This window comes from Salarias fasciatus, chromosome 20 (genome assembly GCF_902148845.1).
Source record: "Salarias fasciatus chromosome 20, fSalaFa1.1, whole genome shotgun sequence".
Classification (NCBI taxonomy): domain Eukaryota; kingdom Metazoa; phylum Chordata; class Actinopteri; order Blenniiformes; family Blenniidae; genus Salarias; species Salarias fasciatus.
Window position 1 is genome coordinate 33,573,529 of NC_043764.1, and position 144,179 is coordinate 33,717,707.

The 144,179-nt window shown below is 45.5% G+C and overlaps 2 protein-coding genes across 2 annotated transcripts; both read left to right on the top strand.

Moving 5' to 3' along the window:
- The first annotated feature begins 14,392 nt into the window (after positions 1–14,392).
- LOC115407842 (ephrin type-B receptor 2-like) lies at positions 14,393–103,503 on the top strand. Its single transcript, XM_030118361.1, has 14 exons — positions 14,393–14,449; positions 42,957–43,641; positions 44,274–44,429; positions 46,813–47,148; positions 47,224–47,348; positions 50,151–50,313; positions 55,156–55,264; positions 55,660–55,727; positions 84,185–84,651; positions 85,738–85,953; positions 97,081–97,230; positions 98,521–98,714; positions 98,792–98,947; positions 103,389–103,503. The coding sequence occupies exons 1-14, from the start codon at positions 14,393–14,395 to the stop codon at positions 103,495–103,497; spliced, it is 2,991 nt and encodes a 996-aa protein (XP_029974221.1). The 3' UTR covers positions 103,498–103,503.
- Positions 103,504–110,967: 7,464 nt separating this feature from the next.
- LOC115408429 (leucine-rich repeat-containing protein 38-like) lies at positions 110,968–112,545 on the top strand. The gene is made up of 2 exons (XM_030119185.1): positions 110,968–111,665; positions 112,298–112,545. Exons 1-2 carry the CDS (start codon positions 111,038–111,040, stop codon positions 112,543–112,545), a joined length of 876 nt encoding a protein of 291 aa, XP_029975045.1. The 5' UTR covers positions 110,968–111,037.
- The last annotated feature ends 31,634 nt before the right edge of the window (positions 112,546–144,179 follow it).

Sequence of the window (144,179 nt, forward strand, 5' to 3'; positions counted from 1 at the left end):
CCTGTGTGTTTCCTTCTGGCTGCTCAGATGAGGCTGGCTGAAGGAAGCACAGGCCCGGGCTGTGCAGCATGTGGAGAGGAGGCTGCAGGCTTAAACGCTTCAAGAATCAGTGAAGACATTGGACGGACGCAGGCAGGCACTGGTCACAGACATAAGTGCTGCCTGCTACAGCTGACGTACCAGCGTGGCTGCCATCTTGGATGGGCTGCCCGTGCACCTGCGGTGCATTAATTAGTACTGAGGAGAATGTAAACGAACACACTCCCGTGCCGAGGCGGCCCAGTTTACATGGAAGTTGTTTCAATCCAATTGAAGACAATCGTATTAAATGCACATGTATACATGGACGTATACATACAAAGCCATCCATGATCAGTCCTGGTTCTCCAGGGTCCCAGGTGAAGTGGATTATCAGGCGTCCTGTGACATGAGCACAAAGTCTCTCACAGTTTCCAGTAGAGATGCGCGGATTGCGGTTGCACCCGCGGAGCCCGCGGATAACCGCGGATCGGGCGGATGACGTGTCGAAAAATTAAGATTTTAATGACATTCGGGCGGGTTGAGGTTGAAGCACTCAAATAAAAAAAGCAACATTTTAATAGCCAAAACACTATTCTGCGGATGGCGGGCGGGTTCGGTTTTGAAAATTGATAACAGATCTTTGGTGCGGGCGGATAGCGGCCGGATGGAGATTTTAAGAAGCGGTTGCGGATGGAGATATGAGCCATCCACGCATCTCTAGTTTCCAGGTCTTTCTCTCTGCAGCAGCAGTCCTCACAGTGTTTCTATCTGCTGGATCTCTGATCAATAATGTTCGCTGCTCAGAGAGCTCCTCCCCCGGCCGGAGTCCGGCCCCGCCCAGCACCACGTGTTGAGCACCGGAGCTCTGTTCCACCTGCTGATGTTTTGAATTAACTGGTGTCCGTGTTAACTTGTGACCAGCAGAGGTTGAAAACCGACTGAAACTTGTGGAGGTTCTAGTGACGCCGGTTTTCTACAGTTACAGTGGATTTATCAGTTTAGTCTTTAGTGAGTCTGATTTTAACATCTGCTGCTTCCAGGATGTGTTTCCACAGAAACCTGTCCCTCATTAACAAGGGAACCAGTTCATCCAGAACACCGGGCGGCGGTCTGCTGTAGTCTGCCACTGAGCTCTTTCAACAACCGGCTCCATCTCTCCTCTCCAGCGTTCCTTCTCTCGGGGTTTTTATTAAAAACTGTTTCTCAGCCACGGTCCAGTTCTTCTGCTGCTTTTTGACTTTTGTGCTCCCTGCTTCCTGTTTCCTGCTTCCTGCTTCCTGTTTACTGTCACGTCATCACGTCACTACATACGAGGGAACGCATGTTTAATCCGCTCTGTTCACATGAGACACAGCAGATTACTGATCGGTGCAGACGACCTGGAACAATGGGATCAGAAACATACTCGGCTCTGAGTGAAGCGGATCCTCTGTGTTTATACGAACATTTACAATCCTCTGCGCCTACGGCCCCATTAGCAGGAGGGTTTTTGGGCCCATGCAAACGAGGCCATTGTGTCTCTTGGGAGGAATTTCCACTGAAGCTGGATGAGCCTGTAAAGTCATTTTCCACTTTAATTTTGAGTATGATTCAACATGGCCCAACCAATATGGCGATGCTGATTTAGGGTCCGGCACATGACGAGGCGTCTACATGTTTTTATGGACAGGGTGTGCAGGAGGGCTGGCTTGGTCTGTCGTGCTGTTCTGGCGTTTCGTATGGACAAATGAAACTTTAGTAAAGTGTGAAGCACTTCAGCACGTACTGGATGTTAAAGTGAGTTCTTTTTCTGCTTGTGAGGAACAGCAACGTTGAAGGATTCAGACTGTTTCTTTAAACATTGTGAGCATTTCCTCTCACTGACTACACCGTCCACACAGCACCATGCAGTGGCCTGGCCAGCGACTGCTCCACTGCGGCTTTCATTTCTCTGGAACTAAACAGGGAGAAATTACAATGCTTCCTACAGAATGTTCTTGCGTTCAGTTGTAGTGGCTACAAGCTTTTCTCTGCTCTTCTGGCACAATTTATCCCAAATAAAATGAGCTGTGTTTGCATTACTCACTCGTTTGCTCTGACGGCTCTCTTGGGGTTGCGTGGAGGTGTAGTCGTCGACATTCTGGCACCACAGTGAGGAGGTCATGGGTTTGCGCTTGTTTCCAGTCTCAAAATGTGTTTCAGGTTTATTGGTGAGCCTGAATTTCTCGCAGGTGTGACTGAGAGTGTTTGTCCTGAGTGGAACTCGTGACCTGCTTGCTCCTCTTTCATGGCTCATCACCGGCTGGGCCCGGCTCCAGGTCGCTGACCTTGAACTGGATGCAGCTCCCGGCTGCTGGCTCTGCTCACAGCTTAACAGCCAGTTCGCCACAAACACCATGACGGCATTAAAATTCCACCAGCGAAAGGAGGAAAGTAAGAACTGCAGGGTTAACTATACAATGTCTTTTGAAATAGTTCAGTTGGTGCCTCGTTTTTTCTGCTTCCTCTTGGAAAGAAGCGTCTGGCCTCAGTGGCCTTGGCTGCCTTTTCTGGGTGGAGCTTTGTTATCTAAGCCAATCAATATTCAGCGTTGGAAGAGCAGCGGGCTCCAGCGCCGCTGGGAGCAGTGACAGAGAGCATCAAGCATCAAACCATCCATGACCTACTTCTTCACTGGCCTTACTTCACAAAGTTGAACTTACTAACAGAATGTGTGTTAGCTTGTATGAAGAGGCACAGCAGCGTCACATTAATGCCCAGACTGTGTGAATAATAGCCACGGACCACTGACCCTTCTGCCACGAAGCATGAGCACTCATATGTTGATTTACTGTTTGTTCTTGTGTTTATTATATCTGCTTCTTCTTGTGTTCACAATCTGGGAAGATGAAAATCACACATCCATGTCGGCCACGTTTGATTGCACTGAGGAGGATGTTGGTTTGGTGTTTACTGCTCCAGTTCAGTTAAACTTCAGTGAAATATTTCAGTCCCAGAGTGCTGATATGCAGTAAGTACATCTGTGCAAGAAACAAAATCTGTCCAAAGTCACTGAACTGAACAAATTGACACAGTTTACCGTTTACACGGTTTAAACACTATTGAGCGCCATTGTTCCAAAGTTCTGGGTTCTGTTTGGATAAAAGCACCCTAAATATAAATAGTTACTATAGTTTATATATATATTAAAAAAAGAACTGTCTGAAAAACATTTCTGTGCACAGCGTGTTCTTCACTGCTAATATTGATCACCTTTCAGTATAATGAAAATTAAATGTGATTTGTTGAGTACTCAAAATAAATAAGCTACACTGAATAGAAAGCATCAGTCAGGTATGTCATTCATTCATCCATCCACCCATCCATCCTTCCAGCAGTTCACACTAGTGCTGTCAATCAATTTTTTAAACTAATTAATTGTAGATCTGACTGTAGTTAATCGCGATTAATCACATCATTTGTGAACTTGTAATTAGCATGCAAGATCACCACTTTAATGCACAAAATTGGTTTATTCAGAATCTTTTAGCTTAAGTGGAGCGTGTATTTTAGTTCTAAACAGTTTCACAAATGTGGAATTTGAACCATCCATCTTTTACGAGTTGAGACGCTGAAGGGAAGGCCAGTCTGTCTATTATGGCCAAAAACAAGAATTAAATTTATTGACATAGCTTCATTAAACTGAATCAAAAGTGCAACAACAATACAACACACTGTGTTCAGAAAATGCCCTGTATTCCACTGAAATCAGACCTGAACACAACATTACAATCTGCTGGGGCAGATGACTCCTCCTCCTTTACGTCACAGCAGACTCCACTGCTGGAGCAGAGAGCTGCTCTCTCTGTCTGAATGACGAGGACAGTGGACAGTCTTTCACCTTCACGCAGGAAATTCAAGTTGTGCCTGAGTGTTTTCTTTTTGATCACCACTGAATCGGACAGTCATCCATAACCTGTATCATCCCTGCTGCTGCAGCTCAATGTCACAGTGGAATTTAACTCACTGCTCCTCTCTGCGCCCACAAGGGGGCGTCTGGTGAGTGTGACTATCAGCTGATCTGAGGGATGAGAGATGGGGGGGCCACACTTGTGCAAGATGCAGTACACTGCTTGACAAGTCGCGCACAAGTAACTTTACTCTTTTGCAGAGAACCTTCCGGTAACAGTTTCTGGAGGAATTGGTCATTTAATAGCTCGCTGCTCCTATTCTGTAACACCGCTAGCTCATGTGCAGCAGTTTAGCATTAGCCACAGGAAAAGGAAGTGGTGGACGTGGTGGCCAGTCTCTCTCTCAAAGTAAGGAGTGATACTGAAAACATGAACACAAATCGGTAACAGATTATTTTTACCAGCACTAGTTCACATACATCCCGTTTCCAGCAAGTGGTGCTGCAGCCAATGGTCTTTTATCTTTTATGCCTGATCAGATGGGGGCTCTGATGCAGCATGTAAATGTGGCGGGGTGTCACTCGCCGCCCTGGTCCATTTGCCCGCTACATTTCCTGTGAAAGCATACGCAAAAAATATTACTGTGATAACATGCTTAAGAACCTGGACTCAATTCCAGCGCCACTTTGGTTTACAGTCATATTCAGTTTTAGCACCCGTAGCATTAAATCACGTTTTCGCTCCTTCATTAATGGATCGGGCGTTTGGAGGCTGCTCTGTTAAAGGCATTAAAACATTCAGAGATCTTTACATTAATAACACATTTGCCTCCTTTACACCGCTGTCTCAGAAATTCTCTATTCCCAATTCACACTTTTTTAGATACCTCCAGATACGTAGTTTTGCAGCAGAAAAGTTTCCTTCATTTCCTGCCTTGCCTCCAGACTCCTCTCTAGACATATTTTTTAAACCCGCTCCCGCGTTGATAGGCGTGATTTCTCATATTTATTCTCAAATCCACTCGCTACGGATGGCCTCCATGAGCTCTATTAAAGCTAGGGTTGGCGATCTTGGAAAACTAGCGTTAGCATGTAGCATCTCCCCAAGGCTCCGCCTAGCTAGCTCCGCCCAGCTCCCACCCCATTGGAGGAGCTCCCGTTGGCAGCGGAGACGCAGAGACGTTCGCGGCGCGTGCGGCGCGCGGCACTTCCGCGTCCAGTGCGTTCCTGGCGTAACCTGTCCTCAGCGCTTCGTTTCTTCGTTTTTCTTTATTTGCACAACCCCAAGTTAAGGCGCACTGAACGGTGAGTAAACCCCCAAACATTTGTCTCCGCCGTTATGCAACGACGCTCCATCCTTCTACGCGCACTGAACCAGGGTCAGTGCACGCCATTGACATGTACGCGCACGGGGGCAGGTCGAACGGCGAAGGGATTTGATTGGTTTAAAAAAAGGTGTCCCGTCAAGACGATTGGTTGCTGTTTTTCCCATTTTACTCCTGCTGTAGATAGCGGATATTTTCCAAACTACTTTAAGAACACGCTATGAATTGCTTCCCATCGGGTCATAAAGATCATTTTAACCAGTATTTAAAAGAATGTATCTCATTCAAATCGCCAACCCGAGCTTTAAGGGACTCTGGGAAGAAAATCTTGGAATGGTGTTTAGTGATGATGTGTGGAAAGAAAATATTGGAGAATGTGCATAGCTCCTCTATTTGTGCAGGACATGGATTGATGCAGTGCAAAATTCTGCATCGTACTCACCTGACTAAAGTTCGGCTTTCAAGGATGTATCAGAACGTTGACCTGACCTGTGACCTGTGCCATCAAGCTGACGCTACACACATCCATATGTTCTGGGCTTGCCCAGTCCTGTTGCAATACTGGTTAAAAATCTTTGAAACCTTTTCTGAGGTCACGGGGAAATTGACCACCCAGACCCACTTATAGCAATGTTTGGAGTGTCTCGTAACTATCCGTCTTTGTCTCCAGCAGAAAGGACGTTTACAGCATTTACTAGTCTACTAGCCAGACGTTTGATTCTCCTGAGATGGAAATCAGCTACACCACCAAGTCACTTTCACTGGGTCAGAGACGTCTTGTACTTTGCTAAACTGGAAAGGATCAGGTATTTGTTAAAGGGTTCACGTGAAATGTTCTCATTGATTTGGGATCCCTTCTTTCTTTACACCAGGAAGTTGAACTTCCCTATTGACTCTGATCAGTGATATAATTCCCTGATCTAATATCGCCTCACGAGCAGCTTGTTATATATCCTTTGAGGCAATTTTCATGCCTCCCTTTCATTTTTTTTTGTTTTGTTTTTGTTCTCTTTTGTTTGTTGTGGTTGTTGTTGTTTTGATTTTGTTCAGTATTTTCTGTGGGCAGTGTCACTTTCTGAGATTGTGCACTCCTGAACACTACTGAACACTGTACACTACTGAAGCCCATGTATGTTAAAGCTATAGTGCGTAACTTTTAAATGTCTATGAATGTCCGTTTTAGCCAAGCCACTGCTAGTGGAGATGACAAAATGCAGATTCAGTCGATCAGCTCCTCTAACAACTCGCGGGATTTTCAATATTTATAATTCTTGCTTTGCGTGTCGACCGGCGACATTCCCGCGCTGGCGCAGGAAATTCCGCGTTTTACGTCACAACAAGAAGGGAGGGGGAGGACGGGAGGGTCTCACAGCAACAGGCTGTGAGACTGAGACTGTGCTCAGGCAGGCCGAGGAAGCGACATGCTACTTCAGGGTTTCCGCCAGACCTTTTCAGTCCCCGCCCGCGCTAAATTGTGCAGCGCCCGGACAATGGAGAGGAGAAAAAAAAAAACTCTGACGGTCGAACACCGGCAGCGTTAGCAGCGTTAGCAGCGTTAGCAGCGTTAGCAGCGTTAGCAGCGTTAGCAGCGACACCACACACGCTCCCCCCGCAAAAAGAAGGAAAACAATAATTACCTCTTCGGAAGAGTCCTTCTTTTTTTCACCAGCTGTCCTTATTCACACAGAATAAAAACCGTTTCCAGCGGTGATTCGCGCTGTGGAAACGCGAATCACTTCAGCAGCGGTTGGGGGGAGGGGGGGAGGGGGGACACCGGGGACACTGGGCGTACGTCAGGTGGAAGCGCCGGCTTTACTGTTGTAAGAACGCAGGATTCTGCTAGAGGGCGACTGAAGTTACGCACTATAGCTTTAAAATGTAAAAAAAAATATTTTGAAAAGTTCAATAAAAAGATCAATGAAAAAAAAAGTCTGAGGTGAGTGGGCCCATGTTCAGACGTTTATTCAGGGTTTTTCTTCCTCTTTCATGGCAAAATGTCAAACCAGGACCACGCCCTCAGACTAATGTAAGCGGCATATACCTCCGATAAACTGAAGAAGTGGCTGACACAGAGAGAACATACCTGTAGCTGGAAAAGGCAGGACTGAAAGAGGACAGGGCCTAAACACCAGATCACTAGAACCCGGGGTGGACCACATTAGACCAGAGCCCAGGACCAGACTGAGACAGGAAGCCTTGAAACAGTACAGACCATCACAGCAGGGGGCCAGATGCTGCAGGAAAGACCTGGAACCAGAACCAGGCTGAGGCAGAGTTTACAGGAACACCTGTGGAGAGTACGGACTGGAGAACCCAGAGTCTAGATGGAGAAGTCCCCCGAAAGAGGTGGAGAACCACCAAGACCAGATCCTGAGGAACTTCAAGATCCAGACTGACTAACTGGTGATGGAGGATCAGCCTGACATGGTGGTGGAGGAGAACCAGGAGAACCAGGAGCAGAGAGCAGTAGTGAGGGTGTATCAATCCCAGAGACAGAACATCAGGAAGGAACAGGAACCGCTGGAGAACCACCAAGGACTGAAGAGCAGCTGGAGGACATGGGGGCTGTGAAGGAACAGTGGTCCAGGAGTGATGGGGGTTAGCTGGTTGGTTGGCTGGCTGGCTCGCTGGTTGGTAGCTTAGTTGGTTGGTTGGTTGGTTGGTTGGATGGTTGGTAGCTTGGTTGGTTGATTGGTTGGTTGGTTGGTTGGTTGGTTGGTAGCTTGGTTGGTTGGTTGGTTGGTTGGTTGGATTTTTTGGCTGGTCAACCGTTGGTTGGCTGTTTGGTATATTGGTTGTCAAACTGATTGGTTGGTGGGTTCCTAAATTGGTTAGTAGACTGGTCTTACCAACTAATCAACTGGTTGATTTGTTGCCTGTTTGGTTTGCTGGCTGGTTCACTGGTTGGTTGGCTGGCTGGCTGGCTGGCTGGCTGGTTGATTGATTAGTTGGCTGACTATTTGGATGGTTGGTTGGTTGATTGGTATGTTTACTCATTCGTGAGTTGGTAGACTGAATGTTTGTTTGGTTAGTTGGTTGGTTGGTTGGTTGGTTGGTTTGCTTGCTTGTCTTCTTGGTTGGTGACTGGGTGCGCGGGTTACCTGCTTGCTTGCTTGGCTTATTGGTTGGTTGGTTGGTTGGTTAACTGGTTGATTGTTTGGTTGGTTGGATTTTAAACTGGTTAGTTGGTTGGCTGAGTGCCTGGCTGGCACATTGGTTGGTTGGTTGAGTGGTTGACTGGATGACAGGCTCTGTGGTTGGTTGGTTTGTTCATGGGTTGGCTGGTTATTTGTTTGGTTGGTTGGATTGTAAACTAGTTGGTTGTTTGGATTGTTGGCTGAGTGGCTGGCCGGCTAGCACATTGATTGGTTGGTTGGTTGATTGGTTGATTACTGGTTGTTTGGCAGGTCAGTTGGTTGGCTGTTTGTTTGGTAGATTGGTTGACTGGATGGATGGCTCTGTGGTTTGTTGTTTGATTAGTTTGATTGGTTGATTGGTAGATTTGATTTGTCAAAACACGTCACAAACACATAAACATTTCATCAACCCACCCGACATGTTCAAAGAAGCCAGACTGGGCAGAAACCTGCCCAATCTGGCAACACAGAGCTGCTCTGGGTCGCCAGCGTTTTTTGTGCCATTTTGGTGTCGTTTAACTTTCCTGCGGTGGCGAAGTACAAAACCGTTCATTATTCTAATGCGTGTAATGACTATATCACGTTCTTTGTTCTGTATTCTACCAGAAGAAGTAAAAAAAAAGCATATTAAGGCAAAAAACGACGACAGATTTTATTTTGAAACTAGAATTTGGCACTCAGAGAGTGCAGACCTCCGCCACAGCTCAAATCAGACACCAACAACAACACTCTACCTCTGCCAGGATGGATGTGTGTGTTTTGGTGACCTGTGGAGAGACTTTTTCTCATCCTGTCCTCCTTTTTTCTGCATCACGAGAATCTCTGTCGCTGAGTGTGTGTGTGTGTGTGTGTGTGTGTGTGTGTGTGTGTGTGTGTGTGTGTGTGTGTGTGTGTGTGTGTGTGTGCGTTCTCGTATTTCTATCCTTGTTGGGGCCAAATGTCCCCACGTGGAACGTGGAACGACGTGCCTTGTGGGGACCTTTTTCTGGTCCTAAGTAGGAGAAACAGTGTTTTCTTGACCATGTTGTTGTTACTGAAAAAAGTAAAAGGTCAAAAACATTTCTTTAGGGTTAGGCTTTGTTGTGGTGTGGGTTAGGGTTAGGGTAAGGGTCAGGGTTAGGGGCTAGACATGAATGGGAGTCAATGGAAGGTCCCCACAAGGATAGAAATACGAGACTGTGCGTGTGTGTGTGTGTGTGTGTGTGTGTGTGTGTGTGTGTGTGTGTGTGTGTGTATTTATGTGTTTTTGTTTGATTTTGTGTGTACGTGCGTATGTCTGTTTATGTGTGTCCATCTCTCTTGTGATTAGACCCAAGTGACAAATTATAGACGGACGAGCAACACCGTCTGTAACTCATCCTCGTTTGATTTATTTTATTTTGAAAACTGACCGGATTCTCTTGCCTTTTCTGTTTCTGACTTCCTGTCTGGTCCGATCTGCTTGATCCAGCTTGACAAATGGCGCTCTCGGCGCTCGCGGCTCACGTGAAAAATGGAACGAAGCGGAGCGGCGCTGCAGAGCTGAGCCGCGGCGCCCCCCTGCGTGTTGTGTGCAGGCAGTCAGACAGGTTAACATGGGAAGCCATCAGAAGCGCTGTGCGCGTCCAGTGTGTTCTCCCCTGGGCCCGGGACAACAGAGCCGTTTGTCCCCCCCTGTCGGCGGGCCTGCCCAACCATGTGAAAGACTGCCTATCTCTCAATGATGAAGAATCCTTTAAAAAAATTCCTGGATCCAGACAGTGATCCGGATCTTCACCAAAATTTAATGGATTCTAAGTTAGTCCAAGACCCACCTTTCCACTAAGTTTCATTGCAATCCGTCCATTACTTTTTCCGTAATGTTGCTAACAAACCAACCAACAAACCGACGTGATTACATAACCTCCTTGGCGGAGGTAATCACTTATTTTGGAACACGTATCTGCTTTCCTTTCAGCACCTCACTTGCATGTGTTGAGGTTGACGCGGTAGCACTCTGGTGTCTGGAAAAATAGGATCTTTGCAGAAAGTTTCTGGAGCGCCGGAGGGGTTCCGGAGCCGGGCCGGAGGTGGACCAGAGCCCCCCGATGGCTGGTGTGAGCCACAGCATTGGTTGTAATGACTACTGTTCAGTTGCGGTGTCCGGACCGGAGCCAGCGTGAGCCTGGTGTGAGCCATCGCTGCAACATATACACTGGATAACATCCTTTTCTAATTTAAGAAAATGCACTGAGAAAACCAAACGTCATGATGGCCGTGGTATTTATGGTATGTATTGTCCATAAATTGAGGATGAAGTGAATCCGAGTCAGTGGTGTGAGCAGACATACAGACAATACAGACACAGGAAACAAAGTGGATTCCTCTCATGCATCCCTGTGGGTTTAATCCAGCACGGCATACAGAGTGCGGCACAGCCACAGGATTATGTGTGACTGGTCTTATATGGCCGACTCTCTCCTCCTTGTTTTGTCCTACTTATTTATGGAAACATGCAGTGAGGGAGCACCATGAATGTAGTGACAGATGGAGGGATGGGAAGGGGTGATAAGAAAAATCCTCACATCCAGGTTTACTCAAACAGAAGTTTTGATGTGATTTTTCAAAATAAACGTGAAGTTTCATTTATCAGCTAGTAAAGTTCCATCTTGAACAGGACGTGACTGGTGCAGACAGCCGTTAATTCCTTCATCTAACGTGATTTTAATTGGCATATTCTCATCAGCTGTGTTCAAACTGCAGGAACTCGGGAGATGACACAACCCCTGTCTAGTCACGAAAGGAGGGCAACATATACTAATGCACCCCCACCCTTGCGAGCCCGCCTTGTCCCAGTTTCTCTGTTCCAGCTCCCATCAGCAGCAGCAGCCAATGCCAGCCTGAGTGCATTTTAAATATACCGATCTTCATTATTAACAAACATGCTCGTCTGTGTGGTCTGAGGCCCTGCTTCACATTGCAGGTTCATGTTTTCTGTTTCCATCAGCTGCTAAAGCAGCAAACAGGCGATTCAGATTTACAGACAGGGAGGCCGGGAGTCATTTGAACACTTTCTGTTTGAGAAAGTGCAACTTTGTACCCATATTTATCTGCTATACATACACCTGGACGTCTACTACACCACAAAATATGTAAGCTAATGTGTAAGATAAAGAGGTATGTTGTTCGTGGTTGGGCTGAGTGAACAGTACCAACAGCAAACCAAACCCACCACCGTTATGAGTTTGTTACACAGACTGTACCGCTGCTGCAAACACACACACACACACACACACACACACACACACACACACACACACACACACACACACACACACACACACACACACACACAGGCAGTCAGTCAGTCAGTCAGTGTCCGCTGTGCCTCCTGCTTCCTTCCTGCCGCAGTCTGAGGGCGTTGCTTGCGGGTCAGTGCACATGGCTTCTTTATTCCTGCGTAACGGCGGCTCTGACACCTGGCCTGCCGCTCCCTCCCAGCTCCTCATTATTCACTGCTGATACTAACAGGAAGCGAGCGGCCGGAAAAATGGGCCATTTTGATGCAACAGTGGATGTTCGCATTCAAGCCTGACTGTGCACCAACACACAACACCATGACAACCCAGGAGCACAGGAACACAAAAAGTTCATTATCTGGCTGATCAGATGATTAAACAAATACATTTATTCTATGTTGAGTAGTATTGTTGCCTCGGTGGCCATTTTGGTTCACTCTAATCTGATCAGGTTCAACAGTTCTGCCTCTCTTCCTGCCTCCATAACCATTATAAGTAAGATACAAAGACTTATTGTTGTATTATTACTTACTGTAAGATACAGATTGTAAATAATTTTAAGCGGTAATAAATTATGTTTTCACGTGTGGTACAGTCCTACTGTGTCATCCCACTTTGTTAATCCAATGTTGCATCAAACCTTGTGAAACAGAACAAAAACCAAGAAAGTTGTCAGCACAGTGCTGCTCCAAAGAAATATGAAAGATGAGATCCAGGTGGAGAAAGAGCACTGGCTTTAGGAAATACAAAACTTCATCATCATCATCATCTTCACCACACCATCGTCATGCGTTACGCAGACTTGTGGTCAAGACCGCCTAAACCGAGACCAAGACACCACCATGACCAGAGAGCGTCAAGACCAAGACAAGACCAAGACCAGACCAAGACAAGACAAGACAAGACAAGACAAGACCAGACCAGACCAGACCAAGACCAAGACCAAGACCAGACCAAGACCAGACCAAGACCAGACCAAGACAAGACAAGACAAGACAAGACAAGACAAGACAAGACAAGACCAGACCAGACCAGACCAAGACCAAGACCAAGACCAAGACCAGACCAAGACAAGACAAGACAAGACAAGACAAGACAAGACAAGACCAGACCAGACCAGACCAGACCAGACCAGACCAGACCAAGACCAAGACCAAGACAAGACAAGACAAGACAAGACAAGACAAGACAAGACAAGACCAAGACCAAGACCAAGACCAGACCAGACCAGACCAGACCAGACCAGACCAGACAAGACAAGACAAGACAAGACAAGACAGGCCAAGGCCAAGGCCAAGATTGACCAAGACCAAGACTAAGGCTACGACTGACCAAGACCAACACTGACCAAGACCAAGGCCAAGATTGACCAAGACCAAGATTAAGACTACGACTGACCAAGACCAAGACTAAGACTGACTACGACAGCCCAAGACCAAGACCAAGACCAAGACTCCGACTGACCAAGGCCAAGATTGACCAAGACCAAGACCAACACTGACCAAGACCAAAACTGACCACGACCAAGACCAAGGCCAAGATTGACCAAGACCAAGACTAAGACTACGACTGACCAAGACCAAGAGTGTCCGAGAGCAAGACCAAGGCCAAGATAGACCAAGACCAAGAACAAGACTAAGAGTATGACTGACCAAGCCCAAGACCAAGATCGACCAAGACCAAGACTCCGACTGAACAAGACCAAGACTGACCACGACCAAGACCGTTGACCCACAATGTTAAAAAGGCGTTGTGGAGCGAGCCAGAGGCATTGTGGGTACCGCTGATCTCAGCTCAGAGCTCACAGTGAATATCGAGGAGCTATATAAACACACACTCACGCTCACACACACACACTCTCTGCAGCAGCTGGCAAGCACAAAGTAAAATTTTCTCTGGAATTTTCTAGTTCCTCGATGACATTGTGGGTTTTTTCCGTTGCATTGCTGGTGTGGAATAGTTTGAGTTGTCACTGCATTTTGATGTGAAACATGAAGAGGTATGTCTGACATGATCAATACCTCATCAATTCATTATTTTTTGTTAAAATATTAACATTGCTTATAGAAAACAGTCCCATCACTGATTTGCTGTGCTGCTGTTAAAGCTCGGGTGGACGATGTTGAAGAGCCTGCAAGATTTGAAAGTCGCACACCTCAACCCATCCCCCGAAGCTCCTCCTACTCCAATCAGTGCTTGGCCCAACGCCACACCCCCACCAACATGACCGCGTCGTGACCGTCCTCTTTTACCCGGACATGTCCAGTTTTTACGTCCTGTCCGGGGCGTCCGGGCGGGTTTTCTTAAATTCAAGGAGATGTCCGGGGTTCATGTTTCTCGGCACATAGACGTAAACTGACCAGCGCTTTGCACACTATGATACTTTGCTGCACGACGTCATTACCGAGAGGCGTCTTGTGAGCTGATCTGCGCCGCGCGCTCACACACACACACACACACACACACACACACACACACACACACACACACACGCGCGCGCGCGGAGCGGAGCAGATGGGGCTGTTCAGACAGCGGAGCACGGCCTCTGATTGGTTTCTTAAGAGCAGTCCGCACCTTCCGATTGGTCGGAGTTTTTACTGTCCTTTGGCCGCTACTGTTGTCAGATTTTTTCCGCACCTTGTTCCGTCCACATAATGTATTGACTTCTCCCAGGGGGCGAGGAGCATTTCACTCAGTATGACAAGAAGTGCTGTAGGACAACATCGCCTACCCTCGCTTTAATGAAAAATCTCAACTTTTTTTCCCCTCATTGCAGAGGTCTTAATGGATTCCACTACAGCGACAGCGGAGCTGGGCTGGACCCTCTACCCAGCACAGGGGGTGAGTGAAACAAACGACATCAACAAACTGTAAAGAATGAAACTAATCTGCAAACCATCTGAAGCAGCTGTGGAGACTTTCTCTAAAGTCATGAACAGTGTTGGGGAAGTTACTTTTAAAAAGTAATGTTTGCTCATTACTCGTTACTTCTTAAAAAAGTAACTTCTTATTTTACTTAGTTACCCTCCATGGAAAGTAACTTTTCACGTTACCTGTTACTTTTTACTTTAATGTTGCTCAACATTGTGCAGAGCCTGTTCCTAAATTTGTAGGCCAACATAAAGTTCTTATATAGAGGCGTAACAGGTATTTCTTTTGTGCTCTTTATTATACAAACTGCCACAAACAGAGCACGGAACAAGAAAACACTGGGCTACAACAGGCTTCAACTCCATCATCACTGAAGCCTCATGAAACAAACAATATCCTAAAGCATAGCCTCTCCATATATCTTATGGGCATACATGTGAACAAAATATGCATGAGGGTTTAAGCTACAGTCAAAGTCTTTCATTAAACAGGCGACCCCAAAACTAGTGCAAAGTTAGTGCAAATCACGTCAACAGGCTCCTGAGGAGCAACATGATGAAAATCTCAAAATGGCTCATTGTCTTAAAATAAAACAATGCCTCATCTAAATCCAAAAGCAAAAGAATAACCTAAAGTGGCCTGATGTTGATGGCTTGTGTAAAGAAAAAAAAATGATATGGCTTGGAGGCAATGACATTTAAGCCACATTCAAATTAGGCCCATCTTAAACCATTACTAGCCTCAAAATTTAAAGGCAATGTTAACAGAATATACTGACCCTTGTTCACAGTGATGGCCGACAGAAAAGAGGAGATTAGGCACAGGCTTCGGCTATGCCTACGGCATGGGTGGAAGGCAACTCACTGTACATGACCACAAAATGTGCGATTATATCTCATCAGGAGCAGTCTTTCAAAACATCTGTCTGAAAGTTTGTTTCTTCTGGGGGTAAGCACCAGACCTCCCAGGCTGAACAGCCTCACTGCTGCACTGGATGGTGTGGGAGTGTTATATTTCATGAACACATCTTTCACACGGGGGAACGGTCGACGACTTCCAGCTCTGAGCCTGATCTCATGTACTCTGAGTCTGCACTGAAGGACACCACATCCTCCTCCTCATCAAAAGAAAAAAGCCCTTCTCGTTGGGACTGCTGGGAGTGGCAGTGGCACTGCCAACTTCTTGGTTTTTATTCTTAGCCAGCTCTGCGCCGGGTACAGTGCAACACTCCGCGATGAGCATCGAACGCGCCGTTTCTCTTCCCTTCACTTCCCCATCCATCTGACCTTAAATTTTGGGAATGTCAAGGCAGCCAACAGCGCTTCCCTGCTCTCCAACACAGGCGCGAATCGCGCCTGGATAGCCGAGGAGAAATTGACACAGGAAACATAAGCCTTGTTTGCAGACACACAACACGACCTGCTCTATCACAGGAGACATAATGAGACATTAAGGCCCAATCCCAATTCTCTGCTTAATCCTCACTCCTCAACCTTGATCCTCAATCTCAAATTAAGTGCCTCCTAAAAACAAGTGTTAAGGAATGTAACGTCACTTGGAAATGGGACAGCCCTTAAAGACAGTTACGTCCTTGGACCACAGGGGGCAGCACTGCACAAAAGGGTAGAAGAAAGCCAGAAGTGCAGCGTTTCCTGTAGGAAAAAAGTTTGGCCAGGGGGGAGCGCGCAGGGGGGAGCAGTTTTTGGACTGTCGGGGGGGGAGCTAGCGTCTAGCGCGACGCTTCTTTGGTCCGAAGGAGAGAGAGAGAGCGCACACGCGTGGAGCGCGGGGTGGGGGGGCTGAAGTGGAAGAACAGCTGTAATAATTTTGGCCAATGATCAATAACAACGCCCTTTATAACTGTAAGTAATGCGCCCTGCATTAGAAATGTTGAACATTTTGCTGTGTGACCTTGTTAATAAATGCATTCAAATGAATTTTCATGATTTCTTTCTAATAGCCTTTGTAAATATTATCTGTGATAGAAACTTAATACACTTACTCCCAAAGTAATATACACAATTTTTTATTAATAAAATAACAGCAAATCGAACTATTTAACAAGCATTCTGGGTTATCCTTAAAGCAGCGCTATGCAAGATTTGCTGTAGCGCTCCCCCTACTGGTCTCCTGTGAAAGCTCACTGTCGTAAACGCCCTCTGCATTTTATCCTTGTCCTCCCGTATGAGCGCCGTAAAGCAGGTTTGTTCTCTCAGATGTAGTCGGGTCGCTCCTCTGAAACTGCAAGCGCTGTTTTCAGGACTCAGACCCCGGGGGGAGTGAAGGGACCGGCGAATCACCGTGACAAGTCTTTGTTTACCCCACAGGGATTCTGAAACACATTTATTGAGGTAAAAAAGTTGCAAAGTTCTGCTTTAACTCCAAGGTAGGTCTGGTAGAATCTCAAAATTAAGGGAGATAACGTCCCTTAGTCTCGCTCCTTTCCTCAACTTGTTTAGGAATGGGACAACACTTAACTTCACGGGAGCATTTTGAGGAATGAGGAGTAAGACTGAGGATTAAGCAGCGAATTGGGATTCGCCCAAAAATTCCAAACCTGTCCATCAGACTGCCGCCGCAGTTCTAGTGTTAGCAAAATTAACACTTTTGAAGAAATGTCAGTAAATGGAGAGGCATATAAAATGATCTGTCTTTATATTTTAATATATTTGTTCATATAGAAATGTACATGCCTTTATGTTTTCACACACACACACCCTCACACACACACACACACACACACACACACACACACACACACACACACACACACACATATATATTTAGGGACACGGACTTTGGAACAGGAGGTCGGGGGTTCTAATCCCAGTCAGGGCGTATCCTAATTCAGTTGGGCCCTTGGACAAGGGCCTTGACACATACATGTCCACATCTCAGCATGAGCGAAACCAGAAATCATTACGTTTACATGCAGCCAATAACCCTTTTCAAACTCGAATGTTGGCAATAACCCAATAGCATGTGGCCATGTAAACACCCGCCAAAACCCGGAAAAGCTCATTTTCGAGATTTGTAAAACCCGATACAGACCGCTGGGTTACTCCTTTTCAAACTTGAAAGTGCCGCCGTGTAAACAGATAACGAGTTAAGGGACATTGTTTTTGGTTCTGCGCATGCTCCCATCTGCAATGAATCATGGTCTTTTGAGTCCAGCAACGAGTAGGCGCGAAACTCACCACACCTTTGTCCGTGTGAGGCTTCCGTAACGCACGATACAAACTGTTATTCTGAGCACGCACATCGCACATTCTTTCTTCTGAAAGTCGGCGATTTTATGGCCTGCAGAAAAATCCTGTACAGCAGAACAACCGTTCTGTCTGCGTTCCGTCTACAGAACGGAGTCACCGCAGCAGCGTCTGCCTCTGCAGTCCAGTGGAGGAGGTTGCCAGATCTGTCGATCAAACCCGTAAAAACATCTGAAACTTGTAGAAAGCAGCCCAAACCTCCATCTCAGTTGAAAATGCACGTTGAAACCATATTTGTATAATTAAAAAAACAGTTCTTAAACACATAATCATTTAATCAACCCATCCAACGTGTTCAAAAAAGAAGGACACCCAGAAGGGAACAATACCATCAAACTATAACCTGCCTCAGCACCACATGGAAACTCCTATCAGGCATCAAAGTGGCCAAGATAAGTAGGCACATGGATCAGTACATGAGTAAAGCACAAAAAGGGATTGGCAATAACACCAGGGGGGCCAAACACCAGCTACTGGTTGACAGGGCAATTGCCCAAGACTGCAAGGCCCGCAGCACCAACCTGTGCACTGCCTGGATTGATTACAAGAAAGCCCACACGTGGATACTGGAGTGCTTGAAACTGTACAACATCAACAGGACTCTAAGGAGCTTCATTCAGAACTCAATGGGGCTGTGGAAGACCAGTCTAGAGGCCAACTCAAAGCCAGTGGCACAGGTGAGCATCAAATGCGGCATATACCAAGGTGAGGCCCTGTCCCCCCTGCTGGTCTGATAGGCCTGAACCCCCTCAGCCAGATCATTACCAAGAGCGGCTTTGGATACCGGTTCAAGAGCGGAACAACTGTCAGCCACCTCCTCTACATGGATGACATCAAACTGTATGCCAAGAATGAGCGAGACATCGACTCCCTGATCCACCTCACCAGGACATGCAGCAATGACATCGGGATGTCATTCGGACTGGATAAGTGTGGACGAATGGTATCTAGAAGAGGGAAGGTGATCACAACTGAAGGAGTTGAATTGCCTGAAGGGAACATAACAGATGTGCAGGACAGCTACAAGTACCTGGGGATCCCACAGGTAAATGGTAACCATGAGGAGGCAGCTGGAAAGTCAGCCACAGCCAAATACCTACAGAGAGGAAGACAGGTCCTGAAGAGTCAGCTGAATGGCAAAAATAAGATCCAGGCCATAAACACCTCCGCCCTACCAGTAATCAGATACCCTGCTGGCATAATATCCTGGCCACTGGAAGAAATGCAAGCCACTGATATCAAGACAAGAAAGCTCCTTACAATGCATGGAGAGTTCCACCCTAAGTCCAGCATACTGAGGCTGTACACCAAGAGAAAGGAGGGAGGCCGAGGACTAGTGAGTGTCAGAGCCACGATCCAGGAGGAAACCAAGAGCCTCCATGAGTATACCAAGAAGATGGCCCCAGTGATGATCTGCTAGGTGAATGCCTCAGACATCAAAAGCCCAGTAAGGAGGAGCCAGAGGAGCTATCATGGACAGATAAAGCCCTGCATGGCATGGACCACCGACACATTGAAGAAGTGGCTGACATTGAGAAAACATCCCAGTGGCTGGAAAAGGCTGGACTGAAGGACAGCACAGAGGCACTAATCATGGCTGCACAAGAACAGGCCCTGAACACAAGATCAGTAGAGGCCGGGATCTACCACACCAAACAAGACCCCAGGTGCAGACTGTGCAAAGAAGCCCCAGAGACAGTACAGACCATCACAGCAGGGGGTCAGATAGTGGCAGGCAAGGCATCCATGGAACGGCACAACCAGGTAGTGGGCATCGTGTACAGGAACATATGTACTGAGTATGGACTGGAGGTCCCAGGGTCCAGATGGGAGACTCCTCCAAAGGTGGTCCAGAACAATCGAGCCAAGATCCTGTGGGACTTCCAGATCCAGACTGACCAGCAGTCATTTGCCATTGTCATTTTATGAACTAATTGTGCATCAAAGTTTTTATGTATATAAAGTGCCACTCCTCCACCAGACTTGTGATTTCTATTTTGTGTAAACGTGATAATTATCAAGATCGAAGTTCCCAGGTCTATTTTGTTTTATCCATGTTTCTGACAATGCAATTACATTAAATTCTATTTTGAATTTGTTTAAATACTCTTTAATGTTTTCAAAATTTGCATATAAGCTTCTACAGTTTAAATGAATTGTAGACATACCCTTAAGATCAAATTTAGTTACCTCTTCTTCATCATGATACCTACATTTATAGTCGATGTCATTGTAAAAATGCAAGTCAGGGTCCACGTTGATTAAGGTATTGGTTACTTTGTATTCCTCGATTGAGAATGTCTCCAGTTCTGTTCTTTGACCATTTTCATCCTCAGTATCTGATAAGGATGAAGTCACAGATAAAGTGTCTGCTATATTAGTTCATCCGTGTCACTTGTTACCTTGTCATGTTGCATACTTCTCTAGTTCCTTTGCTTCTCTGATCCAGGTGGCTTTTGCCTGTTCAGGAGTTCCATTGGGTTTGATGAACACCCTGCAATTGGATGTCCACGTTGCCTGGATCTTGTTCTGTCTGCGCAATTGTCGAGCAAACTTGGCAATGTCAGCATTTTTCTTCGTCAAATGTTCATCGATATATACATCAGTTCCCTTTAACTTCATTCCTTGCTTTAGAAGAGCATATTTTTGTTTCCTGTTTGCAAATCTCAGGATAACAGCTGGTTTGAGCTGCCGATCTCTGCAAGGCAGCGGACGGCATGCCTCTATGTCTCGGTTGTCCAGAGCGATTCCTTTACTCTCCATAAAGTGGATCACCTGTTGCTCCACAGACTCCAGATCTTTTTCACTTGGTTCTCTATCTGAATCCACGGCCCTTGCGTAGGAGCGTGGCCTGATGTCCAGTCCAGTTATTATCAAATCATTCATTCTTGTATATTGCTCTAGATCCGCCAAATGATTTTCCAAAAATAAGATTTTTTTGTCTTTTTCTTCATTTTGTTTCTTTAGTTCTTTGATTTTAAATGCAAGGTCCAATACAGTTTGTTGTTGAGTCGCAATTCTTCCCACCTCCGAAGTTAACGAGGTCAGCATCTTCTTTATTTCTTCTAGTTCCTCCTCCATCACAGTTACATAGTTATTAAAGTGGATTTGTACTGAAAAAGGAAGTGAGGTCTGTTTCCATGTTATTACCTGGTATTACTCAGTATTTAGCCCGTTACTAGGAAACTTTCACATTACCCCACACACTTGCACCAAAAATGCAGCAAACCTGATCAGTGTCTGATACAGTCTCTGAACAGCACACTGTATCTGTCAGGAGATCAGAGTTTCCATCAAAAACCACCATCACCAGCCATCACATTACATTAAGATGAACGCATTATTATTACACTTCCTCACTCCAAACACCTCACTGTGACAGACATGCAAACACAAGAGAGCTGCCAAAGATAAACATTTTAATCAAATGGAGTTCAACTTCTTATAAAACAATTTACAAAACAGTGCACATTTTTAGCAGTCAGGCACTTTTCTTTTTTTAATCAGAACAGATTTTTTTGCAAAAAATAAAATACAAATAACAGTGATAAACAATCACTTTAAATCAACATTAATAAGTACACTGCTCCAGTCTCGTGAATTCACATCATCATGTGTTTTCTGCAGACCCGTCTACAGGAACCCTTGATCTCCATCATCCTGAATACCCAGGACCGCCGTAGCCAGACGTTGCCACGTCATCCACGTCCATACTTGTACCTCCCTCGGCGTGATGGAAACAAGAACAGCACAACTGTTCCTTCTTAATGCTCAGGGTTTATTCACTGTAACACCCAAACCCCAAACGTGAGAGCTGAAAACATACAAATATACATATTAAAGCTGCTGTAGGCAGGATTTTGCTAGTCAATGCTAATTTTTCTGTGTTTTCTTTGGATTAAATGTTAGAGTATCCATTGATAATCCTTTAGGAGTGTAGCATAACTGCACTACCGCGAGGGCGCAGCGTTTCCATCTGTCTCTGTTCTGAGCTGAAAAGGAATCTCCACAGCTCCAGGTATCTTTGACCAATCAGAAGAGCCCATGAGGCTCTAACCGTGATTGGTCGAGGGGCGTTCATCGCACATTCCTGTGGGAGGGTCTTAACTTGCGTAAGGGCGTCATGTCAGAGAAAACAGGATAGGATTGACTGTCCTGGGTTTCAAATCGCCATCTTAGATGGGTCAAATCACCATCTTGCTTAGGTAACCCTAAGCAAGATGGCGGAGATGTGGAATCCTGCCTACAGCACCTTTAATAAACAGAAACTTACACAATAAACAAATATACACTTTCCAAAACAAAGGTTCATTTCAAAAGACCAGGGAGGTATTTTGTTATTTACCTGACAGTTTCGGCAGCTGTCAGCTGTCTTCCTTTGTTTTCCTTTGTTTTGGAACCTTTGTTTTGGATTATAACTTGGAAGACCAATGAACCTTTTTGGACAAATATACACGTTGCACAAAACACAAATATCTTTAAAAATTCAAACATACACATGAAACCGGAGTTACAACCATAACATTCACCCAAGCCTGAACATGAGACCACAGCCGCCCAGCACCAGCTGCAGAGCCACCACACTACCACCACGATAATGATCAATACAACACCAAGCAAAACGGAAATATACACACCTCACTGGCTACTTCACATTGTAAAGGAGGGAAGCCTTCTATTTTTGTTCTTTTTACAGACTTTTTGGAGCTTATTTTCTCTCTCCACGTTTATCTGTGCACCACTTAATGCAGTCCTACCCGGAACGTCTGCAGATGCATAGTTCCGCCACTTGGTGATATTTATATTTAATTAAATTTCGGTTCCTACCTCTACTGAGAGAAAGCTTATTTACGGCGGAACAGTTACCCTGTAATTACATGGTAAACTTAAGTAACTTCTCCTTATTACATGGTACTTACCTTGTAATCACCATATTAATACATGGTAATTACAGTACTGTAAAAGGAAGCATTACCGACTCGACAGTATTGACGGGCAACATCTCTTCAACGATGAACGAAGCAACAAGTTTGTCCAACTCTTTTTTAGATACCTGGTGAAAATGAAGCCTTGGCTGCTTGTCCTTGCATATCATCATCATTTCTCCGGGGATCTTGAGCTACAAGCTTCACGTTAGCATGTTTAGCTTTTAAATGCTTTGCGAGGTTGGCAGTTGTATTAACGGCAGTGGACAAAAGTTCCTGGCCAGGGCACAGTGTACATCTAACACTCAGATTCCTCCCCTTGTTTTGGACGAGTTCGAAGTAGTGGGAATACCTCCATCCCTCAAAAGTTGGCGCTGGCGGCTTCTCCGTTGTCATGATTTACCAGCATGTGTCACATTCTGTGTGGAACGAGCGCCCGTGTGTATTGCGCAGCTGCAAAGCTGAGAGGGCTGCAGGTGTCGCTGTCAAATCCGTCCGGAGGAGAACGTTGCACTGAATTGAAAAAAGAAATACGTTTCTTTACCAAATTTTCAGTAGTAGCCCGTTAAGTTACTTTTAACTCCAAAAAGTAGTTTCGTTACTGTAACGCGTTACAAAGCAACGCATTACACCCAACACTGGTCATGAAGCACTTTCTTTTTGACATCGCATTTTTATGTCTATTTGCAACTCTTCTCCTCTTTCTAAATTAATTTTATCTCCCAGCTGAAGAGTCTAAATGTGAGATTTAATGTGAAGAAATGTAGAAAGGTCAAATCTGTCTCCTGCACGATGCCTTTCACTTCAGCTGAGAAAGGTTGGATTCACATAAATTAAGTCAGCTCAAAAAAAGTGATCGAGGACAAGGACAAACCGTCGTAGACCTTGAACGAAGGGTGCATGATCTGGAGCAATATACGAGGATGGATTAAACATCAAACCACTAAACATTAAACACTAAAACCAGCAATTTCCATTGTCCACTGTAGTTGCAAGACAACCAAATGTGAAACTGAAAAATTTTGTTGTATGTCTCCAAGACTGTCTTCTATAGATTTATGTGGGTGTCAAGCATGCGATAATGTTTCAAAAGAAACAGAGGACAGAGCTGTACGGGATGATGGCTTTGATGAAAGTGAGTATTAAACCTGGGGTTGGCGATCTTGGAAAACTAGCATGTATTCGAATGTAGCATCTCCCCAAGGCTCCGCCCAGCCCCCACCCCACTGGAGGAGTTCCCGCTGTCACGGGGGAACGCACTGGACTCGAAGCGCCGCGCAGGGAGTTTCTGATGCCTCCCATGTTAACCTGTGTGACTGCCCGCACAACGCGCAGGGGAGCGCCACGTCGCGGCTCGCGCTCCGCAGCGCGCCCGCTCCGCTTCGTTCTGTTTTTCACGCGAGGGGGGGGAGGAGGGGTGGGGTGGGGTTGGGGGGGGGACATCTGATTGGTTTCTTAAGAGCGGTCCGCGCCTTACGATTGGTCGGAGTTTTTACCGTCCTGCGGCCGCTGCAGTTGTCAGGTTTTTTTCCGCACCTTGTTCGGTACACATAATGTATTGACTTCTCCCAGGGGGCAGGGAGCATTTCACTCAGTATGACAAGAAGTGCTTTTGGACAACATCGCCTACCCTAGCTTTAAGAGTAATATATGCACCACGTCACCATGCACAGTTTATCTTTTTCTTTCTTTATTTTTTTCAATATATGTATGTGTATTAATCTATATTTTCATATTCAGACACTATCCTGTTTGAATAAATGTTCTATGCCATGCTTGTGAATGATTCTGACCTTTTGTGCATTTATTTTATATTAAATATTCCGATAAAGGAGGGTGTGGTAGCAATTCGGTTGATTTTCAGCCATTTATGGCCTTGGTGTGCATTTTTTATTTTATATCTTTCATTACACAGTAGGTTGTGATATTTTTAATGACACATTAGCCTTCAGCTAAACTTACCATATATTTCATTGCTGGGTGCAAATCACTTAAGTGGAAGCCTTTCCTTCAAGAAATTAGCCACATTTCTCACTCTGAATTCACCTATATGTACACTAAGGCACCAGTATTAGTTTCAAATGTTTGGTAGATGTGTTTATAACATTTGATAAAGATTTTATGTTGCCACAATTAACACAGTACTTAAAACAAGCAGAAACAGCAGCACCAGATTTCCGTTTTTTGGGTTTTCTGATAAAGATAGATTCCTGGCTGGTAACAAAGTTTGGACAAATATTCTGAGTAGAACTTTTAACCCAGAGTCTAGAAGGGTATTGTCTATGAAAAAATGCATTGAACACGTAGATCCAGTGAAGTGGAGTGAAATTCTCTTTCTAGGCACTTTTTCCATGGGCGCAATACAGCCTAACACACTATACTGCTCCCTGTTACTGCCGGATGTAACATACTGTGTGGAAGTGTGGGGGTATTTATTAGGGTTATTTATTATATAAATCAATTATCCATCAATTTTCATACTACAAAAAAAAGCAACAAGAATTACCAAAACATTCTCCCAGACTGCATGGAGGAACTGTTCAAGCAAAGAGAGACCAGATAGAACCTGAGGGACACTGCAATATTCAATAAAACACAAGCAAGAACACACTAAAGGAAACTGTGCTTCAGTCAAAGGGGTAACTCTGTGGAACACTCCGGACAAGGAACTCAAAACAGCAAACTCTCTGAATATTTTCAAAAAATTTACAAAACAAGGGTCATTAACAAATACAATACATTGAGGTAGCTCTACTAATTCATTCATTCATTCATTCATTCATTCATGTTTTTAAAATTATTTTTGTCTGTCTTGTTTTTCCTGATTAATTTCTATTTATCATTTATTTTTAATACCATTCTTAGCGGCCTCATAAAGGGGGATAAGAATAAAGAAAAAGGAGGAAAATTGGATGAAAAAGGACAGGAAAAAAGATTAAAAAAAGTTGACTCCCTTTGTTATGCTCTATCTTGGACCTTTGTTCGACTTTATATGGGTTTTTTTTCTTCCATACAGCAGTGAGGTAAAGGAGGGCTAAATAAGCTTCGGCTTCAGCCCTAAACCTTTTCAGTCAAAGAACATGTTAATCATATATATATACATGTATATATATATAGGGGATGGCTCAGGGGAGCCATCTTCTCCATGCGACGTCAACATGGGAAACGGAGCGTTTTCACGGTGTGGGAGGGGCTGCCTCTCTGAGCAGCAGAAACATGAGGAAAGCTCAAACACACATTCACGAAGGAAAAAAACGCTTTGGGGGTGTTTTTGATGAGTACATAACTATATAACAAGGTTAAAACATACAAAAAGTGAATTTTGTATGATACAGCCCCTTTAATTGACCCCCGGTCAATGAAAGCTAATCAGGACGTCTCGTCCAAAATAAATTCTGAGCCCAATCAGGCAACTCAAATAACACTTTCAGTGTGTTTCCTTAATGAAATTCAAAAGAAGAAAAAGTTTAAGTACCATATTGGCCCAAATATAGTATGACTCTGATTATAGAGGGTTTTCACCGACGTCACGACTTGGGTGGTACCCTCGCTGCGCCGCCATATTGGAGACACTCAGTGTAAACAATCACACTGACAGTATTCACGATTGTGTGTTATGGAACAGTTTGAGTGCGTTCAGCCGTGGCAAAAGCTCGTTAAAACGGACTGAAGAAGCACAGGAATATCGGGAAGGCCTTGGGTTACAAGAGGAAGCCCGATATTTCGAGAAGCTACGGTTTATTGGTGGTAAAGATCCGTAGGAGTTGGCTCCCACCTCCTGGACCCTCACTGGGGACCAGCACTCTCGTAGGGGTTGGGGTTCTAAATAATTGATTAAAACGCAAATATTACCAGGCTGATGGCTACAAATAGTGTGATAGCTGAAATATGTTTTTTTTACATAAAATACTTTAAAAATCTAGCACCAACTGTTTTCTTCAGGAGTAATACATCTCTTAATAATAATAAATAATAATAATAAACTTTATTTGTATAGCACCTTTCAAGATCATTGAGTCACAAAGTGCTTTACACATCATAAACAACAAAGGATAAAAAACAGAACAAAAAACAACACAAAACGGGAAAAGAAACAACAGAATCACAGAAAAGCAAGACTGTAGAGATGCGTCTTGAGCTGCTTTTTAAAGGAGTCGACAGAGTCCGCTGATCTTAGATTAACTGGGAGGGAGTTCCAGAGAGTGGGAGCCACCACCTCAAACACCCGGTCACCTTTAGTTTTTAGTCTTGAGCGAGGAACAACCAGCAGGCCCTGGTCGGAGGACCTCAGGGACCTGCTGGTAACATAAGGCTGTAACAGATCTGTGATGTAGAGCGGTGCCTGGCCGTGCAGAGCTCTGTATGTAACCACAAGGATTTTATATTGTATTCGAGACTTAATGGGGAGCCAGTGAAGAGCAGATAAGATTGGAGTTATGTGGGACCTCCTGGGGGTCCTGGTCAGCAGTCTGGCAGCGGCGTTCTGGACCACTTGCAGGCGATCCAAAGATGTTTTGCTGACACAGGTAAACAGCGAGGTGCAGTAATCCAGGCGTGAGGATACAAACGCATGGATAAGGATCTCCATCTCAGCTTGAGACACAACGGGCCTCAGTCTGGCTGTTCCTCAACTGGAAAAAGCAAGAACGGATCAGAAGTTTCACATGTTGATCCAGAGTCAGAGCGTGGTCTACAGTGACACCTAGAATTTTAACGGAGGGTTTAATCACGGAGGTATGGAGACATAAACCATCTTTGATCCGAGGCACAAGACTTGGAGGAGCAGAGATAAGAAATTCAGTTTTATCAGAGTTTAGCTGCAGAAAGTTATTAGCCATCCAGTTTTTTATCGCTGTCACACAGTCACTTAGAGCTGACAGGGAGGCAATGTTGTGGGGTGAGAAGGAAAAATAAAGCTGGATATCATCAGCATAACAATGATAAGAGACACCTTTAAACTGATTATTTGCCCAAGAGGAAGCAAATACAAGGCAAATAGAATTGGATCTCTTAAGGCTGGGGACAGAAAAATTCAAGTTTCTGCAGAAGCTAAATGTTTATGAATGATCAAAGTAACATGAAGTCATTAATGAGCTCAAACTGTTGCTCTGTTTCACTTACCTGACAAGAAATGTGCCGAACACATTCGGATGTTGTCCAGATTTTCCCTCGTAGATCTTGGTGAAGCTTTGCGAACCACAAGCGCCTCCGTTCCTCTGACAGTTTTTGGCATTCCTCACCCTGGTTTTATATAACTTTTGGAAGTCTATTCATTCATTCATTCATTCATTCATTTTCTACCGCTTATCCCTTTCGGGTCGCGGGTGTCTGGAGCCGATCCCAGCTGCTGTGGGCGAAGGCGGGGTCACCCTGGACAGGTCTCCAGTCTGTCGCAGGGCGACATCTATATAATTCCAAATGTTTTTCTCTGTCTGACCTATTGGTAATAATTTACTATTTTCTTGATAACGCTCTGGATCTTCCTTAGGACTCGTGCTTTGTTGTAATACGGAGTACCTCCAAGATGGTGACATCCGGGTCGATGACGCGACGAGAAAACCCTCTATACAACGACCCCTATATTTCATAGATCATTTTGTGAAAATAAAAATATGTTGAAGAGAATAAGGTTACTCATAAAACATCTTTTTATTGTACAATTATTAAAACTCAAAAACTCACAGCAGAGATAACATTTCATTTGATTTAAGATCAAAAAATATCACTGCAGTATTAAATAAAAAATATATTCTCTTTCTCAAAATAAGCAACAATAAGCAACAAATAAGTACCTCAAAGTTTCAATAACTGCATTAATGATGTAAATATCTTTATAACCATCAAATTCAAGTTGTGTTCAGCTTCATGAACATGAATAATTCAGCCTCCTGGATGCTGGGTTCAGTCTGGCCTGTAGAGAACAGTTCTTCAGAGAGAAAGCAGCAGGTTTCAGCTGCTCTGAGCTTTTATTACTTTCTCCTGAAGGCTGTAAAACTGAAACAAACCAGATAAACATAGAAGTGAACAAACACACAAGATGCTTCACAGCATACATCACTGTCTGAAAACAAAACAAGTCAGCATTTAAAATCAAAGCCGCTAGCTCAATGCTAACTGTTAATTGAAACGCCATTGACATGCTAACGGAATTAGCATCTGCCTTGAAACTTCAAAACAAACTGACAAACTCACAAGTATCAGTTTCCCCTCCATCCTGAACATCAGCTAAGTATACTGGAGTACTGACAGGCAGGTATTCTGGATGCTGTTTGAAATGAAGCTTAGAAAAACCAGCAGCAGCCACACTGCTCAGTCTTCTTCTCTCACTGCTGCAGGCTGACACTCTGTCCAGCTCACTAGCTCCCCCTAACGGGGGGCGGAGCCACTGCATGGAGCAGAGGCAGGACAGCTCCCCGGGACTCTGGCTCCATCCAGTCCTCCATCAGAGCACCACCCCGTTTTAGAGAAAACCATTTCTGGAAAAAAAATACCATCTTATATTCGGGCCAATACGGTACATCCCAGCAAACCAATTCGGCCTGGTGCTCTATTCAAAAATACAGTACAAATATAAATAAAAAAAATTCTGAAATAAAATAAGGCTGAGTCTCAAATCGCCACTTAAGCAAACTAAATTGAAAATGAACACTAAAACTAACTCAGTACAGCAATTCAGAATGAATACTACAAGTATAACGTGCCTCTAAATAAGACAACAATTCCATTCACATTGAATTGCCACTCAAGTGTGCTATTATTAATCTTAGATTAATTTTTTTAGTGTATTAATTTGCAGTGTAATTAATTAATCTAATTAATGTACTAAAGTGACAGCCCTAATAATAATATTACTTTGAAAATCACAACAGAGGTTGTTGTTTAATGCACAGAAGTGTATTTGTGGAGAAATATAATAAATGTAAGAGCAACAACTTGCTCTGTTCAAAATAAAACAAAAATCTAGTATGTAACGCACATCAACTTCCTGCAGTTCAGCCAATATAGAGGGATTATTTGATTTCCAACGCTGTGGATGCATGGCAACAAGCCTGCAGAAAGAACCGCTCCACTGACCATTTGTTGTGTATGCCAGGTTCTCTTGCATTGTTAGCGAGCTGGTGTCTGCGTTCTGCAGCAGTTTATCGCCCAGTGATAAAATGAGTTTAGCTGCTAAGTTAACATTGGTGAATGGGATACGTCTTGACTCTCTGACTGCCAAAGTCATCCAAAGACGTCTTTTTGAAAAGTTAGGTGCGACTGCCACATGGCGTTATGGTCAGTGTGCTCACAGATACCTCTGCCAGGATGGATTCCCTGCTGCTCAAAACAACAGAAGAATCTCTCACCTCAGTCTTATATGGTTCTATTTTTAGGACGAACCCAACTTTCCTATGCTCCCTGATGGGTGCCTGGGACCAGGACCTTGGGATCACGATTTCAGATCAACAGTGGGATCGTATCTGTAATCTGGTTCGTAGGTCCCCTTTATGAGCCTGGCACAAACTCCTCTGGAGCAGGATCTTACTCTGGAGCCACTTCACCAATGCAAGATGAGTCCAGCTTTGTCCAGACAGAGCCAATTCCTGCCATTGATGTTAACTCTCGCCAGCTGATCACAGGCACATACTGAAACAAAACACAGTGGTCATTAATACAAGTAGAAATGACTTAAATTAGCAAATAAAAATGGTAATTTTATTATGAGGCTAAGTATTGAATTTGAAGCAGAGAAATACATGCTTGAACCACGACTGTGCAGAGTAATGTCCTCTGTGACTCAGGTTTTTTTCTTCTTCTATCATTTAACAGTTTTAATTGGATTACTTCTACTGCTGTATGATTGGACATGGCCTAGTTTGCTTATGGAGCCAGTCTTTTATTCCATCTGCTATGTAAATGGTAGATTTTCAAAGTGTTTTTTAAGACTGTTGCCATGTCCCACTGAAGGCTTGCATGTCAAAGCTGAAAGAATAGATGGACAAAGAGTGCATAATGCACCATGAAACCACTGTGCTTCTTGCATTTTTGGGCATGACTATCAGGTTGTTGATAAGGTAATGTGAATAAATGTAGGTTCACATGTGGCATCTTATCAAGATCATCAAGTCCAGTGAATGTCCATCTTTAATCTGGATCTGTTTGAAATATGTAAAGGTACATGATGTATGAAGTCCTCCTTATGAAACACGTTACACATGAACAGACCATAAATAACTTATGCAAGATGAGACGAAAGACCCTGGAAATGGGACATCTGAGACCAGAGGTCTCCAACCTTCAGTGATGGCAAGTAACAAAGTACAAATACTTCGTTACTGTACTTAAACCTACACTAAGGAAATTTTCAACATTAATAAAACATTTTAATATCTTTTGTGATGATACATCGACTTACAGCTAGTTGAATGACCCTCTGTCAGCCTGAGGGCGTCAGTATTGCTTTCACTTGGACTGAGCAGCTGTGAGGAGGGTGGTAGGAACCCTGCTCACTAAAAAGCTCCAATTGTGCGGACTGCTTTACGGCATCAATCAATCAATCAATCAATCAATCAATCAATCAGTTTATTTCTGTACAGCCCAGTATCACAACAACAGCTGCCTCAGAGGCTTCAAGATGTTACATTGGTTGGTAAAAATAAAAACAGTGAATAAGCATAATGTTAATATGTCAAATTCACAGGCATGCGTCACATCATGATAGAACATTGTTTAGCCACCATTAGATTCATTTAGATTCATGACCTCGTCGCTATCCGTCCTTCACACAGCCGCTGGAAACAAATGAAGGAGAGTTCAGTCCGACAGCACGCCACCGGGAGCAGCATGTTACCACGCCACACGCTAGGCCTCATGGGAACTGTAGTATTCCGTCAGGCAAAACACTACCGCTTTGTCCACTGGCGCCGCCAAAATCAACGAAAACTGAAAGTTCCTTAGTGTTACTTTACGTAAGTAGAAATTTCAGGTACTTTTTACTTTTAGAAGTATTTATTTTTCTGACCAATTTTTACTTTTACTGCTGACATTTTGAATCTGAATATTGGTACTTTCTACTCCTTACATTTCTCCAAAAACTTGTTACTTATTAAATATACGCACTGCTTCCATAATTCTGGCAAACATTTTAATAAGGCGTTAAGGGCCCACCCCCCACCACACACACACACACACACACACACACACACACACACACACACACACACACACACGGCGCTCCAGCTGAGCGTCAAAAAGCACACAGGCCACGGCGCTTTTAGCGGTGAAACACGCTCCATTCCTCATTATTTGCCATATTGAACTCGTCCGAATTATCAGAAAAATCAGGAGCGCAAATATGATGAAACACGCAAAATAAAGTGTATTTCCCTTCAACACACAATCTGGCTTAATAAAGGTCAGTATGAGCCTCAATTCGGCCAGACTGAATTAATCCTGTCTTCTCTGTCTGAGGGTCGGAGATGGAATGAAGTTCGAGGAAGTGTGCGCTCAGAACAAACTTCCATTTTTCATCTGCTCTGCTCTTGGTGGTGTGTGTGTGTGTGTGGGGTGGGGTGGGGTGGGGTGGGGTGGGGGGGGGTGGGGGGGGGTCGGTAAAGACCTTGTATTTTAAGTTTTTAGAAATCATATTTGATGTCTTACAGAATTCTTGCAAAAAAAACCATAATCCCGTCCCTGGCTGGGGGCAGGATGATCATTACAGAGTACTTTTGAATTCATTATTGTATTTTGCGCGTAATGTGATTAGTCGCGATTAATCGCAGTAAAGTTATGCAAATAATCGCGATGAAGAAGTTTAATCATTGCTCAGCACTGATTTATTTATTTATTTTGACTGGGACAAAAACTGGTTTCCGGGTACCACTAAAAGTTTGAAAGACGCGCATGACATGGCTGCCTTCCCGCCAGTCAGTCACAATTAGTCAGAGCGTCTGCAGGATGAAGCCAGAGGAAGTATACAAAAATGGACAGCGTAGAAGAAGAGGACCGTGAAGGAGACCAACTCCACACCAGAGTCCACTCACTTCATCAGGTCTGTCAGTACCTGATCCGTACCCGGAACACGATCCGTACCAGACGCTTCTGCGCATGCGCCCGCTTCATCACGACCCGATTTACGGCAAGACAGCTATTTACGGCAACTCTACCTGGACAGACTTTATTATGGCGTTTGGCTCTTTGAATTTCAATAAAGTGATGTAATGAAAAATAAATAAGTAAATAAATAAAAACACATGTCTAACTGCTCCGGTTTGAGACCGATCAACATTATGCGTATTTTGCCGAGGGAGGCGTATATCGCTGTTCTCCACGGTCCTGGTGTTCCGCAGGTCAGCGACACCCAGACATCCCACCTGCTTCGGCCGGCGGATCGTCACACTCTGCGGCTGACGGCTGACACTGTGCTTTTCAACCCGTGCTTTTGAGTGTGTGTGTGTGTGTGTGTGTGTGTGTGTGTGAGAGAGAGAGAGAGAGAGAGAGAGAGAGAGAGAGAGAGAGAGAGAGAGTATAGATAGGACTATATTAAAGATTTTTATATTTCATAGAGATGCAGCTTTCCTATTATCACACTGAGAAATTAATATTTTAATGTTATATTTTCAAATAACACATCAAACAAAATCATGAATGGCAAAGCAAAGCAATTTTATTTGTATAGCTATTTTTACAGTTTGTCTAAAATTGCATTAAATAGCATCACAACACCCTCTGCCCTTAAAGCACGACATCCACTGAGGAAAAACTACCAAGAAAACATTTTTAACGGGGAAAATGTGAGAAACCTCAGGGGGAGCAACAGCAGCCTGGCCTGCCAGACTGTCTCTCCATGATCAGAGATACATGAAACTTTATATGTGTGTCATACACAAATGAAGTCAGTCTGGCATGCCAGGCTACAGCAACAGAGGAGAAATCCTTCACCCAAGACAGACAGACATTAAATGGATGTGTACAGACAAGAAAAAAAGCTGCACAGGAGATGCAAAACATGTAAACTGACAGAGAAGAGGGCAAATAAGACATAAAAATATTATTACCGCCATCAGTCTTAGGGATGAAAGACATATTACAAAGTAATTTCTTGATTATTTTAAAGATTTTCTTTGTTTGTGATTCATTTAAAGACAAATAATGCTTGCTATTGGCAATATCCTCACTGTCTATATTTTACTACTTTGCTTTTTTGTTCTGTGGACAGTATTTTCTGACTAAATCATGGGTTACACATCTGCTTTTAGTTTATGAACATTAATTTTGAGAAGATGCTTTAAAAGGAACATAATCACAATAGGCTGCTGAATGGGGAAGTTTTAGGTCTATGTCACAACACACACTTCTGTTCAGCTTGATGGACTTGTGAATGTTTCCCATCATGGACAATGGAGTTTTCGCCTCTGCACTCCTGCAAAGCATGGTGTCTCATTCTTCAAGTGCCTGGTACCTGGCTCTGCCCCACTTTTTTACGACGAGACAAATGTGATCATACACCAACACAGAGCTCAAATTATATAGATTTGACACTCAACAATTGCCTAATTACAGAACATCCCATAGTTACACAGACTAGAGAATGCAGTCATTTCATTGCAGTTATTACATTTGATTACATTGGACTCAAGTGTGCAAAGTACAAATCCAAAGCCAATAAAGAGAATTTTATATGTAATATGTATATTGTTTGCATGTACTTTCCCAGCTGTTCCAAAAACTGTAGGATGACAGAACATCATCTGTCCAATTCAAACTATCCTGAACACTACACACAAGCTGCAAGGATTGACAGAGTTCAATTCAATTCAGCTTTATTTATGAAGAGCCAATTACAACATAGTCGTTTGTATACCCTTTTACAGAGAAAACCCAACAGATCCACATGAGCAAGCATTAAGCGACTGTGGAAAGGAAAAACTCCCTTTTAACAGGAAGAAACCTTTGCAGAACCAGGCTCAGAGGTGGCGGCTTTCTGCTATTCCGGTTGGGGTGAGGGGACAGAGAGAGGAGATAGGACAGACAGTTTCTTGCATCTACATACAATTCATATATAAACACAGGGTACATAGGCTACAAGAGGAACAATAATCAATGACATGTAGTAATAGAATGAAACTAGATTGAAACGAGAGAAGGAGCAGAACTAGGAGCCGGTTCCACATGGTAGGAGCCCGGGGTTCAGTAAACCTTGCACCCACTGGGTCCGGGTTATCTCAACTAATCCGTGGATCAGCTGTTTTGATTGATGCCCAATTACAATTGAATGCACCCATTGAATCTAGGTTGTCTCATTAGATCAATGGATCAGTCACCATTGATGTTCTATTAAACTGTCATGACAACATGACACATGTAGATGGAAATGTGAAGCAAACAGTGGTTTCCTGCAGCTTTGGTAGATTAGCTGTACTGTGTAATGTGTAAAGTACAAAAAGAGTGACAGTTTTCTGATGTACAATTAAATAAAACAGAAATTAAAGACAAAGAATATGCAGAGTGATGCTAAATCTAAAAGAGAGAGAATTTGAGGAGAGATGGAAGTTTCAATGGGTATGGCCATGCTTGGTTGAAAGCCCACTCACCACGTCAAGGTGCAGGCCAAGAGTGGGAAAAACAGAGGGTAGGGTGTGTGGGGCACCAATACCAGCGTCCAGCCACATGGGAGGGAGGGAGAGGGAGGGGGTGGGTGTGTGGGGCACTAATACCAGCGTCCAGCCACATGGGAGGGAGGGAGAGATGCTCTTCGTCAGCTTCCAGGCTCAAGGGAGTGTGAGGGTTTGTGCACAGAGTGTTGACATGCAGGCCCTGCTTATCCCAACACTCAGAAAGGAAAATCTCCAGGTCGTCCATTCTTTCAAAAAGAAACACAAAGGGGTCCTTGGCATCCAGGTCCTCTTCCTCCAGTGCCACCCTCAAGGCCTCCTTCTGCTCCTCTTCCTCCATTGCCAGGAAGGTTGGCTCTTTCACCTCTCCAGTGAAGAGTCCTGGGTTGCTGCGGACCCACTGCACAGCCAGGTGGAGGTCCTTGACAAGTCTGGGCTCCTCCTTCAAAAAACATAAATACCTGAGACTGTGATTACCTACAACATCAACAACTGGTATTTCCATTAAAACCGGCACAGATAGAAAAGTCCATACACACAGCAAAAACAACAACATGATGGATGGAAAACTCAACATAGCAGTCCTGTGAGTATTGGCCATACCTTCAGCGGATTCAAAGACTTTCGGGGCACCCTAAAAACTGGCTCCAGCTGCCCAGCCAATAGTGCCTCTGCCTCCTCCGTCCACACTGCAAAGCGTTGTCCATGCCTTTAGAACAATTAAAGTATATGAAATGGAATCCATTACGATTTCCTTAGTCTTTAAAATGATTAATAGGAGTCACTGACAGCCTTTCATCAGATCCCTACATTGAGATTCCTGTCCATTCCTGATACAAGTTACAACAAAGTGTCATCCCAGTATTTGTTACACAGCATCTTACAACAGTCTTCAAACCAGATCAATGTATTCCTGTAAAAACATTTTTTTTTTTACCCTTCAATGGAGAACCTCTGCAGGAGCTGAATACACCACCACCTGCGCATTGATGGCATGTCTCTCTGTGTAATATAGAAGGAATAATTGTGAATTTCAGATCAGTTTTGTGTTAACCTGAGTCATATGGATTACGACGTACTTCTGTGAAGTCAAATGGAGAGCCAGTGCAGATGCAGAGAGCATACTGTGAAATAAAGAGAAAGATAATTTTTACATTTACCATACACAAATGTAAGAGCATAGTGCATAGAATTAATAAACTTACCATGAGCATGAAGATTCCACAGCAGGTCCCATCCTCCGTCTGAGAGGGAAATGCCTGGGGAGAAAGTCACACTCATTCAAACTTTATGATTGTCATATCTTGGACAATGTAGTGATGGTGCATATTCTATGTGGCTAGGCATTGCATTTTAATGTGAAATCAGGGATTTTTTAAACGCAATCACATTGAAATCCATGCCAGTCTTCTCTGTCCAGGGTCCAGGGAAAATGTTCTCTGCAAGTTGTCTGAAAACCACAATAAATATTTATTACATTAATGTTGCAAATGATAAATAGCATCACCACAAGCCATAGAACAAGGCTTTAGAACATGACTTATGCGAAAATGTAGAAGCCAAAGAACTTTACAATAGAAGCCTAGGGCAGAAACAATATGAAGCAGCTCTCATGAGCAAAACTCAGCTTTGGTGTATGTGTGTTTTGTCAAATATATGTTCTGACAGGGTCATAATTGGCATAAGAGTACACTGAAACAAAGCCACATTCAATGTAACTAGATTTTGTGACTAGTGGCTTATTCTGATATTAAGTGTTTGTACCAAATGCATCAAATACCTACATGTGTATTTGACACTGTAGGCCAACATACTGTTCCTCCCTTAAGCAATCATATGTGCAAGAGAACAACGCCACAGGACAAGGCCATAGAACAAGGCCAACCAAGTCTGTTGTCTGACTCAACCTGAATATTGTCCTGTAAGACTCGTCGCCAAAGCCTTGTGGACAAAGAGAGTCCAAGAAAATGATCTCTCTTTGGCTCACTAATATCACCTGCAGGAGACATATTTTGTAATTGTCACAGAATCAAGTGTAGAGCTATCCCAGATGTACCTGTGAATATGTGAAATAATAGTGATATAAGTGAAACGGTACACAGAGCATGTAGTGATCTACTGCCCCGCCCTGCCTGCTCCATGCTGGGATCACAATAGCATCTTTGGAGCCTAGGTTTTCCTGGAGACAGATCAGTTGGAGATCAACAAATTGTAGAAAGTACAACTGAACTGCTTTAAAACCATTGTCAAAAGTGATGACGATAATTGTAATACTGATAATAATAGTAAAAAACAACAACAATAATAATGCATTGAACTTAAGGCTCCTACCGGCAGTTGGATGTTGCCCATTTTCCATGTGGGAACCACATATAAATCCATGACATGGATATCCATCCCCTAATTGTTACGTAAAGAAATATATTGAGGTTTAGAGTTAGAAAAAAATACCCAAAAATATTTTATGAAATTATGGGTGATATACCTGTCTGGTGGCAGCCTCCTGAATTAATAGGAAACAGGCATTTCCAATCTGAAAAGAAACAATGCAAAGTAAATTCAAAACTCAACAAACTGCAAAAAAAAACCCAACAGACACTGAATGTTTCAAAAATATCTGTATGAACTTACGTTGCTCTCCATAAACTGCTTTAACCCCAGACTCCAAAAGTCCTCCCTTGTCAGGCAAGTCTTTCCGTCCAGGACAATCAGCTCGAGCGGTGGACGGCTGCGATCCAGCACATAGTCCAGCTAAAAATGAATGTGTGACACTAATGATGACAAAACTAAAGTGATTGTGATTTGGGTCTGTGAAGCAGGCTAACCAAACATACATGAAAAATGATGATGGAATTTGACATACCAGCTCATTCTGGACAGGACCATCATCTTTAAACCACTGTGGACCATGACAGGTGTACTGGTGCTCTGCCAAGGTGGCACTGGCTGCATAGCTGTGGTCCACAAGGTTCTTAGCTTTTGGTCCATTTTCTGAAACAAGATAAAACAGTTTCACAGTTATTAGAATAAAAACCACAAAACAACAGTGAGGACAGTGACAAGCCTGACCTTTTGGCTCATAGTATGGCCGAAGCCGTGACACAGTGATTGTTTGGAGTTTCCCATCCCCCTTACTGAGCGTTCCCACTCCCTTGGCTGACACTGCAGTCAGGGTAAATGGGCCTTCATGTCTGGTCTGAAGCGTCGGTCCTAATTTTCTTTTCTTGGGGCACTGTTCAATGAGGACTTTGTCACCAGCTTCCAGGTGGCAGAGTCGTTCGCGCTTCCTTTTCCTCCCAGAGAATGCTTTCTGTTGTTGTTCCTGTGCCCTCTCAATATTGCTACGGACCTAAAACATCAGTACACATATATAGCATGACAGAGTACATGAAAAATCCAGTAACTTTCACAAATGTACCAACCTTTGTATTTAGGGCTTTCACAGCTGTCAGCGTTCTCTCAAGGTCATCTTCTGGGTCACTGACTTCCATGGTGTCCTCGATGGGACATGAATTCATCACTTCTGGAAGTCTTGGGTGTCGGTGGAAAAGGAGGTAATGTGGACTGTAGCCTGTAGATCTCTATTTTGAAAGAGTTATTGAAAGCATGATAAATTACCCTTTGAAAAACAGCAGCAGTTAGGGTTATGTTAGAAAATATCCATTGTGAAAATGAAATATTACATAGAGCACAAAAAAGGAACTCAAAAAACTTTGTGGTTTCAAAGAATCCTAACCTGTTTAGCAGTGTTGATTCCATATACAATGGCCTGCAGATGGACATCCCAGTCATTGTGCTCCTCATTTACATATTTTCTGAGGGCACGTTTAATGTTTTGATTGGTGCGTTCATCCTTGACAAAAAAATACACAGTGAAATGAGAGTTGAGTGACTTTTAATACTCTGTTGTCCTGAAATGTTTAGTCTGCATACATAAGAATGAATGTATGCTATGATGCTCTTACCTGGCCATTTGTTTGCGGGTGATAAGCACTGGAAACTGCATGCTTGATGTTCAGTGCCTCAAAGATTTTGGTGTTGAGCTGTCAGCAATTGAGGAAGATCAGTCAGTCTCACAAACCAGATAAGACAACAAAATTGAAATTAAATGTCATGAAATGTATTCTAGAAAACGGTGGAAAGTGGAATATACTGTCTAGTTGTGGCCTCGAAATATATACCGTATTCACAAATTCTTTGCCTTGGTCGGTAATAATTTTCCGAACCATTCCGAACAAGTAGAGCTTATTCACAACTGCGGTTGCTACTTCAGCTGCAGACTTAGTTTGAAGAGCTTCTGCAACAACCCACTTGGTATAAAGGTCAGTCATTGTTAAAATGTATTGATTTTTTCGGGTTGTCTCCTGCAGTGGCCCAATGAGGTCCATCCCCACCACTTCCCATGGTTCATCAACCTGGACAGAAAACAGAAATTAACACATTATTTTCCAAAAGTATTTTAGTCCCAAATGTAAATATGACCGTACACATTACCTTTATGGGATGTAGTGCTGGAGATACTGTTTTTATGGGGTCATTTAGCTGGCACTGATGACAACGTTTGACCTGACGTACAGAGATTCACTGTATAATTACTGTAGCATCATTTAAAAAAAGTAAGACTGAAGATGAAAAAAGATGGTGGACAATAATTTGGTGTCACAAGTTTTCATAGCAAGAAAATTGAGTGACAGCCATTCAGTCAAATTCTATGAAATATGCTTTACCCAGTCTTTGACGTCTTCTGATATTGTGGACCAGTAATAGGCAGCAGTCACCCTGTCTCTGGTCCCACGGACACCACTGTGGTTGCCTGTACCAGGGTCGCCATGGCACTCCTGCAGCACAGCCTGCCTCTGCTCCTCCGACTGGACAACCAGTCTCAAGTACTGCCTGCTTGGGCCAGTGTAGAACAGCTGCCCATCTGTTTGGTGAATGAATTCAAACAATTTCACTGTGTTAATGATACTTATATTTGAACACATTATTACCATTACGATAGTAACATTGATGTTTAAATTAATTACCCAACTCCAATGCACAGAGCACAGAGTGAGAGTGAAGTTCAAGTTAACAAAAACTAAATCTCTCAATATTTCAGGAAAAGAAGAGTAATGGCTTTGAGCAAACCATTCACACTTCACTCTCATCCAGTCAGAAATCTCGCCCGTGGCAAGATAACATTAGAAACCCCGCCATGATAGCCTTCGTATGTCACGATAGCAAGGATGCTACCTGCCTACACAGACGCCACATACATCATTAATCATGAGTAGCACAGCAGATTCTGTACCTTTTAAGATGAAGTTTCCCTCAATTCGAAAGAGTCTTTTCCGCTCATGTTTGCTTAGGTCCACCGTGATTTTCTGAAAAGTTTTAAATTGCCGGAGGGCTTCATAAAACAAAGTTGTGCCCGCCATTTTCCTCTCTGACGTAAGGCAGAGTGTGAGACGCGGAGAGTCGTAAAATAGGTTTGCTTCTGCGCATGTGCGGAGAAGCTGACGCATGCGCAGAAGCGTCTGGTACGGATCGTGTTCCGGGTACGGATCAGGTACTGACAAGGTCTTCAGGGTCAGACTGAGCTAACTTGATGGAATGAGTGGAGTCTGGTGGTCCTGCTTGGTTGGAAGGAAAACCTGCAGCCACTCGGCCCTTTTTGCCACGAGTTTGACCCCCCTGATGCAGAGCGATAGAGAGGAGGCTCTCGAATGTGTGTTGTGTAACTCAGGTTAAAAATATGTTTAAAAAAAATAGTTCATTGTGAGTTAAAAAAAGAGCTCTTTGAATTACAGAGTAAATCATTACATTTTATGTTAATCTTATTTCATTTTGATAAAAAATAGTAAATTAAAAGCAAATGCATTAATGTTTTTGTTAATTATAAACATGTACAGTGTTGCATAGATGTACTATAGAAAAAGTTGAAGAGTTCGGTCTATGAGATGATTTTTGACACTACAGTTTAGAAACCAGGTCCATCTAAGTTTCATAAGTCAATATTCATACAACGTTGAAATGGTTTCTAACTTTGTAGTGAAGCGTGCAATAAAAATACTTTTTACTTTTCATAATACTTTTGAATACATTTCAGAGCCTGTACTTTTTATGACCCCCGCAGTCTGAGAACGGGTACCAAGCACCTGGAGATATGAGCAGTCTCAATGAACGAGCAGCTGACCTGACAAGGACGATGGCGAGCAAACAGGAAACCCAGAGCCTGTAGCGAACGCCACAGATGAATTGGAAAGTGTCTTCAAACAATCTGCAAGAAGATGTGACCACTGCCCTGAACGCGACACCAACAACTGTCACTGAAAACAAGTTGCTGGCACACAGGACAGCAACACAACTCCGAGAGGAGCCTGGAGACAAGATGGACATGGCATGTAGAAAACCATCATAGTATATGGAAAAGATGGTTAGGGCTGAGATGAAGGCAGCACGGAGAAAACAGGCCAGATGGTGGAGATACATAAAGGGAACCTGACAAATAAGGGTGTACCAACGAATGCAAGCGCCCATCTCTGAGGCACGGTGAACAGCTCTAACCACCAGGCTACAGAGTTTCCCCAAAGAGACTGAAGCCACGATGAAAAACAAGACGATCTCCACTGAGTCAACAAGGTGCAAGATCATTTTCAGGGTTATAGTACCAGCAGCAGGTCAGACACACCAAGAGAGGAGAGGGAAAAATACTAGAAATTAATCTGGGAAGTAGAAGTATCCCATAACACTGATGGCCAGTGGCTAGAAGACCTGAGAGCTGACGTCACTGTCCTTCCAGAACAGGAACCAGTGAATGCAGGAGGAGCACAGGTACCCAAGGAGGGCAGGCAGAAGCAGAGTAGGGAAGTGAGCAGAAAGTAAACAGAGTCGAGGAGGGCCGGAAGGAGCACTGAAGATCCTGAAAGATCTGGGTCTACTGGCTGGAGAAGTTGACTTCACTCTCAGAGACTCGCAGCACAAATGGATCAGTGCTGAAGGATGGGACCCAGTGGAAGTGGTTAAAAACAGATAGGCAGTCCAAGTGACGGACCCCCAGAAAGGAACCGATTCAAACCAACAACCGGCAAATTACCTCCAACATAGCAGCTCCTTCAAATCCCCCTGAAACCCTGGGACACCTGAGGATTGGGCCAAAATATCTGCTGGGAGTCTCACTGAAACTTACAGAAGTTGTTTGATTGCAGTGATAGCCTTAAAAGGTTGTGCAACAAAATACTGAGTGAAGGTGCCATCGTTTTTGACCAGGCCTGTTTCATTGTTTGTTTTTTGAAATTATTCAGTTGAACCATATTGAAAAACAATGCCTGATCTTCACTGGTTAATTTCCATTAAATTTTGAGTCATTATTACTTTTGTCAGATTTGAGTGATTTCCATGACCATTGTGGATTTTTCTTCACTGTCAGAGGCGTACACACAATTTTGTTTTTATATATTTCCTGGTACATCACAGTCATTTCTCAGTACTTAAAGCCAGGGTTAACCCTGAAGTTAGCTCAGTGAGAGAAGCTCCAGTTCCGTAGTGATATCGTATTAAAAAGTCTTTTTTCATGTAATTTTGTCAGCTTCGATCTGACTGAACTACGCTCTGCCGTCACCCGAGCCCACCTCTTAATCATGGTTTCCTTTACATTTAGTTTCTGCACTCGTGTCATGTGATTGGTGGATTTTTCTCTGTTCCATTGCAGTGGGAGGAAGTCAGTGGCTATGATGAAAACATGAACACCATCAGAACATACCAGGTCTGCAACGTGTTTGACAGCAGTCAGAACAACTGGGTGCGCACCAAGTACATCCGGCGCCGTGGAGCTCAGCGTATCCACGTCCAGATGAAGTTCTCGGTGCGGGACTGCAGCTCCATCCCCAACGTCCCCGGCTCCTGCAAGGAGACCTTCAACCTCTATTATTATGAATCAGACTCTGACGTGGCCAGCAAATCCTCTCCGCCCTGGATGGAAAACCCCTGGGTCAAAGTGGACACCATAGCTGCAGATGAAAGCTTCTCCCAGGTTGACCTTGGGGGTCGCATCATGAAGATCAACAGTGAAGTCCGAAGTTTTGGACCTGTTTCACGCAATGGGTTCTACCTGGCTTTCCAGGACTACGGAGCCTGCATGTCACTGATCGCTGTTCGAGTCTTCTACAGGAAGTGTCCCCGTGTGGTGCAGAATGGAGCTGTGTTCCCCGAAACTCTGTCCGGAGCAGAAAGCACCTCGCTGGTGGCAGCCAGAGGCGTCTGTGTTCCCAATGGAGAGGAGGTGGACGTCCCCATCAAGCTGTATTGCAACGGGGACGGTGAGTGGATGGTGCCCATCGGACGCTGCATGTGCAAAGCCGGGTACGAAGCAGTGGAGAACGGCACGCTGTGCAGAGGTGAGAAGCTAACGCTGCTGTAATGACACAGTCTGTCTGCCTGTATTCTGTCCAGAAATGAGATTTACTGCAGAGCTATTTGTTCTTCTGATGGACAAAAACAGTTGTTTGTAATTCTAAAAGTTTGTGCGCTTACACAGGGTGTGCAGAATTATTAGGTAAGTGGTATTTTTGAGGATTAATTTCATTATTAAACAACTGTGTTCTCAACACAAAAGTCTCATAAATATCAAAGCTGAGTATTTGTGGCAGTTGAGTGGGGCTTTGTTAGTTTCAGTATCTCAGGAGAATATCTGTGTGCAGGTGACTGCTACTGCCCAGAATTATTGGGCAACTTACCAAAACCAATAAATACCCATTTATTTTCACCAGGGAAACCAATATAACAACTCAAAATTTACAAATACACATTTCTGGCATTCAAAAACCAATCAGTGACCAATATCACCACCACCACCAAAATGACCACCTTTCATTGTGAGGACACTCTACAGCTGCCGTCCAGAGACTGTCAGTGTCTTGATCGACACTGAGCGCAGCAGCAGCCACAGCCTCCAGACCCTGTCCAGAGAGCTGGACTGTGACTTCCTGTGTTAAGTGGTTTTCTTGTGCTTGTGTTGTTCCACACGAAGCGTGTGAGTCAGGTTTCTTCAAGGCTGCTCAGGGAGACCACGGCTGTCAACAGTGTCCCATCAACAGCCGGACCACCACTGATGGAGCCACCAACTGTGTGTGTCGCACCGGTTACTACCGCTCCGACGCTGATCCGCCACAGATGCCTTGTACCAGTATGTACAGAGTCAGACAACCATCAGTGTCACAGCACGCCAGCTGAAACAGTACAATTCAATTCAGCTTTATTTATATAGCGTCAAATACGAGGGGTGACCCAAAAGTAACCGGACTTTGGTTATAACTTTTTTTTTTTTAATCTTCGCAATCATTTGAAACTGTCACCTTCAAAATACTCTCCTTTGGCTTGAATACAACGCTGCACCCGAGATTTTCACTGTTCAGAAGAGTCGCCATGACCGTGCGTAACTGTGCCGATAAGATAGAGCTTCGATTTTCCCTCCCCCGCCTGTATGCCTGCCTTACCTTTCTGCTGCCGCTCCAGTTTCCTCTTTGACAACAAAAAGCAGTCGCCTGGGACCAGATCAGGTGAATATGGTGGTGGGGAGGCTGGCTGGTCACGGTTTTAGTCCAAAAATATGCTTTACGCACAACACTTGGTGCTATTTCTGTGCGTAACGGGGCGTCCTGTGGTCTGCTGTCTGCTATGATGAGGCCATTTCCGGGTGCCTTCGTCTCACTGCTTCTAATAACCGCCTGAGGATGATCTGTCTGGATCTCTACAATACTCCCATCAGATCTGCAATGTCATCAAAAGTCCTGCGTGGATCTACCAGGACGTCTTCTTCAGTTTTTGTGACGTTTTCCTCTGTTCTGGAAGTGGATTGTTGTCCTCTGCGTGCCTGGTCTTCGTGATGTAATCTGATTACTCTTAAAGGGCCCAAACCACTCAGACACCCTAAGAATCCTTCTTAAAGAATGTCTGCAACATGACTGCTGCTGTTTTTCCCAATAAAAAACAAAATGTTTTGACAGAGCGCATATCAGTGGATATCCGCCATCTTGAAAAATCGAAGAGCGGGGTGTAACTCTGTCAACATAAACAGTGACTGTCAGCTGACCGCTTCACGGGGAAGACCAAACCTGGCACAGTTATGCATGAGGTTATCCTGTAGCGACATCTAGCGGCCAAAGTCGGAACTGCATTGTATTTTTTTATTAATAGAATCAGTCCGGAAACTTTTGGGTCCCCCCTCGTACAACAAAGTCATTTCTAAGCTGCTTTTACAGATAAAACCAAACGGATCCACATGAGCAAGTAGAGACTGAAGGAAGGAAAAACTTCCTTTTAAAAGGAAGAAACCTGCAGAATCAGGCTCAGAGGTGACTTGATACAGATTTGACCTGATATTATCACCAGCAGGGGGCATCACAATATGTAGTAAAAACTAAATTTCATCTATGTATATCAGTTTCATTTGAAAAATAATTTAATGGAGCGTGTTCCTCATCACTCTAAACACCTAAATGTATTTTTTTATACTTCTCTCTTCTATTTAGGGAAAACAGGCATTTTGAAGATAGAACTAAACTCCCAGTAGCGTCAGGATGCAAACCCATTGATGACGTCATGGATTTTGTCTTTCTGGGGTTTGAATGTAGCGTTAGGTTTGTGAGTTTATGAAGGCCAATAAACCATATGAGCAGCTGAACATGTACTACTGCTAAAGTGTAATGCATGTCTTGTGAATTGAGTGTGCAGAAATACATCGCTCTGGATTTTTTTCTGTGATCTGCCAGCGATTGTGTGACTGATAGATGTTGTGTTCTCGCGATACCACCAACCCTGCTGCCAAAATCGATGGTTTTTGTCCACTGACGAGACGGTTTTGGCGCAGGGTCCCAGGCAGATGTGGAGCCCAGATGATCTGATGCATGCAGCTGCCGAACAGATGTGCGTCTGAGACGCACGCGGCGGGTTATTGTGCATATCGGGTGGCTGTGGAGAGCAGTCGTTTGACAATCTGGAGGTTATTAGTTTGATTCCTGTCTCCCCTTGTTGAAGTGTCCTTGGGCAAGACACTGAACCCTGAATTGCCCCCGGTGGGTGGACTGAGCGCCTTGCATGGCAGCCGCCTCCACCGGTGTGTGAATGTGTGTGTGAATGGGTGAATGTGATAATGCAGTGTAAAGCGCTTTGGGCTCTGCTAATGCAGATGTAAAAGCGCTATATAAGTGTAGCCCGTTTACCATTTACCATATAGGACCACCCGGTTGTCAGTCCATTTTGTTTTGACTACGGTTCCCATAACAGTTTGCGACCTGGTAACATGAACAAACAACCGTGTTTAATTGTGAGGGGGGCGTGGCCAGTGACTCTCATTGAAATGTATTAGTTTAAAATGAGAGGCGTGGGACACGAACAAACTGTGCAAAGCGCTGTTCCTGGACACGAATAAATACATTAATTTATGTGACTCATAGCATGAATGGCCGTGAGACTGGGTTGTGTCGAGAAACAAAAGTCTTCAGATGCAGACTTCAAAGTCAGTGGTCCTTTCAAGAACCTACTGAAATTATAAACCCCTTGTTTTCCAGCCGTCCCGTCAGCCCCACAAAGCGTCATCTCCATGGTGAACGAGACGTCTCTGCAGCTGGAGTGGAGCCCGCCTCAGGAAGCCGGGGGCCGGGAGGACGTCGTGTACAACATCATCTGTAAAAGCTGTGGCAGCGGCCGCGGCGGCTGCACCCGCTGCGGAGACAACGTGCAGTTCGTCCCCCGCCAGCTGGGATTAACCGACGGTCGCGTGCACATCAGCGACCTCCTGGCTCACACCCAGTACACCTTTGAGATCCAGGCCGTGAACGGGGTGTCTGACCAGAGCCCCTACTCCCCGCAGTTCACCACCGTCAACATCACCACCAATCAGGCTGGTGAGGCTCCACCAGGCACTCCTGTCCCGTGGGTCACCTGACAGAACTCTCACTTCTGGTTTGCTTCCCTCCCAGCTCCTTCAGCTGTGTCCATCATCCACCAGGTCAGCAGAAGTCCCAGCAGCATCACCTTGTCCTGGTCCCAGCCGGATCAGCCCAACGGAGTCATCCTTGACTATGAACTACGCTATCATGAGAAGGTACCAGCGCTTCCCATCATCCCTTTAGACACATTCTCACATCCTTCTCTGTTTTTTCTGCGGGTGTTACCGAGGTAATTCACTCAAACAAAACACTGACGCCAAATGCTCCCTTGGTTTGTCCTGTGATGGACTGATCAGCTGTCCAGGTGGAACCCGCCTTCACCTGCAGTGAGCTGGGATCAGACGTCCATTCCATGTCCATTCATGCAAATATCCATCCGTCTTCAATCACTTGTCCGGGGCTCGGTCACAGGGCAGCAGTCTAAGTAGGGACGCCCAGACCTCCCTGTCCCCAGACCTCCCTGTCCCCTGACCTCCCTGTCCCCAGACCTCCCTGTCCTCTGACCTCCCTGTCCTCTGACCTCCCTGTCCCCAGACCTCCCTGTCCCCTGACCTCCCTGTCCTCTGACCTCCCTGTCCTCTGACCTCCCTGTCCCCAGACCTCCCTGTCCCCTGACCTCCCTGTCCCCTGACCTCCCTGTCCCCAGACCTCCCTGTCCTCTGACCTCCCTGTCCTCTGACCTCCCTGTCCCCAGACCTCCCTGTCCCCTGACCTCCCTGTCCTCTGACCTCCCTGTCCTCTGACCTCCCTGTCCCCAGACCTCCCTGTCCCCTGACCTCCCTGTCCCCAGACCTCCCTGTCCCCAGACCTCCCTGTCCTCTGACCTCCCTGTCCCCAGACCTCCCTGTCCCCAGACCTCCCTGTCCCCTGACCTCCCTGTCCTCTGACCTCCCTGTCCCCAGACCTCCCTGTCCCCAGACCTCCCTGTCCCCAGACCTCCCTGTCCTCTGACCTCCCTGTCCTCTGACCTCCCTGTCCCCAGACCTCCCTGTCCCCAGACCTCCCTGTCCCCTGACCTCCCTGTCCCCTGACCTCCCTGTCCTCTGACCTCCCTGTCCCCAGACCTCCCTGTCCCCAGACCTCCCTGTCCCCTGACCTCCCTGTCCTCTGACCTCCCTGTCCCCAGACCTCCCTGTCCCCAGACCTCCCTGTCCCCTGACCTCCCTGTCCTCTGACCTCCCTGTCCCCAGACCTCCCTGTCCCCTGACCTCCCTGTCCTCTGACCTCCCTGTCCTCTGACCTCCCTGTCCTCTGACCTCCCTGTCCCCTGACCTCCCTGTCCTCTGACCTCCCTGTCCCTGACCTCCCTGTCCTCTGACCTCCCTGTCCTCTGACCTCCCTGTCCCCAGACCTCCCTGTCCCCAGACCTCCCTGTCCTCTGACCTCCCTGTCCCCAGACCTCCCTGTCCCCAGACCTCCCTGTCCCCTGACCTCCCTGTCCTCTGACCTCCCTGTCCCCAGACCTCCCTGTCCCCAGACCTCCCTGTCCCCTGACCTCCCTGTCCTCTGACCTCCCTGTCCTCTGACCTCCCTGTCCCCTGACCTCCCTGTCCCCTGACCTCCCTGTCCTCTGACCTCCCTGTCCTCTGACCTCCCTGTCCCCTGACCTCCCTGTCCTCTGACCTCCCTGTCCCCTGACCTCCCTGTCCTCTGACCTCCCTGTCCCCAGACCTCCCTGTCCCCAGACCTCCCTGTCCTCTGACCTCCCTGTCCTCTGACCTCCCTGTCCCCTGACCTCCCTGTCCTCTGACCTCCCTGTCCCCTGACCTCCCTGTCCTCTGACCTCCCTGTCCCCAGACCTCCCTGTCCCCAGACCTCCCTGTCCTCTGACCTCCCTGTCCTCTGACCTCCCTGTCCCCAGACCTCCCTGTCCTCTGACCTCCCTGTCCCCAGACCTCCCTGTCCCCAGACCTCCCTGTCCCCTGACCTCCCTGTCCCCTGACCTCCCTGTCCCCTGACCTCCCTGTCCTCTGACCTCCCTGTCCTCTGACCTCCCTGTCCCCAGACCTCCCTGTCCTCTGACCTCCCTGTCCTCTGACCTCCCTGTCCCCTGACCTCCCTGTCCCCTGACCTCCCTGTCCTCTGACCTCCCTGTCCCCTGACCTCCCTGTCCCCAGACCTCCCTGTCCCCTGACCTCCCTGTCCTCTGACCTCCCTGTCCCCTGACCTCCCTGTCCTCTGACCTCCCTGTCCCCAGACCTCCCTGTCCCCAGACCTCCCTGTCCCCTGACCTCCCTGTCCTCTGACCTCCCTGTCCTCTGACCTCCCTGTCCCCAGACCTCCCTGTCCCCAGACCTCCCTGTCCCCAGACCTCCCTGTCCCCTGACCTCCCTGTCCTCTGACCTCCCTGTCCCCAGACCTCCCTGTCCCCAGACCTCCCTGTCCCCAGACCTCCCTGTCCCCTGACCTCCCTGTCCCCTGACCTCCCTGTCCCCAGACCTCCCTGTCCCCAGACCTCCCTGTCCCCTGACCTCCCTGTCCTCTGACCTCCCTGTCCTCTGACCTCCCTGTCCCCTGACCTCCCTGTCCTCTGACCTCCCTGTCCCCTGACCTCCCTGTCCTCTGACCTCCCTGTCCTCTGACCTCCCTGTCCCCTGACCTCCCTGTCCCCAGACCTCCCTGTCCCCAGACCTCCCTGTCCCCAGACCTCCTTCACCATGACAGACCGACACACCGACTGTATCCCTGCAGATGCTGCACCGATCCCTCAGTCTTTACCCCATTGGTGAACAAGACCATGAGCTCCTACATGACCATACTTGAACTCCTCCACTCGGGACGGGGACTCTCCCCCAACCCAGAGAGGGCAGACCACCTATTTTGGGTCAAGGACCATGGTCTCCAATGTGGAGGTGCTCCATGTCGCACTGGAATTTATAAACAACATGAAACAAGATTAATTAGATGCATAGTTTGCAGTGTATATATAGGTTGTTTTATTTGTTGTTTGTTTTCAGAACCAGGCTGAGTGGAATTCGTCTCTCACAAGAAGTCAGACCAACACTGCAGTTGTGCGAAGCTTAAGACCCGGAACCATCTACATCTTTCAGGTCCGGGCTCGGACTGTTGCCGGCTTTGGACGCTTCAGTGGCAAAATGTATTTCCAAACCATGACTGAAGGTATGGCAATCACAGGTTGCTCTGCTGTGGCTCCATCACGACTTCACAAAGTTATGGGTCACTATACATATATACATACATACATATATATATATATATATATATATATATATATATATACATATATATATATATATATATATATATATATATATATATATATATATATATATATATATATGTGTGTGTGTGTATATATATATATATATATATATATATATATATATATATATATATATATATGTATATGTATATGTATATGTATATATATACATACATACATACATACATATATATATATATATACATATATGTATGTATGTATATACACACACACACACACACACACACACACACACACATATGGAGTTCTGGCTGCCGGAAGGTTCCAGACAGATTTGCTCTTCCAAGAGGAGCTTAACTACAAAGCTCCTTTTGATAACATGGTTTCTTACATTATTTGATTTATTTTGAATACTGACATATGATACTGCTGGACTGACAGGGGGACAGGAAGACAGGAAGAGTCAGAGAGTGAAGGAAATAAACAAGCAAACAAAAAATAAAGAGTGGAGAGAAGAATGAGCAAAGATACGGCAATCCTTCAGTTAGCATCAGTTGGCGCAATAATAATGAGTAACTTCAAATTCCTATTGTTGCCACTAGGCTATTTGATGCACGATTATTTCACATGCGTTTTTGACCCTCGTCTCGCACCATAGTTTGGGAAACAGAGATGCGTGATGTGATACGGCACAGTCTTGTTTTTTACATCTTTTAACATAACCTGTACAGACGCAGCTGATGCACCAGCTGCCAGATACATCCACCAACCCCACCTCCACTGTTGCTTCTGGTTAGTGGAATGTGGAAGGTGGAGGAGTCAGAGGGTGGACGGACCAGCAGTCGCCAGAGGGTGGACGGACCAGCAGTCGCCAGGACCAGAGAGACCGTCAGTTCAACAGCAGACATCCAGAATAGAATAGCAAAAATGAAGAGCTGGACAGCTCCAGGTCCTGACAGGATTCACACCTACTGGCTGAAAAAGCTAACTGCACTCCATGAATGCCTGGAAGCTCAAATGACCCAGCTACTAAGAGAAGGGAACCATGGTTGACCCAAGGCCCAACGGTCCTCATCATGAAGAACCCCCAGAAGGGAACGATACCATCCAACTACCGGCCTAGAACCTGCCTCAGCACTACCCGGAAGCTCCTGTCTGGCATCACAGCGGCTAAGATGAACAGGAACATGGAATAATACATGAGCAGAATCCAGAAAGGACCTGGCAACAACAGCAGAGGAGCCAGGCAGGTACTGGTCCACAGGGCGACTGAACAAGACTGTAAGAGCAGAACCCCCAGCCTGAGCCCTGCCTGGACTGATTATAGAAAGCCTCTGACTCAGTGCTGCACACATGGATCCTGGAGGGTCTGGAACTGTACAGCATCAACAGGGAACCCAGAACCTTTCTGGAAACTCAATGAGGCCATGAATCAGCTCTGGAAGCTGACTGGAAGCCAGAGCAGAGGAGAGCATGAGATGTGACAGATACCAGGACACACTCTGTCCCCCCTGCTGTCCTGCAGAGACCTGAACCCCCTCAGCCAGACCAGCACCAGGAGTGGAGACAGGACCCGGTTCCACAGTGGAACAATCGTCAGTCACTCCTCTACATGGACGACATCAAGCTGCAGCCAAGACTGACCGGGACATGGACTCCCTGATCCACCTCACCAGGACGTCCAGCAGGGACATGGACTCCCTGATCCACCTCACCAGGACATCCAGCAGGGACATGGATTCCCTGATCCCCCTCACCAGGACATTCAGCAGGGACATGGACTCCCTGATCCCCCTCACCAGGACATCCAGCAGGGACATGGACTCCCTGATCCACCTCACCAGGACGTCCAGCAGGGACATGGACTCCCTGATCCCCCTCACCAGGACATCCAGCAGGGACATGGACTCCCTGATCCACCTCACCAGGACATCCAGCAGGGACATGGACTCCCTGATCCACCTCACCAGGACATCCAGCATGGACATGGGGACGTCTTTGGGACTAGATCAGTGTGGACAGATGGTATCAAGCAGAGGGAAGACGGTCACTACTGAAAGGGCTGAACTACCTGAAGGCAACGTCAGAGATTTGGAAGAAGCTACAGATACCTGGAGAACCATAGGATGAAGCAGCCCGGAGGTCAGAGGTCAGAGGTCAGCCACAGCCAGATCCCTCCAGAGGGTGAGACAGGTCCTGAGCAGTCAGCTGGATGGCAGGAATCAAATCCAGGACATTAAAGGTGCTGTAGGCAGGATTTTGCTAGTCAATGCTAATTTTTCTGTGTTTTCTTTGGATTAAATGTTAGAGTATCACTGATAATCCTTTAGGAGTGTAGCATCACTGCTCTACCGCGAGGGCGCAGCGTTTCCATCTGTCTCTGTTCTGAGCTGAAAAGGCATCTCGACAGCTCCAGGTATCTTTGACAAATCAGAAGAGCCCCTGAGGCTCTAACCGTGATTGGTCGAGGGGCGTTGGTCGCACATTCTTGTGGGAGGGGCTTAACTTGCGTAAGGGCGTGATGTCAGAGAAAACAGGACAGGATTGGCTGTGCTGGGTTTCAAATCGCCATCTTAGATGGGTCAAATCACCATCTTGCTTAGGTAACCCTAAGCAAGATGGCGGAGATGCTGAATCCTGCCTACAGCACCTTTAACATGTCTGTCCTACCAGTAATCAGATTACCCAGCTGGCATAATATCGTGGACACTGGAAGAGATGAGAGCTACCGACATCAAGACAAGGAACCTCCTCACAAAGCAGGAGTGTTCCACCCCAAGTCCAGGTCCTGAGGCTGGACACGAAGCGCAGTGAGGGAGGCCGAGGACTGGTGAGGGTCAAAGGTCAAAGCCACCATCCAGGAGGAAACATCATCCCTCCAAAAACACATCCAGAAAATGACCCCAATGAGAACCTGCAAAGTGAATGCCTCAGACACATAGATTGTAAATAAATGGACAGACCTTTCATGTCGTCCCCCACAGCGTTCCCAACCGCTGTTCTGCAGACTCCAGCGAGTCCAGCAGGACGTCTCCATATTGAATATTTGAAACCGGATGTAAATGTGATTGGTCCAGCCCGTCACGTGACCGCATCACGGGGACAGAGGAGGCGCTGTGATAGGGCGATTTATGCAAAACTTTAACTCGTAATATAAAATCAAGAGATGATTTATCTGAAACCAGAGTCTGGTGAAGCAGCAGGTTGTAGAAACTAGAGACAGAGACCAGAACCTGTTCTGAATCCAGGAGCTTTATATGTTTATTTTCACTCTGAAAATCGGCGTTTTTGAATGGGTTCCAATGAGACCGGGGCTCTTTTTGAAACCAGCATCATCGCCCCCTGCTGGAATTCCTCTGGAATTACAGCTTTTTGCACTTCCGCATTATCTTCATGATTTATGAGCGGAGGCTGGCGCTTGGTCAGACAGTGGAACCCCATGAGAACCAGGAGTCAGAGGAGGGATCATGAAAAGACAAACTCCTACACGGCATGTTCCACCCACAATCTGAAGAAGTGGCTAACTAAGACGGAAGATAAAGAGAACATATAGAGAACATAGAGAGAACATATAGAGAACATAGAGAGAACATACCAGTGGTTGGAAAAGGCAGGACTGAAAGAGCACAGAGGCTCTGATAGAACAGGCGCTAAACACCAGATCACTAGAACCCGGGGTGGATCAGACTAGACCAGACCCCAGGACCAGACTGAGACAGGAACCCCTGAAACAGTACAGATCATCACAGCAGGGGGCCAGATGCTGCAGGACACACCTGGAACCAGAACCAGGCTGAGACATAGGCTGTGTCCGAATGTCCACACTATTCCTTCTATAGGACACTACATAGTGAAGACGCCATTTGTAGGGCTGTCTGAATGTCCAGATAGCAAAAAGGAAGGGCACTAGAAATTTCCCACAATGAATCTCAAAAAGTAGTGAGCATCGATGGTCCCTAGATGGCTCAATATTACCCATCGTGCATTGCGAATCTCCAGCAAAATGGCGGAAGAGCACCAGCGTGAGCTGGGAATAAATTTAAATATATATTATTTATTCTTCAATGATTAGAAAGATGACAAGGAAAGTAAAATGCAGAATAAAAGCACAAAAAAATATTACACATTTTTTTTGTTTTGTCGTGGAATTACGTCTTGGCGAGCCAGTGCGTCTGGTTACCATGGTACCAGGCGGGACTCACGTGATCAGCGCTGAGGGAAAAAGTAGGGAGCTGCTTGTCTAAATCGCGTGTCTGAGGGGTTAGCATAGTGTGGACATTTGGACACAGCCACAGTATACAGAAACACCTGTGGAGAGTACGGACTGGAGAACCCAGAGTCCAGATGGAGCAAAATCCCCGAAAGGGGTGGATGATGACGCGATGATTATTGGCTGGTGGGCCGGTCGTGCCCCGCTCACGTCTCGCTCACTGCACGCACTGACTGGTAAACACAAGACAGAGACAATGGCGTTGAGCTCGAACCCAGGACGTTCAAAGGTAGCGTTCTGAAACTGGAGGTCTTACTGGAAGACTTTATCCACGTCTGCCTCCAGCAACTCGAACCTTATGAAGCAGCTCACAGTGTGAATAAAGGTCAAACTGTTAACATATTTCATGTAAGTAAAATGGTTAGAGCGACTAAAATTGCTCAAAAAAGATAGAATAGCAAAAATGACTGAAATGGCTAAAATACTGGAAAACAAATGAAATGGAATGCCATGAAATAAACGGGCTAAGTTTACCAGTTGATTTTCTGTTGTGTGTCTTTACTTGTAGAGGAATACAAATCTAGTCTCCAGGAGAAGCTGCCCCTCATCATCGGATCGTCTGTTGCGGGAGTGGTCTTCATCATTGCTGTCACCGTTATCATCATCGTCTGTCGCAGGTGAGTCAGAATTGCCCCAAATGGCTTTAAGAAAATTTACATCCTTGCAGACAGACAGCATCTATTGGGAAAATACATGATCACACACCGTCGATCCAGAATCAGTTATATCATCCGCTATTTAGAGAAATCTTTGTGATGGTTTCAACCTCCAATAAAATCAAAGGTCATCCATCTGTCAACAGCGACTGAGCTCACTTACATATCATCAAAAAGTGATTAAAATAAGGAGTAGACCATGAAGACTGCATCGTTAAATTAATTCAACTACCATTCATAATAGTCCAGTCTTGGTGGCTCCAGTTCAGACTGCAGAGTCAGTCCTCTTTCAGTGTCTCTGAATGGTGGACTGCTACAGCCATTTCATCATTGTCTGTTCTGTGTCTTTTCCACAGCAAAAGAGGTTCAGAGCGCCAAGAGTCGGAGTACACAGACAAACTGCAGCACTACACCAGTGGCCACAGTAAGAGAATGGATTCTACTTTTTATGGTGGTGATATTCAGAGGTCTGTAACTGAGATCTCCTCCATAGTGACTCGACATCCCCTCTACAGTGACTCTACAGCTCCTCTATAGTGGCTCTACCACTCCTCTATAGTGGCTCGACAGCTCCTCTACAGTGACTCTACAGCTCCTCTATAGTGACTCTACAGCTCCTCTATAGTGACTCTACAGCTCCTCTACAGTGACTCTACAGTTCCTCTATTAGTGACTCTACAGCTCCTCTATAGTGACTCTACATCTCCTCTATAGTGACTCTACAGCTCCTCTATAGTGACTCTACAGCTCATCTATAGTGACTCTACAGCTCCTCTATAGTGACTCTACAGCTCCTCTACAGTGACTCTACAGTTCCTCTACAGTGACTCTACAGCTCCTCTATAGTGACTCTACAGCTCCTCTATAGTGACTCTACAGCTGCTCTATAGTGACTCTACAGCTCCTCTACAGTGACTCTACAGTTCCTCTATTAGTGACTCTGCAGCTGCTCTATAGTGACCCTACATCTCCTCTATAGTGACTCTACCACTCCTCTATAGTGACTCTACAGCTCCTCTATAGTGACTCTACCACTCCTCTATAGTGACTCTACAGCTCCTCTATAGTGACTCTACATCTCCTCCATAGTGACTCTACCACTCCTCTATAGTGACTCTACAGCTCCTCTATAGTGACTCTACAGCTCCTCTATAGTGGCTCTACAGCTGCTCTATAGTGACTCTACAGCTGCTCTATAGCGACTCTACAGCTGCTCTATAGTGACCCTACATCTCCTCTATAGTGACTCCACCACTCCTCTATAGTGACTCTACAGCTCCTCTACAGTGACTCTACAGCTCCTCTATAGTGACTCTACAGTTCCTCTATTAGTGACTCTACAGCTCCTCTATAGTGACTCTACCACTCCTCTATAGTGACTCTACAGCTCCTCTATAGTGACTCTACAGCTCCTCTATAGTGGCTCTACAGTTGCTCTATAGTGACCCTACATCTCCTCTATAGTGACTCCACCACTCCTCTATAGTGACTCTACAGCTCCTCTATAGTGACTCTACAGCTCCTCTATAGTGGCTCTACAGTTGCTCTATAGTGACTCTACATCTCCTCTATAGTGACTCTACATCTCCTCCATAGTGACTCTACCACTCCTCTATAGTGACTCTACAGCTCCTCTATAGTGACTCTACAGTTCCTCTATAGTGGCTCTACAGCTCCTCTATAGTGACTCTACAGCTGCTCTATAGTGACTCTACAGCTCCTCTATAGTGACTCTACAGCTCCTCTATAGTGACTCTACAGCTCCTCTACAGTGACTCTACAGCTCCTCTATAGTGACTCTACAGCTCCTCTATAGTGACTCTACAGCTCCTCTATAGTGACTCTACCACTCCTCTATAGTGGCTCTACAGCTGCTCTATAGTGACTCTACAGCTCCTCTACTAGCGGCTCTACAGCTCCTCTATAGTGACTCTACAGCTGCTCTATAGTGGCTCTACAGCTCCTCTATAGTGACTCTACAGCTCCTCTATAGTGACTCTACATCTCCTCTATAGCGGCTCTACAGCTCCTCTATAGTGACTCTACAGCTCCTCTATAGTGGCTCTACAGCTGCTCTATAGTGACTCTACAGCTCCTCTACTAGCGGCTCTACAGCTCCTCTATAGTGACTCTACAGCTCCTCTATAGTGGCTCTACAGCTGCTCTATAGTGACTCTACAGCTCCTCTATAGTGACTCTACAGCTGCTCTATAGTGGCTCTACAGTTCCTCTATTAGTGACCCTACATCTCCTCTATAGCAGCTCTACAGCTCCTCTATAGTGGCTCTACAGCTGCTCTATAGTGACTCTACAGCTCCTCTATAGTGGCTCTACAGCTGCTCTATAGTGACTCTACAGCTCCTCTATAGTGACTCTACAGCTGCTCTATAGTGGCTCTACAGTTCCTCTATAGTGACTCTACAGCTCCTCTATAGTGACTCTACAGCTGCTCTATAGTGGCTCTACAGCTCCTCTACTAGCGGCTCTACAGCTCCTCTATAGTGACTCTACAGCTCCTCTATAGTGGCTCTACAGCTCCTCTATAGTGACTCTACAGCTCCTCTATAGTGACTCTACAGCTCCTCTATAGTGACTCTACAGCTCCTCTGTAGTGACTCTACAGCTCCTCTATAGTGGCTCTACAGCTCCTCTATAGTGGCTCTACAGCTCCTCTATAGTGACTCTACAGCTCCTCTATAGTGACTCTACAGCTCCTCTATAGTGACTCTACAGCTCCTCTATAGTGGCTCTACAGCTCCTCTATAGTGGCTCTACAGCTGCTCTATAGTGACTCTACAGCTCCTCTATAGTGGCTCTACAGCTGCTCTATAGTGACTCTACAGCTCCTCTATAGTGGCTCTACAGCTGCTCTATAGTGACTCTACAGCTCCTCTATAGTGGCTCTACAGCTGCTCTATAGTGACTCTACAGCTCCTCTATAGTGACTCTACAGCTGCTCTATAGTGGCTCTACAGCTGCTCTATAGTGACTCTACAGCTGCTCTACTAGCGGCTCTACAGCTCCTCTATAGTGACTCTACAGCTGCTCTATAGTGGCTCTACAGCTGCTCTATAGTGACTCTACAGCTCCTCTGTAGTGGCTCTACAGCTGCTCTATCATGACTCTGCATCTCCTTTCAGTGACTGAACATCTCCATAGCGACTCTACATTGATAAGCTGAGGAGACATGAGAGTGACGGCAGAGTCCCAGACATGGAGAGTTTCTGAGTCTTCTCACCAGACACTGGAATGGTCGAGGGAACAAAGTGGCTTGTGGGAAGCAGGTAGAAATTGGAAAAATGGAGAGAAGTAGAGGGTTTCAGTGACAGCACAACAGCTGAGCTGGGGGTGTCCCAGTGTGGGCCAGTCTGAATCAGCCAATGATGAGGAAAGAGTGGGAGGCTTTGCTGACACAAGTTCAAAGAAAAGGAGGATATACAGTCCGAAAGAGCAGGAGGGAGGGATTGGTGGAGGAGAAGGAAGTAGAGAAGGCAGTGGCAGACCGTGCATTTCACACTAAGGGCTTCAGAACCAATCCACCTCTCAATAACTATTTTATGTCTATAGAAAACATCTTATGTACATATAAAGAGTTGTTGCACAGCAGATAGATACTTGTGCAGCCAGAATAAATGCCTTTGCTGAAGTGCACAAGTCTCCTACTACATCTGTGCACATACAATGAGCATCAACAACTTAATAAAACAGCAATATTATTTAGGAAAAGAGGAGCATTTTACTCATCAAAATCCTGACTATTTATTAAAAAAAAAATCCATCCTCCTTTCCTTCCTCAAAAAGAGTTCAGTTACTGTCATGTAGATTATCCGTGTGTTTTAGTTCCATCAGCAGATCCTTCTCGATTGCCGTCAACGCCAGGGCTGAAAGTCCAGCTTGCCCTGTGGAATTTCTGGCGTAAGTTTTAATTCTCTTCAGGGCTGAAAATGTCCGCTCGACAGAAGCAGTGGACACGGGGATAGTCACCGCCAAACACACAAATGTGTACAGCTGTCCCATGCTCTCGCTCAGTTTTTTTCTGTTGATGGAAGTCAAGGAGATCAGTGGGAGACTTTCCTGCAAAATCCTCCATGGTATGCATGACAGTCAGTTCTGTTCTTAGACGAGACAGATCGAATAGTGTTCCATGGTTCTGTGTTAAGCTGGAGAAGGCTGCATGCGGGAATTTTCTCTGGTAGTCTCGAAACTTCTGGGGGTCAAGGAGTGTGAGAAACATCAGTTTTTCGTGGTCTTTAAAGGGGCTGTATCCTGCTTTTTTAGCTCGTCCAAACCCTAGAAATGTCATTAACATGGTAATAGTTTATTTTTGGTGCTAAGGAAAAGTCATTTAGTGTGAAATAAAAGATTTTCTGGGGCTAATTCTGAAACCCGGAAGAGAAAACGTTCTGTTTCACTGAAATCCCGCCTCTCCCCCTGTGGATGTTGACTGACAGCTACTTCAACCAATCAGTGCTTCAAAACAAATACGCTGGCTAGCTTTAGCTCTTTAGCTCTAGCTTCTCTACACACAAAGACACGCGAAAACGTCTTTTCCTGTTAGAAACTCACCAAGCGCAGACCCTTCAGACCCTTCAGACCCTTCAGACCCTCCAGACCCTTCAGACCCTTCAGACCCTCCAGACCCTTCAGACCCTTCAGACCCTCCAGACCCTTCAGACTCTTGCTCTTGCTTGACTGTTGCTTTCAGACGATGGTTAAAGTTTATCTCCGTAATCGGAGTTACAAAAAGCAACAACGCTGATTTCCGAGGGCCTGCGGGGGGGGGGGGGGGGGGCTCAGGGGAGCCGTCTTCACCGTGTGACGTGAACGTGGGAAACAAAGCGTTTTCACGGTGTGGGAGGGGCTGCCTCTCTGAGCAGCAGGAACACCAGGAAAGCTCAAACGCACAGGCACGAAGGAAGAAAACGCTTTGGGGTGTTTTAGGTGAGAACATAACTATATAACAAGGTTAAAACATACAAAAAGTGAATTTTGCATGATACAGCCCCTTTAAATCTGGTCTGTGTCTGGCAAGTAATATTGTTCAGAATGCTGTCGTGGAGATGGTGGTAGTGCGTCGGGGATCTTGCGCTGGGCCTCTTCTTGTGCTCGGGGCACCTGCGATGCGTTCAGTGGCCTCGTAGATCTCCTCGTATCGGCTCCTCTCTCGCTCAACGGTGTCACAAAATTCCTTCACCCTTGCCAGACAAAACTGTACATCCAGTGTTTGGTCTTGTAGTATTGAGAAAAGAACGTCTGAATGCTCAAAGATGCCATGAAATGTGTGAAGAGGCTTTTCAACATAAGCCAAATGTTATAACACTGTCCGAAACTTGGCCTCATAATGCATTGGTTTTATACAGCGCTTTTCTGGACACTCAAAGACGCTTCACACTGCATTCTTCATTCTCTCCATACTGGGTGGTGGTAAGCTGCTGCTGTAGCCACAGCTGCCCTGGGGGGGGCAGACTGAAGGAGGCGAGGCTGCCAGTCTGCGCCATCGGCCCCTCCCACCACCACCAACCATTCACTCTCACAACTTCCATACTAGGCAAGGTGGGTGAAGTGTCTTGCCCAAGGACACAACGACAGTTTTACGCCTGCAGGAGCGGGGATCGAACCGCCAAGCTTCCGGTTATAAGACGACCTGCTCTACCAACTGAGCTACTGTCGCCCTCATAGTAATATTTCTGATGATGAGGTGAAACTTGATGGGTATATATTATTCAGGCAAGACAGAGCTGGTGGTGTAGCAACTTATGTTTCTTCCAAGCTGAAATCTGTGCGTATTACTCCATCTGTTGAGCCGACTGACTTTGAATGTTTACTTATTGATATTGTTTTTCATACTAACAAAACCTTGCTCATTATGAATATTTATAGACCTCCTCCTGTTCCTATTGAATCTATGAAATCTATTCTGGCAACTCAAGGTTCTGTCAAAAAGCAAAATGAAATTATAATTTTGGGAGATTTTAACAGTAACTGGCTGTATCGCTCATCATCAAATGAAAGAAACTTAGTAAATAGTGCTGGCCTTACACAACTAATCAAAGAGCCTACAAGAGTTGGTCATATTCCTTCTACACTTTTGGATTGGACACTGGTAACGTAGAATTTCTGTTTCTGGTGTTATGTCTGATTGCATGAGTGATCATTCATTAGTTCACTGTGTCTGGAAAATAAAATTGCCAAAAGCTGCTCCTAAATATATAACATTTAGACAAATCAAAAATATTAACAATGAGCAATTTGTTAATGAGCTAGTAAATATTGATTGGGATAAATTTCAACTTATACCATATGTGGAAGATGCATGGAACTAGTTTTTCTCTGAAGTATCCATAATAATGAATAAACATGCTCCTCTAAAAACTCATCGTGTGAAAGGCAGACATCTGCCCTGGATTGACTCCACATTGCTTGATCTCTTCAGAAAAAGAGATCAAGCTCGGGCTAAATTTCGATCCTCAAATGATCCTTGTGATTGGGAATATTACAAATTACTTAGAAATCAGAGTAAAACACAAACAAGGAATGCAAAATCAAATTTTTATGAAGACAGCTTCTCTCAAAATGTAAACAACCCAAAACAATTTTGGCGCCAGTTGGATCAACTTCTTCACAAATCTAAAAGTAAAACTCAGCAGCTCATTGTGAATAATGAACCTACGTTTGATCCTGTTATCATTTCACAAGCTTTTAATCAACACTTCTCTAACATTAGCAGTGTCTCCAATAATCCTCCTGTTCTCTCAGGGGCTTTACCACCGAACCACGTACTGGACCCTCCTTTTCTTTTCGAAATATAACCCTTCAGATGTTTTTAATGCACTATGTGGATTAAAAACTAATAGTAGTGCGGGCCCTGACGGTCTTGATGTAAAGTTTCTGAAAATGGCTGCACATGTGTCAATGTTTCCACTAGCTGATCTGTTTAATCTGTCCATAAACACCTGCTCATTTCCTTCAATGTGGAAGACCGCGAGAGTTACTCCTGTCTGCAAAGGAGGCGATTCGACTGACTTAAACAATTATCGTCCAATTTCTATTATATGTGCTGTTGCCAAGGTTTTTGAGAAAATTATATTCAATCAACTATATCAGTACCTTAATGCATATCATGTTTTATCACCAGTACAGTCTGGCTTTAGAGCTGGATACTCAACAACTTCAGCTTACATATTCTCCTCCATTGACCAGGGTCAACTTGTGGGATCCATGTTTTTAGATCTGTCCAAAGCTTTTGATTCAGTTGACCATTACTTGCTTCTTGACAAACTTTGTGCATCAGGCCTGAATAAAGAGGCAGTTTTATGGTTCAGCTCTTATCTTCACAATAGGAAACAGTATGTTCGTTTTGATGGTGTTCAATCTGAGAAATGCACAGTTGAAAATGGGGTACCTCAAGGTTCCACCCTTGGTCCTCTACTTTTTTCTATCTTCATAAATGATCTCCCGCAAATTATACAGAACTGCTCAAAAAATTTCTATGCTGACGATACAGTGCTTTATGATGCTAATTCTGATCTCACACAACTGCAGATTCAGCTGCAAGCAGATTTTAATCTGATTCAAAACTGGCTTCAAAATAATAAATTAAAGCTGAATTTGAAGAAATCGTGCTGCATGCTTTTTGGTTCTCACTATAACTAACTTACATCTCCTAACCTGCTTACTGCATTTAGTAATGGTTCAACTGTCCAAAACGTTGACTCTGCTAAATGTCTTGGACTTTGGTTTGATCCTGAACTCTGCTTCAAACCTCACGTAGATTACATCATCAGACGAACATGTGCTACTTTAACTCCTCTTTTTCGGTCTGCAAACTGTTTTACACAAGAAGTCAGGAAGCAAATAATGACTCAACTTGTCCTCCCTATAGTTGATTATGCTGACACAACCTATCAAAACACTCATGACTTGTATCTCAAGCCTTTAAATGTTCTCTTCAGTTCTCTCTGTCGGTTCATACTCAGATGTCCTTTTAGAACTCATCGCTGTATTTTGTTTGAGAAGCTGAACTGGTTGCAACCATATGAAAGGCGACAATATCACTGGATACTGTTCATTTTCAAATGTATTTATTTTTACTGTCCTCTGTATCTTAAGCGATTTTTGGTTCCAGTTACTTCTGTATATTATTTAAGAAAAACTCATAGTCTTACTTTTACTGTTCCACGTGCAAAAAAGAGATTGGTCGCAGAGCCTTCCAGTACAGGGCTCCATTTGATTGGAATAGGTTACCTTTATCCATTCGCGATTTTTGGGTCAATTTCTATCCTTATTATTTTCACACCTTAAAGCTTCCTGCTTATGTTTTTAGTTTTGTTTTTTTCTTTCTCTTTGCACTTCTGTCAATGATGTATCACCTGTTTTAGAATTCATGGAGGATTGGGGGGGTGAGGGAGCAAAGGAGCATGTCTGTCCTGTGTGTGTGTGTGTGTGGGTATGTGTGTTTATGTGTAAATGTGTGCATTTATGTATGTTATTGTAAACTTTGTTTATATATGAATGTGTTTATGAACCCCCTCAAAAACGAGATGCGACATCTCAAGGGGCGTTCCATTAATAAACTTTAAACTTTAAACTGAAGCAAAAAGCAAAACTCAAAATCATCCAGACATGCTTTAAATCCATCAGCACAGCGCACAGACTCCTCATCATACTCTTCATGATGCTCCAGAATGTGATCGAACAGTTCCTTTAGGGCGTCTCTCTTCTCAGAGACTGTATTGACCACTCTGGATGTGTACTGCCACCTTGTTGGTGCAACACGAGGAAGACGCCGCTGGCAGATTTCATCCAGTAGCTGTGTGCACCGAGGCGATCGCAAAAAAAATGTGGCGAGGCCATTGAGGTGGGCAAAAAAAATCTTGCATTCTTTAAACTTCGAGGCCCCCTGGGTCAGTACTAAATTGAACCGATGTGCATAGCAGTGTATGAATAGAGCTAAAGGTGCTCTCTCTTTAACTTTAGCCTGCACTCCATTTATGCCAGAAGACATGACCGCTGCGCCATCACAACACTGCGCCACAACTTTATCCAGACATTCATTTTCCACCAAGAATCGGATAAGACCTGCAATGTCATCGGCTCGCTTCCCACTGGTAACATCCTCAAATCGGACAAACCGCTCCTTCACACCTGAGCATGTGACATAACGCAGGACCAGCGCAAGCTGCGCTGCGTTACCTGCATCTGTAGTTTCATCCACCATAACAGCGACAAACTGTGCTTTCATAACTGCACTTCTTATCTCGTCTTGCATGACTTCAGCAATAGCACTGATCAGATCATTTAGCATTTTGCCTGATGTCCCAAGAAACACTTTATTGGTGGACAGGTGGTAATGCAGATCTGCATTGCTCTCAGCTATGAGAGAAAGAAGTTCCACATAGTTTCCTCTGTTTTTAGATCCTGCTGTTTCATCATGTCCCCGAAATGAAAGTTCCTGCTTGCCCAAAAAAATGACACAGTCTATCCGTCTTTTTAAGATGTCCCTGTTTTTTTTCACCTTTTCGTCGTGGAGCTCCGTCTCCCTCCGCACTTGCTCGCTCAGCTGTTGATCCTCTCTGGTTTCTCCAAAAGTTTTAGAAAGCACCATTGCTTGTAAGTGTCCGGCAGTGTTTTGGTGTCTCGTTGCTGCCTTGGTTAAGCAAGTTAAATTTACAAATCCAGTGTGGCTCCAAACACCATGTCGATCGGTGGCAAATAACAAGCACTCCCAGCAATACAGTCTGCAGCGTTCCTTGGAGCCCGTGAGCCAAGTGTACCGCTCGTAGTTAGTTGACTGAAAGTGGCGGACACACCCTTTTCCTGGTTGAGACAGGCTTGCAAGCTTCGGAGTTGGCCGACCTTTCTTAACAATGTCCAGCTTTTCTTGAAAAGTCCGTCTTGAAAATGGGTTGGATAATAAATCAGCTACCACATCAATTTCTCCTCCTTCTGCCATTTCCAAACTGTATTTTTGCAGTGCAGTTTGCTACAGATACCTTTCTTGTTCTTCTTCTTTGGAATAATTGCGGGTGGCGACCAACAACTTAGGTGCATAGCGCCCCCTACTGTATCTCTTAGTGAATGTAAATCAGAAGGCCTGGATCTGCTGTTGTCACTGTCCGCCTGCTAGAAGGCGCTAAATCGCCAACTCAAAATCTGATTGGTTGAAGCGACTGTCTGACACTTCACTTGACTTCACTGCGCCATCAGAACGGACAGTGAAGGCCTCAGGCAGATTTCTTTGATCCTAGCAACAGATGATGCCTGAAATCTGATTGGTTAAATGATTTAATATGAAAAAAACATGTCAGGAAGCAACGCGACCACGGGAGAACTATGAAAGGAACTGGAACATACCCTTTGGAATCATTCAATAAGTATTCATGGACAAAATTTAATTTACATCAGTCTGTAATTCAGATACTTTTTAGGCCAGCAGAGAAGGCCTTGCAGGCCCTGACGGCCCACCACTGAGAGAAGGGATATAATTTAAAATCATCTTGAGAGTGAGTGAGGAGTTGTTGAAAGCACTCGTCTCAGGCGCTGAGCCCTTTGTTCTCTCAGCACCCCCTGTTGAGAATACGTTCCCGCGGCTATGATTTTGACGTAACACACAAAGACCGGTACCGGGAGACACCACGGCTTTCAGGCTGCAGCAGGACCTGAAGCAGGACTTGAAGCCAGCCGCCTGTTCCCAGCATGCACGGCTGAGACTGAAGAACTCCCCGATCTGGAGAACGCCGACATTTACTGTTCTCTAACCGACAGTTCTTCGGCGTACAAGAGCCTGGATTCATACAGTATTTAGTTTGCGGCTTTGCAGAGCTCTGGGACAACACTGGGACAACACTGGGACAACACTGGGACAACACTGGGACAACACTGGGACAACAACGTTCTGGTAAAGTCTGCGGCGTAGATCTGCTAGCTTACATGTCAGAGTTAAACTCCAGCCAGAACGGACCTGTTCTTCATGGAGTCATTTAACCCGTTCAGCCCGGCGGACCCTGAACCGGGTCCAGCCGTCTGCTCCACTCCAACCGGTGTAAGAAGAGGCTGAAATGCTGTGAGGAGGATTTCTTTACATTGTGTCTCAAACCAAAAGCCTTCACCTCACTGACTGAGGCTCCAGCTGCACTTTGACCACCGAGTGTTTGTTTTATCACAACTTTAAAATCCAGATGCAACAATCCCCCACACCCCCCTCCCCCGCCTCCAGACACAGAACGCTCCAGAACCAGAACCGTCTGCTCCAACATGCTGGGTCTCATATGGAACTAGCATTAACTATAAAACACTTCTCATTATATTCAAAGCACTCCATAACCTGGCCCGCCTTACATATCTGACCTCCTCCACATCGCCACTCCAGTCCGTTCACTCCGCTCTTCCTCCAGCCTTCAGCTTTCTGTTCCCCCTGCCTGCTGTGGTGTCGGTCACATGGTGGTGACGTCAGCGCACGTCGGGTATTTGTAGGCGCTGTTTGCGCCCTGGGGATCATGGGAAATATATGTGAGAATAAAGCCTCATTCATTGAAGTCACGCCGATGTCATCTTTGGGTATGTAATATTGGCGACGAGGATGGAGCTTCCACTTACGCCTCTTCCTCAGTTCCTCGCTCTGCCGGGCGAGCCGCCAATCCCCTGGGCCCGATGGTACGAGTCCTTCCATACTTTTATTGCCGCCGCCGGGCTAGCCGACTCTAGCGAAGCGCGGCTACAGGTGCTGCTAATTCACAGCCTGGGAACCGAGGGACAGCGCATCTTCAGCACACTCGGACCAGCAAAGAAGTACAAGGACTGTGTGGCTTTACTGGCAGGACATTTTGCAGCTCCACAGAGCGTGATCGTCCGGAGGCTCGCTTTCCGGCAGCGCAGACAGAGACCAGGTGAGCCGGTACACCAGTACGTCTCAGACCTCCAGTGTTTGGCTAGCCCTTTAAGCTTGGGGCCTTTTTCGCCTAAAAGTTCAACTAAAGACGTACCATATTTTACGCACTATAAGGCGCACATAAAAGCCTGTAATTTTCTCAAAATCCAGCAGAGCGCCTTATAATTCGATGCACCTTTTTTGCGGGTATTACGGTAATCACCCTGATCATATGCGCAAACAACCCCTGCTTGCTAAGCTGCTAAGCTAGCTAGTTTAAACAGAACGGCACATTCTCCACTCTCCCAACCGCGGAGCACGGCACGCGGCGGGACAGCCGGCCGACGTGGGAAGCGGCTGGACGCCGGGCGGCAGCCCACCCGCCGGGGCGGCCGGCCGGCTGCGGCTGAGCTGTCGGTGGAGGGCTTCACTCAGGAGACGGCAGCTGGCTGAACCCCGCTGACCGAGCGAGTTCGACCAGTCGTGGCCGCTCTGAGCTGCACATCGTGAAGAGGAGCGATCCTCAGTCAGACTGGCTCTGATATGTCGCTTTACTCACACATTTCAACCGAGAATGTCACCACCTAGACTGCCAATATATATTTCTCTCATACTATTCTATACATCCTATGCGCCTTAAAATGTGGTGCGCCCCATGTATGAAATTTTTTTAAATAAAAGCCATTCATTGACTGTGCGCCTATTAATCCAGTGAGCCTTATAGTGCAGAAAATACGGTACCCAAAGTAACTGAATGCTGTTCTTGAACTGTTTGGAGCACATGCATGGTTGGGGTCTCATTTGAAAGGTGACAACCTGTATTTTCACCCAGTGCAGTCAGAATTACTCTAGGTGCTACTGGCACAGATTTATTTATGTTGCAACACACTGAATTAGGATGAATTTCATTCTCGCCTGAATTTTTTTCCTCATAAAACACCTGGAAATAAGTCTGGAAGCACTGTGAGAGCTTGAAAACACAATTTTGCTAAAGCCTGGGGTCTTACATAGTTCAGGTCAAAATGTCAGAGCAGTAATACAAGAAATGACTGTTTCACACATGTATTTGTACTGCTATGCCCCAGCGGGGTCAATTTTGGACATCCTCTGTATACCCTCTGGATGCCCTCTGTACAATGGTATATGTTGGTTTTTGGCTCGTTTTTACAATATTTTCACTCCAAAAACTCATAAAGTGCTCAAAAAATCACTTCAGACAGGCTTCAGTGTGGGATAAGGCCCTCAGACTGAGAGGAGCAGGGACAGACAGCAGGTGCATCCCTCAGCAGATGTCTGAGAAGTCACAAAACCCCGCCAGCGGGCCAGCCAGCCATTCAGCAAGCTCATTGGCTACCAGCCCTGTCAGTCAAACGTTTCTACCGACGTGATTGGCTCAGAATACGTTGATGACGAGTGATGACGACCGATGACGTGGGTCCATCAGTTTCGGCAGCGGTTGGCTGGTTAGCCATCGGAGGGAGGGATGAGTCACTTGATTGGTTGAAATATGACGAATAAGCAACGGAAACCGATCAGTCGCCATATTGGATATCCTCAGCACGAGTGAGAGCGGTCTGGATAAAAGTATCTGATAAAAATATGGATTATTATATGACACGCACGCGGAGAGACGGGCCTAATTTTGGATTATTTGCTCATTTCAAGACATGTTTTGGACAAAAGGCTATACTTTCTAGCTTTGCCTGGATGCATACGTTTGGACTGTGGCAGTTTTTGCTGGATTATCCGGATTATGCATCATCTGTGATCAGTTATGAGCCTCCAAAGGTGAGTTGCGCTGTTTACTTTATTTGCTGTTTGTTGTACAAATGTGTTGATATTACCCGCTGTGGTAATCACATCTGAAAGTGGTTTATACCAGCGGATTCATGAGAATATCAGCTTTCTAACGGTACATAGTGCGTCTGTGGAATTTGCAAAATGCGTCTGGATAATTGATAAATGCATCGGGAGAAGTTGACGGTCTGAGCTTAAGGGGCTCTAGCTAGCCTCTGCAAATTCGATCGTCTGGAAGACGAGTTCATTCGTCATCAGTTGGCGGAGCATACATCTGATCCGAAGCTTCCTGAGAGACTGCTTATGGCACCGGATGATCTGTCTTTGTCCAAGGCGGTGGAGATGGCGTTTCAGCTGGAGTTGGCGGCACAGTTAGCATCAGGGCTAACGAGTGCGAACCCAACTTCATTGCACTCGGCTTCACTCGCACAGACAGTGGTCCCGGCGGCGCAGCTTCCCCACCCCACTTACCCTCCTGACGAGCTGGAGGTGAACGTCACGGGTTACCGGGACCCCTCAGCGCGCCGATCCTGCGGGAACTGCGGCTCAACGTCTCACCGGTCTGTCCAGCCATAGGACAGAGCTGTGGGAAACCCAATCACTTCGCCAAAGTGTGCCGCTCAGCCACCGCAGCTACGAGACCCCAGCGTCGCTCATCTCGCCCGTCCAGCCCGACCACCATCCACACCGTGGGCTCAGCCTCCAAGCCTTTCACCTGGTGCACCGTGGAGCTGGATGGGGTGTGTTTGCCCCTGCTCCTGGACACAGCTGCCTCCAGGTCCCTCCTCAGTGAGTCCACAGTTCGCCAGCTCTTTCCAAAACACACCATTAAAGCAGGAGCAGATGAACTGTATGGGTACGGTCATTCTAAAATCAACATGATCGGCAACGCCACCTTTTCAGTGAGCTATGGTTCGAGAGTCCTCCCAGCCTTCACATTCCAGGTGTCCCGCCACGGCGCCAACCTCCTGGGGTTTGACCTCTTCTGTGCCCTGGGGTTCTCCATCACTGACAACCTGGGTGCCACCATCCTGACTGTAACGACATTGTGGCAGCAGCGTTGGCCGTCGCTTTTCATCGGGCTCGGTTGCATTTCACTCAGTACGACTGAAAGTGCTTTTGGACAACATCGTCTACCCTAGCTTTAAAATCACCCACAAACACAACTCTTTCCAGGCGGATTATTGATGATAAAAAAGGTCAGAGAAATCCCTTAAAAAGCCCCCAGCCAGCAGGGCCCGGAGGGCGATAGATTAAAATTAGGGCTGTCACTTTAACGCATTAATTTGATTAATTAATTACAACGCAAACTAACGCGTTACAAAATTTAACGCACGATCAATTATAGCATGCGAACATTTTAATATTGGCCCTTTGCAGCACCCATACATGACAGTGGTACGTCACTTCGCGCATGCGTCGCCAGTCAAAACAATCCAAACCGCGGTGACTGCAGGAATGGACTCCGTGGACCCAGGGAGAGAAGCAAGCCAATCTTTGCAAGGACCTTTGAATGGCAAGTTTATTTTCAAGAAAAATGAAGACGGGACCGTCAACAAAAACACAGTTATTTGTAGCTTATGTAAAAAAGAATTTTCGTATCACCGAAGCTGCTCGAGCCTGATGTATCATTTAAACGCCAAACACGTCCGGACAAGTTCCAGTGCTGCAAGTGCTTCTGTGAGCTCACTGCGACAGCCCACGCTTACAGAACTTCAGAAGAAATGAGCAAAGCCACCACAGAAAAGCTGACAAACTCAATTGCAAAGTGGATTGCTGTCGATTGCAGGCCAATTTCAATCGTGGAAGACGAGGGGCTAAATGAGGCATTTCAGATCGCGTCTTCAGACGTAACTTTCAAGCTACCTTCAAGAACGACGGTGATGAAAAAAATTCACCAGTTGTACAGTGATGAAAGGAACGGAAAAGAAGAGCTGTTGGCAGGGGCCCACCACGTCGCATTAACGGGGGATTACTGGACTTCAGTGAGCAACCATAATTACTTGGGAGTCACAGCACACGTAATTGACAGTGAGTGGAAACTTAAGTCTTTTGCATTAACCGTGAGCAAAACGGTGACCCGTCATTATGCTGATGCATGTGCTGAGCAGTTTGATGCTGTAACAAAGGAATGGGAAATCGAAAATAAAGTAACAACCATCGGAACCGATAGTGCAAGACCCATTGCTAACGGCTAACGCTAGGATAACAGCGGCACTGGGAGCCTGACAGAGAGAGAAGAGGGCTTCCCAGAGGGAAAAGTGTGTTGGAGGAGACGTAATACACAACAGAGGATGGCAGACAACCCTCCACCACCAGCAGGCAGCGTCCAGCTGACTCCACCCGGTAACTTTGACTTCAGTAATGCTAATGAATGGCCGAAGTGGATCAGACGTTTTGAGAGATTCAGAATAGCGTCAGGCTTGGATAAACAGTCAGAAGAATATCAAGTCAACACGTTGATGTACACTTTGGGAGACGAAGCTGAGGATATTTTGAGTGTCTTGCCACTGACTGATGCACAGAGGAAAGAATATTCTGCTGTAAAACAAGCTTTTGAGAACCACTGTGTGAGCAAGAAAAATGCCATTTTTGGACGTGCACGATTTAACAGACCAAACCAAAAGCCAAGACAAAGTGCAGAATCATTCATAACTGCTGTCCATAGCCTCGCTGAACACTGTGCATTTGGAGCTTTAAGAGAGGAGCTCATCAGAGACAGGATTGTCGTAGGACTGAGAGATGCAAAGCTGTCCGAGTCGTTACAGATGGATCCTGATCTAACACTGGAAAAAACAATAGCACAGAAGGGTCTGAAAGATGGACACAAACGCAGTGCACGTGACAAAGCAGGAAATAAGGACCGAGCCACAGGCTGTGGGCGGTGTGGAAATGCAACAAACCACCATTGGAAGGAGTGTCCTGCTAAAGATGTGGAGTGCCACAAATGCAAAAGAAAAGGACATTTTGCACGGAAATGCAGGTCAGCTGGTCCCATTCATGATATCACAGAGCATCGAAAAGAGTATGATTCAGCCTGGGAGAAGTCAATACATCATGTGGACGGAAAAAGGTGTGGAAAAAATCTGACCACTGTAGCGGCCACAGGAGTGTAAATACTCCGACCAATCGTAAGGCGCGGACCGCTCTTAAGAAACCAATCAAATCCCTTCACCGTTCTACCAGCCCCCTGCGTACATTTCAATGGCGTGCGCTGGCCCTGGTTCAGAGCGCGTTGCCAAGGCGCTCTCGGCGCTCTCGGCGCTCGCGGCTCGCGTGAAAAATAGAAGGAAGGGAGCGGCGCGCTATGCGCATTGTGTGCAGCAGTCAGAAAGGTTAATAGCATTGGAGGAGATCACAAACTCCGTGCGCGCGGCGCTTCCGCGTCCAGTGCGTTCGCTCCTCCAATGGGGTGGGAGCTGGGCGGAGCCTTGGGGAGATGCTACATTCGTGCTACATGCTAGTTTTCCAAGATCGCCGACCCTAGCTTTAATTTACACATTGATGATAACACATGCAGCCCAGCAACTGAACTTTTATCCATGACTGAGGCTCTTAAGTTTGCCCAACCAGTCCACATGTGTTTTGTGGATTTGGAGAAGGCATTCGACCGTGTCCCTCGTGGTGTCTTGTGGGGGGTGCTCTGGGAATACGGAGTCCGGGGCCCCTTGTTAAGGGCCGTCCGGTCTTTGTATGACCGGAGTAGGAGTCTGGTCCGCATTGCCGGCAGTAAGTCGGACCTGTTCCCGGTGCATGTTGGACTCCGGCAGGGCTGCCCTTTGTCACCGGTTCTGTTCATAATCTTCATGGACAGAATTTCTAGGTGCAGCCAGGGGCCGGAGGGGGTCCGGTTCGGGAACCACAGGATTTCATCTCTGCTTTTTGCAGATGATGTTGTCCTGTTGGCTTCATCGAACCCGGACCTACAGCATGCACTGGGGCGGTTCGCAGCCGAGTGTGAAGCGGCAGGGATGAGGATCAGCACCTCCAAATCCGAGGCCATGGTCCTCGACCGGAGGAAGGTGGCTTGCCCCCTCCAGGTTGGTGGAGAGACCCTAGCCCAAGTGGAGGAGTTCAAGTATCTTGGGGTCTTGTTCACGAGTGGGGGACGGATGGAGCGTGAGATTGACAGGCGGATCGGTGCAGCGGCTGCAGTGATGCAGTCGTTGTATCGGTCCGTCGTGGTGAAGAAGGAGCTGAGCCGAAAGGCGAAGCTCTCGATTTACCGGTCAATCTACGTTCCCACCCTCACCTATGGTCATGAGCTTTGGGTCATGACCGAAAGGACAAGATCCCGGATACAAGCGGCCGAAATGAGCTTCCTCCGTAGGGTGGCTGGGCGCTCCCTTAGAGATAGGGTGAGGAGCTCAGTCACCAGGGAGGAGCTCGGAGTAGAGCCGCTACTCCTCCACATCGAGAGGAACCAGCTGAGGTGGCTCGGACATCTGTTTAGGATGCCTCCTGGACGCCTCCCTAGGGAGGTGTTCCGGGCATGTCCCACTGGGAGGAGACCCCGGGGAAGACCCAGGACACGCTGGAGAGACTATGTCTCTCGGCTGGCCTGGGAACGCCTTGGGATCCTCCCAGAGGAGCAGGAGGAAGTGTCTGGGGACAGGGAAGTCTGGGCATCCCTGCTGAGACTGCTGCCCCCGCGACCCGGCCCCGGATAAGCGGTAGAAAATGGATGGATGGATGGATGGATGAGGCTCTTAACTTCAAACAGCATGTGTCAGGCCCCACCCACACCAAACGTCACACTCTGGACCTTGTTTTTTCATTGGATCTGCATGTTGACACTGTCTGTGTGGAAGATGTGCATTTGAGTGACCATCACTGTGTCTTCTTTGAACTAAGCGCCCCACCTGAGTCCAGGCGTGTTCCATCTAAGTCAGAGAGGAGGATTATCACAGAGGCAACAGCCACGCATTTCTGTGATAGGTTCGACCCTTCTCTCTTTAATGACTGCACTGACATTGATGATTTTATGCACTGTTTTAACAGTCACTGTGGGTCTATTCTGGATCAAATAGCACCACTTAAAACTAATATTATGTGCCGCAAACAGTCCTGTCCCTGGATCAATGATGCAATTTTGAGTCTAAGGAGAACATGTCGCCAAACTGAACGTTTGTGGAAATCTACGAAACTGGAGGTCCACAGGCTTCATTTAAGGGACCTCATAGCTTCCTTAAATAAGAAGTTAGAGGAGGCTCAGGCGACCTATTTTCATCAGCTGATTTCCTCCAACAAAAAGAATCCCAAGGTGCTTTTTGATACAATCAGTTCTATTGTATCACCTGTTGTCCCTGCCATTACCGCGGGAAGTGGGGGTGCCGGGGGGGGCTGCAGCACCCGGTCTTTTGTCACGCAGTCACGCCACATATTGTATTTCCCGCGATGAAAAAAAAATCCGAGTAAAGTTGTCTGGTGCGCCGTTGTTGCGCCGCTGGTATCCCCGGCACCCGTGCCACGCTCCACACTCGTGTCTCCACCCCCCCCCCCCCACCCCCCCCCCCCCCCCCCCGTTGGATGAAAGTGCGTCTCAGGCGCAGCACCCCCTGTTGACAGTACATTCCCGCGGCTATGGTCCCTGCCACCTCGGCTCATTGTGATTTCAGTAGTGATGAGTTGTTGAACTTTTTTATTGAGAAGGTCAGAGCTATAAAAGATGGTTTGCCTTTGTCATTGGCCCCATGCCAAGGACCTCAGCATCTGGGACCCCCCCTCAATGCTGGGCATCTTTTAAAGGACCTGTATCCTGCTTTTTTAGCTCGTCCAAACCCTAGAAATTGCATTAACATGGTAATAGTTTATTTTTGGCGCTAAGGAAAAGTCATTTTGTGTTAAATAAAGGATTTTCGGAGGTTCATTCTGAAACCCGGAAGAGAAAACGCTCTGTTTCACTGAAAATCCCGCCTCTCCCCCTGTGGACTTTGACAGCGAACTTCAACCAATCGGAGCTGCGTTAGCATCTCTAAGGGTTAGCTTTAGCTCTTTAGCTTTAGCTTCTCTACACGCAAACACACGTGAAAACGTCTTTTCCTGTTAGAAACTCACCAAGCGCAGACCCTCCAGACCCTTCAGACCCTCCAGACCCTTCAGACCCTCCAGACCCTTCAGACCCTTCAGACCCTTCAGACTCTTGCTCCTGCTTGATTGTTGCTTTCAGACGATGGTTAAAGTTTATCTCTGTAATCAGAGATACAAAAAGCAGCAACGCTGATTGCCGAGGGCCTGGGGGGGTCTCCTCAGTGGAAAATGCGAATCAGCTGCTGCTGGTCAGAGGAGAGTTGGCGTGTTGTCTGCAGGGGTGGGGTGGGAGAAGAGTGGTGGGAGGAGTGACGTACTTAGGTTTGAAGAGTTTCAAACGAGCTGTTTTCTCCCTGAAGGGAGGGGCTGCTGTAGAGAGCAGCAGACTGAAGAGATTACTCAGACATGTGGATGAAGGCAAGTAACATTTTGGGGGTGGTTTTAAAGGGAAATCAACTTTGTGGCATGCTGAAAACCTTAAAAAAGTGGATTTTGCATGATATAGGTCCTTTAAAGGGGCTGTATCCTGCTTTTTTAGCTAGTCCAAACCCTAGAAATTGCACTAACATGATAACAGTTTATGTTTGGCGCTAAGGAAAAGTCATTTTGTGTGAAATAAAAGATTTTCTGGGGTTAATTCTGAAACCCGCAAGAGAAAACGCTCTGTTTCACTGAAAATCCCGCCTCTCCCCCTGTGGACTTTGACTGACAGCTACTTCAACCAATCAGCGCCTCCAAACAAATACACTGGCTAGCTTTAGCTCTTTAGCTCTAGCTTCTCCACATGCAAAAACATCTTTTCCTGTGAGAAACTCACCAAGCGCAGACCCTTCAGACCCTTCAGACCCTTCAGACCCTTCAGACTCTTGCTCTTGCTGTTGCTTTCAGACGATGGTCAAAGTTTATCTCCGTAATCGAAGTTACAAAAAGCAGCAATGCTGATTGCCGAGGGCCTTCGGGGGGGGGGGGGGGGCTCAGGGGAGCCATCTTCACCGTGTGATGTGAACGTGGGAAACAGAGCGTTTTCACGGGTGTGGGAGGGGCTGCCTCTCTGAGCAGCACAAACACTAGAAAAGCTTAAACACACAGGCACAAAGGAAAAAAACGCTTTGGGGTTAAAACATACAAAAAGTGAATTTTGCTTGACACAGCCCCTTTAAGCCCGTCACGCAAGAGGACATTTTATCTGTCATTCACAAAATGAAACCATCCTCTAGTAGTCTTGATGTTCTCCCTGTTAGACTCCTCCTGAACGTGTTTGATCTGATTGGGGCCTGTATTGTAGAAATGTTCAACATGTCACTGTCAACTAGCGTGTTTCCACGTTCTTTCAAACATGCCATTGTGGAGCCACATTTAAAGAAAGCACGCTTGGACCCAACAGATGTTAAGAGCTTCAGGCCAATATCAAAAACCCCATTTCTGGCTAAAGTCCTGGAGAAGGTGGTCTGTGTCCAACTTTCTTCCTTTCTGAAGACACACAACATACACGACATATTTCAATCTGGTTTTCGTGAGTCTCACTCAACCGAGACGGCCCTGTTGAAAGTGTCTAGTGACATTATGATGGCTGTGGACTCTGGCAAATGCACTGTACTGGTTTTACTAGACCTATCATCTGCCTTTGACACAGTCGACCATGGATCCTGATCAACAGACTGAGGGACTGGGTTGGGTTGTCAGGTCCTGTTTTGGACTGGTTTAGCTCATACCTGTTTGGTAGAACTTTCAGTGTTTCCGTTGACAATGTGATGTCTGATCCTGTGGAGCTTCTGTGGGGGGTGCCGCAGGGGTCTGTTCTTGGACCTATTTTGTTCTTGCTGTATATCCTCCCTCTTGGCAAGCTGATTCAGCAGTTCAGTGACGTGTCCTACCACCTGTACGCCGATGACCTGCAGCTGTACTGCTCCTTTAAGTCATCTGAGCCAGAAAAACTTAAGTCGCTGATGAGATGTCTGGCCAGAATTAATGAGTGGCTCAGTGAAAACAGTCTGCAGCTGAATTCAGACAAAACGGAGACTCTGTTGCCCCAGACAGCGCCATGTCTGCCATAAAACACCATCTTGGTGACCTGAACTGTTCAGCTAAAGGCAGCCTAAGAAATCTGGGTGTTATTTTTGATGAAGGAATGTCCTTGGAACGCCACATCAATCAGCTTGTGAAAAACTGCTTTTTCCAAATTCAGAATATAGCTAAACTTCGCAAAATGGTGTCCTTCAAAGAGTTGGAGTTGATTGTACATGCATTTGTCTCATCGCACCTCGACTATTGTAACAGCCTGTTCACTTGTCTCAACAATACAGAACTGGCGCGCCTTCAAGTTGTCCAGAATTCCGCTGCACGGCTCCTGACCCGCACTCGTAGGAGAGCCCATATAAGTCCCATACTCAAGGACCTACACTGGCTCCCAGTTTCATTCAGGATAAATTTTAAAATCTTGGTCTTGACGTTTCGGGCTCTACACGGGCGGGCACCGGACTACATCAGGGGCCTGATCCAGCCCTATGTTTCCACTCGCTGCTTGAGGTCCTCCAACCAAAACTTGTTAATGGCTCCCCGCACATGTTTCAAAACTCGAGGGGATAGATCCTTTAAGGCAGCGGCACCGCGTCTTTGGAATGAGCTTCCCTGCTCGCTCAGGTCTCTGGACAATGTTGATTCTTTTAAAAAGCAGCTAAAGACCTTTTTCTTTGAACAAGCCTTTTAGCCTGTATGGTACTGTTTTTATCTTGTATATTTATGTTATTTTAGTGATTGTATTTTGTATTTTGTATAGACTATTTTTATGTGAAGCACTTTGTGACCCTGGTCTGGGAAAAGCGCTATACAAATAAAACTTACTTACTTACTTATCTACACTTTAAGAGACAGCAGGCAGAATCTTCTCTGCGCCGACCGCCTCCCGCCAGCGGCAGAACAAACCAGAAGCCAGCTCCACATCTCACAGCAGCAGCTCAGATCATGTTTCTCTCTTCCTCACCAAACCTCAGCTGTTCACTCCAAACACAACATGTTTATGTCCTTACCGTGTTGTGGTCATTTTCCATCTGTCCTGCTCCTCTGACCAGAATTAACTTCATAATCCTCTAGAATAGTGAAAGAGCGTCATGCTCCTGAATGTTTGTTTGTTTGCAACATGGCGGCGACTACCCAGCATGCATTGCGAGGTCAGGTGTGTGACGTCAGCTGCAAATACTCTATACAGGGTCCGTCAAACTGCATACCTCCAGCAAACAAAATGGTGGAGCAACGTGACCATGGTGTTGGGAAATCATGTTCTGTCCATTCCCACTCTGGAGACCGAACAGGAGCAGTGCCTACACAGGATCAGACAGTGTGGAAGGCGCCGCTCCCAGATAAATGTCACCAAAATACATACGTCCGCTCGAAGCCAAGGCTTGGCGAGGCTAACACCATAGCAATAGCTAGCAAGCAAGACGCTCAGATATCCGAAACTGGAAATCAAAGTTCTGATTACTGTAAGTTCCACCTGAAGTCCAGGTCCTGAGGCTGGAGGCCGAGGACTGCTGAGGGTCAGAGGTCAGAGCCACCATCCAGGAGGAAACATCATCCCTCCAAGAACACATCCAGAACATGAACCAGTGAGATCCTGCTCAGTGAACGCCTCAGACGGTGGAACCCCGAGAGAACCAGGAGCCAGAGGAGGATCATGGGAAGACAAACCCCTACAGGGCATGTTCCACCACAGACTGAAGAGGCTGACAGAGAGAGAACAGAGAGAACATAGAGAGAACATAGAGAGAACACGGAGAGAACATAGAGAGAACACAGAGAGAACATAGAGAGAACACAGAGAGAACATAGAGAGAACATAGAGAGAACATAGAGAGAACATAGAGAGAACACGGAGAGAACATAGAGAGAACATAGAGAGAACACAGAGAGAACATAGAGAGAACACAGAGAGAACATAGAGAGAACACGGAGAGAACACAGAGAGAACATAGAGAGAACAGAGAGAACATAGAGAGAACATAGAGAGAACATAGAGAGAACACGGAGAGAACATAGAGAGAACACAGAGAGAACATAGAGAGAACACGGAGAGAACATAGAGAGAACATAGAGAGAACATAGAGAGAACATAGAGAGAACACGGAGAGAACATAGAGAGAACATAGAGAGAACATAGAGAGAACACAGAGAGAACATAGAGAGAACACGGAGAGAACATAGAGAGAACATAGAGAGAACATAGAGAGAACACAGAGAGAACACAGAGAGAACATAGAGAGAACATAGAGAGAACACAGAGAGAACATAGAGAGAACATAGAGAGAACATAGAGAGAACACAGAGAGAACATAGAGAGAACAGAGAGAACATAGAGAGAACATAGAGAGAACACAGAGAGAACATAGAGAGAACACGGAGAGAACATAGAGAGAACATAGAGAGAACACAGAGAGAACACGGAGAGAACATAGAGAGAACACAGAGAGAACATAGAGAGAACATAGAGAGAACACAGAGAGAACATAGAGAGAACACGGAGAGAACATAGAGAGAACATAGAGAGAACATGGAGAGAACATGGAGAGAACATACCAGAGTCTGGAAAAGGCAGGACTGAAAGAGAACAGAGGCTCTGATCACGGCTGCTCAAGAACAGGGCCTAAACACCAGATCACTAGAACCCGGGGTGGACCAGACTAGACCAGAACCCAGAACCAGACTGAGACAGGAACCCCTGAAACAGTACAGACCATCACAGCAGGGGGCCAGATGCTGCAGGAAAGACCTGGAACCAGAACCAGGCTGAGGCAGAGTTTACAGGAACACCTGTGGGGGACGGACTGGAGAACCCAGAGTCTAGATGGAGAACCCCCCCGAAAGACGTGGAGAACCACCAAGACCAGATCCTGAGGAACTTCAAGATCCAGACTGACTAACTGGTGATGGAGGATCAGCCTGACATGGTGGTGGAGGAGAACCAGGAGAACCAGGAGAACCAGGAGAACCAGGAGCAGAGAGCAGTAGTGAGGATGCAGCAGTCCCAGAGACAGAACATCAGGAAGGAACAGGAACCTCTGGAGAACCACCAAGGACTGAGGAGCAGCGGGAGGAGATGGGCCTGTGAAGGAACAGTGGTCCAGGAGTGATGGGGGGAGGGGCAGGAACCCCCCAGCTGGAGGCATGGCTCCAGGAAAGACCAGGACCACATCTGAGACCTCTGTCCAGAAGAGCAGTGCTAGAACAGCTGAGATCCTGCAGAACCCTCCAGCTCCCAGGACTCTGGTAGATCCTGCAGAACCCTCCAGCTCCCAGGACTCTGGTAGATCCTGCAGAACCCTCCAGCTCCCAGGACTCTGGTAGACCCTGCAGAACCCTCCAGCTCCCAGGACTCTGGTAGATCCTGCAGAACCCTCCAGCTCCCAGGACTCTGGTAGACCCTGCAGAACCCTCCAGCTCCCAGGACTCTGGTAGATCCTGCAGAACCCTCCAGCTCCCAGGACTCTGGTAGATCCTGCAGAACCCTCCAGCTCCCAGGACTCTGGTAGACCCTGCAGAACCCTCCAGCTCCCAGGACTCTGGTAGATCCTGCAGAACCCTGCAGCTAAAAGAAGATGGATGGGTGATGACCCAGATTGTTGTTTTTTTTTTTAATTATCATTATTGTTAGCAACCATCATGTTAATGTCAATGTTTCAGTCAAAATCCTCGTGAAGGATTAACATTAGTTAGTTTAGTTAGCTGGTTAACGTAACAGGAATGCTGTTATGGAGGATGGGGACACAGATAAACATGTTCTAACAGTTCTAACAGTACTCGTGTAACATGGAGGAACTTCCTCATGGAGCAGGACCATGACTGGTCCACAAGGCTGTGCTCATTGCATTTGAGGTGGAGGTCGTGGGGTTTCTCTGATTTTCCCATTGACCGGTATGCTTTTCCTCAATAGTAGGACATCAGTTGGACTGAAGGACATTACCGATCGCCTGCCGGACCCCCTGCAGTTTGCCTACCTAGCATACAGGTGGGCGGATGATGCAGTCAACATCCCCCCCAACACCTGCTCCCCTCACCATCCTCAACAATACAGTGTCTACTGCAGACACCTTCAGGTTGTCTCAGGATCTGAAGTGGACCCCCCACGTGGACTATGTTAGGACGAAGGCCCAGCAGAAGTTGTACTTCCTACGACAGCTCAGGAAGCTGAACCTGCCAGAGGAGCTGCTGGTCACCGTCCACACCGCCCTCAGGGAGTCTGTCCTGTGCAGCTCCATCACTGTGTGGTTTGGATCAGCCACCAAACCGGACAGGCTCAGGCTGTAAAGGACAATCAGGAGTTGACCTGTCCTGCATCCCAGACCTGGACCTGTTCAGGGCCAGGAAGCAGGCAGGAATCATCTCTGCAGACCCTCACTCCCCGCACACACACTCTTCAAACTCCTCCCCTCCGGCAGGCGGTACAGAGCCCTGCGGGCCAAAACCAGAACCAGAGCCAGTTTCTTTCCCCAGGCCATGACCCTGATGACAGAGTCTCAGGATCCACTGTCAAAACCAACACAAAATACTGAACTGAAACCAAAGAAACCCTGCTGCTGCACACCACTGGAAACACTGTCTTCAAGATGTTACTGCTTATATTGTTCTGTGTAATGTGCATGCTATTGTAAATATGTTTGTTATTATTATTATTATGCTTGTTTTCAGAAGGTTTATATTTACGTATATTACCATTCTCTAATAGAATTTCCAGTGCGTCTGTCTTCTATCCTGTTGCTGTTTGTTTGTTTTCTTTCTTCATAAAGAGTGAACAAAAAGCTGGAGTCAAATTCCTTGCTTGTCATGCAGAAACGTGGCCAGTAAAGCTGATTCTGACATTAGCAGTGTTCCCACTGTTCTTTATTTTGATGTGTTGGATGTATCCTGGACCCCTTTAGCCCGGATCTGGAGGATATTACAGTAGTATTGGTCCAAAAAGTGTCATTGACACGCGCTGGTCGACGTCTCCCTGCCATGACACTGTAGACAAACAAGCTAGTCGGGCTAGCAAGAGAAACTCAGGGAGGCAGGCTGTTGCCAAAGGTCAACTGAATGTGAAAGTTTGAACTTTTGATAATGAGATTGAAATGCTGCAGACTGTCAGCGGTGAGCTGAATATTTCAAGAGCTAGCTTTTGATTTGATCTTGAGTGTGGATGACCATTGTTATACGTTTACAGAAGAAATTCAGTCACGCTAAAGTAAGCCTTACATGTCACCCCATGGTGAGAGACTTTTTTCAACAACATTGTATAATTCCTGTGTTAAAAGAAAACTATTAAGGATGGTTATTAACAACATAAAACAGTGGACCTGTGCTGCGTCCAACACTGTGAGGCTGCTTTGACTCCACGGACCGGAGCAGCCTCCTCAGCTCCTCCCACATCGATGAGCGAGTGGATGGTTCACATCCGACATCAGTGTCGCTGTGGACGACATAATCCTCTCCAGGACCGTATTCCCCAGCAGTAAACCCTGACTCACTGAGGCTCAGACCCCTGACAGTCCTCCTGACGATACAGTCCCGCTGTCCCTGTTAGACCCCTGACGATACAGTCCTGCTGTCCCTGTTAGACCTCTCACAGCACCATGGTTCAGCTCTTCAGGAGTTTGTGGAGTGGAGTGACAGCTTGTGCCTTGAGCTGAACGTCAGTAAAACCAGAGAGATGCTGGTGATAGTTTTCATCATTAGAGATGGCTGGCCAGGGCATTTATCACATCCAGTCATGGGAAGCAGGCAGAATGAGTCAGAGTGCAAATACCAGGGCGCCATCTCCAGCAGTTGGCTGAAATTCTTCTCCAACACAGAAGAAATTCTCCAGAAATCCCAATAGCAGCAGTATCTTCTAAGGAGACTCAATTCCTTTGGGATCAGTAAAAACATCCTGCTAACTTTGTATTACTCATTCAGTGAGAGTACCTCCGAGTCCTCCACACCCTGCTGGTTTATTCCACCTACGTCCATACCAGAAACCGCCTGGAGCGTATTAGAGTCTGCTCTAAGACCATCGGACTTCCATTAAGATCTCTCTCCTCAGTTTGTTCATAAATATTTTATCAAATTTAATTTGTACCGAGACACAGTTCAAACCACCAGCCCACACAGCAGTATTTGGGGTTTTACCTCCGACTCTGTTTCTTCAGAAATATAAAGCAGACTTTTCAAATGTTACTTTGTCAGCTAGAAAACTAGTTTTATTGAAGTGGAAGGCTCCTGCCCCTGCGTCCCATTCCTTATGCATCAAGGACATTCTTCACGTTGTTATTAAGTAGAAGATCAGGTAAATGTGAATGACTCTCTTGCCAAGTTTCACAGAATCGGGAGGCCCTTTTTCCAACATGTTGAAGAACTGGTGTTTGCTGCTATGTAAATTTACTATTTGCTGTGTGTATGCTGCTCATCTGTGTGCATAGTGTAGCTATCGAATGTTTTTCATTTTTATATTTTTTTGCTCATCACATAAGGATGAGCATTTGGTTCTGATCTCTCTGGGACCCACAACATTTTCCATCATCCCAGAAATTTAGATTGCGTCCCTTTTAATTCATTGGTAGTGAGCTAGCAAGCTGGATAAGCTGTTAGCATTTTAGCTTAGTCAGCTTGTTAACTTAGCCACCGGTGTCAAGTGGATGAATCCATCCAGAGTAGTCCTGGACCACCACAAGCAGTCAGAATCAGGATCGACACATTTTAGTTTGATACCAAGTCCTGAAATATCTAGATATTTAGGGACCAATAAATCCTTTCTGATGACATTGAAAACAGAGCGGATCAAGACAGATTTCTTGTCTGAGACCAAAGTTCTGTCGAGAGGCACTCTCTTTGCAGCTTGTTTTACTATTCAGTTCAGTCCTATCTGGGTCAGACCCATTGACATGTTACATAACCGAACCATACCAACAATACATTTTTCCATTTTTTTAGTGTGGGAAAAAATCCATGTCATAAGAAAGTGTTGATATTTAATGCACTGAGCACTGACCATTGCTCCTCTCTGTTAATGCCTCAGTGTTGCCGTTTCTCTGCCAGGAACAGTGCAGCTCCGAGTGCACAGATTGCTTACTTATTTCTCTTTTTTTAATCCTCCTGCATGCCACAATTGAAACCTCTTGGGGCCTGTGGGCCGCATGTTTGACATCCGTTTGAGTTAGAATGTTGTTTTTCTTTCTCTGTTAAAGTGTCTCCAGGAATGAAGATTTACATTGACCCGTTCACCTATGAAGACCCGAATGAAGCAGTCAGAGAGTTCGCCAAAGAGATTGAAATTTCCTGCGTTAAGATCGAGCAGGTGATTGGTGCAGGTAAAGCTTCACATCATCAAATTAATATCACTAATCAAAGTTCTCTTTGGACACATCGAGCTGAATGGATTTGTTTTCTCCTGTCATCTGGCGAAGGCGAGTTTGGGGAGGTGTGTAGTGGAAACCTCCGGCAGCCGGGGAAGAGAGAGATACTGGTGGCCATTAAGACCCTGAAGGCTGGTTACACAGAACGCCAGAGGAGGGACTTCCTCAGCGAGGCCTCCATCATGGGTCAGTTTGACCACCCTAACATAATCCATCTGGAGGGCGTGGTGACCAAGAGCAGCCCTGTGATGATTATCACAGAGTTCATGGAGAACGGATCTCTGGACTCCTTCCTCAGGGTAAGAACAACACACCGTACTCTGCCAAGGTCCTGCTGCTCTTTAGCTTCTTCCTTCAAAGCAAAGCATTGAGCAGCAAGTTCATTTTACATGAAGTTATGGTAAGTGAAAGAAAGGACAAGAAATCTGATCTACTAGCTGATCTCTAAACTGACGTTTAATCTGGTCTCTAAACTGATTTTTAAAATGGCCTCGAAGCTGGAAGCCGGGGGGGCGCCATGGCCGTAGAAGGGGCGCCCCGACGGTCCGTGTTTCGTGTGAGCACTGCTCTGTGCTGCCGCTCCCCCGCTCTGCGGCACTACGATGCACCGCACTGCTCGGCAACGCTCGGCATCACGCAGCACTCCCCCCCACCCCGTGGCGCTCGTGTCACGCTCGTCTAGGGTGCCTGAGAAGCCCAGGCCGGCCCTGAGGCTAGCACTTGGTGAATCGGGACAGTCCCTGGAAGGACTGAGCAATCAGCCTTCGACCAATCGTCCTTCGTAATAAAATTAAATTCAACATCTGGAATAAGTGAAATTTGTTAAAGGAAGCTTCTCTGAAAATTTCTAATGGCTTGCAACCAGACAGGTCTCTTTTTTGTCTTGAAAGGGGTGCGAGTCAATGGCATTCTACAAAACTTGCACATGTTGTTGTTTTTATCAGAACGGTTTGTGTCACTGACTGCTCAACAGGATCGCCGCTCTTCCTGCCCTCTTTCTGCTGCCGACATGCACAGTAGAGCGGGGAGTGACGTAGACTGATAATCTCTCTATATACAATCTCAATAAATGGACTGTGAAATCCCAGCGCCAGTGATCTGCTGAGCAGGGAATTCCTTGCTGTGTAGTGTCACAGTTTTAGCACTGTTTCTTCATATAGACCATCAGAGGTACAAGTCCAGATCTGACTGTGTGGAGTTTATATTTTCACCTTGTGTGTGCATTGGTTTTATCCAAGTGCTCACAAAATAAATCAAAGCTTTTGTCAGCTACTTGTTAAACCTTGTGGAAGCAGATTGCACAAGTCTGATGTGTAGTGTAGGAAGGTGGCTGTTGAAGTTGCCGTTGACAGCATGTATCTGTCTCTCTTTTCCCCTCTGTGAAGCAAAACGATGGACAGTTCACTGTGATCCAACTGGTGGGAATGCTGCGCGGCATTGCAGCAGGAATGAAATACCTGTGTGACATGAACTACGTCCATCGGGACCTGGCAGCGAGGAACATCCTGGTCAACAGCAACCTGGTGTGCAAAGTGTCTGACTTTGGCCTGTCACGCTTCCTAGAAGACGACACGTCAGATCCCACCTACACCAGTGCTCTGGTGAGTGTTTCACACACAATCTGAGGACCAACATTTCATGGCTCCTCCTTTCAGTTAAAGATTGAGAGAAAAAAGAAAATGGATTATGAGTACAAAATGATTGAAGTTGCAACCTTGCAGAGAAGTGGTGCCCGACCCTGTTTCAGCAGAGCCCCTGTCCAGCATGTTTTTGTTCTCTCCCTGCTTCAACACACCTGCTTCCACTGACAGGCTCATTACTGGGCTCTGCGCAGTGCTTGGTGAGGACAGAACCATTAGATTCCAGGGTGCTGAAGCAGGGAGAGCGCTAGAACATGCTGGATAGGGGCTCTCCGGGAACAGGGTTGGAGACCGCTGTTGTCGAGAAAACAGAATATTTAAATCTATGATGCTGGAAAAGAGGAACACTGATATTAATAATGATGCTGAGAGCCTTCCTCAGTCTGGTAGACATGTACCAATATGAACATTTGACATCACGATAATTGTGATCAAAATTATCATGGTTATCGATATTATCAGGGTATCGTGAAATATATTCAAAATGTTTCAAAAGTACTCATAGGCACACGTAAATCAATGAACAAAATTTTATTTCAGAAAAAAAAAATCAAAATGAAATATGAGCTAGCTGCTGTGAGGTCTTTGGTATGTTTTGATGTCGGAGCAGAAGCAGCCTTCCTTTCAGACGCCACTGGGACCAAAGCAGTGGAGCATTCGTCCTGGTTCTGTCCGCTACTTGCCTCGTAAACCAGCCCCGCCCACTCCTCATCTGCGTTTGGGTTTTGGAGTTGGGCTCAGTCTGGGTACGAGCCCATAGAAGGGGATTTCACTCGGTCCTGAAATGGCTGAGCCAATCAGCGTTGTCGCTTTTTGTTTTCTTTTTTTTTTTTTTGGGCGAATTCCGGTGGCTAAACCGGAAGTGATGCTATCACTGCGTGTAGCGGAGATGACGGACTTTAATTTTAACCATCATCTGAAAGCTGCAATAAGTAAATTTACAGCCAAAATACCAAGAATTACAACAATCAAGCAAGAGCAAGAGTCTGGCCTGGTGAGTTTCTAACAGGAAAAGACGGTTTCACGTGTCTTTGCGTGTGGAGAAGCTAGAGCTAATGAGCTAATGCTAACCCTGAGAGAAGCTAGAGCTAATGAGCTAATGCTAACCCCTAGAGAAGCTAACGCATTTTGATGACGTACAGTATTTGTTTTGAAGCGCTGATTGGCTGAAGTCCCTGTCAGTCAAAGGAGTAACCGACGCCCCCTGCAGGAAGTTTCTATGGGCTCCTATCCAGACTGAGCTTAACTCCAAATCCAAATGTGGATGAGGAGTGGGGGGGCTGGTTTGCGAGGCTAGTCCGCTACACGCCCTCTCTGGAAATCAGAGGAAAGCAAATTTATAATAGCTATTATTAAATAATTATTCATCATCACTCAAGCACACACACACACACACACACACACACACACACACACACACACACACACACACACGTAACGCTGTCTTCTCAACATTATCCAGCCGTTGTTTCTATGTCGGACTTTCTGTCGGCAGCGACGGCGCATTTAGCTTTAGCCACGCAGCTAGCATTGTGCCGTAGCAGAAACAAGATGAACACACAGTTTTCATGGTTCCCTGAGCCCCCTGCTTTCATTTCAAGTTAACTTACCTTCAACTCGCTGCACAGCTGCAGGTGGCGGTCCTGTAGATGAGCCATCACGCTGGATGTGTTTCCACCCTTCGCAGATACTTTCTTGTGGCAGACTGGGCTGCTGTCTTCCACCAGTCTCCCTTCTGCATCTTTATAAAAGCCGAAGTACATCCAGACTTTGGACTTGGACGATGGAAAAATCTCTGCTCTGCTGGCAGTACTGCCATATTTACCAGTTGTTAACTGTGCAGTGCGCCTGTGTCCGATCGGCTGCTTCTGCTGCACTTCTCACAACAGTAGTGGGCCTATTCCCGAGATTTTCCAGATTTGTGGCAATCAAATACGGTTTAACGATAATTAGAATTTGAAATGGTAATAAAATGGTAAATGGACTACACTTGTATAGCACTTTTTGCACTGACAGAGCCCAAAGCGCTTAAAACTGCAATATCACATTCACCCATTCACTCCATACTGGGTGGTGGTAAGCTACGACTGTAGCCACAGCTGTCCTGGGGCAGACTGACAGAAGCGAGGCTGCCAATCTGCACCATCGGCCCCTCCGACCACCACCAACCATTCACTCTCACAACTTTCATACTTAGGCAAGGTGGGTGAAGTGTCTTGCCCAAGGGCACAACGACAGTTTTACGCCTGCGGCAGCAGGGATTGAACTGCCAAGCTTCCGGTTATAAGACAACCCACTCTACCAACTGAGCTACTGTCACCCCCCACTAACTGTCAGACATTTTACCGCAGTCTTTCATTTTTATCGGTAATTGTTACATTCCTATTCTGCTGGTATTGATCAACCTGGTCCATCTTGATGATCTGCTCAGTGAATGCGAAATATATGTTATTATAATACTGGGTAACTCTGTGTCAGGACCAAGCAAACCCAAAAGAAGTGGGCTAAACTAAGACACAGAAATGACTTTGACAGTATCTCCCACAATGGCCATCTCCAGATGGCCAAGACTGGTCAGGATGACCCCGGTGGAAATCAGTCTCGAGTTGGGGGTCAAGGATGAGACTCGGGGCCTCCAAGGAGCACTCCTCTGAGCTGCACCCCTCCAAGTCAACCAGGCATTGAAACTCACATCCTCTGCTGTGGATCACCAGTAGTTTCTTTGCAGTGTAGGCTGGCTGTCCAGGATATGTGGAGGAGGAGCGGGCGAGGACAGAACCAGTTGGCTGGATTCTCATGGTCCTGGACAACCCAAACCTCATTGAGACATCAATAATTCCCGACATTGGGAGTCATCCACACTACGGTCTTAGGGGAAGATCTTGAGTGGACAGCCAGGTGAGTTTTCCCACCCTGTGCTGAGGCGCTGGAGTCTGGTGATGATTGGCTGCCTGCTTGTAAGATGATCCAGTGTGGAGCAGCATCCCAGAGATAACTCAGGCACTCTATAGAGACCCCTGCCTCTGACTGTAGGGCCACAAACTATAGGGGCTTTTAGCCCTGGACACATTCAAATGGGGAGAGCCCAGTGGAAGAACTCAGAAAGGAGTTGTGGGAGATCTCGAGCCATAGGAGATTTTTTAATCAGGCTAACAGGTTCCAGGCCACTAAAACTCGGAGACCTGTCTCCAGCTTCTGGTTTATCCTCTCTGTCTGGCCATAGGTCTGAGGGTGACAGCCCATGCCCCTAACAAATCACAGAAAGCCCTCCAAAATTTAGAAATAAACTGCATACCCCTGTCTGAGATCACGTTAACTGGGAACCCTTGAATCCTGAACACATCCGTGAGGAGAACCTCTGCCGTCTCTTTGACAGAAGGTAGCTGAGGCAAAGGTATAAGGTTAACCATTTTGGAGAAGCAATCCACAACTGTGAGGATGACCATTTTACCTTGGGAACCGGGGGGATTAAACAGCATAAAATTGAAGCAGTTGAAGAACAGTGCTTGTCTTAATTGCCTGGAATTTAGTCTGCAAGCAGATCTGAAGTACTCCAAGTTCAGGTGGTCCATCAACACCAGGAATGAAACTTTATGCCCCTTAAAAAGGTTCCTTCAGGACCACCTTCGTAGCTAGCAGTTCTCGATTCATAACATCATAGTTGCATTCTGCTGGGGACAGTTTATGGAGCAGGAAGACACAGGACAGAAGCTGTGGTGAAGGAATCCTTGCGCTGCTTCAACACAGCATCTGCCTGAGGAGACCAGACGGCGCCGGACAGGGTGGAGGCCACAGCATGCAGCAGGGCTGCCACGGTACTGAAGCCTCAGATTAATCTTCTGAAGAAGTGGGCAAACCCTAGTAAGTGCTGTAAATCTCTCCAGTTGGCCCATCTGCCACATAACAGGAAAATGACTCAGGTTACTTCTCCTTAACTTTTCATGGTCCTGTAGCCTACCAAGGACTGGGCAGATGTGTTGAGTGTCAGTAACAAGTTGGGGGAGAATTGTCCACTGGGGAAAATAAAGTTTTTCGAATTTAACTGAATTGAGATAGATGACGAGTCCTCAATAGACAAAAGCACTAATGTTGAGGAGGTCTCGAAAGACATCATTGACCAGATCTTAGAAGACTGCAGGAGCATTCGCCTGGCCAAATGGCATCACCATGTATTCATAGTGTCCATATGGGGTGTTGAATGTTACTCATCTCACTCTCTGATGTGGACGAGGTGGGGTACACAGTGTATAAGTCCAATTTAGGGAAGACCTTGGCCACCTTTTCCTCAAAAGCAGAGATGATGAGTGGAAACAGGTTCTTGACGGTGATCCATTCAACCTGCGGTAGTCAGTGCAGGGGCAGAGGATCTTGTCCTTCTCAACAGATAAGAACCCTGTCCCTGCCAGAGAGAAAGAAGGTAGTTTACCTCACATTTCAGGCCCCAGGAGTCAATGCCAGCTGTGGACAAATTTACTGAAGGTGGTGAGCTTTCAGCCAGGGGTAACCCACAATGAATGGTTCTGTGGATGAGGCCATGACGAAGAAGGGTCGCAACTCAGTGTGTCTACCTCTGAAGATGATTTGGATGGTTATCATGAGCTGGGTCACCTTCCATAGTGAATGGCTGTCCAGAGTAGTGGCCTGAAGCGGGTCGTCCAGAAAGGTAACCCCATTTCCTATGCTTTGGTCAGGTTGACATCACAAGCTAATGACTTGACTGACCACAGTACAGGCAGAGCTAGCCACAAAAACGTTGTTCACGTCCATCCAGTGTCAGACGGTAACAGTCTAATGCTCCTGTATCTTCACATTGACTGGGTCCAGCCGGAACACATCCAGAGGAGCAGCTGAGGAGGCTCGGGCTCCTCTTTAGGATGCCTCCTGGATGCCTCCCTGGGGAGGTGTTCCAGGCATGTCCCACCGGGAGGAGACCCCAGGGAAGTTCTAGGACACGCTGGAGAGACTATGTCTCTTGGCTGGCCTGGGAACGCCTTGGGATCCTCCCGGAGGAGCTGGAGGAAGAGTCTGGGAACAGGAAGTCTGAGGACTGGAAGACTGCTGCCCCTGTGACCTGCTGCCCCAGATAAGCGGTGGAAAATGGATGGATGGATGGGTCCAGTTATGCCATGTGAGAAGTCTTGGTTGCTGATTTGTTGGGGCATGTGTGGTGAGAGCAAGTGAACTTACATTAATTATTGGAGCTGAAAATGCCACGTGGGGAATCGCACCCCAGAAAATCCTAACAGTTTTCTGTGTAAAAGACTCACAAGGGGCTTACCATGTGGCAGGGCAACCAAAAGGAAATGGGGATCCTCAAATGAATCACCCATGCAGAGATAGATTTTACTATTGGTGATGTGGGCATGTCTGTGAAGTGTCAGGCAATAGGAGAATAAAATTATCCTGGTCTTACATCAACTGAACCGTCAGATTCACTCTCCGGAGTTGTGCCCCATTGTGGGTGCAGGAAAGAATTGCACGACCCATTTTGTGTACCGTGCGCCACTGGTAAAGACAACGCCACTGTGGCAAGATGGCACCACTGTGTACCGGCAGCCGTCTAACCGCTCTGCTTAAACTGCTGCTTGTTGCTGCATTGTTTTGTATTTTGTGCCAGGATGTCTCTGGTTTGCTAGCGTATGACCGCCAGGCACTCATTGATCTGAACCGATCCTATGGGGTCTGGCTAAACTGCAATTTTGAGGATCAAACATCCAAACCTCCTCCTCACTTGGCCTCAGTACCAGCTTACCTGCTGTGCTCACCTGTCCCAACGTGGAAGAAGAGGACCAGAAAGCGCGAAAAATGCGGAGGCGTTTTCGTGAGAATCAAGGCATGCTGGACATCTAATTCGGGAATTACTCCTCTCCTCTGTACGCCTGGACGTCCTGCACTCCAAGGACCGTATGGATTGCGGTGGATTCAGCCTGTGGCTCCTGTGCGCCTGGACTCCGGCCTCTGGCACCTGCCGCTAGCAGCGCCGCTGCACAAGCGCCTCGCCAAGCACCGCGCCGTGGATTTTGGATCTCTCCGGCCGCTGAGCCGAGCCTCTCCACGGGCCTGCGAGAATGTGTCTCTGCGCCTGGGCCTGCTGAATGCTAGATCACTAGCCAACAAAACATTTATTCTGAATTATCTCCTAACGTCGTGGAAATTGGATTTTATGTTGCTCACGGAGACATGGCTGCAAGTCGGTGAGTCGACCCCGTTCTCCGAACTTTTACCTCCTGACTGCTTTTATCTTAACTCACCTCGGACCACGGGCAGAGGTGGAGGACTGGCAACCGTGTACAGATCCAGCTACACCTGTCGGCAGGTACCGGCAGATTCATTCTCCAGCTTTGAGCTTCAGACATTTTTGATAAACTTTGATACTCCAGTCATGTGTGCGTTGGTGTATCGCCCTCCAAAGTTTAACAACGATTTTATTCAGGACTTTACAGACTTTCTATCAGGCTTGTCCCTGAACTTTGATCAGTTTTTAATTGTTGGGGATTTTAATATTCATGTCTGCTGTGAATGCAGACCTCTGGCCAAAGACTTTTTAAATTTGATCGATTCTTTTAACTTGACACAGTCGGTGTCGGGCTCCACACACGACAAAAGGAACTGGTGCTGTCCCATGGACTTAATGTAAGGATGATTGATATTTGTGAAACACACATTTCGGATCACTCTGGGATACTATGTGTGGTGACACTGTCCCAGTGCGTGGTCACTCCACGCATTCCAGCTTGTCGGGTGCGCACAATCAATTCCCAGACAGCCTCCTCGTTTTCCAGCACTTCCAGCAAAATGTATTGTTTTGACATGCAAAATCTCTCCTTGGACTATCTCCTTTCATATGTCAATAGCACTTGGACGAACATCTTGAATGCAGTAGCTCCCCTTAGGCTAAAACGCCATAAGCCAACCTGCGCAACCAATAAGCGCAACCCTGGTTAAATGAAGTGACGCACAACCTCAGACGCGTGTGTAGGCGCACTGAACGGCAGTGGAAGAAGGACCGTCTTCAAGTCTCCATGAAAATACTAAAGGAAAGGCTCATGTAGTATCAAAGAGCAGCTACAGCTGCAAAAAGTACTTTTCTGTCAAACCTGGTGTCCACAAATTATCACAAGCCCCAGTTGCTTCTCAATACACTGAAATCTATTGTAAATCCGTGTGATAAAATCATTCATGCGCCCTCAGTAACCCTTTGTGAAAATTTCCTGTCGGTCAGGCGACAGCAGCTCAGTTGGTAGAGCGAGTCGTCTTATAACCGGAAGGTTGGCGGTTCGATCCCCGCTCCCGCAGGTGTAGAACTGGCGTTGTATCCTTGGGCAAGACACTTCACCCACCTTGCCTAGTGTGAGAGTGAATGGTTGGTGGTGGTCGGAGGGGCTGATGGTGCAGATTGGCAGCCTCGCTTCTGTCAGTCTGCCCCAGGACAGCTGTGGCTACAGTCGTAGCTTACCACCACCCAGTATGGAGTGAAAGGGTTGATGTGATATTGCAGTGTGAAGCGCTTTGGGCTCTGTCAAGCAGGGTAAAAAGTGCTATATAATGCTTTACCATTTTTCAGAAACAAAATTTCAGCTCTCAGACTGTCTTCTTCGCCTGTAGACGACCCACCGGCTCCATCAGTTTTTCATTCCAGTTTTTACTGTTTTGAACCTGTCTCTAACTGAACTGACTAATCATAGTTAAGCAGTTGAAACCTTCTTCATGTCCTCTGGACATCGTCCCAACTCGCTTGTTTAGGGATGTTTTTGATTGTATTGGTCCATGCATTGTGCAAATGGTGAATGTCTCCTTAATGTCTGGATGTTTTCCCTCATCACTGAAACATGCTGTTATACAGCCACTCATCTAAAAGGTTACCCTTGATCCAAATGTTTTGTCTGACTTTAGACCCATCTCAAAGCTGTCCTTTGTGTCTAAAGTTTTGGAGAAAGTTGCCTATAACCAGCTGCAGGTTTACCTTGACTCAAACAAAATTGGGGAAAAGTTCCAATCAGGGTTCAAACTGCAACACAGCACTGAAACTGCCCTTTTAAAAGTTTTTAACGACCTTCTTTTAACTGTTGATGCAGGAAAATCTGCTGTCTTTTTGCTCTTAGACTTGTCTGCTGCCTTTGATACTGTAGATCACAGCGACCCGCCTGAAGACACATGTAGGCATCAAGGGTACAGCACTAAATTGGTTCCGATCCTATCTCTCTGGTCGAAGCTTCTCTGTGAATCTGGGACAATACTCATCTTCTGTGTCTCCCCTGAATTATGGCGTTCCCCAGAGTTCAATACTAGCACCTGTCCTGTTCGCTCTGTATATGCTTCCTTTGGGTTCTATCTTTAAAAAGCATAAAATCGGCTTTCACTGTTTTGCAGACGACATCCAGGTTTATTTACCTGTTACGGCCAGTGACTGTCAAGGCCTATTCATACTTAACAAGAACAAGAACAAAGTTGACGTTGACGTCATTTTGTTCTCGCACCACCCCCTTGCCGAACAAATTTCGGCAGTGTGGCGCCCTCCTGGTGTTCAGCTGGTCTTCTCTGATTGGTCAGATTTTCCTGCTTCACCTCGACACTCCCACTTATCGTCAAAGCGGAGCCACTGAAGAGACGGTGCTTTATTGAATGGAGCAGAAAGCTCCAAGTTTGTCAACAACCCCTCATAAAGTCAGCTGAATTCATCTTTAGAATTATTTAACTGTCCAGGTATTTGATTACATTACTTGTACCTCTTTCTGTTTAACAAAATGTTACCACTGTTCAACGGAGAACTACAGTGAAAATGATTCTGGACTCAGATCATGTTTAAACTGATTTTATTTAATGACTGAAGTGAACACATTTCCAAAGGATGGATTTCACCACTCTGATAATCTTCAACCATAATGGCTTTATTATACATTGCCAATTAAGATACCACAAACACATTTCCCCGAAAAAAATTAATACAACTTGCTTAATCCTCACATCTCTCCCAAAAAATTTGAACCAGAATTTTAAAAACGATATATTTCTGAATGAAACGTTTTTAAAAGACATGGCAGAAATTATTCACATCGATTGCTGTATTTTTTTGTGTTTATTTTCATTCAAAAGATAATGCAGAGAATATACATAAAAGAAAATAATACAAGAAGCGTCTTTGAGTGTCCTGAAAAGCGCTATATAAAACCAATGCATTATTATTATTATTATTATTATTATTATTATTATACGTCATCAAGCTGCCGAGCTGTGTTCTTGTTCCTGTGGAGGATGTGGGGCCGTCAGTCTGCAGTGAAAACACTGCAGGACTGTCTCAGTGATGTTCAGACATGGATGAGTGCAAATTTTCTGAACCTAAATACATAATCAGAAATCAGAATCAGAAATCAGAATTGCCTTTATTATCATTGTAGCATTTAGATACAACGAGATTGTGCCGTCTCCCTTTTGTAATTACTTAATAAAAAATGAATACAATAAAATATAAATAATAAAAATAATTAAAAAATAAAATAAAAAAAAAACTGAGATTCTGGTTTTCGGTCCAAATAACCCCCTGCAAGGACATGACAGTGGTATTGCTCCTCTGTCCTCCTTCTGCCGGCCTTTTGTGAGAAACTTGGGGTGATGGTCGACTCTTTGCTTAAATTTGACAAACACATCAGTTCTGTCATCAAGACCAGCTTTTTCTATTTGAGGACTCTGGACAAAATCAAATCTTATATTCATCTGGCTGATTTCGAAAGAGCGATCCATGCTATTATAACTTCTTGTTTGGATTATTGTAATGCGTTGTATGTTGGGCTGGACCGGGGCTGGACCGGGGCTGGACCGGGGCTGGACCGGGGCAGGACCGGGGCTGGACCGGGGCTGGACCGGGGCTGGACCGGGGCAGGACCGGGGCAGGACCGGGGCAGGACCGGGGCTGGACCGGGGCTGGACCGGGGCTGGACCGGGGCTGGACCGGGGCAGGACCGGGGCAGGACCGGGGCTGGACCGGGGCTGGACCGGGGCTGGACCGGGGCTGGACCGGAGCTGGACCGGGGCTGGACCGGGGCTGGACCGGGGCTGGACCGGGGCTGGACCGGGGCTGGACTGGGGCGCCTGCAGCACCTGCAAAGCGTACAGAATGCTGCAGCCCGTCTCCTGACTAAAAGAAGCGGGAGCTCCTCCCCCTGTGCTGAGCTCTCTACATTGGCTGCTCATCTGTTTTCGAGTGGAATTTAAAATTTTACTGATCACTTTTAAGTGTGTGCATTTCTTGGACCCCCCATACCTGAGTGACGTGCTGCAGCCCGACGCGCCGACCAGAGACCTGAGGTCAGCTGACCTGCTTCAGCTGGTTGTCCCTAAAACCAGGCTAAAATCCAGAGGTGACAGAGCCTTCTGGGTAGCTGCCCCCCCCCCCTGGAACAGCCCCCCCTGGATGTCAGGTCCTCTCAGTCTGCAGGACAGTTCAACTCCAGACTGAAAACACACCTCTTCTCAAAGGCTCACTAGCTGGACTGGAGCTAGTGGAGCTTTATCTTGGTGTCTTATTTGTCTTATTTGTGTTTTATAAACATGTCAATCTTTTTTGTTTTCATTTATTTATTCTTTTTCTTTTTTACTTTTATATTTCTGTGAAGCACTTTGGCCAACTGAAGTTGTTTTTTTAAATGTGCTATACAAATAAAACTGAATTGAATTGAATTGAAAATCCCCATCAAGCAGCGGGCGCCTCAGAGTGTGCCTCCAACACGCTTAGATTGACCAAACGCTGCCACACCACCAAACTGCCACGGCAACAAACCTGCCAAGCCACCGCCACCATGGGAGTATTTAGCAGTGCCTTACACCTGACCATGGCGGGGCATGGAGCGCCACCCAGCCACCTTTCTACCTGCACTGCCAGGGCAGCGCTCACTGAGGCCAGGGGGAAAATGACCTCCAGCTACACTTCTAACATGTTATTTCATATGTTCCTGAATCCTGTAAAGTTTGTTTCACTGCATATGATATTCAGTTAACATTTGTTTGTTCTTACACTGACAGGACATCCTCCCATGTAAATTGTTGTTTAGAGTATCAATCATGATAGGAAACTGTGTTTTCTGTTGTTTTCAGGGGGGGAAGATTCCCATCCGGTGGACCGCTCCTGAGGCCATTCAGTATAGGAAGTTCACCTCCTCCAGTGACTGCTGGAGTTACGGCATCGTCATGTGGGAGGTCATGTCATACGGAGAGAGGCCGTACTGGGACATGAGTAACCAAGATGTCAGTCAAGTCCTGTCAAACCTTCCCCTTATCCTGCAGTGTTCTCCATGTCTACTGATTTCTCATTAACAGAGTCATTATGACTGAATTGGAAGATAGAATGGAGTTTTTCTGTTATTGCCATTAAAAGCGGCACATAATCAGTCCTGCCGTCCAATTCAGAGCAGAAAATCTGTTGAGTCTAGCAGAAAATGAGCGCAGGAGTTACAACATAGAATTACAACCCCCCAGGAAAAAAAATGTAACGGTGAAGTTTTTAACATGCTTCAGTCAGAAACACTTTGTCTTTTTTATAAACTTGCAGCAATGTTGTTCTGAACAACTCAGAGGATCGATGGCAGACTGTCTGCGGATCGATTCTACTATAAATCCACACAGATGGCAACATTCTGAAAAGGCCTTTCAACCCCCTGCTGTTTCTCTTCCACTACATAGATATTTTTGACCCAACTGTAGGATGAATATGAAGCCAGCGGTTTAACCAAAGAGTTCAAACTGCCATGAACACTTTCAGGTCATCGCTACACTAAATTCTCTGTTTAAAAGTCTGAAATTCATGCTTATGGTCCTCCGGAACGTCTCCAGTCCCGCCCATTGAAAAACCCATTGACGTCTGCAGACGTCAGGGGCAGCCAGGGACTGAAAAGCATTTTTACACCAAACAGTCCCGTGAAAATAGAACCTTAAGTGGAGTCAGGTCAAATGAGAGTCTACCACCTTGACATTCTTTTCATGGCTCTTGAGTTAAAATTGAAAGGATTGAAACTGAAGAGTCTTGGCATATTACAGTTTGTGTGATAGATGAGATACTCAAAGATTAGGAAATAAACTTTTCTTTTGTATTCTAGGATTTTGAGACACTACTGCTATGACGATTGTATATTTAATCAAAGAAACAGATTAACACTATAGCAGCACGTCAGTGATACAGGAATAATCTAAACCCTGTTTGGTTTGTAATGAACCAAATGTGTAAAAATAATTCTGTAATATCTTGGAGATGACAGTGTGGTTTTTCATGTCAGATGGGGGACAACAAAAGCTTCCAGTTTACTTTCACTTCGGTTGATATCCATTCTGTACCATATAATTCGATGAATTGTAATCACTGCAGGCATAAAGCAGTTTATTGATCAAATACCTACCGAATGTCACAAACTTCAAAAGTTATAGTATTTCCTCCCAAAACATGTCTTTACTGCAAAAACATACATTTCAATAGTATTTTGTGTCTTCCCTGTTTATACGGCGTTATAATTGCTCTGGCGTTCCTCCTGCTCCGACTCCCAGGTGATTAACGCCATCGAGCAGGACTACCGGTTACCTCCACCCATGGACTGTCCCAGTGCGCTGCATCAGCTGATGCTTGACTGCTGGCAGAAAGACCGAAACAACCGGCCCAAATTCAGCCAAATCGTCAGCACCTTGGATAAGATGATCCGAAATCCCAACACTCTCAAGGCCATGACCCCGCTGTCCTCAAGGTCAGACTGGTCATCGCTCAGCCTCTGACCTGGAAGTCACTTTGTTCTCACAGTCGTTTCCTTCTCTCCCTCTCCAGCGTTCACTTACCGCTGCTGGACCGCAGCACTCCGGACTTCTCCTCCTTCAGCACGGTGGACGAATGGCTGGACGCCATCAAAATGGGCCAGTACAAAGAGAACTTCGCCAGTGAAGGTTTCAGCAGTTTTGAGGCGGTGTCCCAAATGAGCATGGAGTATGTGAAGTTCTGCAGATAAACCCGTCCACCGTGTGCTCACACCCACACAACTACTATGAAAATCATCAGTATGGTGATTGCCACGGGTTGGGATAGGGGCAGGACGGTGAGGGTAGCGGGGGGTTAACGGGTTCGGGTCAGGATGGTTATATGGTTAGGGTTATGGTTAGGAGTAGGGTGGTTGTACGGTTAGGATAGTTACATGGTTATACTGGTTATATGGTTAAATGGTTAGGATAGTTACATGGTTATACTGGTTATACTGGTTAAATGGTTAGGATAGTTACATGGTTATACTGGTTATACTGGTTATATGGTTAGGATAGTTACATGGTTATACTGGTTATATGGTTAAATGGTTAGGACATAGGTGAAAGTAAGCCGGAACGCACCGGAACGCCGTGCCGGTAAGAAATATCCTGGCCTCTTCTACTGGAACGCCCCGGAACGCCTCTGAAAAGCAACTTTCCCTCATGCATACAAAGCGAGCCCTTTTTTTTCCAAGCAAATTTTACCGAAATAAGTGTAAAATTGATGAATACATAAAACTCATCTCCAGACTACATCTTCTGTGACGTGTTGAACAAGGTTAATGCGCCTGACGAGCACTGGAGCACTGGCTTACCGTGACAGGTTGCAGCTTGTAGCGGCAGTCTCTCGCTGCAGCGTAACGTTAATCCAATGTCCACTGTTGTGTGTTTTTTGCAGACAACAGGGTCGTCATTGTTGCAAAATAAACAAAACATAAATCCACAAGTAATAAATTGTGAGGGTTCACACGTCGTAAAATATTCTCCATCTCTCTGTCATGCAGCAGCATCACTCCTTCAAACAAGCACACGTGAAGTGAGGTAAACTCAATGCTTCTTTTCATTGGATGGCTGGTTGCCTAGGTGATGTAAGGACCCCTTCCCCCCGTCCCCGTCTCAAGAGACAACCAGGACAGGTCAAAAATGCAAAGAAAAAAAAAAAAAAAAAAACATTTAACTAAAAACAACATATGTTATATATACGAGGGTGTACCCAAAAAAAACCGGAATTTGATTATAACTTTTTATTTCTGACATTTCAAAATAAAACACCACCGTCGCCTTCAAAATAATCCCCATCCGCATTAATGCAGCGCTCCAGCCGTGTCTCCCACTTCACCAATGCGTCGTCAGACCCGTGCGTAAAAGTGCCATTTTTTGCCGGCTGCGATTTTTCTGTCCCCTCCTCCACATCTGCAAACCGCTGTCCCTTCAGCTGCTTCTTCAACCTGGGGAACAAGAAAAAGTCACTGGAGGCTTCATCTGGAGAATCAGGCGGATGGGAGAGGAGATTCATCTCATTCTTCTCCAGAAACAGCGTGAGGCGCAGCGCCGTGTCCGCTGGCGCTCTGTGGTGGTGGATCAACCGGCTCCACTCCGCCACGACGCTCTGCTTCCTCCTCACATCCTCACGGAGCGTCTGAGGACTTCCTGTAGTAGTCCTGGTTTACAGTCTGACCTGGAGGGACAGACTCGCTGTGGACGAGACCCTGGACAGCCAAGAAGCAGCTCAGCATTGTTTTCACGCTGAGCGGACCTGACGCGCCGACATCTGGCCCTTCTCAGACCCCCGGACCACTCATGGACCTGAGTCTTCCCCAGAGCAGCATCCTTGTAGGCTTGCTGCAACAAGCTGAGTGTTTCTGCTGCTGTTTTTCCAGCAAAAAGCAGAATTTAATGTTTGCGCTGCTCTGGCTTCACAGTCAATGTCGCCATTTTGGAAAAAATCGCAGACCTCCTCTGCACTCTGTTACTATAAATAGCGCCTGACAGGCGTCAGTGTCACTCTGGGAGCTCAGATTTCTCACAGATGTGCACGAGGCTTACCTGCAGCACATCTGACGGCCAGAAGTTGAAACTCATTATTATTATTGTTTTCTGACCAAATTCCGTTTTTTTTTGGGTACCCCCTCGTATATCATACATATTGTTGCGGCGGCAGGTGCCGCAGGGGGCCGCCATACTGTTTGGTGCCACAAGGCATCATGGGAGGGGTTTGTTCGGGCCGTTTCAAGATGTATTTTGTGTTAAAATTTGTTAAAATGTACTTCGTTTTGTTAAAGTTTGTTAAGTTATTGTTTTTCTATGTGTTGAAGCCGTTTTTCCGGTCTTTTTATGTTAAGTTTCATTTACGTTATGTTGGACCAACAGTGAGAAGGGTCGGTGTGAGACTGACTTGGCCTCTGTGCCAGTACTGCTCGATGTGAGCGACATGCTCTCAGTATTAATTAGTTGTTAGAAAAACAAAAGCTTACGATGAGTTGCAGTGCAGCAGTCCTCGTCGATCGTTGTCTTTGTGGTGAATAGGTCGTTGCCGCTGTTACAATATGTATTGTATTTAAACAATTAAAATAATTATCAAGCAACTAAAAAAATATTATACTTTCAAGAATGTCAAAAAAGAGCAGGATTTATCAATATCTGTTTTGTACGATGCTCGCACGCTTTGTGCACAAACTAAAAAAATGTTTTGAGTTGCACAGTTCCTGCAAGAATCTTATCTTACTTTCACCCCTGGGTTAGGATAGTTGTAGGGTTGTAGTGGTTAAATGGTCAAAGTGGTTACATGGCTGGGGTGGGTATATGAACGCTAAGTAAAGTGATTGTGCCACCAGATCTGATTAGCTTGATTTGATCTGACTGAAGTTAGGATTGGTGAGACTCATGGTGTGACCCCGTGGTTTGATCAGATTGTTTCACACGTCACGACTTTGTGTTTGTCTGTTACGTACTTCACCACATGACGCGTTCATGAATGTTTAGGAAAAATGTTGATCAATGGTGGAGTGATCAATGAAGAAAACTGCACCGTTTGTTCCTGATCAGTCAACAGTCAACAGTAAGGAGAAGGTTTATTTCATGTGAAAAAGAATCGGCGAATCTGATTATTCAAGCAAAGAAATCCAACTTCAGTCCGTTCAAGTGAGGCTGGATGAACAGCCAACATCACACAGACGTCACACCTTCATGTTGTATAACTGAGGAACTCTGGAGGGTCCTGATGATGGAGCATGATGGGGCTTTCTGAAGCTGCACAGCAATCTCTGTGAAAACTTTATCCAGTGTTCATTGTAAATGTACACATTCTGATCAGTCAGGAACAACTTCAATGTACAAACCTGCCAGAGGACAAATGAGAAAGGAATTTTGGGAAATTACTTTTTTGATTTGACACGTTTCTCAAAATCCCACAACACCAAAATTTGAAAGGTTCACAAAAATATTGTAGAGAAGAAAGAAAATATTGTAGAGAGTGATGACTTAGCTTTGCAAACTTAGCAGGAACTAATCACCTCTGCAGCTCCTGGAAAGCATGGCCTGCTTCACCACACCTCATTACTGGGCTCTGCTGGCTGCTGATGAGGACAGAACCTTTCGAGTCAGGCGTGTTGAAGCAGGGAGAGAGCGAGAACATGCTGGATCGGGGCTCTGTAGGAACAGGGCTGGAGAGCACTGCTCCACACTCACCCCATTTATAGAGTGTTTCAGTGATCTGGCTGACTGCTCACAAGAGCATGGACCGACATCGTGAGCAGAAGCTTTGCTTTGGTCGTCTGTCTCAGGTGTTAAAGAAACTGGACTTGGATCTGAGTGTGAAGTTTTAAGTCTGGATCCCTTCTAATTCCAAGATTAATATTGATTTGCTTTGAAAAATGGGCCAAATAACCCATCTCCAGGGTGGATCCCTGAGGGAGAACCAGAAACCATCTCCTCTGTCTTTTTTCATTCTAGTTTCAAAAGTTCAGTGCCATCCAGGCTTCATCTGGGTTCATAAGACACTCGAATCATATTTTAGTCAAACATGGGTCCCGAGTGACTCATAAATCTTTCAGTCATGTAACAATGGAGTGAAATGCCATGCCATGCCTGTAGTGGGGGAGCCAAGTGAGAACAATGAGAACAGAAGGGGCCTAACTCTGAGCCATGAGGCCCAGTCACCAAGGCTGACCCCAAGGCTTGGTCTACCTGCTAAGGCCTGGACCACTCCAGTGGAAACCACCTGATGCCCAGCCACTGCTCCAGCTGGGAGCTTGAAATGTTATGGCCCACTGTGTCGAAAGCAGCAGTTAAATCTAAAAGCACGAACAACACAATCACCAGAATCACCAGAACCTCGAGCTAGACGGACATTAAAAACTCTTCAAAGTGCTGATTCAGTGCTGTGCAGGGATTTAAAACCAGATTTCCAAAAACCAGATTTCCAACAGTCAAGGACATTATGGTCCTCCAGACAGGCCATCGTTTGACAGCGGACTGCTATTTCAAGTATTTTGAGAAAACAGTTGGTTTGGAAATGGGTTTAGAATCAGCCAGGACTGTGGGCTTCAGGCCCAGACGCTACACAAGGGGTGACATGAACCACTGTAGTCTTTTCCCTTTGCTGGTCTGTAACCGGTCTCTCCCCTCAGGGACATCCTGCGGGCGGGGGTCACGCTGGCCGGCCACCAGAAGAAGATCCTGAACAGCATCCAGTCCATGAGAGCCCAGATGAACCAGATCACCTCGGTGGAGGTTTGAGATGACAGACCAGGATGCACTGCAGCGTGGACCGTGACGTCCGTCCACTCTCAGATTCTCCTCCGTCCTTCCATACCGCTGGCAGCTGCTTGGTCTTCAGGTTACGGTCTGGATCCGAGGCCTCTGGAGTCCTGCGTCCTTCCACTGCCGCCTGAAGCCCGTCTTCAAGCTCTTCACATCCTCTCTGCTTGCAAAGAGGGCCTTAAATTTTGTGCACAGGAGTCAAAGACAAAATTGAATAAATTAAAGGAGATAAAATGTTCTTACCTTTTTAACTATCTTTTCAGCTGAGCTCCCGTCCTCCGCTCCTGTGACCTTTGACCCCCATGTGGGTGTTTTTCTTCAGCTGCGAAAGTGTGAACATCAGCTCGCCATGACACCTCTGTGTTTCCACACGTCTAAACCGTCCCTCAGATCTGTGCTCATCATGTCTTTTAACCACATTCGATGGTTTCACTTGTGGGATGCTTTCAGAAGACAGTGAAGATTTGAGCTGTTCAAATCATATCAAAGCAGTTTCAAACTAAAGCAGCGAGGCTCGTTTTTCTGCACCTCCATGTTTCGTTTGTTAGGATTCTCAAAGCATCTTCATCACAAAAAGTTGTCTTTACAGTTTGTGTATTTTCAGGATGTCTACTTGTTTTGCTTCTGCTGCTCAGAGTCTTTACCTGCTGCAGGGTGAAGCATGGATGAAAAGATTCCTTAAAGCAATTTGATTACTGAAGGAAGTTTGGAGAAAGAACTAGAAGATGCTGCAACAGTTTTACTCATGATTTAGAATCCTGCATCAGATGCTTGGTCTGGAAATATCCATGGAAAGACTGATGGCTGAAATCACGACATTCCACAATATAAAATGTTTTTCACTGTACTGTAATAATGAATTCAGAGCCCAAAGTCTGGTTCAGAAAACAGCAGATGATGGCACAGTTCTCTCAAACACATTCCCTTCTCTTTCTTGTGAAAACCGCGTAAATGTATCTGATATCACCCGCCCATCTTCTATACTTTCTCCATCTAGGCTAAGGCAGCATCGGCCACCAAGACACAAAGGGCAGAGGAAAGCATGCACAGGGAGAACATGCAAACAAGTACATGTGAGCTGTGAAACCGCAGTGCTGACCACTGCACTACAGTATGTACAATATGTGCTCGGTTCTTCTATTTAATGTGAACGGTTTGTTTCTATATGAAACATCAGTTTGAGAAACAAGTGGCTCAATTCAATTCACCTTTATTTATACAGTGCCAAGTACAGCAAGTCACTGCTGGACACTTTTACTGAGAAAAACAGTTCAACATGAAGCATCAGGGACTGTGGAAAGAAACACTTCCTTTAAAACGGAGGAAACCTGCAGGACCAGGCCCAGAGGAGACTTCCTGCAGAACCAGACCCAGAGGAGACTTCCTGCAGATCCAGACTCAGAGGAGACTTTCTGTAGAACCAGACTCAGAGGAGACTTCCTGCAGAACCAGACTCAGAGGAGACTTTCTGCAGAACCAGACTCAGAGGAGACTTCCTGCAGAACCAGACTCAGAGGAGACTTTCTGCAGAACCAGACTCAGAGGAGACTTTCTGTAGAACCAGACCCAGAGGAGACTTTCTACAGAACCAGACTCAGAGGAGACTTCCTGCAGAACCAGACTCAGAGGAGACTTCCTGCAGAACAGGACTCAGAGGAGACTTTCTGCAGAACCAGACTCAGAGGAGACTTTCTACAGAACCAGACTCAGAGGAGACTTTCTACAGAACCAGACTCAGAGGAGACTTTCTGCAGAACCAGACTCAGAGGAGACTTCCTGCAGAACCAGACTCAGAGGAGACTTTCTACAGAACCAGACTCAGAGGAGACTTTCTACAGAACCAGACTCAGAGGAGACTTCCTGCAGAACCAGACTCAGAGGAGACTTTCTGTAGAACCAGACTCAGAGGAGACTTCCTGCAGAACCAGACTCAGAGGAGACTTTCTGTAGAACCAGACTCAGAGGAGACTTCCTGCAGAACCAGACTCAGAGGAGACTTCCTGCAGAACCAGACTCAGAGGAGACTTTCTACAGAACCAGACTCAGAGGAGACTTTCTACAGAACCAGACTCAGAGGAGACTTTCTGCAGAACCAGACTCAGAGGAGACTTCCTGCAGAACCAGACTCAGAGGAGACTTCCTGCAGAACCAGACTCAGAGGAGACTTCCTGCAGAACCAGACTCAGAGGAGACTTTCTGCAGAACCAGACTCAGAGGAGACTTCCTGCAGAACCAGGCTCAGAGGAGACTTCCTGCAGCCTGTTTATTTATGTCTGCAGAAGAACCAGCAGCTCTGATCACACGTCGTCGTCCTTCATCAGAAACTAGACATTGAGGAACAGATCTAAACCAGCATTGCACAACTCCAGACTAAACCTTTAACCCTTCATAGATGAAGTTCCCACAGATGGTCACTGAGGTTTTCTTATGTTATAATTTAACAAACGCCATTTTTCTGATAAAAAGTTTTGCGGGAAGTGAGGGCATTATTCTAATCAGAGGATTGAAGAATTCATTTGAGCACTTGAAGCCGTTTGAGGAGTCACACACATACAAAGTAAGTCTTGAAATATTCTTCAGGAGGAGAAATTCTCCATTTCTCCATAATTCAGTGAGTTTACTATGAAGTGTTCAGATCAGCAGGATCATGCAGATAAAATACACATTGCACATGAATCTAGAATTCAGCAGTACTTTCCTGGAAACTGGATTCTCATAGTTACGGCTGTCAACACGATTCCTCTTTTAGTTTAAAACACTGTTGCTGTCAGTTGTGCTAACAGAAACCAATGGCAGCACAGGAGGTCGCGTCTGTTTTCCTTCATTCTGGATGCAATAAATGTGACCAACATTCAGTCAGAAGCCAACTGCTGTAATGAATGTCATGAATATGTGAGTGTTTTGTATTTGGCAGGGTGAGCTGAGGAGGCGTGGAGCCTCTGCACTGAAGACGGCCACATTTTCAGTTTTTTAAAAACAGCACCAAAGCAATAAAGATGCTGAGAACTGTTGAAAGATGACGAGACGTCTTCCTCCTCATGTTCAGGCTCAGATTCACCAGAATCTTACTCAAAGAACAACTTCTGGAAGCTTGGTTTCATCTGCGCATGCAGGAATGAATGAATGAATGAATGAATGAATGAATGAAACGATGTATGGTGGATGGATGGATGGATGGATGGATGGATAAATGAATGGAAGGATGGATGGATGAAGGGATGCTGGATGCATGACCAAATGAGTGAATTAATGAATGAATGGATGCATAGACGGATGAATCAACGAATGGATGAATGGATGAATGAGAGGAAGCAGTGGATGAATGAATGAAAGCTGCAGTGGGACAGTGGGCTTGCTTCCTGGTCAGGATGGCTTGTTGTGTTGTGAACGAGTGGTGGACTGGAGGAGCAGCTGGCCCTCACCCCTTCACCGTGTCCGTGAACAGGAGGCAGCGTCTCTCGTCCTCTTCCAGGACTGGCTCTCGTCCTCTTCCAGGACTGGCTCTCGTCCTCTTCCAGGACTGGCTCTCGTCCTCTTCCAGGACTGGCTCTCGTCCTCTTCCAGGACTGGCTCTCGTCCTCTTCCAGGACTGGCTCTCGTCCTCTTCCAGGACTGTCTCTCGTCCTCTTCCAGGACTGTCTCTCGTCCTCTTCCAGGACTGGCTCTCGTCCTCTTCCAGGACTGTCTCTCGTCCTCTTCTCATGCTGGTCATTCGTCGTTCTTTGTTGGATTTCCCAGTAATGCACTGTTTGGTCAGACTTCCTGTTTAGGAGCACATCGTGCTGCACTGTACATGTTGTACAACTTCTTAAGACGTTCCAGAGACAGTCTGAGTGGCGTGGTCCCGCCGCGGAGCAGCAGCGGTGTGAATGACGCCTGGCTTCAGGCTCGGCCTCGCCGTCCGGACAAACAGCTGCAGGCGTTCTGCTTCAGTCAACGTTTATTAAAGCCGTGACGTCCCGTGTCCCGAGAAAACACCTCTGAAGCTTTCTGCCGTCTTTTTCACTGAGGTGTATCAATGTTCCTGTCTGTGTGTGTGTGTGTGTGTGTGTGTGTGTGTGTGTGTGTGTGTGTGTGTGTGTGTGTGTGTGTTTACTCACTGACATGCACTGGGCTGGAGCAGGTGACTCCTGTCTGGACGGGTGGAGCAGCTGACCCCGCCCTGCCAGACTGCAGTCAGTCCTCCTTCACCCCTCCGTCCTCCGTCCTCCTTCACCACTCCGTCCTCCTTCACCCCTCCGTCCTCCGTCCTCCTTCACCACTCCGTCCTCCTTCACCACTCCGTCCTCCGTCCTCCTTCACCACTCCGTCCTCCTTCACCACTCCGTCCTCCTTCACCACTCCGTCCTCCGTCCTCCTTCACCCCTCCGTCCTCCTTCACCCCTCCGTCCTCCGTCCTCCTTCACCACTCCGTCCTCCTTCACCACTCCGTCCTCCTTCACCACTCCGTCCTCCTTCCCCACTCCGTCCTCCTTCACCACTCCGTCCTCCTTCACCACTCCGTCCTCCGTCCTCCTTCACCACTCCGTCCTCCTTCACCACTCCGTCCTCCGTCCTCCTTCACCGCTACGTCCTCCTTCTTTCCAGCAGGACAGCAGATGAAGATGTTTCCTGGACTCTTTTGCTCGGCGGCACTCGGGACGCTGCGCCGCTCAGCTGACTGTCACTCCTGTCGTCTCACCTCCAGCTTTTATGTGGTGCAAATGTTTGATGGTCAACCTGTGAAGGATGTATCAACTTTAATTATTTGTAATATTGTTACTGGTTTATTTTGTAATAAATAAAGTAAAGCCAAACTGAAGTGCAGGCTTTTTTCAATAGTGTGACAATGGCAGGTAATCCAGTTCATCTTCACATATTATAACATTTTACTCCATTACATTACAAGTGCAGGAAAAATCCAAGTTGGCTTCTCTTCAAAACTTGATCAGAGTTCCGTCTGTAAGTGATTTCCCCCGATGTTGGACTGTTTGTTTCCTTTGTTCTGCATCTCTGCATGTCCGTCACTGTGTTGTTTTTTTATTGCTGACTTACGTTGGGGTGACGACTTTCATTTGACCAGTGTAGTACTGTATCTGTCCAGCAGAGGGCCTCAGTACTACGTCTTAAATTGATGACAGGGTTTGTTTACATCTGCTGAGTTATATTTATATCTGGCGTTCTTGTTGTTGGTGACTGATTTGAGCTGTGGCGGAGGTCTGCCTCTCGGAGTGCCACATTCTAGTTTTCAGTGTAATCTAGAGTCATCACAGCACAGAACACAAAAGCCAAAAGGAAACTAAGTCTATGGCGACGTTCACACTGCAGGGCTGAACGCTCAATTCGGATTTTTTTGTGAAATCCGATTTTTTTGTGAGTTCGTTCACATTTACAATAAAATGCGACTTGTATGTGATCTCCCGTCTGAACGGAATACAAGCCGAAAGTGTCCCGCATGCGCAGAAGAGGACAGAACGTCTCGCAGCAGCGCTCCAGTGTTTGCGGAACCCAGAAGCGGACAGAATCTGCAGCTTTTCAAGCGTCGATGATTTATTTAAGAAATGATCAAATACGCATTCTTACAACTGAACATTAGCAATCATTTGATCGCAGCGCTTCTAATCAGCCGCGACGAGCTCCTTCTGTGTGTGTGTGTGTGTGTGAGAGAGAGAGAGAGAGAGAGGGAGAGAGAGAGAGAGTGAGAAAGCGCATGTGGATATTATTATTATTTTTCCTCTCCATTGTCCTGGCGCTGCAGAATTTAGCGAATGAGAAGGAAGAGAGCCAAGTTTTTGGCCATGGCGTTTTGTGGGGCAGCGGCAGCAACAGAGAAACGCAGCCAGGAGAGGTGGGACAGTGATGAGAGGCTTTAATGATACGGAGTTCAATCATACTTTTCGGATGAAAAGAACTCCCTTAATGTGCGTCTGCGAGCGCCTTTTTTTAACACTCACGGTAAGACACACGTCTCCGGCGCCCCGTATCGTGACGTGCAGGTCGGATAAATGCGACCTGGCCGTTCAGACTGAAGTCGCATGGCAAAAGATCCGATACGTATCAGATTTAGGACCACATATCCAAGTGGCCCGGGTCGCATTTGAAAAAGTCGGATCTGTGTCGTTCAGACTGTCAGGAAAAGATCCGACACAGGTCGCATAGGGGCAAAACAATCGGATTTGGGTCACTTCAGCCTGCAGTGTGAACGTAGCCTTTGTGAAATGCAACAGAGATTCCTGAAACCAAAACCAAAGAACAAAGAACCAAGTGCCTCAATAACCAGCAGGGTACTCCTGACTGCACCAAGAGGCGATGTGAGCGTCTCTGGTCGCCGCAGCTGCTGGCTGGTGGGATTGGCTGACGGGACTGAGAAGCTGCTTCCCAATCGGGCTGCACAGGCGCCGGCGATGAAGCTCAGCTCCTGCTTCGGCCGCAACCTGAGAGCTGCAGGACACTCACACAGGCATACACACACAAATCCAAACACTCACACACAGGTAAGGAGGTAAATGCGTGCAAATACGGCAGTGACCGTAACAGCGACACCCTTTTGCAGGTTATCAACAGGTTTTGTGGTTTGTCCTAATTTTTTCAAGAAACTCATTAACTGTTGTGGCTACGTGAAAAATGAGAACATCGGTGTGAGAAATGCATCAAGGCAACTGAGACAAACACAAATGAATCACATGTTTGTTGCACAATTTAAAAACCTTTCAGGACATTTATGTAATATTTTGTTATTTGCTGAGCTCGACATCAGAGAGAGAGTGCTGAGGGATTTAGAATTAGAAGGTGGATAGATGGATGGATAGCCAGACGGAGCGACATATTCCTCATAGAATCCTGTTTATCGTGTGTTGACGTCCATCTGAAGCAGCCGGTGATGAGCTGCGTGGTGAAGGAAGGCTCGTCTCTCCTGCCTCCGCTCCTCCGAGTCACGATGATGGAGTGATGGTGAAGCGTCGCTGAGGAACGAGGAGACATCGGGCTGAGCGCTGTGCTGTTATGCACCTGTTGTACAGACGTCGCTCGTAAAGTGAGCATCACAGAAATGGGGCTGTCACCTGAGCACCATCAGAGCAGTCAGCTGGTCTGCCAGGCGTGGAGGGCTGTCCTTGCTGCCATCTCTCACATCTCACGGCTTACCCCACAAAGCCCGCCCCTTCCTGCTTTGGCTCTTGTTTGCTTCTGTTTGCCTGAGTGGTAATCCTCCTCCTCCTCACATCCCCCTCCTCCCCTCTCTCCTGCACGCTCTGGTTTTCGCTCCTCCTCTCTCTTGGTGAAGCCAGTCCTTTGCTGTTTGATCCAGACAGCTGTGGCACGATCTCCTGGAATACAGCAGACCCCGGCTGCTCCGCGGCTCTTCATTTTCTTCTGGTTTTGCCATGCAGACAGCACAGAGGGATGGCAGCTCAGCACTGATCCAGCAACATCTGACCTTTCCTCCCCCCTCCCCTCCCATGCTTTTAGAATCCCCAGCCTTCTTCCGTTTCAATGCTCCCTCACCCCTGTCTCTTGATTCATCATCACCCCCTCGACAATGTTACCATGCATCAACTGGCTGCAGCCTCTCCTCGCCTTGATCTCCTCCACTTTGCTCACACAAAGCCAGAATTGCCCCCCCAGCTGCCTTTGTCCGGACCCCCACACCGTGGACTGCACTGGCCTCGGCCTCACCACAGTCCCAGACTCCATCCCTCTGAATGTCCGCCGGCTCCTGCTCTCTAACAATGGGATTCTCTGGATTCCTTCAGATTTTCTGGTCCTCTACAGCGATCTGGTCTACCTGGACATGAGGAACAACTCTTTGTCTCAGCTGGAGCCAGGGACCCTCAGCACATCCTCCAGATTAGTCTTCTTAGACCTGGGTAGTAACAACCTGACAGAAATCCCCTCGGGAACGTTCGGAGAGTCGAAAAGTTTGATCAAACTGCGACTGGGGAGCAACCCCTACCTCAGCCTGGTGGGATCGGATGCTTTCATGGGGCTGACGTCTCTGAGGGAGCTGGACATGGAGAAGAACGGCCTCACGGTGCTGGACGTCCAGGCGCTGGAGCCACTGTCCTCCCTCCGAGTCCTGCGTCTGGAGGGAAACCCCTGGTTCTGCAGCTGCCACTTCGCAAGCCTGTTTGTGTGGCTGACGGAGAACCAGAACAAGCTTTCAACGGGTAAGATATAAGCTGCTTACAGCTGGAACTTGTGGATTTTGTCCCATGAGAAGCCAGACAAAATTCAAAAACTCCCCTGAGATACAGTCACTCTTCACTGATCAGAGTGAATGAGATGGAAATCCAGCAAGCAAACGAAACACGACTTTTATCAGATACAATAATCAAACTGATATCAGACATGTGTGCAGCAGTAGAAAAACTGTATCTGTTCTATTAGGAAACACAGAAGGTGTTTGGAGGACTGTCATTTCCTGTTAAACTTAACTTTATTTGAAATGATAAAGTGCAGTCATTAGACGTACACAAATGTAAGATCCATCTGCTTGATCAATGCTGATCTGAAGGTCAGAGAAGTCGACCTGGGATCATATGTTACCAGTGTGGCCCAAGAGCATGACCTTTAACCCCACCTGCTCTTTTAGCAGCTCATTTATGATCCTCATGCAGTGATAGCATGCTGCAGCAACAACATGCTGCATCAGCAACTTTTACTGAAAAAGGAGAGAAGATGTTTCCTTTGTTGTTTTCACAGTTTTCCAGGCACTGGTTGGACAGGACAGTGTGGGACGAGCAGATTGGTCCTTCATATGGTCCTATGATTGGTCCTGTCTGTGGTGTATTTCCCTCAGGTCTGAGAGGGATCGAGTGCTCACTGCCGGACGGCGGAGGTCGTATTCCTTTGAGCCTTTTGTCTGAAGACAGCTTCAGGGAGTGCCGAGGAATCCTTACTCTCACCGACTACCTCATCGTCATCTTCTCGGGTATCTGTGTGTCAGTGACGGCCATCGTGGCAAGCTTCTTCCTCGCTTCGACAGTCCATTGTTTTCAACGCCTCAGTAAAGGTGGCAAAGGAGACGAGGAGGAGGGGAAAGACTGACGTGTCTGATCTGACAGGAGCGATCAGGATGGAAAAGAACCAGCAGGCTTCAATCACTGTGAACGACTGATTTCCCTGAATGTTTCAGTTTCAGCAAGCACTACAGATACAGCAACCAGGGCTTGTGGGTAATATGTATCAATTGAAAAATTCAATCTGCCCGAGAGTGCTTCCTCTGCAGTCACCTTTCAGGACTCGGGTATGATTCTGTAACTCGTTTCCCTACATGTGTAGAATCCATGGAGGTGGAATGAAATGCTTTCTGCCACCATCATGGCTAAAAGTTGAATTTAGATGTGCCTTAAGGTGGCAGGTAGCTTGAATACTTCTATCAGCATTTCACTAATCTAAGTCTTTTTTATTCATCCCTATCAGTGAGGAGGGAGAGAGTTAAACACTGTGGATTTTACAGCTTCGATATTTTAGTGTATTTTCCAGCAGTAATACTTTATACTTCAGGCGACATGGACATAATATTTTTACTTTTCTAAGTATTAATGTCACCTGGAAGTAATTATTCGGAATCAGAAGTGATTTGGAGATTTCTCTGCCATGGTGAAAGGGAGGTGTTGAATGTTTGTCCTGGGTCATCCTCTTTCATGGTGTGTGTTTAAAGGGGCAAAGCACAGTTTTAAATATTGAATTATCAATTATTCACACCCACACACGTTTTCACCTTTGCCTGATGGGCAGCAAGAGCTATTTCTGCAAGATCGCAGTCACTCCTATTGTCCTGTGCAGGGCGCTGAAGGCACAGCAGTATGAGTGATTCGGGTACGAATCGCTCTGAGCCTGACGTAATGCGCCTCCCACTGGCCTGGTAATCCTTAAGTTTCGCTTTGTCCGCCATTACTCCGCCAGACGCTTAGCAGCAACAGCTGAGCAGTACTGAGGATGGAGCTTCCAGAAAGTAAGAACAGACCGGCTTCCAGCACTGCCACAGCTCCACACAGACCCACCAGGCAGAAGAAACTTACATTTTACTGGAGCGCTGCTAAAAGAGCGAGGAAGGAGTTCCCCTCTTCTGTGCACGTACACGAGCATTTCCCTAAGCTGCAGTTATGCCTAAGGTCGGTGTTTCACATAAAACGAGCAAACTGCGCTGTGCTCCTTTAAAGTTCAGCCACAAACAGAAACATGGCGATCTCAACAACAAAAACTTGTAGGTGATTCCTCACTGCACACATCAGTTCACAGCATCAGTGGACATGAATTGAAATGTTTTGAATAAATCTGTGGTCTGTTGAATGTAAACTTTTAATTTGCATCATAAAATCATTGATTTACTCTAAGACGGTAAAAGGTGAATTAACTCTTCAACACCACATTAGCATGGAACAGATACTACAAGCATTTGTTTATCACCTGAAATTTCACCACAAGTTTTCGCAGAAATCCTCAAAAGAGCATTTGCATGAGTAAAGTAACTTTAGGCAGACTGGTACAGTTTGTCTGGGTCTGCAGTGACGAGCTCGCCTCATGTATTTGTAATCTCACAATGAAAGGGCTCTAAGCTGATTTACAAAGATGTGTGAAAGTTTGGCTGACTGAAGACAAGAGAAACAAGACAAATAAATATTTTTTGCTTTACAATTTGATTGTTGTCATGGCACTTTGTTCTGCCCCACTGTTGGCCCAGGTGTTGTTTCAGGGTTCTGATATTCAGTGGTTAGGATGATCAGTAAAGGACAGAAACATCAACACAGGGTAGGTCTGGCAGTGCAATGAGCTGGAAGTCAAACCAGCTCCTGATAAATGCTCATATTAAAAACCTAACTGATGTAATATGAAGATATCCTCTGCATTTTTAAAATGTGATGGGTTTTCGGCTTGGTGTGGTTGTGGGAGTCTTGAATCTGGTAAACTTCCAGTTCATTTATGGAGTATTTTACAAAGTCAGCGAATTCGCTGTAGGAGGTTTACCTGCACGCCTCATTTCAGCACGACAGGTATATAACCTCTGATGGAGCGAAGCAGTGAAATGAGAAATGTTCAGAAAAAGTCTGGATATTTCACACACTTTTTCAGAAAACGCTGCAGCCTGACATTAACACCGAGCTCACACTCCGGACACCGCAGCTACTTCGCAGTCATTAAAATCAATGCTGTGGCTCACACCGGCCGCGGTCCGGCTGCGGTCCGGAGTGCCGGAAACTTTCCGCGAGCATCCTATAGTTCTGGACGCCGTGACCCTACTGCGTCAATCCAGACAGAAGCAAGTCGGGTGCTGGAAGGAAACCTGATACGTCTTCTAAAATAAGTGATTTCAAAATAAAATCTGTCATGTTTTTGCCTTAACATTCTATTTTTTTTTTTTAATTCTTGTGGTTGAATACAAAACAAACAACGTGATGCAGTAATTAGACGCATTAGAGCAGGGGTGGGGAACCCTGGTCCTGGAGGGCCGCAAACCTGCATGTTTTCCATGTCTCCCTGCTTCAACACAGCTGATTGCAATGAGGCTCGTTATCTGGCTTTCTGCTGGACTTGGCCATGAATCTTGATTCGATTCAGGTGTGTTGAAGCAGGGAGACATGGAAAACATGCAGGTTTGCGGCCCTCCAGGACCAGGGTTCCCCACCCCTGCATTAGAAGAATGAAGTATTTGTAAAATGCAAGGTCTACCACGAGTATCATTGTAACATCCGAGTAGCAGCACTTAGCAATTACTGTCAGTACATTATTCAAATGTTGCATTAACAAAGAATATACGTACTGTAATTTACTGACTTTAGTTTTGTTTGATTTGATGGAACGCTTCTTATTCTGCTTAATGGACACCAAAACCACATCAAGAATAGATAAAAATGTCCCACAAACCTTATTTTGCTTCGTACATTACATAATAGAACTTTAGTTATCAAAATTGAATCCATTTGTAAACATTAAAGGAGCAAAGCACAGTTTTAAATATTAAATTATCAATTATTCTCACCCACACACGTTTTCACCTTTGCCTGATGGGCAGCAAGAGCTATTTCTGCAAGATCGCAGTGGCTCCTACTTTCCTGTGCAGGGCACTGAAGGCACAGCAGTATGAGTGATTCGGGTACGAATCGCTCTGAGCCTGACGTAATGCGCCTCCCGCTGGCCTGGTAATCCTTAGGTTTCGTTTTGGTAAATGGACTACACTTGTATAGCACTTTTTCATCTGCATTAGCAGAGTCCAAAGCACTTTACAATGAAATATCATATTCACACCGTACTGGGTGGTGGTAAGCTGCTGCTGTAGCCACAGCTGCCCTGGGGGGGGCAGACTGACGGAAGCAAGGCTGCCAGTCTGCGCCATCAGCCCCTCCCAACCATTCACTCTCACGACTTTCATACTAGGCAAGGTGGGTGAAGTGTCAACACCAGTTTTAACAACAACAGTTTTATGCCTGCGGGAGTGGGGATCGAACCGCCAACCTTCCAGTTATAAGACGACCCGCTCTACCATCTGAGCTGCTGTCGTTTCGTCCGCCATTACTCCGCCAGACGCTTAGCAGCAACAACTGAGCCGTACTGAGGATGGAGCTTCCAGAAAGTAAGAAAAGACCGGCTTCAGGCAGGAGAAACTGAAATTTTACTGGAGCGCTGCTAAAAGAGCGAGGAAGGAGTTCCCCTCTTCTGTGCACGTACATGGGCACAAGCCACAGACACGAGCATTTCACTAAGCTGCAGTTACGCCTAAGGCCTGCAGGGGTCGGTGTTTCGCATGAAACGAGCAAACTCCTTAATGCACTTTTAACACATGCACATATAAAATAGAAACAACTAGTAGGTAAAGAACAGCTTCATGTATGCATTAATAGAACCTTTCATCAAAAAAACCATGCGACAAACATATGCAGGCTTTTAACGACCAATTTAAAACAATAATGAACCAACGAAATGAGTTCTACCTTCAACAACGGAAGAGTCTTCTGTACGTGTTTAGAGTGCTGCAGTGATCAGCAAATTTCTCGACTCCGATTAATAAAAACAAAACAAACAAACAAAAACATGAAATGGGCTAAACAAACAATTTGCTGATCAACTGACTTATGAATAAATTATTGTAGTGCAAACAGTCAACATAATTTCTATTTCCAAAATATATCTGTAATTTTAAATTGTCCATGTCTAATATGCTTAATTTTCAGCCAGGCCATAAACCACTTGGGAAGTTTTCCGAACAGCTCTTTCGGTTTTAATGCCACGCCACTAAAACACCCTGCTGCTTGGTACAATCTTTGTACACTAATTGTGTGCTTTGCTTTCCATCAACGTCCAATCCAAGGCTTTGGCTTAATATTTCCCGTAGAAAGAGTGATGGATGAAATCGATCTGCAATGTCTTTAACATGTTGAGACACTCTGTTGAATGTCCGAAGAACTGACATGTCATCCTCAGTAATGGGTGGTGCAGGGTGGAGAGGCGGGTCAGAGTCCAGAGCAGCTGACTGGGGCAGTTTATTACAAAATGAAATGACAAAATCATCACATTTTGGGCATTTATTACAAAATGAGGCTTAACACACCACCCTCATACTGAAACACTCACACACACCACGCTCATACTGAAACACTCACACACACCACCCTCATACTGAAACACTCACACACACCACCCTCATACTGAAACACTCCCACACACCACCCTCATACTGAAACACTCACACACACCACCCTCATACTGAAACACTCACACACACCACCCTCATACTGAAACACTCCCACACACCACCCTCATACTGAAACACTCACACACACCACGCTCATACTGAAACACTCCCACACACCACCCTCATACTGAAACACTCACACACACCACCCTCATACTGAAACACTCCCACACACCACCCTCATACTGAAACACTCCCACACACCACCCTCATACTGAAACACTCACACACACCACCCTCATACTGAAACACTCCCACACACCACCCTCATACTGAAACACTCACACACACCACCCTCATACTGAAACACTCCCACACACCACCCTCATACTGAAACACTCCCACACACCACCCTCATACTGAAACACTCACACACACCACCCTCATACTGAAACACTCACACACACCACCCTCATACTGAAACACTCACACACACCACCCTCATACTGAAACACTCACACACACCACCCTCATACTGAAACACTCACACACACCACCCTCATCATTCATCGTTCATGCTCTGAAAATGACACAGAACAAGATACCGGCACCATCGCCACGGGCGGTTTGTTTATGAGGGCGATGGGGCGACGCCCCACCACAGGGGAAAAAGGAGGGATTTCTTCCCATCGTATTCCTCCAGTGTCACAGGGCCTGCTCGCTGTCATTGTCCAATCAGCGCAGGGCTGTGCTCCATAAAGTAACGCCCCCTATTTGGGCGACTTCAGGCAAGGTGAAAATCGTCCAGATTGCTCTCATAGACTCTCATGCAAAATCAGTTTATTTCTAATTTCAGTCGTTACAACGCATTCCCTATGGATTCTGGGAGGGCTTGCCCCAACGTGCTTTCGTCGTACGTAACATGGGTGTAGCTGGTGGTGCACCGCGCTAGCTAGCTAGTCAGTTCGAGGTCAGTATGGCGGCACGGAGCAACTCCAGTCTTTCATTGAAAGAAGTCCCTTTCAGTCGTCGTAGTGACGAAGACAAACTGGCAACAAAACAATTAGGACCTCCCAGACCAAATTTAAAAATAAAACAAATATCTACAAAAGGGGGTGTCGTGGAAATTCTATGATGTACCACTGACAGAACTGGGTGAAAAGAATCCTCAAGGAATGGTCTTCTGAAGCTTTCTTTGGAGTTCAGAGGTCATGCAGACAGCTGGCCTGCCTGCATGACAGAAACTCCAGATGAGACAGATAGAGAAGAATAAACTTCGACCCCTCCCAAGTCGGAGGAGTCTGAGCGGGTGCTGGACAGTTCAGAGGAAAACAACCTTGGAAAACAGTGCAGTCATTATTGAGATCCAGAACTCTGCAGAAACTGGACATCTTATCAGAGCGTTTCCCAGGCCTGAATCTCAAGGCAAAATGACTCTTGTGAGTCATTAAAAAAACAATGTAGCAGCTAATGCATTATTCTGCTACACCTGCACACTGTTTCACCCCGATGGCGGCGCGGCAGACACCACCGCACGGACAACCACAGGAGTCACCGACGTGCATCACCTGTCTGAAAAGGTGACGAGACACGAGTCCTCTAAGACCCACATGGACACTTTGGGGCGACAGTAGCTCAGTTGGTAGAGCGGGTCGTCTTATAACCGGAAGGTTGGCGGTTCGATCCCCGCTCCCGCAGGCGTAAAACTGTCGTTGTGTCCTTGGGCAAGACACTTCACCCACCCTGCCTAGAATGAAAGATGTGAGAGTGAATGGTTGGTGGTGGGAGGGGCCGATGGCGCAGATTGGCAGCCTCGCTTCCGTCAGTCTGCCCCCCCCAGGGCAGCTGTGGCTACAGCAGCAGCTTACCACCACCCAGTATGGAGAGAATGAAGAATGCAATGTAAAGCGTCTTTGAGTGTCCTGAAAAGCGCTGTATAAAACCAATGCATTATTATTATTGTGTGAAGTTTGCTGCGTTTGTGCGGGTGAACATCGCAACACAGCTGGATGAGAGCTACAGGCTAGCGGTTCGTCGTCACAACGATGAGGTGAACAAGAACCGACACATTTTAGCCCGCCTCATCGACTGTGTCAAGTTCTGTGGAGTGTTTGAGTTGGCTTTGCAAGGCAAAGACGAAAGTGAGGGCTCCAACAACCCAGGCGTTTTTCGGGGCTTGGTTGACTTGGTGGCATCGCTGGATGAGGCGTTTGAGGAGCACCTAAAAACCGCCACAGTTTTCAAGGGAACCTCAGAGACCGTGCAGAACGAGCTCCTGGAAAGCATGCTAGCCATCATCAGGGGACATATCACGGAGGAGGTCAATTCCGCCAAATGTGTTGCCATCCAAGCTGATGAGACCACCGACGTGACGACACAGACGCAGCTGCCCACTGAGCAAAAAGACGTTGAATCGACGTCTTTTTAAGGTCATTGTTGGACGTCCCAGCAACGTCCCCACAAGGTGCAGAATGTAACGCCAGATGACGTGTTTTTTTTTACGTAATTTCGACGTCGGGTATCGACGTCACCAGGACCTTCAGACAAGGGCCAAAAAAAGAGGGGAAAATATAATTTAAGTTGACCAAAACTTAATCTCCGGGTTTGCAGCATATTCTTTCAGTTATTTCAACAATTTATTACAGACGGGTGACACTCGAGATTCGAAGTCACAACTTACTGTTCGGCGATCCTCAGCCTGACCTGTTGAGCTGTTAGTTTATTGAGTGAACCATCTGTAAACGGGAGGGTGACCACTATTTTGCGGAATACTACTTATCCTACAATAAAGTGGTGGTTTTAAAAATGTTTATGTGTTTCTCCAAAGTTCACAATTTGATGAAATTACGTACTAAATTTAACCGCTTGGGCCGCTCTTTTGTTAGACATAATTCTATCTTTACGAGACAATGAAAACAAACAGGCTCAAAGAAAAAGAAATACAAGGCGGGGTTAACATTCACATAAACACTTTTCCAATGGTAAATTATCAACGTTGTCTGGATGTTGAAATAACGTTGTTTTTCAACTGACATATTTCAGGAAAATTTTTATAAGTCATGATTTTAAAAATACTGACGAGTATATACATCTGAAGAATGTTGATATTTCAATGTTGAATCCACAGTGAGTTTACGACACAACTTCAACCATTTACTATCAACGTTGTTTTGAGTCCAAGGTTATTTTCCTGTTACTTCATTTGAGTCAATAACCAGCAGATGCTAACTGGAAATGCATAAAGACGGCACCAACCTCCTGACAAGCCAAGGTACAGCAAAATTCACAGGTACAGGAAACTACGATCACAATCCAATTCTTTTTAAACAGATTTTATTGCAAAAATGCACAGTACTCAAAATACCGGACCAGTGATGAATCTGCAGCTAACTCTTCCTCCATCCGCTGTCCCAGCATGCTATGGTGCTGATGGCCCTCAAAAGGGACTGTGACCGGCCGGTCCAAGGTGGCTCCAGACTACCGTCGGTCCACAAAACAGGAATCAGGGTTCCCCGACAACCGCTGGACCAGCGATTAAGGGAAAAACACTTAATTAGCCCGACAGCAGCGTCTCCAGCTCCGTGGCTTTCGCAGTAAAGTGTAGCATCTGACACACCTCCACTTCCGGGTTCACTCAGTCAAGCTAATATACACTATGGCATAGACATACATAGAAAGGCTAGATGGCTCATTGGACTTTCTCCGGCGACGTCACTGGTCGGCCATCTTACCTAGGGGGACTTCTCCGGAGCGCTCTATGGGCAGTGGATGGAAGGTAAGCGACCTACACAAACAAAAATACACTTAGCTTGATGAATTCTTGATGGATTTACAAACGGTTTGGTTTATTAAAAACCTTATCAGCGTGGCCATGACTCAGGCCACGCAGATCTGTTCAAATTGCAGTTTTTCCTTTCAAAAATCGCTGCATAGTTGTGTGTTTGTTACAGCCATTTGCAAAGCTGTAATCTGGAAGTTTAGGTTTCCGTGAGACCACTAATAATTTTAATAATTTTGTGACAACAACTTATTTTGTCTAAATGACAGTTTGTGTGGGTGCAGTTGGGTATTAGCTAGCAAAGAAGCAAGAGGTTGTGAATGAGACATGTGAGCCACTTGGACTATTACAAAGTAACCTGGAGTCAATTCTATACAGCTGGGAACGGTATTCTCCGTTTTAACATGATTTCCAAGCTGTTTCATTAGTGAAATATATCCTAGATTTAGATTAATTGCGATACAGTAACTGGCTGGCTTTGTGTTTGCAGAAATACCCCCCTACAGTGCAAGATGCCACACTTTTGTGCAGCATATGGATGTTCAAATGAACGTTCCCTCGAAACAAGAACCCGTGGAATAACCTTTCACTCATAAGAAATGACTTGAGGGACATATTTAGGATAGTTGTTACAAACTTAGTGGTTTTGTACTTGTAAAATACAAGTTATTTTGACCCTGACGTTTTAGAAATGTATCTACCATTTGTTTACATTATAATCATTGAATATATCTTTTTCACATTTCTTTTAACACGTTACTGTTATGTAGGTTTTCATAAACATAGGCTACAATGAATAACCCCAACAATATCATAATTTCGCCATTAATATTAAAGGTGAGTAGGGTGTAAAATGTTGTCAATAATTCATTTATCTTGGTATCTTGTCATGTTTTTAAGGTTTCCCCAAAACACAGAGAAGAGGAGGCAATGGGAACATGCTCTAAGAAGGGATGGTTTTATTGCATCAAAAAACAGCAAATTGTGCAGCGAACACTTCACGAGAGAGGATTTCGACAGGACAGGGCAGACTGTCCGGCTGAAGGCTGGTGTTGTGCCAACAGTTTTCAAGTTCCCTGCTCATCTCCAAAGGGTATGTGTATCACTGACCAACAAGAATATGTGATATACGTATTGTCACGATTTCTGCGAGTTTACGAATGCATAAAGTGTTGTGCATTAGGGACATTTTAATATTTAACTGTATATTTTAGCTGGTAGCAACAAGAAGGACTGCTGCCTCAAAAAGAGCAGAAGAAAACCTGCCCATGGACCTGCGCCAGGATGAACCTCCACCTGATGTTGTGAGTATTTGTACACAACTAAGAGCATCATTTGGCTTATCATTAAATCAGTTATCTCAGTGGTGCCCAGGAAGGGATATGATGGTGTTACTAGAAGAACCCAATATTATTTGAGGTGATAATCTGTGTAAAAGGATTGAGAACCACAGACTGTCACTTGCTCATGTCACTCATACACTTTTATGAATGAGCATGTGCAAACTACAACAAGGTGTAGGGAACCTTTACAATCAAAACTGACATTTTTGTCAAGACACCCAAAACATAATTTTGCCTTTGGCCAAGCCAATTTATTAAAAGAACACTAATTTGGGTTTTACTTTGTAGATTTAGAGAACATGGCATTGTATTGAACTCAGCACTGATAAGTGAACATTAATTGTTAAAAGGTTACAGTTAATACTGTCCTCATTATTATTATTATCATTTATATATTTTCCCAAAGCCTCAAGCAGCCACTGGAGAGAGGAGAAAGAGCCTGAAGAGGAAGGCCCCTGACCACCCATATGCATTGCCTTCCTGCCCCAAGGCTATAAAGGCCAAACTCGATGCAGCCTTGGCAACAGTGAGGAAACTGCAGCGGGAGAAGTCCAATGCTTTGGCGAGGGAGAGAAGGGCAAAGAAAAACATGCATGCTCTTCTAGAAGAACTGAAAGACAAAAATCTGATCAACGAAGAACTTGAAGACAAGCTTGAATGCTACTCAGGTAAAAAAAAAAGAGAGAGAGAAATGCATTGAATAACCTAGTAGTTAACATTAAAAGGAGGCATACTAAATCACTTTTTGCAAATTTAATTATAGATCTTCCAGTTCACCTCCTGTCGAGGCAAGGTGCAGAGTACACCAAGGCCCAGAGAGAGTTTGCCCTTACGCTCCATCTTCACGGTCCAAAGGCATATCACTATCTGAGAGACACTCTGAAAATACACCTTCCGCATCCCAGTTCATTGCAAAGGTATTCTTCACGATGGCTGAGTTTGAACTACGTTAACAACTTAAGCTGTAGTATTATGAATGGTTAAACTGATTTATGTGCTGCTACATTTTGATATTATAGTCATTTTTATGTCCATTGTGCATAGTTGGGATGCTTGGGTTAGTAGTTAATTGAATAAAAGGATAATGGCTTTTAATGGGCCATTTTCACAGCTTCACTACTTCCTGAAATTAACTGTGCACATTCATTTCCTGTCTTGCATTATTGGCCAAAATGATTAATCCAGGTGTGTCTTGTTGCAGCAGTCTAAACCAGACACACCTGGATTAATCAGTTTGGCCAATAATGTAAGACAGGAAATGAATGTGCACAGCTATTTTCAGGAAGTAGTGAAGCTGTGAAAATACCCCATTGTATAAGATAAGATAATCCTTTATTGATCCCCAGAGGGGAAATTCAGGTATTGCAGCAGTACAGGGCAAAGAACAAGGGTAGTGACATGCATTAAGTTAAAAAAAGAATAATAATAATAATTTGTATAATCTGTCTTAAGGTGGCTGAGCTCTGTAGATGCCAGACCTGGTCTCAACCAAATGATGCTGGACATGCTGGAGAGAAGGCGCCAGGAAGATGAGGCCAAATATGGTTGTGTCACGCTGATGTTGGATGCCATGGCCATCAAAAAACATGTGCAGTACATTCCACAGACACAAACTATGTCTGGATTTGTGGACATGGGGGATCGTTCCAATCAGACAGACATAGCCACTGAGGCTCTTGTGTTTATGGTGGTTGGGCTTCAAGGTTATTGGAAAGCTCCAATTGCGTATTATCTGACTAAGACCCTAACCCCAGAAACGCAGAAAGTCTTACTAGTGCATGCCTTGGAAGAGCTTCACAAACGTCAGATAAAAGTGGTGTGCGTGACGATGGATGGCCATGCATCCAACATCAGTATGTGCACCCAGCTCGGATGTGAGCTAAAAGCAAACCCCTGTGAGCCAATGAAGACCTACTTCCTCCATCCAGTGACCCAGGAACAGGTTTTTGTTATGATGGATGCTTGCCACATGCTGAAGCTGACACGCAATATGTTGGAGGTACATGATGATTATTGCCTATTTGCTGTGGTTGACTCTATTCTGCTTATTATATTTTTTTATTATATGACATCAGAATGTTTACATCACACTGGAGAATTTAGTGCTTTACAACATGTGCTAGCACTAAAAAGATTCTGGTTCTGCAGGCATACAGTCCAATTAGAAGCAGCACTGGCTACATCGAGTGGAGGTACATTGTTGATCTGAACAATGTCCAAAAGGAATGTGGACTACATGCTGCCAACCGTGTCACAGACAAGCATGTCCACTTTGCTAATCAGAAGATGAAGGTATGTTTGTATGATGATCTACAGTTTGTATAGAAGGCTGTAAAATAAATGAGCTCTCTGGCTTTGGGCTTTTATCCTGATTGTGATATTGGTGTCTTGTAGCGCTAATGTCCTCTTCATATGAACTATCTCCTTAATAAACTCAAATTTAGGTCTCCCTGGCTGCTCAGACCTTGAGCAATTCTGTGGCTGTGGTGCTCCGTACCTTGCGTGAGCTCAAGGATCCAGTGTATGCAGTATTCAAAGACTGTGAGGCTACTGCAGAATTCATTGAGGTAATGCAGCTACGGATTTGCATCAATAACCAAAATCATTTTCCAATATCCAACTGTTAAGAACTTCTGAGTGGTTAATTGCTTTAATGCTGGTTCATTATATCGTTACAGGTGAGCAATTTCATGTTATATTCACAACACACTGCTTGTAGATTTTTGTTGTTAAAAATACATTTCTTTCAATTTATGCTTGATTAAGACCATATTCAATTTAAAATGCATTCACTTTTTACTTACCTTACCTCATACTTACCTCAGAATCACCCTTTTCGTCACATCTCAGTTTTAAACAAACACATAGGAAATGGAGAGAAATCAAAATATTCCTCATACATGTTTACGCTCTGATGTTGTTACGACACATTATTAGCTTGTAGATCTGCTGTTTCCGCATGTAAGTGTAAAGCAGGCATAACTGGATGTATAATCCAACACACACACATTTTTGTATATTTAGTTTAAGTGTCATACTGTATCTGCCATATACAGCTTCAAATCCTATAAGCCAAACATAAATGTAATTGTCAACGACAAAGACACAATTAAGTCTTGAATCACAATTATATGAGTGACAATTAATTGTCCAGTACAATGTCCTAATCGTGACATCCTGAGCTTCCAGTTAATTTAGATATTTCTTTATAGATTATGGACAGGCTGTTTGACATCCTAAACAGCCGCAATCCCAGAGCTAAGGGGTTCAAAGCCCCCATTGGTTCTCGGAACTGGACAAGCACCAGGGGGTTCTTGTCAAGGTCCAGGGCGTACTTGCTCTCTTTGAAGATGAAGGATGGCACACCCCTCTACCGAACAAAGAGGTCTTTAAAAAAGGGAATGTTCTCTTAGTGATGCACTGACACCACCCCCCAACACAAGTACAACTCAACTTTTGAGTAGTCACCAATACCCACAATAAATTCTTTATTATAACATAATGATCTGAATTTAATCTCTACCGGTTTCAGTGCATCCCTTAGCATCCATGAGGTTATCTGGATGTCTAATTCTCAACTATCTTCTACATCAAGTTCAGATGCTCTGTCCTCCTCCTGTCTACATCCAGTTCATAAGATTCTTGTCCTGTTTGCATCGAGTTCAAAAGATGCTATGTCCTGTAAGATGTTCTGTTTTGTCTGCATCAAGTTCAAAAGATGCTCTTTCCTGTCTGAGTTCACGAGATGCCCGTACTCTTCTGCATAAAGATCATCAAGCGGTACGTATTATTCCTATCCATATGACAGTGTATTTGTTGTCTGCAAATTTGTTTCTTGTGTTCTGTTCCGTCAGTCCAAGTGTACCCCCCTCCCCCCTCAGGTTCAAAGTGTCAAAATGGTATGTATTGCATGGTCTGCATGTTTTGTTGCCACGTGTTGGCCACCTTGCAAGACAACAACAACAAGCAGGTTTTCGTTTCCTTAAAGTAATTGTAAAGATACTAAACCTCACACAAATTATACTTTGAAGATCATGGATGCAAACCATTCAGCTTTAGGTTATGGCCCCCTTTTCCCTCTTCAACAAAAACTGTGGCAAGGAAATAAAATGTGGATTTGTGTCTGCCCCGCCAGCTCCCTGAGAAGTGTTTCTCTGCGAGCATTCACCATTTTCATCTATATCATATGCGTTTGCATCCCTGTCTTCATGTGTCCTGTTTTAGCGGGTTCATCACAGTAATACAGTTATTCCTGTTGAAGGTTCCTCTCTGTCCTCGGCTTCGTCATTAACATTGACACATTGGTGAGTATGATCCCTGGGCTGCTTGAAGAACAGCGATACGTCCTGACGTACAGGTTCAGCCAGGACCACTTGGAGCTGCTTTTCAACTGCATCAGGGCATCCGGTAGGATTCTTTTTTGCCCACTGCAACACTTCGTGACAATATTTTTTATTTTTTTTTCGTGGTTATGAAGATGTACACTGTATCTAGTGTCTCAGAAACCAATTAGTATTTAGAAAAATGTCTTTAAATTATGTGGAAAATGATCATTTAGGGCTGGCTAGCTGTATTCTTTAATTTTTTTTGTTACCTTAAAGATAAATTGAATATCTGTGTAATGTATTTTTCTATATGTTGTTGTTTGTTTTTAAGGTGGCTGGAATAACAACCCAAATGCAAGCCAATTCAAGTACATCTTCCGGAAGCTGATGGCCAGGTGTGGGGTTGTTAAAGCAAGCAGCCAAGGCAACGTGACGGCACAGGATGCCACAGAGTCCCTACCAGCTGAAGCAATGTCCTCTACTGCTCAGTCCTACCACATTGACACATCTATAGCCGACCTGTCGGCTGTAGACTTGTCCTCTGCAGAAGGAGAAGATCTTCCATCCCCGTTTGCCGACATTCCTGCCCTTGTACATGACCACAGCTACCTTCCAAAGCACTTTGATGGTCTTGTGGAGAACGTTCTTGTGTACATTTCAGGTAGAGGTTGACCGTTAGTGGATTTAGCCTATCAGCCAATAATGAAAATTTGGTGGGGGGGGATTAATTGGATGTTAGTCAAAAAAAAGAAATGAGATATAATATGAATCTGTCTTCTGTTAATTTCAGGATTTGTGGTGCGACGCACTCTGAAGAAGCTGTCCTGTGATGTCTGCCGGTCCAGCCTTGTGACAGATGCTGAATCTGCTCATAAGGACCAGAGCTTCCACCTGCTGACTCTGAAGAACAATGGAGGTCTGGTTATTCCATCTGAAGGCACAGTGAAAGTCGTCAGAGCAGCAGAGTGGGTTGTTCGCCAGGCAGCAGCAGATTCTAAACGATCACAGCCCATCAGAGTGTTGGAGGTCGTCTACATGGTGCGGAAGAGGATAGGTTCAGAGGATGTGTTTTTGCTTGGTGAGCATATCAATGATACACGCTATGGCATCGAGAGTCACCACAACACACTGTTGACATTAGTTGTGTCACTATTTTTTAAACTGAGACTGCATCACATTGCAAAAATGACTACGCTTGGCCTACAGCAAGACAATGTGAGACAGAAGCTCACCAAGACAGTCCTTTTTAAGGGGCAGTAGCTCAAAATGTCCGTGCACTTGTATATATTGTAACAACCCTCTGGGTTGCCATTTACACTTCGTATGCCACAGGGCATGCTGGGAAGCAGTGTTGTGGACTTTGGGGGCTGTTTTGGGGGGGTTATCTGTCTGTGAGATTTCCTTTTGTTATTAGTTGCTTGTGTTAGCTTTGCTCTGTGTTTTCGGTTCGTTTTGAGTCACTTCATTATTTTTGTATGTCGGACTGTGAACGGGAGGGATTGCTGGGAGAGTGACTCTTGGCCTGCGTGCCAACATTATGGTGTGTGTGTTCCGGGTTGCTTTATTTCACAATTAAAGCCCTGGATTGTGGAAGTGGAGGTTCTCCTGTGTTCATTCCTGCATCAACTCGCCGCTCGTCCCTACAATATGTTGGTTTGGAGTGAATCTTGAATTGTTTTGCAATTGTGTGCACCTGTTACGAAAAGAAATCTTGATGTCATGCTACTTAATGTGTTTATTTAAAAATATTTAATAAAATATATGTAGGAGAGAACAGGTAAGATTATCTTTAAAACTACACACGAGTTGTCACGAAACCCTAAAGTAAGAACACAAACATCATTTCCAACTGGCTGTGGAATTCTTTGACTTTTGTGGTAGAATTATTTTTATGCTAAAGCAAAGGGACCCAGGTCTAAACTTACACATTATGCATGTTAGTGACATGCAATGTATAGAATTATGTTTATCATTTAGCAAAAGATAATTCTGAATCATTAAATTAATTAGGTTTTATCAAAACGATGGCCATGGGGAAAGTTGAAGAATTCAACAATTTTGAATCACAATTCATATAATGTACATACACTATTTGTTCAGTTTAAGTTTATATCTAATATATGCATTACTTAGAAATATAAAATATCAAACTATTAAATATTTAACACAAACTCATTTAATTTCACTGTGTATGTGTGCTGCTATGGTAGGGTAATGCTCTACTATTAACGTTTTTAATATGAAAGTCCATGGTTATAATTATCCGTAGAGATGCAGTAGCATAACTACATCTCTTGCGTTTATAACAAATCAAGCCGTTTAAAAATCGGTTGAAAATTGAGCAAGCTATGGTTAATTAAATAATGCATATTCCACAGGCATAAATGTTATCAGTCAGCCGGTACCCCCTAGGTAAGATGGCCGCCGCGTAGCGACGTCAGCCCTCATTGGCTCACAGCGTCTGTAAGCTATCTAGCCTTTCTATGTATGTCTATGCACTATGGCAGCCAATAAGTGAACACAGACACAGAACTTCCTGTCTGTCGCCCTTCAAAATAAAACAAAAATAAAATACATCAAAACCCGTTTCATACATAATACGTCATCTCCTCTCTTTCAGATGGTAAACACTTTTAATCAAGGAACATAAAGTTTCCCCGACTTTCGAATGTTCAACCGCATGTAGACGTCGACATTGGGTCCTAATTTCGACGTCCAGATCTTCAACGTCATCTAGACGTCGAAATTGGGTAATAATAAGACGTCCAAATACCGCACCTATTTTGGACGTCCAAAATAGGTCTATAATTGGTCTTGGACGGACCGACGCAATATGGACATGATCTGGACGTCCATACGACGTCCAGTGTTTAAGGGCTGGTGCTTGTGCTGAGATACATCGACTCCAACCATGCGGTGCAGGAGCGTTTTTTGAGTTTCTGCCTGTTATGGATACAACATCTGAGTCGATTGCTAGCATCCGTCTGGACAGACTGAGCGGCCTTTTTTCTGAAGGAGACAGAGAGAAACTCACTGGTCAGGCATATGATGGAGCAGTGTGATGAGGGGACAGCGGCTGGTGTGCAGCAGTGCGTGAGCTTTCTAAAAATGCCCATTATGTGCATTGCTATGCACATCAGCTGAATGTGATCATGCAGCAGGCCACTTCTCACATCCCAGCAGTCAGTTTTCTTTTCGGAGCTGTGCGGTATTGCAACTTTTTTTACTCGGTCACCAAAACGCACCAGCATACTTGATCAGACTGTTCAAAGAAGGCTGCCAAGAGCTTCAGCAACAAGATGGAACTTCAGCAGCAGGCTGGTCACCACTGTGCAGGAGAACCTTAAAGACCTCAGGCAGTGTTTCTAATCCATCAGGACATCGGGTTCGTTTGACAGCACCACAGTGGGGGAGGCGTCTGGCTTCCTAAGGATGCTGCAGGAAGAGGACTTTTCTGCAGCTGTTTGGTCCCGTCATGCCTCACGTTGACATCTGTACCAGCAGCTGCAGATGAAGGACATTGATGTGGTCTTCATCAGGCGTGCCCTCCAGAGCTTCACAAGCAGTGTGCAAGTAATAAGGTAAGATAAAAGAATATTGTTCAATCCTTCTCAATACTGAACCTTGTCAGAAAGAAATACTGTCACTGGCCACTTTATTAGGTACACGTGAAAGTTAATACAATCCAAAACAATAGCTCTGCTACAAAAACTGCATCAATGTAATAAATGGGAACGGGATGCCATAATATTGAGAATAACATGACTGTGAGCTTTGGAGCTGTGGTAAATGGCCAATGCACGCTGTAAAACAGCAGAGATTTAATGTTTTTAAGACAATCATATTCCTTTTAAGCTCTCACAGGCTCCATAAAATAATGTGGCAGGGCACGTTTGGCCCACGGGCCTTGGGTTTGACACATGTGATTCCATATATTTAAGTCGAACGTCTCGTCACAGTAGCCTGGAGTTACTGTGGCTGCTGTCTTTAGTCACCAGCTTGTTGCAGTCTTTTGACACGTGGATGTGCATGAAATGCTAAGGGTAAATTCTAAGAAGTTTATCTCGAACTACGAGGGGGGACCCAAAAGTCCCCGGACTGTGGTTATAAAAAAAAAACAAGAATGATTTCAGACTTTTGGCCGTTATATGTCGCTATAGCATAGCCTTAAGCATAACTGTATAAAATGTCACCTCCCAAAGACACACAGGCAGCTCACAGCCAGTGTTTATGTTACTACAGTCCCCCCCCCTTCTTCGAAAAATCCCAGAATGCTCCGGCGCCTCTGAACCAGGAGCAGAACCAGGCTGGGTGGACATGTGCCAGGAGCTGAAATGCCTTTCAGCTCCTGGACATGTCCACCCAGCCTGGTTCCTCCCTGCTGCGGCGCTCCGGGAGGCGGTCAGGCTGAAGGCCTGTTCATCCTCCACAAGAACAAGAACAAAGTTCGGCAAGGGGGTGGTGCGAGAACAAAATGACGCCATTTTGTTCTCGCACCGCCTCCTTGCCGAACAAATTTCGGCAGCGTGGCGCCCTCCTGGTGTTCAGCTGGGTGATCGAGAAGTCTTCTCTGATTGGTCAGATTTTCCTGCTTCACCTCGACACTCCCACTTATTGTCAAAGCGGAGCCACTGAAGAGACGGTGCTTTATTGAACGGAGCAGAAAGCTCCAAGTTTGTCAACAACCCCTCATAAAGTCAGCTGAATTCATCTTTAGAATTATTTAACTGTCCAGGTATTTGATTACATTACTTGTACCTCTTTCTGTTTAACAAAATGTTACCACTGTTCAACGGAGAACTACAGTGAAAATGATTCTGGACTCAGATCATGTTTAAACTGATTTTATTTAATGACTGAAGTGAACACATTTCCAAAGGATGGATTTCACCACTCTGATAATCTTCAACCATAATGGCTTTATTATACATTGCCAATTAAGATACCACAAACACATTTCCCCGAAAAAAATTAATACAACTTGCTTAGTCCTCACATCTCTCCCAAAAAATTTGAACCAGAATTTAAAAACGATATATTTCTGAATGAAACGTTTTTAAAAGACATGGCAGAAATTATTCACATTGATTGCTGTATTTTTTTGTGTTTATTTTCATTCAAAAGATAATGCAGAGAATATACATAAAAGAAAATAATACAAGAAGCGTCTTTGAGTGTCCTGAAAAGCGCTATATAAAACCAATGCATTATTATTATTATTATTATTAAGAATGAATGAAAAAGGAGCAGAAAGTAGAATAACTTGTAATGTCTGTCCCTTCTTTCATCATATCATATTTTCCCAATATTTACAAACACCATCATCTTTTTCACCTGATTTTACACGATTTAAAATATTTTTGTTGGATTCTTGATGTTAAAATGAATTAATAATAACAGCCCCTATAATCCCCTCCTGCAGGCTCCAGTCCTGGAGGAGTCTGGAAAACTCCAGAAAGTCATTTCTTGAGATGATCAGAGTCCCGACGTTTCTCTCTGGTCCTGGAGGTTGCTGGTTCCTCCACCCTCTGGTTCCTACACCTTGTACACTGCCACTGAGCAGGAGCAGCAGTGCAGGTGGAGTTGGTGGATGTATCTCATGGGTGGTGCAGCAGCTGCATCTGTACAGACCATGATAAAAATCATTTTCAGTGCCTTGCCTGTTAAACAGCTTTTTCTTCAGCGTGCCACTGGATCTGGAGACGGATCAATAAAACACAAGGTGTCTTAATTCCTGATGATTTGATGGTCAAAGCAGGAGCAAAAACCCATGTAGGAATTAAAATATATATTGAATTATTTTTATAATGATGTATAAATAAATAAAATGATGTAAAAAAATATATATGTGTGTGTGTGTGTGTGTGTGTGTGTGTGTGTGTGTGTGTGTGTGTGTAAATTAATATTGGAGCAGCATATATCTGTCCGCTATTGTAACAAGTGTGGCTCCTCAACATACTCTGAAACTTAATTTAGACACTTCTTACTTATATTAAGTTTTTTTTTTTGGGGGGGGGTATGAATGAATGAATGAATGAATGAATGAATGAATGAATGAATTTATTTTTCGAACTTGTAAAAACGTATGTAGCTAATTTGTACATACAAAAGAAAAAATGACAAAAAAAATGTTAATACAAATCAAAGAAAACAAAAGAAAACATCAACATAGTTTGAAAAAAGGAGTAGGAGGAAGTAAAGACTTTTTTTAAAGATTCCTACCCCTTTTTAAGTTTTAAAGTCATACTTCAAAGAACATCCTGCAATATAATGACATAATCTACTATACAGTATGTGTAAACCGTGCAGATGTCCTTATAAATACACAAAATATGCCCCCAGATACCACAGAGTCATCCCCATAAATAAATACTATACAATAACATAACTACAGTATAACAACAATATATCACTTTACACCACATGCATAACACTAAACACTATTTTTTTTCCCCCAATCATCCACAGCTCCAGACTTCCTCTTCCATATACTTATTATTAAATATTTCTTTGTACCTTTTTTTTAAACAGATTTCTGTTGCTACTTTGTTTTATTTCTGTCTCCAGACTGTTCCACAGAGCCGCCCCACAGCTTGACATGCACATACTTTTCAGAGTAGTTCGAACCTTGGGTTTTTTATAGTTCAGGTCTCCTCTTAGATTATATCCACCCTCCCTTTCTCCAAACATACTCTGTATATTTTTTGCAGTAGATTATTTCTCGCTTTATACATTACTTGTGCTGTTTTGAATTTGACCAAAGCCATGAATTTCAACAAGTGTGATTTTATGAATAGTGGGTTAGTGTGGTCTGTGTATCCTGCATTGTTTATTATCCTAATTGCTCTTTTCTGTATCGTGCATATCGGCTGTAGAGTGGCTCTGTAGCTGTTACCCCAGACCTCAACACAATAAGACAGATAAGGTAAAACAAGTGCGCAATATAAGGTGTGCAGTGACTTAATGTCCAGGATATGTTTAGTTTTCCACAGTACTGATGTGCATTTTGCCAGTTTTGCTCGTATGTAGCTCACATGAGGCTTCCAGCAGATTTTGTTGTCCAGAATCACGCCAAGAAATTTAATTTCACTTACTCTCTCTATTTTGTTATCATCTATTATAAGTTCTACATTACAATCCATTCTGTGTCTCCCAAACAGCATGATCTTTGTTTTACTTAGATTTAATGATAATTTATTTTTATCAAACCATAGTTTTAATTTATTCATTTCTGTTGTGATGGTCTCCAAAATCTGCTGCAAATTCTCACCGGAACAAAAGATATTTGTGTCGTCCGCAAACAGAATAAATTTCAATAAGTTAGGTACACTACATATGTCATTAATATACAATATAAATAACTTTGGTCCTAATACTGACCCCTGCGGTACCCCACATGTAATATTCATCAGTTTTGATTTATATTCCCCATCTGTACAAACTGTTGCCTGTTTCTTAAGTAACTTGAAAGCCAACTCAACCCAACTCCCCTAATACCGTAGTTATCTAATTTTTTTTATTAATATATCATGATCTATGGTATCAAATGCTTTCTTTAAATCCACAAATAGTCCTATTGCTACTTTTTTATTTTCCATACAGTCTGTGACTTCCTCTATTAATTTCATTAGTGCCAGAGATGTTGATCGGCCCGTTCTGAACCCATACTGACTGTCCGTAATAAGGTTGTGCTTTTCAATGAATCTAGATTTCGCCCGTCAATTGCATGATACTCAGTGAATGAGCCGATGCACTCGCGTCGCGCACGTGCGAATCGATGCATCTATTAATATTGATTATTTTTCACAGCCTTACTGTACTGAGGAATGGAAATCCCGGCTGCAGCGCTGGATTCAAGCCGAAGGAGAGGACTGTGAAGGTGACAGTTTTGATTAAATGTGAAAATAAAAAAAATAAAAAGTTATAACCACAGTAATAATAATAATTAAAGTCGCAAGCGGCATTGGTCGGGACCGAGCCTCCTGGCCCGCGACTGAGACTTCCAACCACTAACATGCAAGTTGTTAGCATCTCCCATCCACTAACATAGAGTTCTAGCAACTCTATGTTAGTGGATGGGAGATGCTAACAGCTCCATGTTAGTGGATGGGAGATGCTAAAAACTCCATGTTAATGGATGGGAGATGCTAACAGCTCCATGTTAGTGGATGGGAGATGCTAACAGCTGCATGTTAGAGAGCAGCTAAGAATTCCATGGTCATCCATTAACATGGACTTGTTAGCATCTGTCACCAACTAACATACAGCTGTTAGCAACTCCAATCCAATAACATGGAGCTGTTAGCATGTCCCATCCAGTAATATGTAGCTGTTAGCATCTGTCATCCACCTGCTGACCTGTGAAACTGCGGCTCTATCTTGTCGTGTGTTTTATTGTGTGGAGGTTGACCTCTGATATCAGAATAAGGTCTGAGGTGGATGCAGACATGTTTGCAGTGGTAATCGCAGTTCTCAGATCACATGGTGCTGCGTGACGACAGACTAGTGACAGATGGAGTTCATACAAAGAGCTCTGTCCATGTGACCCTCGCTCCCGTCACGTTGTGCTGCAGACTGAACTCCATTACAGGCAGATAAGGGTCAAAAAAGGATAATCACTGTGTACAAAAAGAGACAAACCCGTGAGAGAGATGTGTGCAGGTTCAGGCATCAGGCAGGGGCCAGATGCCACGTGAGCTGGAAGAGCCCCGTTAAACGATCAACGGAGGTTTAAATACTTCTGAAAGACAGCCATTTAACACTGAAGACCGGGTTCTCCAATCCTGGTCCTGGAGTGCCAGTGTCTCTCCCAGCTGCAGCACACCTGGTTCCAGTGAGGGACTGGTTGCTGGGCATTTTTTTTATGCTGGTTGATCATTCCAGCTTTAGATTGAGGCGTGATGAAGCAGGGAGAGATCTACAGCAAGCAGGACAGCGCCCACCAGACCCGGCTGAGACCACTGAAAGAGTTCATTTTAACAATGAATGAGTTTACAGACTGTGCCATCCACACAGTGCTAACCAATAAAGCTGTTAAACCAGGACCCGTCATGTCTGAAAGAGCTGTTACCCCTATTTTTCACCGGACGCAGTGCATCTGCGTCGCGTCTGCATTGCATCCTCCTTTGCCGTCCTCCGCCAGACTGAGCTGAGGCGTCTGGTGGAGGACGAGGAGGAGGGACAGCATCACCTGGTGAGATTCCACCTGCCGAGAGAAAGCTCTCCACAAAATACATCCACATAGCAACACAGCTGTACTAAATACTGCGTTTTTTAACTTCTACAGTAGAGTTCATTGCCCATGGTTAAAAAAAAAAAAAACACTTCTGGCAACCCGCAGCAGGTGGGAGAGGAAAAGACTTGCCGATACAACTGGAAGAAGAGTTTTATTTTGGAGGACTGGCACCCGGTTTTCCGTGGCATCCCACATCCCGTCTTTTTCCTCCAGGCCTTTCTGTGTTTGCTGCGCCATGTGTAGAAAACAGCCTGGCTGTCTGTTCTGCGGCGCTTTGCGGCTGTGCTGCGTTTTTCCGCTGTTAAACTGCATCCAGTGTGAATACAGCCGTTCATTACAATGAAGGGTAATGCTAACGGATAGTGCTAATGGCTACTGCTGAGTGACGCCATGCAGCTGCACCGCAGTCCGGTGTAAAATGGAGGCTATTCCCAGACTGCCCTAGCAGAACACTTGGTTCTCAGAGTGCTGTCTGCTGGAGGCTGCTGGGTTCTCTCACAGCAGAACAGGAGCAGAGCTTTCAGCTGTCAGGCTCCTGTCATGTGGAACCAGCTTCTGTTTTCACTGAGGGAGGCTGACAGAGAGAATCGGGGAGGTTTGTCCAGACCTGATCTGTCCTCATCCCGACCTGAAGTCTGTGAAGTGTTAAGAGTGAATTTGTCCTGACATTTGGCTCCAAAATGGTTAGCTAATGCAGTCTAAACACTAGATATTTAGGCATAAACATTTCTCCAAGGATATCAGAACTTTCAAAACAAAATTATGTTCCATTCCTAAAATCAACAGAGGATGACCTCTTACGGTGGAGACACTTACCTATATCTCTTATGGGGAGGGTTGCCACCATTAAAATGATGACTTTACCTAAGGTTAACTATCTATTCCTAATGATGACAACCAAACCATCCTCTGGCTGGTTTAAATCACTGGACTCATATATATATATATATGTATACAAATTTCTCTGGAAAAATAAACCATCACGTATCAGATCAAAGACTTTACAACAGACTAAAGACAGAGGTGGACTAGACTTGCCTAACTTCAGTAATTACTTCATAGCCAGCAAGCTGCAATATATCTCCAAATGGCTTAAACCGAACAATTTAGATGAGCCATGGCTGGATGTAGAGCAGCATTATGTGAGGATCTAGTCATCTCTGACCTGCCATTCATCAGTCCCACCATCAAATCCCATCGCTGTTTTAAAAGTGTCAACATCAGTTCTTCTTTAATGGCTTGGTGGGACTTTCTAAAGCTAACCAAATCTTCTCTGATCCCGTGTAAACTCACACCCATCTGGAACAACCCGGACATCCTGCAAAACAAAAAGATGATAAACTTCACTCAGTGGAGAAATAAAGGAATCAGCCAGCTTGAACATATCATTGAAAATGGCAACTTTTTATCATTCAATACTCTCACCTCACAATATGGAATCAGCAGCACAGCATTTTTAGAATATCATCAACTTAAAGGTGCTGTAGGCAGGATTCCGCATCTCCGATCTATCCATCTAAGATGGCGATTTGAAACCCAGCACAGCCAGTCCTGTCCTGTTTTCTCTGACATCACGCCCTTACGCAAGTTAAGCCCCTCCCACAAGAACATGCGACGAACACCCCTCGACCAATCACAGTTAGAGACTCATGGGCTCTTCTGATTGGTCAAAGATACCTGGAGCTGTCGAGATTCCTTTTCAGCTCAGAACAGAGACAGATGGAAACGCTGCGCCCTCGCGGTAGTGCAGTTATGCTACACTCCTAAAGGATTATCGATGGATACTCTCACATTTAATCCAAAGAAAACAGAAAAATTAGCACTGACTAGCAAAATCCTGCCTACAGCAGCTTTAAATCTATCATCGGTAAAAAATATACCATTAATCAATTGCAGGGACAGCTACCTCTCAGGGTCGAAGAATTCTTAAAGGTGCCTTAAGGAGTTTGCATGTTTTATGCGAAACAGCGCCCCCTGCAGGCCTTGGGCGTAACGCAGCTTAGTGAAAAACTCGTCCCTGTGGCTCCCGTGCTCGGAAGAGGGGAACTCCTTCCTCGCTCTTTTAGTAGCGCTCCAGTGAAATGTAAGTTTCTTCCACCTGGTGGAGTCTGTGTGGAGCTGCAGTGCTAGAAGCCAGTCTGTTCTGATTTCCTGGAAGATCCTGCTCAGTTGTTGCTCACTAAGCATCTGGCGGAGTAATGGCGGACAAAATGAAACTGAACAAGCCGAGCGCGCATTACGTCATTCCTTTCAAATTCTCCCAAAAAACATTCTGGAGCCGGACCGGCACTGTGACTTTCAAGTGACAATTTAGCGCTGTTAGAGGTACTAGTAATGCAGTGGCGGACCGTGCATTTCACATTAAGGCCTTCAGAACAGATCCGCCTGAACCAATCCACCTCTCAATAACTATTTTGTCTACAAAAAAAAATCTTATTAAACAGATATGCACATAAAGAGTTGTTGCACAGCAGATAGATACTTGTGCAGCCAGAATAAATGCCTTTGCTGAAGTGCACAATTCTCCTACATCTGTGCACATACAATGAGCATCAACAACTTAATAAAACAGCAATATTATTTAGGAAAAGAGGAACATTTTACTCACCAAAATCCCGATTATTTGTAAACAAAATCCATCCTCCTTTCCTTCCTCAAAAAGAGTTCAACTGCTCTGTCATATAGATTATCCCTGCGTTTCAGTTCCATAAAGCCAGGGCTGAAAGTCCAGCTGCCCTGTGGGATTTCTGGCATAAGTTTTATTTCTCTTCAGGTCTTCTTCTTCTTCTTTGGAATAATTGTGGTAGGCGACCAACAACTTAGGTGCATACCGCCCCCTACTGTATCTCTTGGTGAATGTAAATCAGAGGGCCTGGATCTGCTGTTGTTAGTGTAGCTAGCTAGAAGGCGCTGAGTCGCCAACTCGAAATCTGATTGGTTGAAGCAACTGTCTGATTGGTTGAAGCAACTGTCTGTTTGACGCTTCACTTTACTTCACTGCACCATCAGAACGGACAGTGAAGGCCTCAGGCAGATTTATTTGACCCTAGCAACAGATGATGCCTGAAATCTGATTGGTTAAATGATTTAATATGAAAAAAACATGTCAGGAAGCAGCGCAACCACGGGAAGACTATGAAAGGAACTGGAACATACCGTTTGGAATCATTTATTAATTATTTATGGACAAAATATAATTTACATCAGTCTGTAATTCAGATCATTTTTAGGCCAGCAGAGAAGGCTTTGCAGGCCCTGACGGCCCACCACTGTTGTAATGAATATGTCAGGGCACATTGTACACATCATTAAAAATGTGTAACATATTTATGGTGGAAAATAAGTATTTTCAAGGTTGTAAAACTCCTTAATGCACCTTTAAACCTCAGTTCCCCAAAGTTCCTATCAAAGATATATAAAATATTATCAAAGGTAGAAGATAAAATCTTCCTTCCGACTTTAAAATGGGAGGCTGACTTATCCAATAATTTTGACCAAAATGCATGGCCACAGATATGTTTAAATACTTTCAAAATGACAATGAACTCAATGAATACCATTCAAAATTCTGCATAGAATTCATTATACAGAACGAAGGATGTTCAAGATCAATCAATCAATCAATGTATTTTTGTATAGCCCAGTATCACAACAACAGCTGCCTCAGAGGCTTCAAGATGTTACATTGGTTGGTAAAAATAAAAACAGTGAATAAGCATAATGTTAATATGTCAAATTCACAGTAACGAGATAAAACGAAGGAACCACCGCCTTCGACCCTCACATCCGGCAAGAACAAACTCCAGAAACCCAGTGGGAGAAGAAGAGATCTTGGGGAGAACCACAGTATGGAGGGATCCCTCTCCCAGGGATGGACAGCTTTAGCAACAGCTAGCATGAGACAACAAGAAGTAAAGATGGGTGTTACAATCTGATTTCTGCTCACATTGCAATGACACCATGACTGACAGCTCCCTCCATGCCTTGTGGTCCTGCACACCAGTGCAGAGGTTCTGGGGCCGGTCGGCGTGCTGCCGCGGCCTGGGTCGGTGCACGCCCCGGTGTCTGGTTGCTGCCCCGGAATCCAGGGTATCGGGTGGGGGGTTGTGGTGGTGGGGTGGATGGGGGGGGCTGTGGGGGTTGGGAAGGTGTGTGTTCGTGTATGTGTGTGTAAATATATATGTGTGTGTGTGTGTGTGTGTGTGTGTGTGTGTGTGTGTGAGTGTGTGTGTGTGTGCGCGTGTTCGGTGTGAACGCAGTTTGATGCACACTGGATGCGTTCCGGCTGCGTTCCGTCTAGGGAACGGAACCACCGCAGCACTGTGATTCACCGCCTGGTGTCTGCAGTCCGCTGGAGGAGGTTGCCAGATCTGTCGCTGTCCCCCGTAAACAATATGAAACCCGTTTAACTCAACAGAAAGCAGCCCAAACCGCCATCTTGACTTTCCTACAGTGATGAAGTAAAAAAACGTTCATTATTCCTGCAATGCGTATACAGAAGAGCCAAAAAAAAAAAAAAAAAAAAAAAGTAGAATAGTAAGGCAAAAACAGGACACCCAACTTGCTTCTGTCGACTTGCTTCTGTCTGGAATGACCCCTGATGCACACTGGATGCAGTACGGCTGCAGAACGGACACCGCAGCTAACCCGTAGTCATTAAAATCAATGCTGTTCACACCGGCTGCGGAAAAATGGGAACCTTGCGGAAAGATTCCAGAGCTCCGTAGCCGGACCGCGGCCGGTGTGCATCAGGGCCGATAGGGAGGCCCGAGCTGCGGCAAGGCTAAAGATGGATCAAGCCCGCGCTGATGGGAAAAGTGTCTGGTTCAGAGGCCATGTGGGATACATCCATTGAAGAAAGGTTGAAATATAAAACATCGACTCAGTCAAGTTTGGGCTAGTCTGTTACTACTAGTCCACAAAGTTCTTATGGACATGTTCTGAAGGTTAAAATACATTCTTTCGATGTTTGCACTTTAATAGCAGCTACCATTTAAAGCTCGTGTCCGGAGTTTTGAAAGAGAGAGGTTTTTTTTTTTTTATCCAACTTCTCAGGTTCCCCCTCCCTCTGCTTTCATGAGCGACCAAGCCACGCCCCTTTAATAATGCACGCGAATTATCCTTCGGGTGAAAATGAGAGCCTCTGAGTCTTACAGCCAGGGCCGGCTCTAGGCATAGGCGAACTAGGCGGCCGCCTAGGGCGCCACGGTCGTACAAGGGGCGCCACGACGCTCTGTGTTCCGTGTGCCCCGCTGTGCAGCGGTCTGACGCACCGCGCTCCTCGTCCTCGGCGCTGCCCGGTACTGATCGGTATTGTTCGGCATCGCTCCTCAGCGCTACATACTACAATATAACATTAGCATAAAGCAATATAAAAATGTATTTATGAGCCCCGCCTTCGTCTCATAGACCCCCATGTTATCCGAAAAAGCGCAGGTCAGCGTCAGCCAATAGATTTCGAGCTTCCGCATTCTCGTGCTGTCAATCAGCGTGTGGAGCAGCCAGAGAGCACGGCCGCTCGCCCAGCAGAGGAGAGTTAGCTCTGCAGCAGATATATCCACTGTCTGCTGAACATCCACCGGAAACAGCTCAACATGGAGGATGCTGTAGGAGTCAGAGGCTCTCATTTTCACCCGACGGATAATAGCGTGCACAATTAAAGGGGCGTGGCTTGGTCGCTCATGAAAGCAGAGGGAGGGGGAACCTGAGACGCTGGATTAAAAAAAAAAACCTCTCTCTTTCAAAACTCCGGACACGAGCTTTACCCCTCATGCACACTGGATGCGGTCCGGCTACAGAACGGCACCGGTCCGGCTCCGCCCGGTACACCGCAGCACTGTGATTCACACCGCCTGCAGTGTCTCTGCAGTCAAGCCGGAGGAGGTTGCCAGATGTGTCGTTATCCCCCGTAGACAATTTGAAACCCGTTTTACTCAATAGAAAGCAGCCTAAACCGCCGTCTTGGATGAAAATGCACATTAAAACCGTATTTTTATGATAAAAAACACGTCATAAACACATAATCATTTCATCAACCCGTCCGACGTGTTCAGAAAAGACGCTTGATTTGGAACAAACCCGCCCAATCTGGCAACATGGAGCTGCTCCGGTCACACAGCTGTTTTGAGCCATTTTGGAGTAATTTGGCTTCTCAGCAGTGACGAAGTACAAAACTGTTCATTCTTCTAAAGCGTATAATGACTACATGACGTTGTTTGTTCTGTATTCTACCAGAATAAGTAAAAAAATAGAATATTAAGGCAAAAACACGACAGATTTTATTTTGAAGTGACTTATTTTGGAACACGTATCGCGTTTCCTTCCGGGCACCCGACTTGCTTCTGTCTGAATTGACGCGGTAGAGCTCCGGTGTACCTACACCGGCATGTGGGAAAAATAGGATCTCTGTGGAAAGAGACCGGAGCTCTGCAGAGGCTCCGGAGCCGGACCGGAGCCGGACCGGAGCCGGACCGGAGCCGGACCGCGGCCGGTGTGCATCACAGCATTGATTTTAATGACTACGGATTAGCTGCGGTGTCCGGACCGGAGCCGTTCCGTAGCCGGACCGCATCCAGTGTGCATCGGGGGTTAATGCAGATGGGGATTATTTTGAAGGCGAGGTGGTGTTTTATTTTGAAATGTCATAAATAAAAAGTTATAATCAAATTCCGGTTTTTTTTTGGGTACACCCTCGTACATACATTGGAAATGAACGGAAACTCCGGACACCAGCTTTAACATTGTTTACATTTATTTGCACTTATATTTTTACTACCTTTCCCAGGTAAATTTCTGAAGGTCAGTTTATTTTAGACTATCACCTTTTTGTATAACAAAGTTCACATTCTTTGTAGAATTTATTTCTACTTAAAATTTTCAATGCTGTAGGAAAATCATAACATATAAGCTATTGTGACATTATGTGGAAGTTAGAGTTGATGACAACTTACCAAACAGTTTTATTGAAGGGCTCATTATTCTATTCTTACTTAACACCCAGAACTTGCTAGATACTTTTTTTTGTCTTTTTGTTACTCTGTCCTATATTTATGTCTTTGTTTAATGCTTTAATGCTAAAACTTTTTCTTCTGTTTCGCTAAATGTTAAGGGATTTGAGAGACTCTATTAAAGCTAGGGTTGGCGATTTGAATGAGATACATTTTTTTAAATACTGGTTAAAATGATCTTTATGACCCGATGGGAAGCAATTCATAGCGTGTTTTTAAAGTAGTTTGGAGAATATCCGCTATCTACAGCAGGAGGAAAACGGGAAAAACAGCAACCAATAGTCTTGACGGGACACCTTTTTTTGAACCAATCAAATCCCTTCGCCGTTCGACCTGCCCCCTGCGCGTACATGTATGCGTGCACTGACCCTGGTTCAGTGCGCGTAGAAGGACGGAGCGTCGTTGCAGAACGGCAGAGACGAATGTTTGGGGCTTTACTTACCGGTGAGTGCGCCATAACTTGGCGTAGTGCAAATAAAGAAAAACGAAGAAACGAAGCGCTGAGGACAGGTTACGCCAGGGACGCACTGGACGCGGAAGTGCCGCGAATGTCTCCGCGTCTCCGCTCCCAACGGGAGCTCCTCCAATGGGGTGGGAGCTGGGCGGAGCTAGCAAGGCGGAGCCTTGGGGAGATTCTACATGCTAACGCTAGTTTTCCAAGATCGCCAACCCTAGCTTTAAGAGAAAAGCTACATTTTTATTTCTCAAAAATGAAAAAGCACATTGCTATTTAATCCAGGAAACCCACAGCAATGACAAAGATGAAAAAAATAAGGTCCAACCAATGGGGTGACAAAATATACTTTAGTTATGGCACAAACAGATCAGTTATATTTCTACTAAAAAGGATTCTTCAGGTCACTGGATAATTTGGATTTTTGAAACAAACAACCAATTCCTGATTCTAAGAAATCTCTATGGTCATAATAACCTCAACCAGAATAAACAATTGATTACAGAACTGACTAACATGCTCAAAAAACCATCTCAAACTTATATCAACAGTGAAATTATTCTAGGTGGTGATTACAGTATGGTAATTGATGAATGGCTTGACAGGCAACATTCAAGATTCCAAAGTCAGCAGTTTAATTGCGCTTTGTCACAATTCTGTAATGATTTCCAACTAAATGACATACAGCGTATACAAAATCCAGACAAACAAATCTTCACATGGTTCAGACCAGATGGAACCATCAAATCCAGATTAGACTTTGGGGTTTTTCTGAATTTACACCTGCATTTGATATCAACTGCTCAATTACTGCTGCACTGCTTACCGATCATTGTATGCTCAAACTAACTATTTCCCCCATAAATATTAGTAGGAGGAATAAAGGTTATTGGAAATTTAACTCAAA

Bases quoted from the DNA above. Each gene is read 5' to 3' on its own strand.
- LOC115407842 (XM_030118361.1), top strand. From the start codon at position 14,393: ATGGATTCCACTACAGCGACAGCGGAGCTGGGCTGGACCCTCTACCCA. The intron at 55,265-55,659 runs GTGAGTCAGAAT...TCTTTTCCACAG, and splicing joins ATCATCATCGTCTGTCGCAG to CAAAAGAGGTTCAGAGCGCC. The intron at 84,652-85,737 runs GTAAGAACAACA...CCCTCTGTGAAG, and splicing joins CTCTGGACTCCTTCCTCAGG to CAAAACGATGGACAGTTCAC.
- LOC115408429 (XM_030119185.1), top strand. From the start codon at position 111,038: ATGTTACCATGCATCAACTGGCTGCAGCCTCTCCTCGCCTTGATCTCC. The intron at 111,666-112,297 runs GTAAGATATAAG...TATTTCCCTCAG, and splicing joins CCAGAACAAGCTTTCAACGG to GTCTGAGAGGGATCGAGTGC.